This window comes from Rhinopithecus roxellana, chromosome 1 (genome assembly GCF_007565055.1).
Source record: "Rhinopithecus roxellana isolate Shanxi Qingling chromosome 1, ASM756505v1, whole genome shotgun sequence".
In the NCBI taxonomy this organism is placed as follows: domain Eukaryota; kingdom Metazoa; phylum Chordata; class Mammalia; order Primates; family Cercopithecidae; genus Rhinopithecus; species Rhinopithecus roxellana.
The window spans coordinates 52,028,971-52,137,014 of record NC_044549.1 but is presented as its reverse complement, the minus strand read 5'-3'; the positions used below and the strand labels follow the sequence as shown (position 1 = coordinate 52,137,014).

At 49.5% G+C, this 108,044-nt stretch overlaps 1 protein-coding gene across 1 annotated transcript; it reads right to left on the bottom strand.

The window, feature by feature from the left end:
* Positions 1 to 23,040: 23,040 nt before the first annotated feature.
* WNT7A (Wnt family member 7A) lies at positions 23,041 to 78,999 on the bottom strand. Its single transcript, XM_010384474.1, has 4 exons — positions 78,929 to 78,999; positions 74,130 to 74,356; positions 56,997 to 57,268; positions 23,041 to 23,520 (listed from the first exon to the last, which is right to left on the bottom strand). The coding sequence occupies exons 1-4, from the start codon at positions 78,997 to 78,999 to the stop codon at positions 23,041 to 23,043; spliced, it is 1,050 nt and encodes a 349-aa protein (XP_010382776.1).
* Positions 79,000 to 108,044: the final 29,045 nt, after the last annotated feature.

The following is a 108,044-nucleotide window of genomic DNA, read 5'->3' as shown; positions in this document are numbered from 1 at the left end:
GAAACGGGGATCATAATGATACCCATCTAATAGGGTCATTGTGGGACTTGAAGGAAATAAGTAAGTGGATTATTCCGACAACGCTCCCTGCTGGCCTCAGTATTGCTATCCCTTGGAAGGAAATTTGTGGTTTATTGAGCGTGGAATGCCCAGAGTCAGACCATCTGGCTGTAAAATTACTCAAGCCTGCCTCAGTTTCTTTAAATTAGGGTAATAACAGAGGATATAATGATCACCAAATGAAATAATCTGCACGTGGCACTAAGAATAGCGCCTGGCCTCTGGTAGATATTTTGTCAACACTGGTTATCTCTGGTGTCATTTTATTCCCAGCTCCAGTACCCCATACTGAAGCCCCGCATAGGCCTGTCCCTTTGACAGAAGGGCCCGAGGTTCAGGGTTGGGCACGTGGCCAGGAGGGCTGTCCAGCAGTGCCCTGAAGAGGAGCAGGGCAGGAGGGGGCTGTGCTGGGCCTGGCTGGGCCTGACTCTTGGCATCTTCACTTTCTCTGCCCCTGCACCCCTCAAGCTGTCCAAACACCGGCCAGGCGCCCGAGGAGGACTCCCAAGGTTTGGCCCTGGGAAAGGTTGGCTGTCTGCAGCGTGTGGTTGGAGGAAGTGGCCCTTGTTTGCTTTCCCGCAACCCTAGGAGCTTCCTTCCCTCCGCGTGTTTGCTTTGCTTTCTTGAGGCTACCTGCTGTGGAAGGCTGGCTGCTCAGTGGACCTGGGCCCTGGAGCCCCGGATGCTTCCAGACCTGGAGAAGCAACCAGAACAATAGCTCTATCCTGGGCCTCTGCTCCCAGGATTGACTCCTGGACTCATCACAGTTGAAGCTCAGGACAAAGCTGCCAAAGCCAGCATGAGCTTCACACCCACTGTGTGCTGGACCCCGCTTCAGTGGTCCCTGAATGCTCTCACGACACCACGAGCCCAGATATTCTCTTCCCATTTGCAACCCAGGAAACTGAGGCATGGGACTGGCAGACAATGTGCCCGGGTTCTGCAAAGTACTCAGAGTTAGACTTGGTCTTCAGTAGCCTCGCTCCAAAAGCTCCTGCCCTGTGGGGCCTCCCTGGAGCTTTAACATAGAATGAGAGGTTCAGAATCACCAGATCAGAGCATTGAAAAACAGAATCACAGAATCCAGGAATCTGATTATGGAAATTCTCAACAGTATTACAGGATCTTGTAACGAAATCAGATTCTTAGATTCTCTCTGGCTCATCACATTTCACTGGCAAAAAAGACCCTATATGTTGTATGGTCACCCCTCCTTCTCCACCCCTTCACCAATGCATTTCCTTGCAACCCCCAACACAGGACACCCCCAGCCCACCCATCCTATAGCGCCGTGGTTAGAATTGTCTTCCTGCCACCTCCACAGCCCCCCTTCCATCTTCCAGCCCCCTCTGCTCATCTCTTCTCTTCCTACTTGCCTGCATAAATTAGCACCCCAGCCTCTCAACATCTGGTGACAAACAGTGGCACTGATTCTAAAAGGCTGTGTACTTCTTGTATGTATTTCACAGGGCTGTCTCTGAGGGATGGATGGGGAAACTTCATCTTCAAGCTGTTTGTTTGGCTCAGGGTTGCTCTAGTCCCCCCAAGCAGGCTCTGGGAGAGGGAACTTGAGCTGCGAAGGAACCTCACGCAGCTCTCAGTCAGGATTGGCCCCCAAAAGTTTGTATGAAAATAAAATCTGCTAGGGAACAAATGACAGGTCATCTCGGACACCCGGTGTTCAATGGAGAAACCCCACCTGCAGCATCCTCGTGGTGGTTGTCTGAAGCCCCTTGCATCGCTCCAGCAAAGGAAAGCTCACTACCTCCCGGGCTCTCCGGCGTTTATCCAGGGCCATGGTATAGAATGTATGATGCTCCAGCCCCCAGGTGCTGACACCCTCTGTGGAGTAGAGTCAGTGGGGGCATCTCTTTTGACAGGGAATCTAATGAAAATGTAAAAACCACCACTGTCTGTCCCCAAAACCCCACTCTAGGAGCCAATCTTACAGCAACACTTGTGCAAAAGAGAAATGTTCAAGGATCTTTGCTATGACATCGTTTGTGATGGTGGCAAATACATGGAATCTTATTCAATGTCCATAAATAGGAGATGGATGAAATACATTTGGATACTTTCAGGCTGTGAAATACTCTGACTGTTTTTTTTTTTTTTTTGAGGCGGAGTCTCGCTCTGTCGCCCGGACTGGAGTGCAGTGGCCAGATCTCAGCTCACTGCAAGCTCCGCCTCCCGGGTTTACGCCATTCTCCTGCCTCAGCCTCCCGAGTAGCTGGGACTACAGGCGCCCGCCACCTCGCCCGGCTAGTTTTTGTATTTTTAGTAGAGACAGGGTTTCACCGTGTTAGCCAGGATGGTCTCGATCTCCTGACCCTGTGATCCGCCCGTCTCGGCCTCCCTACTCTGACTGTTAAAGAGAATGAGGTGTGTTTACTTGTGCTTCTTGTGACATTCAGAAAACAACTTGTAATAGTCATATAATGGGAGTATGTATGTATATGTTTATAATTCACATAGGCAAAACTGGTCATAGTGGTCACTTCTGGGGAGTAGGATTTTGGAAGAGATGGGTATACTTCAACCCTTTGCTTTAGATATTTCTGCATGTTTTAAAACTATGAAACGTGTATTACTTTTGTTAATAAAAATATAAAGGATATGGCCAGGCGCGGTGGCTCACCCTTGTAATCCCAGCACTTTGTGGGGCCGAGATGGGTGGATCACTTGAGGCCAGGAGTTCAAGACCAGCCTGGCCAACATGGTGAAATCCCGCCTCTACTAAAAATATGAAAAATAGGTGGGTGTGGTGGTGCCTGCCTGTAATCCCAGCTACTCGGGAGACTGAGGCAGGAGAATCACTTGAACCCAGGAGGCAGCGGTTGCAGTGAGCTGAAATTGTGCCATTGCACTCCAGCCTGGGTGACAGAGTGAGACCCTAACAACACCTATATCTATATCTATATCTATATCTATATCTATATCTATATCTATATCTATATCCACACACATATATGGATATTACTTCTTTGCACTGGAGGGAGCACAGAGGGGCAAGGGCTGGCTCAATTCATCCCATCCATGGATTCACTCACTGAGATCAATCAGGCACTGGCCTACTCTGGTTTCCTCCTACAGTGAATGTGACAGACCTGCCTCAATGCCTCAATCCATGTTTTAGTTGGTTATTCCAGTTGCGGCTAAACCAAGGCATCCTGGTGGCCTAACACCATGGAGGTTGGTTTCTTGTGTTTCAGTAGTCCAGGAGGGCATGCAGGAAGGGGGTCCCCATGGGCAAGGTGGGTCCCAGCCTCCTGCCACCTGTGGCTCCTCTATTAAGGTGATTGTCCAGCCGGCTAGGTTCACCAGCTTCTCTCCACCCAGGTCTGGCTGTGGTGTGTCTCCACTCCTGCTCACAGTTCCCTGAAAAGAAGCCATCCTGCAGAACCATTGTCTGGGTGCATGGGGCTGGGGGTAGGTGGGAGATCCATGCTGGGGCCTGCAGGAAGTGGCTGTGCTCTGAGGAGGTGCAAGCACAAATGCACTTGGCCTGTCCGCCTCCACTGCCAACATCTTCTCTGGTGCTGATTAAGCCGCCATGCCTTAAGAGCAGCCAGTGGAGAGGTATTAGGTGGAATCCCATAAATGCCAGAGTTTAAACAGCCCTGGGCACTATGTCAGGGCAGGGTGGGGAAGGCACCTGGGGGCCTGGGCTCCCGTATGGGGGCTACACTCTTTGTTATGGACTTGGCATTCATCAGCTGCCTCACCTCCAGAAACCCACAGAACACGCGTGACTTAATGACCAGATAGATTGGTAAGGGCCAGGAAAAGACAAAGCTAGCTCAGGGAGTGGAGTGGAGGCAGGTATCCTTGCACTGGTACTTCAGACAGGGAGGTCAGGGAAGGCCTCAGGGAGGAGGTGACTTGCGACCTTTTTTTTTTTTTTTTTTTGACACGGAGTTTTGCTCTGTTGCCCAGGCTGGAGTGCAGTGGCGCAATCTCTTCTCATTGCAACCTCCACCTCCCAGGTTCAAGTGATTCTCCTGCCTCAGCCTCCCAAGTAACTGGGACTACAGGCACCTACTACCATGCCCGGCTAATTTTTTAATTTTTAGTAGAGATGGGATTTCACCACATTGGCCAGGCTGGTCTCGAACTCCTGACCTTGTGATCTGCCTGCCTCACCCTCCTAAAGTGTTGGGATTACAGGCATGAGCCACCATGCGTGGCTGGGAGGAGGTGACTTCTAAACAAGGGCCTGCCTGGAGGAAGGGAGGGTGGAGAGGAGCATGGCAGGTCAGACCCAGCCAGGAAGCCCAAGTGGCTTAAGCAAGTGAGCAGGGACATCAAAAGTGCTCAGAGTCAGCTGGGGCCAGAGTGGACCCTCTGGCTATGGTAAGGAGTTTCAATTTTATCCCAGTTGTGAAGGGAACCCAGTGGGTGAATGAGTGAGGCAGATGGGTGAGCAGGGGTAAGGATGCAACACAGTCCCTGCCCCCGGCTTGGGAGGTGATACCCAGGGAACTATGGGAGTGCAGGGAGCCCAGGACACTAGGGGCCAGTGCAGGCTTCCAAAGGAGCCAAGGAGGCTGGCCAGATGGGAAGCTCAGAGGAGGTTTTTCAGATAGTGGACCCAGTGGAAAAATGCACCAAATGTATTAAACCAGCAGTTTATAGAAGTGGAAACAGAAAAGGCCAAACAGCTCAGGAAGAGATGGGCAAACTCATTGGTAATGAGAGAAATGCAAATTAAAATAACAATGAGCTATCACCTTACATTGATTAGACTGGCAGGAATTAGAAAGCTGGGTTATGCCAAGTGCTGGCATGGGCGTGGCATAGAGAACCTCTGGTGTCCTGAGTGGGAGTGGTCACTGGTGGAACCAATCAAGAAAGCCATCTCCTAACCTCCCGGTTCTTATGCACATGGAGTTACACTCACCCAAGAAGTAGCAATTCTGCTCCTTGATATTTATCCTGAGACATTGTCTCAGGTCCCTTAGGCCACATGCAGTGTGTGAGGATGTGCTCTGCAGCACCTGGGTGCCCACCACTCAGGTGCAGATGGACCTGTTCTCACCAACCATCACAAGGCACGTGACCTCATTCCTTCATTGAAGAAAGAATTCCTTATTAATCCCCATTTGACTGCTAAGGAGACAGGCTCCTCGGCAGGTGGAAGCCCTGGCCCAAGTCATGCAGACAGTCAGTGGGTAAGGTTAGAGACTCCACCTCACCAAAGGCAGCCAGGGTCCCAGAGGAGTCCTGTCCTCAGTGGTTTTACTCTGCTCCCCATTAAGGGGGCTGCTCCTGCAGAAATGGAGGCCGTAAGTTCGAGTGGAATGTGGTCTTGCAGCATACACCCTGGCTATTTTTGGGAGCCCAAGTGTAAATCCTGGCTCTGCCACTCAGCAGCCACTGCTTGGCAGGCTCAGGCTTGCCACCTGTGAAGTGGGTCCTCATGACACCCGCCTCCGAGGCTTTGGTGAGGTTTCTTATGCCAAGCTCCTGGCATAAGAAAGATGTTTCTTTCCCTTCTCCCCACTTCCCAAGTTCAGGGGGAAATCAGCCATCACTGCCCCACATTTAAATGAGGAAGACTTCTCAGATGGGGTGTGTCTAATCATGGAGACCAGTTTTGCAAAGGTGAAATCTGGGCAAACTGAGCTCTCATGCCTGCCGTGCAGCCTCTGCTAAGTGCCCATCCATCTCGGGGCCTCCAGCCCACCCTTTGTTAAATGCAGGGGCTCTCCGAGCTGGTCCAGGTGAGTAGATACTCTATGACCCAACCAATGGTTAGGGACCAGGAACACTGGATGCTCTTGAAGAAATTGCCCAGAGTGGGAAAGAGGGAAATCTCAAAGAAGCTTGGGATGATCTCCACATTGACTCATGTGGGACATGTTGAAGGGTTCCAAGCAGCTGGAGGCTGCATCCTGGTGCCTGCTACATTTCCAGCCCTGCTCCAACCAGAAGCCCTTCTCCCACGTAACCCCCTTAGCAAAGCCAGCTGAAGCCTAGTATGCCCTGCCCTCCACCTGGGCCCAAATATATCCAACAGGGAAGCCTGGCACTGAGCTGCAAGCCTTCCTTGGCTAGTAAGCTGGAAGCTGGGATGGGGATGGCAAGAACCTGAATCATGAGAGAGGCAGAAACACAGAGTCACCCGATGTGGGGCTCACTTAAAAGAGTCCAGGCCCTGGAGCTAGCCTGCCCGGGGTAAGTCCTGGCTCTGCCATCTCATAGCTATGCACCTGGGCAAGTCCTCTTGCCCCCTATGTTGCTCCAAGGGGACAATAGCAGTAACTGCTCACTGGATTGTGCTGAAGATGAAGTGCGGGCAATTGCGGGGTGGTCTGCACACAACACAGATAAGCCACTGTTACTGTGACACCTGCGAGGCCACCCTTCCCAGTGCCGGGGTGGGTGGGCAGGGTCAGCAAGCTCTCAGGGTAACACATAGACAAAAATTGCAGATTCAGATCTATGAGGACCAAAGAGCTTATTCTGTTGGCATCAGTCAGGAGAGGCGAGGCTATGTTGTAGTGACAAGAGACCCCAAATCCCAGTGGCTTAATACAAACAAAAGCTTATTTCTGATGCATGCCACATGTCCAAATGGGCTAGCAGCAGCTTTGCTTTGTGCCATCCTCACTCGGGGAGCAGGCTGATGGAGCAGCCACCGTTGGGAGCACTGCCAATCTTTGGGCAGAGGGGAGAAGAGAATGGTGAGTCACATGCTGGCTATTATGGTGTCTCATCACTTCCCCTTCCGTTCAAACTGGCCAAGGTGTGTCACGTGCTGAACCCCAATGGGGCAGGAGGCACAGCCCAATTCCATGCCTGGAAGTTGGACAGACAGAATATCTGTGAGCAGTTCCAATGATGGCCACACCTCCCAACCTCCTCTATTACAATGTTGTTGTTGCTATTGTTGTTCTAAGGATGAGTATGCAGGAGCTCAGAGGGATTGAGGAGTTGGCCCCAGACCACAGAGCAGTCAGCGCAGAGCAAGAGCCATTTTCTCATTCAGTAAGTATGTATTGACACTCATGCTAGACAGACACTGTTTTAGGCACTGGGGAAATTACACAAAACAAAGATCTGTGTTTAAAGCAATTGTTATTCTGGTGGCAGGTGGGACACAGATGATAAGTGGTAAACATAATAAGCAAGTGAAAGGGATCATAAGTGGGAAGGTGGGAACAACAGAGCGGCAGGGAGGGGAGGTTGGAGTCCTGGAAGGAAGCACATGCTTTCAGTTCCAAATAGGGTGGTTGGTCCTCCTTGAGAAGGTGACATGTGAGGAAAGACTTGCAGGAGAGCCATGGGGATGTTTGGGGGAAAAGCATTCCAAACAGAAGGCCCATTCTGTTATTCAATCAACAAACATTTATTAGAGTCTGCTCAGGCAAGGCCAGTGCTGACAGCTTGGCACACAGAGCAGAATAAAAGAATCTTTCACTTTGAATCCTTGGAGCCCAATGGGGAAGAAGAAAAAGACCTGATCATTAAATGAATTTGTCATTTATTAATTCCCTCATTCACTGAATTCATTGACTCATTCACTAAGCATTTATTGGTATTCACAGTGCGTCCTCCCTGTATGGGGTGTTGGGGCCTTGTTGCAGGATCAGATATGGTCCCTGTCCTTGAGGAGCCCCCAGTCTAGTTGGGGGAGGCAGGAATAGATAGGCAACTACTAACCAATGGGAGAGAGAGAGGGGCACGGCGGTCAGAGGAGCCCAGAGAGGGACTGTGGCTTGGAGAGCTGGGAGACCTGGCCACATTTTGGGGAAAGACTGGGGAGGCCTGAGTAGGTGATGACAGTGGGGTTGGAGCAGGGAGATTTGGGAGATGGGATCAGTAGGACTTGGTGACTGATTGGATGTAAATGCTGGGAGGAGAAGGGGAAACCAAGATTGACTTTGGGAGTGGGGGGGTCCCACCTTGGGTTCTGAAAATCTGGAGAAGGACCATTCTCTGGGATCACAAATAAGGAATGCAGAACAATTCTGGTAGAAAATGCTGAGTCCAGACTAGGTGTATACACACACACACACACACACACACACACACACACACGTATATGGGGTGTTGGGGTGTTGTTGCAAGATCAGATATGGTCCCTGTCCTTGAGGAGCCCCCCAGTCTAGTTGGGGGAGGCAGGAATATATAGGATATACACATATGTATGTATGCGTGTGTGTGTGTGTGTATGTAAGTATATCCACTCACAGCTGACCTTTGAGCATATGGGTTTGAACTCCTTGGGGCCAATTATCCTCAGAGTTTCTTCTGCCTTTGCTACCCCTGAGACAGCAAGACCAACCCCTCCTCTTCCTCCTCCTCAGCCTACTCAACGGGAACATGAGGATGGAGACCTTTATGACGATCCACTTGCAATTAATGAATAGTAAATATGTTTTCTCTTCCTCGTGATTTTCTTACTATCACTTTATATTTTCAAGCTTACTTTACTGTAAGAATACAGTATATAATACATATAGCATACAAAATATGCATTAACTGATGAGGATGGAGACCTTTATGACGATCCACTTGCACTTAACGAATAGTAAATATGTTTTCTCTTCCCTGTGATTTTCTTATTAACATTTTATATTTTCAAGCTTGCTTTACTGTAAGAATATAGTACATAATATACATAACATACAAAATATGTATTAACTGTTGATATTGTCAATAAGGCTTCTGGTTAACAATAGGCTATTAGTAGTTAAGTTTTGGGGGAGTCAAAAGTTATACATAGATTTTCAACTGTAAGAGTGGCCAGTGTTCCCAACCCCCACGTTGTTCCAAGATCAACTGTATGTATAACTATTATAGTTTCATTTCCACCAAAAATGAAATGAAACTCTTAAAGCCTGGGTTCACATCCATCACACTGTGCAGCAGGTGATTTACCCTTTCTGTCCCTCGTTCTCCACATTTAAATGATAACTTCTTTAATAGGCTGGTATTTTTGTTTAAACAGTCAGATGTGGTGGGGCATGCCAGTAATCCCAGCTACTTGGGAGGCTGAGATAGGAGGATCCCTTGAGCTCAGGAGTTCAAGACCAGCCTGGGCAAAATAGTGAGAACTACCTCTAAAACTACATTAAAAAAAAAAGTCAATTCTTGAAAGATATTTAAATAATATAAAAATCATCTTTTACGTCTCCCCATGGAATTACCATTTCCAGTGCTCTTTGTTCCTTTGCATAAATCCGGGTTTCCAGCTGGTGTCGTTTTCCTTTTGCCTAAAGGACATTCTTTAGAATTTCTTGTGGGTAGTGTGGGTCTGCTGATAATGAATTCTTTCACCTTTTGTGCGTCTTGTTTTCCTCTGGCTGCTTTTAAGATTTTCTCTTTTTCACTGGGTTTTGAGAAATTTGATTATGATGTGCCTTGGTGTGATTTCTTTCATGTTCCTGTGCTTGGGGTTTGTGGAGCTCTGGGCTCTGTGGGTTTATAGTTTTCCTCAGATTTGGAACATTTTTGGCCATGAATTTTCAAATACTTTTTCTGTTCCCCTAGCCCCTTCTCCTTCCCAGGCCCCAATTCCTTGCTTGTTAGGCTGCCTGAAGTTGTCCCACAGATTGCTGATGCACTTTTTTGTTAAAAAGTTACATTTTCTCTGTATGTTTCATGTTGGATAGTTTCTATTGCTCTGTCTTCAAACTGCTAATCTTTTCTTCTACAATGTCTAATCTGCTGGTAGCCCTGTCTAGTATATTTCTTCATCTCAGAACTTGTAGTTTTCATCTTTAGAAATTTCATCTCTAGAAAGCTTTTTCTATATTATATGTATCTCAGCTTAACTTTCTGAACATGGCATGCAGTTACAATGACAATTGTTAATGTCCTTCACTGCTAATTCTACTGTCTGTGGCAGTTCTGGCTTGTTTGGGGTTTTTTCGGTCCGGGGAGAGGGTAGACAAGGTCTCTCTCTGTCATCCAGGTTGGAGGGCAGTGGTATGATCATAGCTTACTGCAGGCTTGACCTCTTGGGTTCAAGAGATCCTTCCACTTCAACCTCCCCAGTAGCTGAGCCTACAGGTGCAAGCCACCATCTTTGGCTAATTTTTGTATATTTTGTAAAGACAGGGTTTTGCCATGTTGCCCAGGTTGGTCTCAAGCTCCTGGGTTCAAGCAGTTTGCCCACCTTGGCCTCCCTAAGTGTTGGAATTATAGGCATGAACCACTGAGCCCGGCCCTGGGTTGGTTTTGATTTTTCTTATCATTTTGTTTGCCTGTGCATGTCTGGTAATCTTTGATTGAATGCCAGACTTGTGAGTTTTTCCTTGTTGGGTGCTGGATATTTTTGAGTTCACCCAGTTATGGCCTTGAGAGCTTCCAGGTGGTGGCCTGGGGAGGTGGGTCTACACAGAGCCCAGAGAACCCCTGGGAGTCCAGGAAGTTGGGACAGTTGTGGTTCAGAGGGCAAAGTGCCAGCGAGGAGAGAGGGAGCTCTGGAGACCTGAATCTCCTTGAGCTTTGGGGTCTTCTCTTTCAGAGAAGTCTGAAACCTCTTCGGGTACCCAGGCTAGGACTGATCATTCCCCACTACTGAGGCAAGACCTTCCTGAACAGTCTACTTGCTGCTCTGGCAATTGTGAGATATCTCAGTCTGGCTGGCGGGAACATTTACTATCCCCAGTCTGGGACACTACAGACAACCTTCTTTCTAATCCTTTCAGATGATTCTACCCTGGCCTCAGCTAGTTTCCTCACACACATGCCCTGACCAGTGCTCTGCCAAATACTCAGGGGGAACCTCTGCAGGTCTCCAGAGCTCCCTCTGTCCTCGCTGGCACTTTGCCCTCTGAACCACGGCTGTCCCCGTCTTCCTGGACTCCCAGAAGTTCTCTGGGCTCTGTGTAGCCCCACCTCCCCGGGCCACCACCTGGAAGCTCTCAAGGCCATAACTGGGTGAGCATTACATTCTTTGTTGCCTGAAATCCAGTTCCTTGAAAATCACTGTCTCAGGGATTTTGTCTGCTTTGCTTGTTTGTTTCACGTAAGAGCCTAATTTTGGCTGCCGTGACTCCATCTTCCCTAGTGATTCTGTGCCTTCTTCACCTGAATTAAATTCAGTTACTCTCCTCTCCTCCCTCTTCCCTTCTGCAAACTGAGGCTGATAGGTCCCCTGGTTCAGGCCCTCTACTGAGCCTCAAGGAAGGCCACAGGAAGGTGGGATCACAAGGTTTGGAGAGCCTTGGACATCAAGGGTCCCAGCAACTGGAAAGAAAGAGGAATGACGCATGTGGCAGTGCTGTCCCAATGCGCAGAGGCATGTGCTTAGGAGGACATCTGGGAACCCATTGGAACCTGGTAGCAGACATCTGAGGAAGGGGAGGAAGGGTTATTACCCAATCTGAGAGAGGAAGGAAGTCCCAAACCCCCAGCCACAGAGCCATGAGAGATCAGGGCTGCATTTGAACCCAGGTCTGGCAGACCCTCATATTAACAGCTAACAGGTACTGTTCCAAAAACTTCATAGGGCTTACGGCATTTAATGCCCAGCACAGCCCTGCCAAATATGACTGCCTGGCTCAGTTTTTTTTTTTTTTTTTTTTTTTTTTTTTGAGATGGAGTCTCGCTCTGTCGCCCGGGCTGGAGTGCAGTGGCCGGATCTCAGCTCACTGCAAGCTCCGCCTCCCAGGTTTACGCCATTCTCCTGCCTCAGCCTCCCGAGTAGCTGGGACTACAGACGCCCGCCACCTCGCCCGGCTAGCTTTTTTTTTGTATTTTTTAGTAGAGACGGGGTTTCACCGTGTTAACCAGGATGGTCTCGATCTCCTGACCTCGTGATCCGCCCGTCTCGGCCTCCCAGAGTGCTGGGATTACAGGCTTGAGCCACCGCGCCCGGCCCTGGCTCAGTTTTGAGTGGGCAACACTGCAGAGTGATTGAGAGTGGCCTGAGTTTGAATCCTGCCTCTAGCTCCCTGATGTAGATGACCTTGAACCCACCACTTTGACTTCTCTGTCTCAGATTCCTCAGCACACCCAGGTGTTATGGGATGAGTTGTGTCCCCTGCAGAAAATTCCCAAGTTGAGGTCCTAACTCCTGGTACTTCAGGAAGCGTCCTTATTTGGAGATAGAGTTAATCAAGTTATTTAGAGTTAATCTAATTAAAATTAATTTTAGAGTTAATGAAGTTAAAATCAGGTCGTTTATAAGGATATCAGTCATAGTTCAACATGACTGATATCCTCATGAAAAGAGGACATGTGGACATAGAAATGCACACAGAGGGAAAACAATGTGAAGAGATGAAGACAGAGGGAGAAGGACGCCTTCTGCAAGCCAAGGGTTCTCCCTCATGACCCTCAGAAAAACCAACCCTGCCCAACCTTGATTTTGGACTTCCTGCTCCTCAAACGGTGAGGAAATACATTTCCATTGTTGAAGCCACCCAGTGTGCAGTACTTCATTACAGCAGCCCTAGCAAACAAATGCAGCAAGGCTGACAGTAGCGCCTACCCCGCAGTGTTACTGTGAGGATTACAGGAGTGCATATGTGCAAAATGGTTGGGGTAAGGCCTGGCATGCCTTAGCATGCAACCAAGGATGAGGGGACTGAGGTCCAGGGAGGCTGAGCAGCAGTGTGTGAGCTCTGACCCTGTGCTCCTGGCTACTCTGCTGCCCTGTCTGGACTCCAGTCCCACTCTATCCTGAGGACACTGCCAGGATCCCTGCCACCTGTGCCCTCCGTGCCCTTGGTTGGTGCTCAACCATGTTAACTGAACATCCTTTCAGAGATCAAAGGAAAAAATGAAATAGCAGAGAGAGGCCCAGGCTGGTGGGAAAAGGATGTTACGCAAGGAAGTAATTACATATTAAGTGAAAAAGTCCACCCAAGTGCTCACTGATTCTCCACCCGCATCCCTGATGGATGTGTGGCCCTGGCTGCCTTCCAAGGGCAACAACTATGTCAGAGTGTCTGCCACATGAACTCTGCTGCTGTTCAGGTATGCCAGCCTGCAGGTGGGGACCAGAAGAAGATGTCCTTATGGAGAGAAAGGCCCACCTGGCACCTAATTAAATGCTAAAGGACACAGCCTGGCAGCTGAGCCTCAGTTTCCTCAGCTGTAAAATGGGTGTCACTATTTTACAGATGGGGAAACCCTGGGACCTGCAGATATTCCAGATCCTGTTGTCAAGTGGAATCTCTGCAGCCCAGTCCTCCTGGAGAGCACTTGTGCCCAGAGAGGGTCAGAACCGGGTTGCAGAGCACGCAGCTCCCCTTGGTCGCCCAGGGTGGGGAGGCAGAAGGAAGACAGAGGTCACTTCTGGGGGATGGCAGAGGGGAAGGAGGTGGGGTATGCAGATTCCACAGCTCTAGGGACAACTTCTCAAAGCAGACCTCACTGGCTATGGAGGGGGGCTGAATTTGGGGGAATGTGTTGCCAGAAAGAAAAGTGCCCATAATCACCACAGCATCTCAGCTGCCCACCCTGCCCCCATCTCCGCCCTAGAGAGAGGGACCAGAATGCTTCCCTCTGCAACTCAGAGAGGTAGGGGCACTGGCTGCAGGGTGCACAGCTGGAAACAGCTGGGCAGTCCTGCCTGGACCAGAAGTCTAGGAGGCAGGGGCCTGCCTATCTTATTCAGCAGCCAGAGCAGCCTGGCACAGTTAAGGTTGCCAGATTTAGCAAATAAAAATATAGGACACCAGTGAAAATGGGAAGTTCAGATGAAATTCAAGTGAACGATTTTTAGTATAGGTATGTCCTGTGTAATATTTGGAACATATTTGTACTATATTTTGTTGTCGTTGCTTATCAGAAATTCTAATGTAACTGGGCACTCCTAGGTACAGGGAGAGGCAAGAGGTGGTGGGGTTTGGGGTGGGATGGGCAGGGATGGCCTCACTTCAGACTGCCTCGGTTTGAGTTCTAACTCTGCCACTTACAAGTCCATGACCTCATCAAGTTGCCGGAAACTCAGCCTTGGTTTTTTCCTCCACCTTGTTTTAAAATAATAAATTTAATGGTATTTATTTATTTATTTATTTATTTATTTATTTATTTATTTATTTTCAACAGGTTTTTGGGGGAGCAGGTGGTGTTTGATTACATGAATAAGTTCTTTAGTGCTGATTTCTGAGATCTTGGTGCACCCATCACCGGAGCAGTGTACACTGTACCCAACGTGCAGTCTTTTATCCCTCACCCCACTCCCACCCTTTCCCCTGAGTCCCCAGATTCCATCATTCTTATGCCTTTGTGTCCTCATAGCTTAACTCCCACTTATTAATGAGAACATACAATGTTTGGTTTTCCATTCCCAAGTTTCTTCAATTCCATCCAGGTTGCTGCAAATGCCATTATTTCATTCCTTTTTGTGGCTGAGTAGCATTCCATGGTGTGTGTGTGTGTGTGTGTGTGTGTGTGTGTGTGTATAAAACATATATCTCATATATATATGTATATTGCATTTTCTTTATCCATTCTTTGATTGCTGGGCATTTGGGCTGGTTCCATATTTTTGCACTTGTGAACTGTGCTGCTATACACATGTGTGTGCAGGTATCTTAACAGCACCTACTTTGCAGGGCTGGATTCCATGCGGTAACTCTTCTGACACCCTCAGAACAGGGCCTGATGCACGGTGAAGACCTGAGGATGTGCTCCTTATTTTTATCATTTACTAAATCTGGATGAGCAGGGGAACTATAATGACTTGCTGGCAGTGTGTCTAAGGCAGTAGTTCTCAAGCTGTTGGATCTCAGGATCCTTTAACATTTAGAAAAATTAGAGCGGGCCTTGAGTTGCTGTGCATGGGTCTGTCGTATCTATCCATATTTACAATAGTAGAAATTAAAGTTGTGAAAAAATTATGTATTAGTTCATTTGAAAATGTTAACGAACCTATTTTGTTTACATAAATAATACATTTTTAACAAAAAATAGCTCTATGTTTTAAAACCAATAACAGAACATGAAAGTGAGAAGTGACCTCGTTTTACATTTTTGCAAATCTCTTCACTGCCTGGCTTAATAGAAGTCAGCTGGACTCTCACATCCGCTGTTGCCTTTGTTCTGCTACACTATCACACCACGTGTAGCCCTGGGAAACTCCACTGTACACCTGTGAGAGCACGAGTATGGTAAGGCAAATATCTTCCTATTGCTATGAAAATAGTTTTGGCCTTTTGCTCTCTTGATCCTCTGAGAGACCTCTTAGGACCTCACTTTGAGAATCACTGTCTAAGGTCTATTTCAGGCAGGGGCCTCTCCAGTCCCTGATGCCCACCTGGCACCTGCTGGGCCCGGGGCTGAGTCCAGGCTTGCAGACTCTAGTGGTGGCGGCGTGGTTAGTTGATGGTGTGCATTTACAGCTGCTCTCTGATCCAGTAGCACTGGGGAGGCATGCATGGGACTTCCCTGCACTTTACAGTGAGGATGCTCGGGCTCAGAGGGTGGAAGGGCCAAGAGTGGGGGCTGTGCTGGGGGCATGCTGCTCTGCGTGAGGCAGGAGGGAGCCTCAGAAGGGTGCTGTCTTGGGCCTCAGAGGTTGTCTGTCTTCATGCATAAGTACCTCTTGCCTGATATGGCCTCCTAGGGGAGGTGGCATTGGGTGTCTCTCCAACCTACGCATCCCCAAGTCCACCCCATCACCCTGCACCCAACACACCCTCACCTGCCTGCCTATCAGCTCCCGCAATCCACACACTGGGGCCTGCGGCCAGGGAGGTGCGGGGACTGCAGGTGAATGATGAAGGTCAAGCTACGGGCCCCTGGGTGAGACAGGTTTGCCCAGGGCCTCCCTGAGCCCTGGTCTGTGGCCTGGTCTGGACGGGTGTGCATTATGTGCATGTGACTTGTACCCCTGGGGGTGGCCCGTGTGTGTCTCTGAAGCCTCTTGCGGGGTCTGTCAGAGCTTTGTCCCTCCTTTTGTGAGCGTCTGCTCACTCCTGGGGCTGTGTGGCTCCTTCTGGGTCTCTTACTTGGTGACTCTCTCTCTCTCTCTCTGTATGTGTGTGTGTGTGTGTGTGTGTGTGCGTTGCACATGCGTGGTGTGACACTCTCTTGGGTCAGGGCAGCTTGCCATCTCGGGAGCTAAGCTGGGGATGGCTGCAGAGCTCTCCCTTTGTCTCCAGCACATTCTTCTGGGGCCAGAAGCGTTGTTGTGGCAACAGGTGGCTGCCCTGTCAATAGGACAGATGTGCCTGTGACCACGTCGAGGGGGCTTGATCTGTGTCCACTCCTCCACTGGCCCCTGGGCAAGCAGGCAGCCCTCAGGACAGACCCTCCGCTTGCCCTCCAGCTTCTCCACTCAGACGCCCGCCCAAGCCCACCGCCACTGAGCCTGGGCCCAGGCAGGGGGCCTGGCGAGTCTGGGGACAGGCTCCGATCTCATTCTTTCTCATTCAACAAATATTTATTAACCCCAACTGTGTGCTGGCACTGGGAACCCAGCAGCCACAAAGACAGACAAAGTCCTGCTCTCATGAAACTTAATGACCATATTAATACGCAAAGCTCACACTTCCACACCCACACCCTCATGGCATGCCAGGCAGTATGTTTAGCAACTTACATATATTAACTCATTTAATCACTGTGATAATCCCATTACTCTTCCCATTTTACTAATGATGAAGTACAGGCACAGAGATGTTAAGTTACTTGTCCCAAACCACACAGCCAGTAAATAGAGCCAGGAGTGAATCCAGGGCATCTGGCTACAGGGTCCGGGCTCTTAATCACTATCCTGTAAAGCCTCTAACAAATGAGAAGTATCATTTCAGATAGTGGTAAGAGCCACAAAGAAACAAAAATAGTGGGTGAGGGGTTGCTGGGAGCCAGGTTGGTTGTGAGTATATCCTGAAGTGTTGGCATTTGACAAGAGTCCTATTCACAAGAAAGAACCAGCCATGTGATGACCAGAGGGAGCAGCATGTGCACAGGCCCAGAGGCAGGGTGGAAGCTGGCTTGTTAGAGGAACAGAAGGAGGAGGGATAGGCTGGATCCTGGATAGAAAGGGGCTCTGTGCTGTACCAAATGAATTCCTGGATCCCACGGCTGTGAATTTCTTGCCTGTAGATTTCCTGACTAGCAGATTGACTTTCCTCCAGGTGGCCAGTCAGGGACCCAGAGCCCTTCCTTCTGTGGCTTCACAGCTGGCACCCTATGGCCCACATGGGTAAGGAGTGTTGGGGGTGTTGATGGGCCAGGAAATGGAGTGCATTGCCTCTACTCCATCATCCAGAACCCAGTCACATGGCCCAGAACAAGAGGAGCTGGGAGTGGCAAAAAGCCAGCCAGACTCAGCCCCATAGATGGCTGGTGGCTGTGCAGACAGAGAGAGCTCAGATTTGGGTATAGTTTAAGGTTGAATCAATGGGACTTGTTGATGGATGGAGTAGAAGAAGACAAGACCCATGACTGTCTCCAGGACTGCACAACCGGCAGGGTGAGCAGCTGAGACTCAAGGGGTCCACACAGCAGAGTGGCTGTGTCACCACCACAGCATCAGTGCTAAGGAGCTCTCCTTCTGTCCCGTGGTTGAGTTCTGGGAAATCATTCCTCTCCCTGTCCCCACACCCTTTGCTATGTAGCTGGGCAGGTCCTACTGGTAAGAGGTGGCATCTGCTTCCCTACACCTTGAATCTGGGCTGGCCTGGACTTGCTTTTGCCAGTGGGACATAGGAGAACTAACGTAGTAATGGTACTGAGCTGGGGCCTCAGGAAGCCTTGCAGCATCTGCTCCCACTTTTGGAGTCCTTCCCCTCTGATGGAAACCAGCTTGGGCCAGCCTGCTGGAGGATGAGACTATATGGAAGAGGCTCTGGTTGTCCTAGCAGAAGCCATCCTACAGCAGCCTATAGACAGCTGACCCCAAAATATATGGAAGATTCTGCTAAGCTCAGCAGCGCCACCTACTTGACCCACAGCTGACCATAGGTGTGTGAGAGAGCCCAGTTGAGACCAGAAGTTCCCAGTGCACCCATGGACTCATGAGCAAAGATCAATCCATATTGTTTGGAGGCAGGGAGTTTGGGGGTAGTTTGTTATTCAACCATAGCTCACTGACACAATTCCCCAAGCAGGAAAGGAGCCTGATCATCGAGCCTGGGACATGGGTTCCAGTCCTGTGCCTGTCAGTGAATTTTCACATGGGTGGGTCATGTAGCAGGCTCTGGAGCACCGTCAGGGAGTGTGGTTCTGATTCTAGCAGGCCAGGAAGAGAATGTGAGCAAGGGCTGCATGTGGGTGACCCTGGGTCTCATCCTCCTTGCAGCAGCACAAACAGACTCTTCAGAGGAGTCTTCAGAGGAGTTTGTCAGGTGGGGGAAAGAAAGGTGAGTGCTCCGGGCAGAGGAGACAGCAAAGGACAAGATGTACAGAGAAATGGGACCACAGTAATTCTGTACTGGAGATAAATAGGGTATGGTGATGAAAGAGAGGGCATGAGAACTGCTAGAACCTCGTCTGGCAGAGTGCTCACCTCCTAAGTGGCACCATTGCTACTGCTGTGCAAAAGGCTGCCAGCGTGGCAGGTGCAAGGTCACTGTGGGATAAGGAACTCGGACTTTACCTACAGGACAATGGGGAGCCATGGCTGGTGGTAGGTATGGTGTGAGTTGGTCTGGCCAGAGCTTGGAGGCTGGCTTGATAGGGTATGAGTGGAAGCAGGGAGACCTGGAGGAGGCCTTGACATTCTTTCAGATTCTCACCTGAAAGAGACAATGGTGGCCAAAGAAGGTGATGGGCAGTGAGAAAACTCATGAGATGCCCCAGGGAGAAACTGCCAGAGCTTGGTAGCCTGTTGAATGTGCCTGGTGATGGGGAGGAAGTGGACGATAGCAGTCTGCATCTGGCATGGACAGCCTGTGTGGTCCACAGCCTGAACCTTTTATCTCTATCTTCCTCAAGCCTCTATTTGAAGTGGTAGAAGGTTCAGGTGATGATGGCTCAGATGATGTGGGACAGCCCAAACTATAGCCTTCCTTCCCTTGCATCTGGGTGGTGGGGCCTTGGAGAGGTAATTTCTCTTCCCTGAGACTGGTTGTCATCTGTGAAGCAGGAGCAAGAGGCTTCCTAGGGTCTCAGGAAACATGTGTTAGACTTGCCTTGAAGTGTGCAGGGGACAGCCCCACCTCAGGTGGGAAAAGCCTCCCCAGGACTGTCCTGACCTCAGGTGGGAAAAGCTTCCCCAGGACTATCCTGACCTCAGGTGGAAAAGCCTCCCCAGGACTGTCCTGACCTTGGGTGGGAAAAGCCTCCTCGGGACTGTCCTGCCCTTGGGTGGTGAAGCCTCCCCAGAACTGTCCTGACCTCGGGTGGAAAGGACTCCCCAGGACTGTCCTGATCTTGGGTAGGAAAAGTCCCCTCAGGAATGTCCTGCCCTTGAGTGGAAAAGCCTCCCCAGGACTGTTCTGACCTTGGATGGGAAAAGCCTCCCCAGGTCTGTTCTGACCCAGGTCTTGCTGACAGGTTCCCTTGCCATTTGGCAGGGCACTCTCTGCAGAGAGGTTCAGGCACTGAACCTCAGGCCCTTCGGGAAAGCCCAGTTCCTGCTTCATGAAGCCCTGAGATAGTTTTAAACTCAAGTCCAGAGGCTGCGTGTGTGTGTGTGTGTGTGTGTGTGTGTGTGTGTGTGTAGGAACTTTACCCCTTTAATCGCTTCCCTCAAATTATTTTGCTGCCTCCATTGGTGCACTATGTTGGTGCAAGGCCATCCCCGGGAGGCACACGTCCTGGACTGGGTTTTCTTTCTGCCAAATTTGCTGTGTGGCCTTGAGTAAAGCCCTAGCCCTCTCTGGGCCTCAGTTTCTCCAGTTCTAAAACAAGAGATGGGTCCAAGTCAGAGACTGTACCCTGGTGGCATGAAGGCCAAGTTCAGCCCACAGTCATGTTTTTGTCATGGTGTTTGTCAACGTACTGAAAAAGTGGGATATTTTACTTAAAAACCTGGATGTTTGTCCTTTCTTGAAAAATCAGAGGATCTGACCATGAAGAAGCCCACATTCCCATGTGGCATAATTGCCCTTGTGTTGAGCAGCTTACTTTCTGAGACTTAGTTCCTGCTAAGACCCCTAGCATCTGGGTTCTCATCACTATAGTCCTGGGCTTTCTGATGTTTTTGGTTCAGCCTCTAATGATTTTGGCCTTTGCAATGTCAGTTTAGTTGAAAAGCTACTTTAGGAATAGACTAAAGGGGCTGGTGGATACCTCTGCCCAACGCAGAACCAAACATTTATTACCATAAGCCATGTTTGAAGAATCCCGTAGTTGCAGAGAGAATAGTGATAATAATTAATAATAATATTTAGCATTCATCCATTACTTTGCAACTCAAAGTGCCATACAGTCATTACTGGGAGGGTCCTCACAACAGCCCTGTGAGGTAGGTGTTATTATTCTGATTTCACAGGTGGAGAAACTGGGGCTCAGAGCACAGCTGAGCAGGGCACCAGAGAGAGGGCAGGCCCAAGAGTTGGGAACCCACAGTGAGGGAGGACACAGGGATGACTCTTCTGAGATTGTGTTTACATAACTATCATTGAATACTCATGTGGGAGAGCTGGTCAGAATCTCCCCCATTCCCAGGTGCCAAGGAGGCCAGAAGCAGAAGGGTTGCAGGGTTGGGAAGCCATCCTGCTCATGGCAGATCTGGTAGGTTTTCCAAAGCAAAGATAAAATGTGACCTGCAGACTCCCAAGAAACTCCTCAGCTACCTATCCATAGGTGTACCTACCTCATCCACCCACCCACTTTCCTATCTATTCATCCATTCATCCACTCACTTATCTATCCATCCACCCATCAGTTTATCCCTTCATCCATCCATCTACCCATCCATCCATTTATCCATCCACCCACCCCACCTGCTTATCCATCCACACATCCACCCATTCACCTACCTACTCACACATTCATCCATCCCTCCATCCATTCACTCCATGGACCCTTCACATGCCCACTCCTCTAGACACCCAAGTAAAAGAAAAATGGAAAAAAAAATGTCCAAGAGAAGAAACCATGCAACCATCCAGTCACTTTTATTTGCCCATGCTGTGATCCAGGCTCAGTGTGGACATTGAAGAGTCAGACACAGCCTAGATACTGAGGGGCTCCCAGCAGGTGGGGCTACGGGGCTATGCTGTGGTCTCAGAGGTTTCTGGTTTTCACCCATGGGTGTGGGTAGAGTTCAGAGGTGCCATCTCTTGGTGGTTCAACACAATCACACACAATCTCTGCTGTCTGCCTCACACCACCAGCCCTCACATGCAAGCAGAGACCCTGGGGAGCAGTAGATGCAAAGGCACCCAGCTCCACGCCTGAGACCTGATCTCCCAGGCACATGGAGAGAAACAGACACTTGGGTAGCACGGAAACACACAGACACATACACACATGAGTACAGCGGAGGCACTGCAAGATGCAAAGTCACGTGACTACCCCCAAGTCCCTAAGGAGCTACAGTACACACACACACACACACATACCGGAAATGCAAATGGACACGTATTACAACACCCCTAGCCTGCTGGAGGACAGTTTTCTAGGCTGAGGCTCTGGGTGTAGCTGGACCCAAAGCAAAGTGGCCTCCCCCGAACCTCTCCCTGCTTCTTGGCCTTGGGAGCAGGATATCCAGGAAGCTCCGCTGGGCCCGGCTGCTCATCGGCCCCTCACCCCACCTGCTCTGGGTCCCCTCATCTGAGGACTGCATCTCACCTTCCAGGACACACAGGCAATGGCTAGTGTCTCGGTGAGGTGTGGGGCTCCCTGAACTGGCCTCTGCTGCATAATGATGGTGAAGTCCCTGTGAGGGGCACGATGACCACCCACCACAGTGACTCATTTCGAGGCCACTACCCAGTGGCCCTGCTTGAAAGGCTTGAGCTTAACAGGCTGAGGCTGGGAATTTGCTTTCTTTCCCAGCTAACATGGATGAGATGACGCCTCAACCCCAGGCATCCAGGGGCATCTTGTGCCCACTTGGCAAACAGAACTCAAGAATCCAGCTGTGCAAGGGGCCTCGTGGGGCCTGACCCCACAACCAGGCATCGCCCCTCCTTACTCCAAAGTGAGTACCAGAATTAAGAAGAAGCACAGGCTGTGGAATGATACAGCGGACTCGATATAAATAAAATATTCATATAAAAATAGTCTCTTACAAAATATTCTCTCTTATCCGGTGGCTCACTTTCTGAAAGATGGAAACTGCTGGGAATTTATTATTATTTTTCCTCTCTCTATATATTCCAAACTGGATTTTTCTAATGGTGAAGTTTGAACAGGGGAGGGCAAAAGGATGGGAAACATACTCTGGAAAAAACATCTCCAAATGTGGACCAGCTTAAATTTCTGGATAAGTAGCAGCAAACAGAAAAAAAAAAAAAATATATATATATATATATATATATATATATATATGTGTGTGTGTGTGTGTGTGTGTGTGTGTATCTATATATGTATAAAGGATATCTGCTCTTGTACTTAAACATCTAGTGCTGCAAGGGGGGTACTTGCAAAATCAACTAGTAGAAATATCTGCATAAAGAATAGTTATGTACACTTCTACATGGCTCCTTGTCCTAGCAACAAAATCATCCCGCTAGGAAAGCAAGCAGTTCACTTTGATTGCAGAAAACGGATCCCGACGAGGTGGAAGAATTCTTTTTAATTAAATAAATTAATATTATTTTTATCAGAATAAATTGTTAAATATTGCTATGATGAGGCCCAGGGGTCCAGAGTTTCTGCTGCAAAAGGCTTCGCTCCAGCCACGGAGGGACCTGGGCTGTGTCTGGGGGAGGGTGGAGCAGCATTGGGTGTGGAACAGAATAGTTGAGGGTTCTGAGAGATTTTTTTTTCCCCCACAGATGCCTGCAGGAAACCCAGGAAAAGTACCCTCCTCAGCAGAAAAGACAAGCTCAGCATTCCTGCGGTTCCCTGTGAGGATCCAGGCAGTGACCTGCCAGGGAGCCCGCAGCTTGGAAACGGTCCGGTCCTCCCAGCAATCTGACTTGCAGTGGGAGGGTGGTGTGCACACGGGGCTCACTTGCACGTGTACATCTCCGTGCGCTCGCTGCACGTGTTGCACTTGACATAGCAGCACCAGTGGAACTTACAGTTGCACTGCCACACACGGGCGTACTGGTGGGTGTTGTAGCCACGCCCACAGCACATGAGGTCACAGCCACTGGCCTGGGGGGCCGTCTTGTTGCAGGCGCGGCCCTGGGTGCCCACACTGCCGGTCACCGGGTCCTCCTCGCAGTAGTTGGGCGACTTCTCGATGTACACCAGGTCTGTGTCCATGGGCTTGCGGTATGACAGTGGCTTCTTGATCTTCAGGAAGGTGGGCCTCTTGTTGCGGCTGGCACGCACAGGCTCCACGTGAACGGCCTCGTTGTACTTGTCCTTGAGCACGTAGCCCAGCTCCCGAAACTGTGGCAGTGTGGTCCAGCACGTCTTGGTGGTGCACGAGCCTGACACGCCGTGGCACTTACATTCCAGCTTCATGTTCTCCTCCAGGATCTGCAGGGGAGGGTGGGGAAGAGCACAGCACAGGTCACTGCACGCCAAGGCCAAATGCAGGCCCCAGCTCCCCCTACCCCTGCCCCACCTATCTGGGTCTGGCTTTAGTTTTTTCTTTCTGGTGTAGGAAACTCAGACCTGGATTCCAGACCCTCTCACTCCAGCCTTTGTGCTGTGCAAGCCACTTCAGCCCTCTGTGCAGTAGCTTCCCCATGTATAGAATGGGGATAATGATAGTGCCTAATTATACTCATACAATGAACTACTACACAGCAAGGAGAAAGAATGAATTGCTCACACATGCACAAAGAATGGATCTTTCAGAGCTAACGTTGGCCGGGTGCGGTGGCTCACGCCTGTAATCCCAGCACTTTGGGAGGCCGAGGCGGGTGGATCATGAGGTCAGGAGATGGAGACCATCCTGGCTAACACAGTGAAACCCCGTCTTTACTAAAAAAAAAAAAAAAAAAAAAAAAATTAGCCAAGCATGGTGGCGGGAGCCTGTAGTCCCAGCTACTTGGGAGGCTGAGGCAGGAGAATGGTGTGAACCTGGGAGGCAAAGCTTGCAGTAAGTCGAGATCACACCACTGCACTCCAGCCTGGGTGACAGAGCGAGACTCCGTCTAAAAAAAAAGAAAAAAAAAAACAGGTAACGTTGAGTGAAAGAAGTTGGACACCAAAGAGGACATACTTTATGATTCCATTTATATGAAGTTCAAGAATTGAATAGCAGATGCTTTTCATTTAAACTTTATTCACCTACAAAGATAGTGGACTAGAGTTGGGCCATGAGCCATATTTTGCTTACCTTTGTTTTAGAATAGCCCAGCAACAAGAGAAGGCAACATTTTACCCAGCACCCAGAGTACAGCATATTCAGGTTATTTTCAGGGTACTTTAAAAAATTGTTTTTATTTCTTTCTCTCACTTTTCTTCCTTCCTTCCTTCCTCCACCCCTTTCTTCCTTTTTCAACTATAAAGAAATATCTTTGGGACTAAAGCTTCTCTTCCTTCCTCCTCCATCCTAAGACACGAATTGAGCTCCTGCTGTGTACCAGGCACAGAGATGGAGATTTCCCGGTGGGCACAGTTGCTCGGTCACCGTGTGTGAGCATTTTTATTATCGTTCATTCAGATTGTCAAATTGCTTTTGCCTGTTATATCATGAAAGAATGAATGGAGGAAGGGGTAAGTGGGTAGACATTTATTAACCCCCTGCACACACACTGGGCCCATGCTTTTATGTATGGCATCTTATTAATTCTGTGAAGCTAGTATGATTGACTACTTTTTACAGAAAAAAACCTTGAGGTTCAACTAAGTCTCAGAGCTGGCCTGTGAGACATTCTGAGGCAAGGGGCTTGGAGCTGAGGGGTGAACTGAGTGTCTGCTGGCCACTTAGTTCCCATGCGACGCTTCTTCTCTGGGTCTCAGTTTCCTTAACTCTAACATATAGTGAAGACAATTCCATCTTTTCTGAGAAAATTAGGGTGCTGGAACGGAATCAGACATGCAAAAAACACTCACTAGTCTTGCCTCTGGCCCTGAGCCTGTTCAGGATGCTGGGGATACCCAGGTGACAAGATTAAGTCCCTGTCTCTGAGGATTGGGTTCATGTTCAGGGTCCTCCTAGCCCTAAGAGCTCTGCTTCCAGGAGAGGTGATCAGTGTTTGGTCAATAGAACCACCAGGGAGGGAGAGCTATCACATTTCAACCTCAGTATCTGCAATCAAAAAAGCCAGTGATCCCTCCATCCAGAGTGTTCAGGAACAGGACTGGCGGGTTGAAGGCTCTGGTTCTAGAACACCTGGCATCACAGAGTACCTCCTGTAGGCGGCACTCTCGCAGGACCCCCACACACGCAGCCTATGCTGGATGAGCAGCCCGTTCAAATGCAGGCTACGTCCCACAGATCTGTGTCCCCAAAACAACACAGATATCCCTTTTGATTGTCAGTGAGGGGATAGTTCCCAGGTCTCCAGCCTGCCTTTCTGCCTTGGCTTAAGAAGTAGGAGAAAGAGCAAAGGCTTGGAGGTGTGATGACACAATTGGGGGCAGAGTTAGGCAGGTGTTTCTGATGCACTCAGGCCCAGTTGAGCTGGAGGCTTTGACATAGAGATACCTGGGGGATGCTCAAAATGGATTCTGACAATACTGAGTGTTGGCGAGCATATGGAGCACCTGGAGCACTCAGGCACTGCTGGAGGCATGCAGAGGTGGTACATGTATGTTAGAAACCCGTTTTCCAGTATCTAGTAAGGCTGAGGATACACATGTCTATGACTCAGACCTTCAATTTCCAAGACACATACCCTAGAGAATCACACTGTGTGTGCAAAGGAAACAGGTTCAAGAATGTCCACACAGCAATGTTCATAATCGCTCTGACCTGGGCACCATCCAGATGACCATCCACAGTGAGTGGATAAACCACAGCATGTGCATTTCAATGGAACACAATAAGGCAATGACAATGAACAGCTCTAACAAGCCACACTGACAGGGACTAACTCAGAAACACAGTGTGGAGGGACAGAAGCAAGCCAGAAATGATTTCCACAGAGTGATTTCATTTGGATCAAGGTCAAAGGCAGACAAAAGTGGATTGTATTGTTTAGGAGCCCATCCACCAATATCAAGACAAGGTTATTCCCAGGGCAGGGAGGGGCTGTGGTTGGCCAGGGGCACCCAGCGGTCTTCTGGGGGTCCTGGCAATATTCTGCTCCTTGATAGGGGTTATGGTTACATGGATCATGCTTTGTAACTATTCTTTTAAGTGAACAGGGATGCTCTGTGTACCTTTTTCACATAAGCAATATCTCAATTTATAAAAATGCAATGGATACAATCAATGGCCAACAAGCACATGAGAAGATGTTTAGTAGCACTGGTCCCCAAGAAAAGGCAAATCAAAACCACAACAACATGCTCCTTTACACTCACTAGGAGGCTAAGACAATAACAAGTGTCGGCAAGGGTATGGAGCCATCAGAACCCTCCTGCACTGCTGGCAGGCATCTGAAATGAGGCAGCCACTCTGGAAAACAGTCTGGCAGCTCCTCAGAATGTTAGACACAGAATGTGTGACTCAACAATTCCACCCCTAGGTGTATGCCCAAGAGAAATGAAAACATGTCCACAATAAAATGAGTACATGATTACTCATAGCAGTATTATTCATAACAGCTGAAAAGTGAGAGGAATAACTCCCTTAACTATTAACAGATAAGCAAAATGAGGTATACAATGGAATATTATTCAGCCATAAAAAGGAATGAAGTACTGACACATGCTGCAATGTGGATGAGCCTTGAAAACATTATATGCTAAATGAAAGTAGCCAGATGCAAAAGGCCACATATCATGTGATTCCATTTACATGCAATGCCTAGAATAGGCAGATCCATAATGACACATGGGAGATTAGTGGTTGCAGAGAAGAAGGGAAATGGGGAGTGGCAGCTAATGTGTACAGATTTCTTTATGAGATGATGAAAATAATGTAAAATTGATTGTGTAGATGGTTGCACATATCTGCGAATATATATTAAAAACCATTGAATTGCTTACTTTAAGTGGTGACACTGTATGGCATGTGAATTATACCTCAGTAAAGTGGTTTTCTTTAAAAAGGCGACGGGAAGACCCTGGAAGGTTTTCATGGGAAAGCAATACCAAGGCTTTCATGTATTTCCACATCTGTGATACTGAGGGCTACTAGTGTCCTGGATGGGGGTCGCTGCTCCTCCTGCCCCTCTTGGACCCCTGAATGTGGCCTCCCTGTTCCTCTGAGGCCATTGATGGCCTGACGCCATGGTGGTATTGAATGGGCCCTGATCAGGTGGCATCCAGCCCGCTAGCCCTGCATACTCTGCATTTTGAGAGCTGCAGTGACTGCATTATGTCCACATTAAGCCAGGCATAATCACAGCTGCCTGGACAGGGCTGGCCACCAGACAGGCACCCAGCCCTCTCTCTGAGGCAGGGGACAACATCAGAGGAAGTGTGTGAGGGACAAAGCTGCACTCTTTGCACCCTACTGCTTGAGGCCAGGCTTCTGAGCTGCCTGAGGAGACTTCTGAGCTCCCTTCCCTACTTGAAGAGCCTGGGCTCTGTGCTTCAGTGTCAGGAGGTGTGAGGGCTTTCAGGCTCAGGCTGTAAGATGACATGGCTCCATGCAGCTTCCCAGTGACTGGCATACAGCAGGTGTGCAGAAAACGACTGAAGGTAATTCACCAAGGGGGTGCATTCAAATCACTCCACAAGCAGTATGCCCCAGGTCTGAGCAATTGTCAGTTGAATGTTCAGGGTCCCACAGGCCCTGCTAGGCTAGCCAGGTATCAACCCTCCATTGCTGAATATAGGTGAAGTCGAGAGGACTCAAGGTAAAGCCATGGCAAAGGTGGGGGACAATCAAGGGGCTTGGAGCAGCTGGCAGAATGTCAGTATTTTATATTGGTGGCTGCACCATTGGGTTAAAGGTTAAAGACCAGCTGCATGAAACTGCTAGAGTTTGCCATTTTGCCATCTTGTGATGCTGAGATTTCACAATACATGAGAAAAATAAATAAGGAAGTAAATCTGTGAATCTGGTGTGTGTCCTCAGTAGGCCCTTCCAGGTGGTTTGGCCAGTGGAAGGCACTGGCAGGAAATCAGAGGGCAGGAGAAAAGTTCTGGGAGTTATTTCCCCTGCTTGCCCCCTGCTGGGCCCTTCAGGATGTCTGCACACCCCTATCACACGTCACAGCTCTTGCTGCGAAGTCCTCTCTCTACAGCCCCTGGATTCTAGCAGTTCAGCCTTCCCTGTCTTCAGGCCTAAGGAGTAACCGCTCCCCAGGGTAGCCAGCCCCAGGGTGCTGCACCAACTCTTTGGGTTCCTTTACTTTTGTCCTCTTTTGTTAGCAAACTCTTTCTTTTTTAAAACAGCTTTACTGCAGTACAATTCACATACCATACAATTCACCTATCAAAAGTGTACAATTCAGCGGTTTTTAGTATATTCAGAGTTGTACAATTATCATTACAATCTAATTCTGGAACATTTTAGTTCCCCCCCAAAAGAAATCCCATACCCATTGCAGTCATTCCCCATTTCCCCTTTTCCCAGTCCCAGGCAGCCACTAATCTACCTGCTGTCTTTGTAGATCTGTCTGTTCTAGACAGATCTATTCTATAAATGGAATCACAGAGTATGTGGCATTTTCTGTCTCCAGCTTCCTTCCCTGAGCATAAAGTTTTCAGGGTCTGTGCATGTTGTAGCATGTGTTAGAATTCTTTTCCTTTTCATGGCTGAATAACATTCCATGCCACATTTTGTCCACGCATCCATCGGTCATTGGACAGTGGTCTCTTTCTAAACTCTCCTTAATTTCCCAGTCTGAATGTGCCTGTGGCATCCAGCCATGACCACAGTGGATACACCTGGCTCCTCTGTGGCAGGCCCGAGCTGAGCCCCACCCTCCTGGCCTCCAGGCCCATGCTGTCTCCACAGCAGCCGCCTCCGCTTGAGCAACCTCACCCCTTCCATGCCTCTCGGCCCTGCACCTGCTGTTCCTTATCTGGAAGGCCAATCTTTACCACCATTACAGACGATGGCCCAATAATTCCCCTACTGAATATGTACCCTGCGGGGAGGCTTGTGCTTGTGCAAAATGTCAAAGAGCCTCACAGAGACCTTATCTGAAATATCCAAAGGCCAAAAGAATCTGAAGATCCACCAGTGGGGACTGGTTATGTAAATTACGGCACACCTATGAGCTGGAAAGCCCTATAGCTGCTAAAGAGAATGAGATGGCTCTTACTCACTAACCAAGGACACTGCAAGGTCCATGGTTAAGAGAGCAAAGCAAGGTGCAGAAAGGCTTGCAGCATGGGAGCTTGTTTGTATGAGAAACAAGACTCATACACGTATGCTTGTAAGAGCACAGGGTATTTCTGGAATTATATGAGGGGAATTGGTAAGAGCGGCTGTCTCTGTGGAGGACACCAGTGCCAGGGGACCAGGTGGACAAACAGGAGTCTTACTTTTCATGGGATTATCTTTTGTAGTGTTTGATTATTCTGCCATGTCAGGAAAAAAGTCACCTCCTCACAAAGCCTTCCCTGATTGTCAGGATAGACAGTGCCTCCCTCATGGTTTCCATGGCTGGCCTGTGCTATTAGAGTCCTTGTCTCCTTAGCACTGTGATGATCTACCTATATGTCAGCATTCCCCAGGCCAATTGCCCTCCAAGGGAGGACTTGCTTCATAGCTACAAGTAGTGGTATGCTGCTCAAATTGGCTCTCAAAAAAAAAAAAAAAAAAAACAACAACAACAAAAAGCCCTGTTATGTGGTGTTTCCCAATTTCTGAGGAATAAATTAAATGTTCCCACCATGGCTGACTTTAAGCTACCAACAGTTTAACAACTGACAAATTCCTGAATATTTAGTAGTGGGTCTTCCAGCCCATAGGAGTGGGTTCCAACACACGGCTGGCCTGGGAGAATGATTAGCGCACAGCCTCCAGCTGTCAGATCCTTCAGGGTGTGGGGCCCTGCATCTGGGGACCAAGAGAGGCAGGGGTATAAAGATCTGGCCATTTTAGCCGGAGGCAGTCCAACATAATGGGCAGGACCAAGTCCAGCACTCCCCATCAAGGCTTTGCTGGGCCAGCATCCAAGTGTGAGTCCTCCATCTGCCCAACCCTGCTCCTCCTCTTCCCCTTTATGCAGATTCCCAATAAATAGCTGGTACCTGAAACTCCATCTCAGCCTCCGCTTCCAGAGAACCCCACCGGCCACACTCCTCAGGCCCCAGGCCAGGTCATTCACCTTGAAATCCCCAGCCTTTGATGAAGAGCCTCGCATGCAAACGGTGCTGCCTCGTGTTTGCAAGGGGAACGGGACCTAGGGCGTGTCTGTCCATGTATGCATTCACTCATGCACCTGTTTTACAATGAGGACCTACTCTGTGCTATTTGGTGTCACCCCTGCTGGGCAGTTCCCAGGAAGACTGACACAAGCAGGTGCTGCTCCAGTTTTCTCTGAGCTTCTGGTCCCCACCTTCCCTGAGTTTGCAATCCTTGCCACCTCTGAGCTTGTGATTCCAAACCAGAAGTAGCTGTGGAATTAATAATTCCCCCAAGTCTAATCATACACTGGTAAGTGCTATGAAGGAGTGAAAGTGACAGAGAAGGAAACTTGAACCCATGGGACCTGCTCCTGTGTGCATCTCAAGGAAGCCTCCCCCAAGAAGGCCAGGGCTGAGCTGAAGTCAGATGACAGGAGGGATAAATTAGAATAGGCCAAACTCAGGGAGATGGGAAAAAGGCATTTCAGATTGGGAAACAGAGACAGAGAACTGGAAGAGGGAGCAGGCTTAAGGAAGAGCACATGTTGTGCACATAATGAGGACATTTCAGGCACGGTGAGTGGCCAGAAAGAGGGGCATCTGGGGAGTAGAAGGGTCTTTTGGTGCTACTGAAATCTGACTCCAGTTAGCTCAGGCATCTACAGAGGATAATGTGAGTGAAGTGCCAGGCAGACTTCAGTCCCTTCCACAGAATAAAACAAGTGGCTGAAACCAGCCAGAAGGCTGAACGTCTACAATTTTTGATATCTAAAAAATTGATTGCAAAATCATAGTATGGGAGAGACTGAGAAAGATTGAAATTGACCACAAGTTCAATATAAGCTAAGAGGCTACTGAAAAGCCAACACTCTGGGGCCATATTAACTAAGGCCTAATGCCCACAATAAAGGAGGGGATGGTCTTGCTATACAGTTTTCAGAACTGGACTGTGCCTCAGCAGATGGAAAGAAACAGAGCATGTCTAGAGGAGAGGGCTGGAGGACACACAGTGAATGAGCTGGAGCTGCTCAGCCTGGAGAAGGTAGTTTCTGGGATCCCTAGTCACTACTCCTCAGGGTCTGCAGGCCTGACCCAGGACAGAGTGAGCAGGAAGGACTGTGTATCCAGAGGGCAGAGCTGGGACCCCCGTTGATGGCAGGAGTCACAGAGCAGTAGATTCCTGCTCAGTGAGAGGCCAACCTCCCCAACAAGGCTCACCAGGGCTCAAGAGGATTGCTGGTGAGGTAATGAGCTCCCTGTCCTGGAATGTGTGTAAGCAGCAGCTGAGGTCTGTAAAGGGGATTCCTGCACCAGGTTGGGTGGGGCTGCAAACCAGAGCCTTCTCTGCCTCCCAGCCATGCCCCAAACCTGTCTGGAGCAGCAGGAAGGATTTTCTGCACCACTGGAGGGAGAAAAATCAATCTCTTTTTGACAGGTCCCCCAGGAAGTGCCAACAATGTACCAGGTGCTGCCCAGAGCCCGGAATTACTCAGGGTGGGGTTCTCAGGCCTGGGAGGGGACTGGGGAGAAACTTGGCTCCAGAAAATTTCTTGATTCATAATGCCAAATAGATACTATCAAATTTGGTGCTTCTGGTCCTGTCCCAGACACTCGGGCTGCCCAGGGGACCTGGGGGTGAACTTCCTGGAAGAAGGAAGGATTCTTGGGAGGGGAGGTCAGACAGCAACCTTTGGCTCCCACAGGGTCCATGCCACATGGTGTTCCTATGACTGGAAGTGTCTGCCACCCTCCATAGCATTCTGAGGGGCATCCAATTTTAAAAACCAAAGGCTTCCCAGCATTGAACACACTGCTCACTGTCATCCCTGCCCCCAGCACTCATGGCAGGCACCCTAAAGCACTGGGTGCTCCAGGATCGATCCTGCGCTGCCCTACTCCAGGAATGTGTCCCCATTCATCTCTGCAGGCCCAGCCCAACCCAGCCCTCTACAGCCCTCCACAGTGCCACCTCCTCCGCAGAGCGGCCTGTCCCAGCCCCACCCGACCCCAGCACCTGACGTCTTTATCTTGGTGCCTTATTTTCTAGCAAGACCAGTGGGACCTTGGAGCTTTGCAAACAGTAACTCCTCAGTGAGGCCTTCCCTCTCCCCTAAACCGAAGTAACCCCACTAGTCATTGCTAAGGATGGGTGACTCAGACAAGTCAGGGCCAAACTGAAGTGAGTCCTGGGGATTCTGCACACACAAAAGACAAGAGCTACTGGTTATCTCCCACTAGATATGAACAGGAGGGAATGCAGGGGCCAGAGCTGTGGACAGGCATCTTACAACTACATGGGGCAGAGAATAGCATCAACTAGGAAAGCAGAGCTGAGAAATAGAGAGGCGGCAAGGAAGGGGTGCAAGGCTGGGTCCTGGGAATATCATTTGCACCCTGGATCAAGCCAGACCTGAATTCATTAACCCAAGACCACTGTGTTCCAGGAACTAATGAATACCCTTTGCTCTTAAGCAAGCTTTAGTTGGGTTTCTATCCATTACAGCTTAAAGTACCCTAACTGGAATAGAAATCCTTTCATCTGGGTGGTGGAGGTGCCTTTTGTAAAGCAGATAGCCAGCCCCTAGTTGATGGGTTTTAAGCCACACATGGCATGGCGCAGGTCTGGGGAGCCAAGGACTGGTTTGCCTAAAAAGGTATTTGGAAGGCCAGAACCTTGAGGGCTGGAGCTCAAGACTCTGGGTTCGCTGAATATCTGCTGCTTCCTCCCCTCTGGAACCCCTCTGAGGTTGGCCAGCCTGGTTCCTCTGAAGGGAGTGGTCAGTTATGGACTACTTATACCTCAGGTTATGAGCGGTGACCTGGGCAATCAGAATCAGTCTTCAGGAAAGCATGATGTGGCCAAAGGCAGCCTGAAGCAGAAGGGCAGGCACTGTGGCAGAGTCAGGTCACCCAAGAAGTTCAATCCAAATCCCACTCCTGCCACCACATGCTGGTGATGGCAGAAATGGCCCAAGAGAACATGGCACACTCTCTGGCTCTCCATTTCCTCATTGCTGCTGGCCTACCTCTGGACACGGAGACCGAAAACACAACACATCGCCTGAAAAAAACAGAGACCCGGAAGAGCAACTTCTCCCTTTCTATCTTTGGATGCTGTGATGTAAAAGTGTGATTCCTGGAGCTTAGGCAGCCATCTTGTGGCCATTAGGCAAGACCTAAGAGGCTGACAAGTGACAATGGCAGAATGGAAGGATGAAAAGAGCTGGGGCCCAAGAGAAGACTGTTGAGCCTCTGAAAGAAACCACATCCAGATTTTTATTTTGCAGGAAAAAAAAAAAAAAAAAAAAACTCCTATCATCAATACCACTTTTGGTAATAGGAAGGCATTCTGTTACTTGCAACCTAATGCATCCTAAGAGATTTGTCCCTTGTTGTAAAGTAGGAACAAGTCCTCTCAAAGGGAACAGTGGGGATTAAATAGGAGAAGGCTTTTTGAGACCTGGTACCATGTATCTCACAGAACTGGCACCCAGCCTGTGGGAACTTTTCTCATTTTGAGCAGCAGATCCTGGGATAAGCGCGCACAGGGCTGGAAGGGCAGGGCAGGGAGAATGGCGCTGTGGGGCGGAAGGAGCCGTCGGATGGAGGTCCTGCTTCTGTCTGTACGCTGCTGTGTGCCTGCAGGCAAGTCCCTTTCCTTCTCTGAGTCTCAGTTTTCCCTACCAATGAAGGCACCACAGGGGGATCTCGGAGAGAAAAGATGGGGACACAGAGAAGCAGGTTGGCTGAGGTTGTCCACACTCTCCCAGATGTCCCTGGGGTGAAAATCCATTTCTGTGCAGTGCAGCAGCTGCAGAGATGCAAGGAAGTCACCATTTCCCCCAGAGGTCATTTGGAGTTCCTGAGAGCCCCGCTGTTGAAGCCTCGGCCCTTCATCCTTTCTCCTGCCTTCTCCCACACCCAGGTCAACTCACCCCAGAACCCCTGTCCTATTGCAAACACCCTCCCAGCACCAGAAGCATGTCTGTGCTGCTGCCGCCTGACATGGCAACCCCAGCGCATCTTTAAGCAGCCCCTGCAATGGCTGCCTTTGTTCTCCCCTCACATGATGTGCTCCTGGTCCCCGCAGCGTCTTCTCCCATCCACACTGCTGGTACTGCTGTCTCCCATGCTCAGACCCCAGCCACCCTCCCCCCAGCAGGAGGCTCCTTCCTGAACCTTCTCCAAAAAGATCCAAGCCAGCTGGATCATGTGGTAAAGGTGGGCCCTGGTCAAAAAGATGCACAGAAAGCAGGTAGGAGCTTTGCTGGGTGTGGAGGCCCCTCGCTCTCAGGCTGGGGGACTGATGGCTTAGTTTTCACAGAAAGCCATGTCAGATCCAGAGACTTGAGGCAGGGGATGGTCACCAAGTTCCGCTGGCTTCCTCTCCTGTGCCCCATGCCCCATCTGTTCATGTTTCTTGTCTCCAAGCACCCACCCTGCACCAACCAAGTGAAACACGGGTCCATCACCCTCTGTGTGTGGTGGAAGGTGTCCCTGGCTGCTGCTCACCCCTGCTCTGCCCCGGAAGGCTGAGCTGTGTCCCTCCTTGCTCTCCAGCTTTCCAATGGGGGATCCCACAGGGACTGGAGGGCAGGAGAAAATACAGTCTGGACTTTTACACTCTGGACTCCCTGTCCGTGGACCACATGGCGGCTGTGACTATCTACTTAGAACCACAGCACCTGCCAGGAGGCCCCTTTCCCCAAGCCACGCTTTCTCCACTAACACTGCCCTCCAGGGCAGTCAGAGCTCCCCACTGTTGCCAGCCCTAAGGCCTTTTCAAGATTCCCTAAATCCTGCCCACATCCCTGTAGTCATTCTTTACCTAAACTTTCCTCTGTTACCCCTGACTACACCATCTCCCAGACTCTGGCGGGCACACTGGGTAAGTGAGTCCCTCCTTGAGCCCCAGCTTTGTCTCCTCATGACATGGGCTCAATGGAACACACCTGGTAGTGCAGCATCTGGGTTAAATGACCGAAGGTGGAGTTCCACGGAAGGAGGCACTCGTAATCACCGCTGTGATTATGTAGGATTGTGCTATTGTTCAAGGCTCTGCAGGCAATGTTGGTGTTGGTGTCAGGATCAGCGTGAGGACAGTTTCTCGGCCTAGGGCTCAATGCTGGCCTCAAGTCTTAGCTTCTCAGTATCATTTCTTCCTATGTGTATGCCTGAACCTCTCAGCATACACATAGGAAGCAGCACAAGGGCAGGATCCATGCCCACCTCTAATAAAAGCCGTTGCTTCTGAGGTAGCTGCGGTGTCCAGTGCCTGACACAAATGCACACAGAAACCTTATGAGGAAGGTTGACCATCATCAGCCCATTTCACAGATAAGCAGACTGGGGAGCCAAGGGGTGGCAGTGCTGGCCACAATCACATGGTCAGGAAGCGTGGAACTGGTATTGGAATCCAGCGGTCTGGCTCTAGAGCTGTGATACGGCAGAACAGAAGGAAGGTGGGTGGGCTAGGATGGCCTTGTCCCCTCAGCGATGGTCACCTGGGCTGGATTGTATAGTGGACACCGTCGCATGCCACCGGGATCTGTCCTTCAGGACCAGACACTCCCTCTGCAGCTGCTGGGAGTGTTGCTGTGGATGGCTAGCAGCTGAGTTCCTTCCTAGGCACTGCCCTCCCCTGATGGGAGCTGTCTCACCTAAGGCCACTCCCCCTCCCTGGGCAGTCCTCCAGCCAAAGACTGGTTGGTGCTGGGTACAAAGGCCCATCTCCCTGCCTCCATGGGGCTAACCCAGCTCCAGGTTTCTCATGGGACCAGCATAAGTCCCTATGGCTGCTGCATCACTGGCCAACTTCTCTCAATGCCCAGGGCTGCCTTCTTCACTGCCTTATAGGTGTATCTCCCCAGAGTCCTGCCCAGGACCCATCCTGCTAGCTAATGTCCAAACCAGGGACCCTTTCCAAGGCACTGAATGAAGACAATGTGGAGGTCAGTGGGTAGGCAGCCTTGGACCCCCCACCCCGGGAGACAATGAGTGTGGATATCCACACCAGAATAGGTGTTACAGGCTCCCATCCAGAGCTGCCGCTACTTGCTTCCCTCCTGTTCCTGCTCCTGCTTCTCCTGCTCCTGATGATGTTCCTCCTCCTCCTCCTCCTCCTCAGGCTCCTCCTGCTCCTCCTCCTCCTCAGGATCCTCCTGCTCCTCCTTCTCCTTCTCAAGCTCTTCCTGCTCCTCCTTCTCCCCCTCCTCCTTCTCTTGCTCCCCTCCTCCTGCTCCTCCTCTTCCTCTGCAGGCTCCTCCTCCTCCACAGACTTCTCCTTCTTCCCAAGATTCTCCTGTTCTTCCTCCTTCTGCTCCTCATCCTCCACAGACTCCTCCAACTCTTCCTCCTTCAGAGGCTCCTCCTCCTTCTCAAGCTCCTCCTTCTTCCCAAGCTTCTCCTACTCTTCCTTCTCCTCCTCCTCCTCAGGCTCCTCCTACTCTTTTTCCTGCTCCTCCTCCTCCTTCTCAGTCTCCTCCTGCTCCTCCTCTCCCTCCCCATGTCGATCCATCTTAGCAGAAAGCTGCATTTCAGCCAGCTGCAGCTGTATACCTCTGGGCAACTCAGATGAAAGAGCAGAAAAAAACGCTTTTTTTTCTGTAAACATTTGAGGTATTTTCTTTTTGGTGCATTCTTTAAGTCATTCTGGATGCACTGATTTCAAGCAAATATTCCTGCCTGACATGGAGGGGATGGCAGGGAAAAGATGCACCCCACAGGACAGGCCCCCTGGAATGCAGCCTGGGAGGTGCAGGAAGAGAGGTTTCCACTCAAACCAGAGAGAAGTTTCCTGGTCTACATTGGGGGCCTTCTGAAACTCAGTGTTTGCCAGGTTACAACTGCTCAAATGCTCTCTACGGCTCCTGAGGTTAAAGCCCAGATTCCTCTGCCTGGCTTTCAAGGCCCTCCACGAACTGGTCTCTGCCCAACTTTGCAGTATTGTAGGACCCCAAGAACTGTGGACACACAGCCCCTCACCCCAGACTCATCCCTTTCTAGGCTCCTACCCCCTACCCCAAGTAACCTGTGCAGGCTGCACACAGCCACTCCTCACCATGTGCTTACACACACACAACCTCCCCAGGCACGGCCCCATGCAACCCCCCATAGGCTCACACCTTCATACTCATCAGCACACTCAAAGCACACACTCACACCTGTGCACACACTCACACACTCCCTCACACGTATGCATGACCCACATGCTCACACACAGGTGCTTCTCATGCTGTCCATTCCTACACAACATATGCATAGATAGCCCTTCACACACAGTCCTGCCCACATACTTCCCGGCACACAAGCTCACACACACACCCCCTCAACCATGGAGGGAGCCCATACGGTGGTGGCTAGCAGATGGACCCACTGCACACTGGCACAGGGGGCCAGGGGTCAGGCCTCAGCTTTGCTCCCCTGTAAATTGCGGCATTTAAAGTAGCAAACCCATTGAGAGGTGGAATAGTCGAACCCCACACAGTGCAGCCTCTCCGAGATGCATTCTGGATGCCTCTCTCTCATAAGCGACCTTCCTGCAGGCTGCTAGGTTGACTACGGGGCAGGGGTTGCCTTGGGCAGGCCTGGCCCAGAGTGTAGGTTAGTGGGAACTGTGGCCTGTGACCTGGGGTGAGGCAATCAGGTGACCCCAACCACAACATGAGGGGCAGGGAGGCTGACAGTGGGGACATGGAGCCACTGAACCTATGTGCTTCTCCCTACTGCTGGAGTACCATGAAATGGCCTTGGCAATCAGTCATTCATTCACTTATTCATTCATTCACTCATTCATCTTTCCACTACATGCTAACTTAATCCATTCCCTGGCCAGGAGCTGAGGTTGGTGGCCAGGTGGGCAGAAAGAGGCAAGCCCTCGACTCCCTTGAAGCTTAGGCTCTGGAGGGGGAGGTGGCTGTGCTGTCAAGTGTCACACCGGCACGAGGCTGATACCAGCGTCCACCAATGGTGGCTCTGAAGGTGGCTCCCGCTCCTGTGGTCACAGCTCCCAGAATTTCCCCCACAGCCTGGCTGGAAAATGTTTTTTAAAACAATTTGAGAAATCAGAATCAGGCAGGGTATTAGACAGCATTGAGCAATTATTTATTTTGCTCAGGGTGATAATGGTACCATGGTTATGTTTTTTTAGAAGTCCCTATTGATTTGAGATACACGGTCATGTGTGTGTGGAATAACACGTTGTCTAGGGTTTTCCTTAAACTCTTCCAGTTGTGGGGATCTGAGAAGAGAAAACGAGGTAGAGGACTTGGACCACAAGCTGGGGTTGCTGATGCTGGGTGTCGGGTGCATGCTACGGGTTGGGTGTATGCTGGGGGTTGGGTGCACACTGGAGGTCAGGGGAACGCTGTGGGTCAGGTGCATGCTGTGGGTTGGGTGCTGGCTGGGAGTCGGGTGCATGGGGCTCCTTTTACTGTTCTCTCTCCATCTGTCCTCCAGGCATCCCCTGCTGCGTCTTTGACCTCATCTCCTATGCCCTCATTCACGCCATGCTCATCACAGTGGGTTCCTTGCTATTCCTCCAGCACCCCAGGCATGCTCCTGCCTCAGGGCCTTGGTACCTGCTGCCCCTCTGCCTTGGGGTACTCTTCCCCAGTCTCCACATGGCTCCCTTCCTCAGTGCTTCTAGCCTTTGCTCAAATCTCACCTTCCCTATGAGGCTCTCCCTGACTTTTGCCCTGGTCTTTCCCACCCCTGTCCTGGCTTGTTTTGCTCCTTAGCTTGCGTCAAATGTGACACAGCACACATTTTAGTTGTTGTGTTTATCATGTCTCCCTCTAGAATGTAAACTGCCCAGGGGCAAGGACCTGGTCTGTCCATCCCGTGTGGTGTCCCCAGCAGCTAGACCAGTGCCAGGAACAAAGCTGGTGCTCAGTAAATACTTGCAAATGAATGAGAGCAGTAAGAAAGAAAGTGACTGGAGTGATGAGGTGAGGAAGTAACCTTGAGCTGAGAACCAGACATTGAAGAGGAGTCGATGAGACAAAAAGGGAGGAAAGGGCAGGCCAGGCAGAGGGAAGAGCATGGGCAAAGGCCGAGGGCAGAAGGAAGCAGGGAGCAGTCAGGAAACAGGAAGGAGGGCAGTGGGCCAGGCTGGAGGGCCGGCGGGGTCTTTGTCCTGATGGTTCTCGCTGGGGTCAGAGGAGTACATGCGGAATGGTACTGGAGAAGCTCTCCCAGGCATCCACGCAGAGGACAGGCTAGTGACCTGAGCAGGAAGTTCCTGCAATGCAGGAAGATGCAGGGTGGAGGCTCAGTCAGGCAGAACCAGAGAGAGAACGGGGAAGCACGCAGAAACCAGAGGACCGCCCGCCTGGCTAGTTCCCAGGGCAAGACCCCTGTGAACCCCTTTGGTGGTAAATCAGCTACAAACTGTGCAACTGATGAGGACCAAGCCAGCATCCACAGCTCCTGCTGATCGGCCTGGCCAGAGCCAGCCCCATGAGGACGCAGAGCAATGGGACACAGAGGTAGAGGACCCAGAGCGCAGGCCCCTCCATCAGTCCAGACCCTCCTCTCCTGGCCAGAGACCTGGGCTCTGTCAGGGACAACCCCAAAGATGGTGGACTTCAAAGAGGAATGGGACCTCCCCACGAGGCTGGGGGAATAGTAACACCAGAAACACACACACACAGACTTGTCCACGAATGTCAATAACAGCATTATTCATAATAACTAAAAGGTGAAACAACTCAAATGTCCATCAATGGATGAATGGGTAAACACATGGTTGTCTTTCCATACAATGGAATATTATTCAGCCATAAAAAGGAATGAAGTACTGACACATGCTGCAACATGGGTGAACCTTGAAGACATTATCCTGAGTGAAAGACACTGCACACAAAAGACCACAGTGTGTATGCTTCCAGATATATGCAATGTCCAGAACAGGAAATCCATAGAGACAGAAAGCAGAGGAGTGGCTGCCAGGGGCTGGGAGAGAGGGAATGAGGAGTGACTACTAGTGGGCACAGGGTTTCTTTGATGGGTGCTGAGAAGTTTCAAAATTGATTGTGGTGATGGTTGCACAACTGTGAATACCCTAAAAACCATGGACTTGTACACTCTAAGAGGATGGATTGTACGGCATGAGAATTGTACTCAGTAAAGCTGTTTTTTTGTTTGTTTGTTTGTTTTTTGTGTGTTTTTTTTTTTAAAAAGACCAGAGATCCCATTGGGCCAGTGTCCCTAGGATCTTGGGCCATGGAACACAGCTGCTTGTGCAATGACAGGGGCATCAGCCCTTGTGTGGGCATGCAGGGCTCAGCCCTGGCCTCCGGATAGGCACAGCAGAATCCGCACGCTCTCCCCAGGCTCCGCTGCAGAGTCCCAGGCTTTCAGAATCTGCTGATGCCTGGACTCCACCCCCAGAGGTTAGGATTTCACTGGTCTCAGGTGTGGCCAGGTGTCTGCTATTTTCAAAAGCTCCTCGGGATTCTCACATGTGGCCAGGGGTGGAGAGCCCTGGTCATGTCCTCCATCCACTCTGGCCTTCCTGAACCCTCCAGTGGAACCTCCCACTGCCGGGCCTATGCTGGGTGCCAGTAAAGTGAGGGTGGCTGGACAAAGTCTCTGTCTTCAAGAAAAACCCAGGTAGTCAGGGAGACAGCCAGACCAGTAGAAGGAAGACTGGTCCAAAATAAAGACCTGTATGTACTGCCATGGGGCCCATGAGCAGTTGGAGGTGACCCGTGGGGTTTGAAGGATGAAGAGGAGTTCACCACTGGAAATTCGAGGGCAGGGTGTCACCCGCGCCTGAGCAGGAGTGCAATGCCCTGGGGCTGGAAAAACCAAGGGAGAGGGTGTGGGTGCAGAAGAGAAGCTTGGTGCAGCAGTGACAGCCCCAGGTAGGAAAGGAAGGCAAGTTGGGACCTGAAGGGAGGCCTGGATGGAACTGCCATGAGACTGAGTGCTGAGAGCCAGGGGCCTTGCTCCTCCTGGCTGGAGCCCAGCACACTGCAAGGCATTACTGGGGGTGTCTGGTTGTGGGGGTGTGGGCAGTTACCAGAGGCCAAGTGGTAGCCTCTGATGAGAATGCCATCCTCTGCTCTGTCCTCTGAGGCCCCAGTGCACCCACTGCCTCTCAGCCCTGTCAAAACCCTTCTGTGAACACTTAATGTCAGGTATTCCAGGACCACACCAAGCCCATTCCTGCCCCAGGACTCCACAGCGGCTGATCCTTCTGCCTGTGACACCCTTCCTCCAGTTCCTCAGCTCTGGCTCAGCAACATAAAGCCACCCTGGATGGCCCCCTCTCCACAATGCCCCACGTCAGCCCCTCTCACATCACCCTGTCTCACATCCCACCGGCCACTCGGAGTACTTCGGGATGACTTGCTTGCTCTCCCCCTTCCCTCCTGAATGTCAGCTCCAGAAACACAGAGCCCCCATCTGCTGTATTCAGGAGCATCTAGAGGAGGTCTGCCTCTTGGGAGACACCCAGCAAGCATTTTCTGAGTGAATGAATGAATGAATGAATGAATGAATGAGTGAATGAATAAATTCACCCTTGCTCAGGAGTCTAGATAGCCATTCTTTCATGGTGGGTTCTTGTAGAAGAGGCCCTGACTTAGTCCACACAAGATCAAGGCTGAAGCATCCCGGAGAGTCTCTGGGGCAGGGACACAGGTGGTGATGCTCCGGAACATGGAGGAAGGACCCAGGAGCCGGGTCACACCTGGCTGAACATCCTCTGTGCCCTTGGTCACCTCCATCTGAGCTGCCTGGGTCCCAGCAAGGCCCTTGACCACCTCCATCTGAGCTTCCTGGGCCCCAGCAAGGCCCTGCCCAGGTGGCCAGCTGCCAAAGAAGCCCTATGAACCTCCCATCCCATACAGGAGCTCCCTGAGACACGAGGAGCAGCTCTGGCCTCTCCTGACTTGTGTTGGTGTCCAGCATGCAGGAGCTGGTGTCCAGGAGGCTGGACTGGCCTGAACCAAGGTTCCACACTGCCCTGCAACAGCCCTGGGATGTGTGTGCAAAGACACCAGCTCTGAGATATTCTGTTCCCACCCCTGGTGGGGTAGAGGTTTTCCAGTCGGGCAAATGGAAATACACCCCGGTTATCTCTATGCTTCTGCAGTTCCCAGCTGAGGATGCAGAGGGGCCTCTTGCCCTGAGCAGAGTGGGTGGGGGGCATGATAAGCCAACTGGCTTAGGGAGTAAAGTTGGGTCTCCCCAGCTAGTCTCAAGGGGCAACTCTCAGCTCGGATTCCGTAGCTATGGAGTGGACTTTCCAGAAAGTAGCGAGCTCCCTATCACCAGGGTATTCAAGCTGGATTTAGATCTGCACCCTCCAAAACGGGAGCCACGAGCCATATGAGTGCTTGAACTGTGGCTAGTCTGAGTTGAGATGTGCTATAAGTGTAAAACAAACGCCAGACTTCAAAGACTTAGTATAGAAAAATTAAAAAGTATTTATATATTGATTACATATTGAAATGATATGTAATCAATATCAGATAGATATTTGGGATATCTTAGATGAAATAAAATATCTTATTAAATTTAATGTCACCTCCTTTCACTTTTTTGATGTGGCAACTAGCAAATGTCATATGACCCATGTGGTTGGTATTATATTTCTATTGGATGGTGCTGGTTGAAATCCTTGCTGCTCAAAGTGCGGTTCCTGGACCAGCACCATCCACATCACCTGGAAACTTGTTGGAAATGCAGAATCTCAGGCCCCACCCCAGACCCACACATGGAATCAGCAGCTACATTTCCACACACTCCCCAGGTGAATTTTGAGAAGCTCTGAAGAGCCTGAGGCTGGGGGTCTCAGAGGGGAGCCCAGATAGGGGGTGGGAGCACATGGCCCGAAGCCCAGCCCCTATCAGGCGAAATATTAAGTCACTGATGCCTTTCCCTTAGTTATACCCTCAGCCCATGGTGTCCTTTAAATCTAACCCTCACCAGGAAGTGCACACGGACTTTAAGGAGAAGAGGGCAACTTTGCAAGGGATTCGGCTCTGTGGCTTAGCAATGAATGCTATCAGGGAATACACCAGGAGCTGGTCCCCTGTGACTTTTTAAAGCCTGAGAAATGATCTCAGAAAACAACTGAAAAATACATCTGTGTGTTTTAAAAACAAACAAACAAAACTTAACCGACCCCTTCCCCACTCCATCACCAAATTCCTCCTTCTTTTTCTTTCTGAAAACTTGGCCAACAAGCATTAAATGGCACTAAATATAGAAATGGTGAGCAAGTAAATCACTCAGAGGTGCCACATGTTGCCCAGGGCCTGTTTTACGGTTGAGTTGTAAACCATTGAGAGCGTGGAGCTGTAATTAAAATGCTGACAGCTTCCCAACTGCCAAGCATCCAGGAGGGAGCAGCGCTGGGAACCAGCAAGCAGGGGTTTAGGGAGGGTGATGCCCTTCCTAACGCTGATCAGCCCAATGTCCGTGGGCTTCCAAGACACAGGCAAACCCTTCTCTCACATGGAAGCAGGGCCCTGCACTCCCCGCTCTCTAACACACCTCTCTGTGACCTCCTCTCCTCCCTGAGAGCCACACTGGCCTCTTTGCCTCTGGGCTCTGACCTTGTAATTCCCTCTAACTCAAATGCAATTCCCCAGATGGCTCATTTCCTCACTTCCTGTTCAGAACTTACCTTCTCCAGGAGGCCTCTCCTGATTGCCTAAAATAAAATGCCCCTGCTCCTGACATCTGTGCCCTTTCATCCTGCTTTGTTTGTTCATCATAGCATTTATAACTCTCTGACAAGAGATTCCATATATATTCTATTATTTGTTTGTTGTCTCCCTTCCCCTAGAATGTCAGCTCCATAAAGTCAAGTACCATGTCTAATCCCAGAGCCTGAAACAGTACCAGACACATAAATAGGTACTTAATAAATATCTGTTGAATGAATGAATGAATGAATGCATGGATTTCCATCCCTTTCTTTCAGCTGGTCTAGTGATCTCACTGGGAAAATGTCCAACTTTCCAGCAGTGAGCTCAGCTTTTTACTCATCCACTCACCCAACCATCCTTCCAAATAGCTATTCATCCACCCATTCATCCATCCATCCATCCACCCATTCAGCCATCCATCTATTCAACTACCCAAACATCCATCCAACCATCTGCTAAGATCTATCCGTTTAAACATTCATCCATCTATTCATTCATATTCCATTCATTCAACCAGCCCTCCCATTACTATCTATCTAGCAAATATCCATCCATCCATCTATCCATTTGTGCATGCATCCATCCATTCATCCATCCATCCATCCATCTGTATATCCATCCATTCATCCTACCACTCAGCCATGCACCCACCCAAACCAATCCCCAAATGGTTAGAGCTCCTATCCTGCGGTCCCATAGTCCCCTACACACTCTTCTACCAAATCCAGTTCATGTTGTCATATTTACAGGCGGTAATTCACTCTTATTCCTCTGTCATTAGAATGTAATCCCCCTCAAATTCAGAAATGGTATATTATTTATCTCAGACCTCAGTGCCTAAAACAGAGCTGGCATATAGGAATTTGGCTCTCTGGCTTAGAAATGAACACAACCAGGGAATACACCAGGGGCTGGCCCCCTCTAACTTTTTAAAGGCTGGGAAATAATCTCAGACATCGGTGAATGGTTGCTGAATGAATATGTTTTTCCTTTTCCCTTATTTACTTGTTCAGCATTTCCAACTAGACTGAGCTTCCTGATGGCAGGAACCAGTTTTTAGTCATCCGTTGGTCTCCAAAATCTTGCACCTAAGGCAAAGAAGACACTCTATAAATTCTTAATGAATGAGTAAGTGGATGAATACACAAAAGGGAGGAAGTAGAGCAAGAGTGCAGCCTCTGGATCTGGACTGCCTGAGTTCATATCCTGGCTCTTTGCTTATCAACTGTATGACCTTGGATGAGTTGCTGTGTGCCTCAGTTTCCTCATTTGTAAAAGGGAGACAATGCCAGGCTGACCTTACAGAGTTCTTATGACAATTTTAGGAATTCATGCATATGAAGTAATTAGAACAGTGCCTGGAGTAAGACAAAAGCAGTACAGGTATAAAATATTCACGTGCTGCTGGCCCACTGGAACAAATATCGAAGGCACAGAGGGGAAACGGTGGGAGGGAAACTTCTGTCTGGGACTGTGCTGTTCCCATAGGAGGCCTTCTACAGCAGGCACTCTAACTTTTCCCAGCCACACTGGGATCACTTGGCCAAGTACCAATATTATGTCAGGTGGCCATGAGTGCTACGCAGAAAAACAAAATGTGGAAGGGAACAGGAAGCAACGAGACAGACGGGAGGGCAAGTTCAAATATGGTGCTCAGGAAAGGCCTCCTTGAGAGGTGATATTTGAGCAAAGACTTGAGGAGGTGAGAGGGTGAGTGTCTGTAGGGAGAGCGTTCCAGGCAGAGGGAACAGCAAGTGCGAGGGACCTGGGGCAGGGACATACCCAGTGTGTGTGAGGAGCAGCAGGGAGACTGCTGCAGGGTGACAGAGAGAGTGAAGGGGAAGGAGACGGGGGTGAGGGAAGGGCCTGTGAGCCACCTGTGATGCTGGTGGATAGGACCCTGGGGTAAGGGAATTGTTTTGCTACTACAGGGAAGAGATGCTGGTGGATAGGACCCTGGGGTAAGGGGACTGTCACGCCACTGCAGGGAAGAGATGATGGTGGATAGGACCCTGGGGTAAGGGGACTGTTGTGCAATGTCAGGGAAGAGATGCTGGTGAACAGGACTCTGGGGTAAGGGACTGTTGTGTCACTGTAGGGAAGAGATGCTGGTGGCTTGGACGATGAGCTCAGGGGTATAAGTTATTAGGTGACAGATTCTGGACAGATGTTGTAGGTAGAACTGACATGTTGGATGTGGGGTGTGAAAGAAAATAAAGTGTCATGGCCAAGGCAAGAGCCGGGGTTTGGCTTACACAACTGGAAGGATGCAGATGCTATTTACTGAACCAGGGGATGGAGACAAAGGCACCAGCAAGTTTGTGGGAGAAAGATCAGGAGTTAGGCTGGGATAGATGTGTGCTCAGGGGCCAGTTGACATCCCGGAGCAGGGAGGCAGGGTGGGCAGCTGGATGCACAGGGCTTGTGTTTGGGAGGCAGGTCTGGGCTGGAGACTGCACTTTATGGACAACTTTCAATGTCCTGGAATGTGGTACTTGGGTACGTGTGGCATGGGGCTGAAAGCACAAGGGCAGAGGCCCCCCTCTGGAGGTGGCTGCTCACCAGGACTGAAAGACCTAGGTGGACATCACCTATTTTGGATAAAGGAGAACCAGCATGACCTTGCTATGGCTTGGTGTCCTGTGGCTCTCCCTGCTCAGTGCAGCAAAAAATCTCAATGGCGACCTGGACCGCTCCTTCTCTTGAGTCCGCTAGCACACTCTACAGCCAGCACATGGACGAAACAGAGTTTTAGAGCTAGAACAGTCCTTAGGAATAAAACGTAGGAATTAAAACTTGACCGTGGCTTTAAAATCACTACTACTGCTGATACTAACAACGATATTCATAACAGCAATGACTGCTTTCAAGCACTCATCGTGCCTGAGAACGTAGGACGTGCCTGAGGCACTCCAGGGGCATCATCTCATGTAACCTGCACAACAGCTCTGACAAGTACTAAATCCTCACTGCCTTTTTCTCAACGAGGAAACTGAGGCTTGAGAAGGGTGACTGCCCAAGGGCACACAGCAAACAAGTGGCACAGTCAGGGCTCTGATCGGAGCTCTTTCCACATCCAGGTCATTCACATCTCCCTGCATGGTCTGGCCAGGAGCTCCTGACCTGCCTCCAATTCAAAACTCTCAGCCCAGCAGAGAACCCCTCTGGGGGACTGAGCAGTACTCAACCAGAGCCTCGGCTGCCTCACCTGCAAAACAGGCACAATAACAGTGCTCACCTAGAGGACAGCTGTTGAGACTTGGCCAAGAAAAGATGTTAAAAAATAAATAAATAAATAAAAAAGGTCTTGCAAATCAGAAAGTATTTTACCAATGTCATGTGGGAATCTTTTTTTTTTTTTTTTTTTTTTTTTTTTCCGGAGATGGAGTCTCACTCTGTCTCCCAGGCTGGAGTGGCGCATTCTCAGCTCACTGAAACCTCTGCCTCCTGGGTTCAAGTGATTCTTCCACCTCAGCCTCCCAAGTAGATGGGATTACAGGTGCCCACCACCTCGTCCAGCTGATTTTTGTATTTTTAGTAGAGATGGGTTTCTCCATGTTGGCCAGGCTGGTCTGAAACTCCTGAATTCAGGTGATCCACCGCCCTTGGCCTCCCAAAGTGCTGGGATTATAGGCGGGAGCCACCGTGCCTGGCCTTGTTGGAATCTTTATTATTTCAAAAGACTACCAATCCATCCAAGTCCAAAAATACACGCACATCCACATACACACACAATTGAGAGCTAATAAGAGGCTGTACCAAGGATGAACAGAGCTTGGATTGCAGAGTTGGGATGGCTGGAGGGAACCCTGGCTCAGATGCTTTTTACCTGGGCAACCGCAAGCACACCACTGAACTGCTCTGTGCCTCAGTTTTCTTCATCTGTTAAATAGGAATGACAATAGCCCCTTCCCTGTGAGATCATTTACAAAGAGCACTTGGGATGGGACCAGAACATGGAAGGGCAGGCCTTGTGAGGGGCACAGAGTGTCTTGCAGTGAGCAGCTGAGTGCTGGCCTCACTGCCCATGCCCAGCTGGTGGGGAATCTGTCCCCTCCCTGCCATGGCCTGGGGAGGCCCTGAGACTCTGAGTCCAGCTCTCCTGCCCAGGAGCCTGGGATGCTGCTCATGTTCACTGCCCAGACCTCCGCTGCCCATCCGAGAAATGGAGTTACCAAGGGTCCCCAAAGATGTCCGGTCAATCAAATGGAGTAATCCCGGGAGAGCACCTAGAACCTCACCCGGGACAGAGCGAGCGCAAGTGCTTGCCACTGTGAGCAGCCGTGACAGTGTCTCGATGCACGCTGAAAGGAGGTAATTCAAGGAAGTGCCTTTGTCAGGCAAGGAGTCCTTCCTAGGGACACAGTTGCACCTGGATTTCTCTTCAAAAGACACAAGTGTTGAGGATTAGGAAAAGTGACAGCTGCCAGCTCCTGGTTCCAGACCCTCCAGAACACCTCGTTTCTCCTTCCCTCTAGGATCACTCCTGCCCCTCTCCTCACCCACCTTCCTCCCATCACTTGGCTCCCCTCCCTCCCTCTTCCTGGCAGATTTGATAACACCCAGGAGTCCCAGTCCCCTTCCCGAGGACAAAGGCGGCAATTGTCCCTGGTGGGTGCCTTTTGACTTGGTCTCACCATGATGTAACTGAGCCCGTGACTCTATCTCACTTAGGGGGCTCTCAGGGCCTCGCCATGCTGCCCCCTCCCTACCTCAGGTGGGTTTCAAATGAGTTCCCAGCTGCAGGGCCAGCAGCCACACTGGGAATTCCTTCCAAGATAAATCAGATGGCCAGCATCTGAGACCCCCTTGGGCTGGCGGGAGGCCAGGGAGCTGATAGGATGAGCTTCCACCGCAGCTGAGATCTTTTCAGGCCCCTTAGTAGTAGTACCAACATCTCAGCCCTTACTCTGTGCCCGCCACTGTAAGACAGTAATGTCCAATAGACCTTCCTGCCACCACGGAATGGTCTAGTAGGAAGCCACGAGCCACAGGTGGCTACCAAGCACTTGAAACGTGGACTGTGAAACAGAATTTTTAATCTTATTTATTTGTAATTCATTTAAATGTAAGTAGCCCCATGAGGCTAGTGATCATATTGGACGGGGCAGCTCTAAGCAGTTTAAATTCTTCTAATCATGTAATCTTCATAACACTCTGTGGCGCTATTAAGTGACCTTGAGAGACTGAGGCACAGAGAGGCAGAGTAACATGGCCAAGGCCACACAGCTAGCAAGCAGTAAAGCCAGGATTGGACCCCAGAGCCCACCTCACGGCACAGGGAGCACCCGCCTCCCGCCTGCCCCCTGTGCACGCCTGGGAAAGAGAAGGCAGGGACAGACACACCCAGCCCAGTGCCCCTGGTGCTCTGGTGGCTGTTTGTGACTTGGCCTAGGATGTGTGCCACTTTATGTCACCAAGAGTATGCCCGGCCCAGGCTGGGCTCTGAGAGACACCAAGGTGAGTCTCGCGACTGCCCGGAAGGATTGGGGGAGAAGAGAAGTCTCCCCAACTGATGTTCATCAGGCTGAACAAGTCCAGAAACTCTGCTAAAACAGGGGGCGCCCTGGTCCCTGCGCCAGGTGTGGTTCTCTGGCTGGCCATCTCCTTGTCCAGTCTCATCCTGAACCCCCATGACAGACTGGGGCCCGTCACCTGCCAAGATGGCACACAGAATCCCCTCTTCTCACTCATAACCGGGTTCCTCCCTGGCCCTGATGTGTCCTCTCCCAGGAAGAAGGTAGTGGCTCAGGGACTGCCCCCAAGGCCACAGTGACCAGAGTAGGAGAGGATGCACGTGTGCATGCCTGGATAACCCACAACCCAGATGACCACATAACGGGGCCTTCTGGGGGCTGAGGACTGTAGTCTCCAAGTTCCTCAAATCAGAGGATCTGTGAATCTTAGGGTAACATCTTGGAATCACAGGATTTCAGGATCAGGAGACTGTGGGGATAAAAGCATCTCAGTCCAAGACTCCTGGGTGTGGTAGCATAGTTTGAGGTTAAGACCTGGATCTGGAGCTAGGCTGCTTGGGTTTACATCCCAGCACTGCACCTGCCAGCTGTGTGGCATTAAGCAACTTCCTTAACCTCTCTGTGCTTCCGTTTTCTTATTCGTAAAATGGAGAGAACAGAGAATGCTAATCTCATGGGACTACTGTGGGGATTAAATTAGTACACATATTTCAAGTGCTGATATTAGAATCACGTCCATATTCTCCAGGCAAATGAAAACCTTTCCTCCACCTGTACCACCTGCTCTAACAGGGACCGCATCCTGCTTCCTGATAGTAAGTTCCTTCTCACTTCAGCTGCCTTTTCCCCATATTCTTCCATTCTGTGGGTCCTGGTCCTGCCTGCCACCCTCCCAACCACACCACCCCCAGTCCTCAGGGACTGCAGGATGGTGACACCTTCCTGAGGCTGCTCCAGTCACAGCTGAGCCACCTGACTCCTCCCAGGCCTGGGTGTTCAGCGCCTCCTCAGGGCCTGCCCCGGCTGCCCACATCCATCCAGGTTGGGGGTGAGGTGGTCTTACTAGCCCAGAGCAAAGTGGGATGCCAGGGACCAGGCCACATGAAGCTGGGGCCACAGACGTTTCCAGTCTCTGTGGGAAGGGCTGCTCCTGCCCCTACCCATGTGTCCTCTCTTATCTCATCCCCTTCCTGCCTGGGTACTGTCCACTGCTATCACAGTGGCATCACTGACAGGACCTGGCTGGGCCCTGCCCTTGCTGTGTCATTGGAGAAAACTGGCCAAACCTCAGGCCTCGCGGGCACCCTCCGCCCCAGCCTGGGCTGGTCCCCCTCCAACCCGTCCTTGGTAGCTTCCTCTCTGGTTTCGTCTGGGCTTCTTCCTCTGGGCCCACACACCCTGGCATGGTCATCCCACTAAGCTTTTCTCAAGCCCACCATGGACCTCCTGGCCCCTACCTCAGCCTCTCATCCAGCTCAGCTCCCCGGCCCTGGCCAGCTCCAGGAAGCGGAAGGGAGGTCTGAGCTGGGAGCCAGGCCCTAGGTGCAGCTCTTGCTTCTCCATTCCCTTGGTGTGTGGCCTTGGCATGGCCCCTCCAGGTCAGGGTCTCAGTCTCTCATTGATCAAATGCCCACAGAAGAGAGAATCTCCAGCTCTAAAACAATCCTACAGCTTTTCTTGGCACTGTGCCGAGGCCACTGTCCTTGACAGTGGAGGCTAGGGAGGGTTCCTGCATTTAGCATATAAATAGGCTGAAAAATGAACCCTGACCTAAACTTACACCTCATAGAAAAGTTAATTCAAAGCAATCACAGAACCTTTCAGACATTACACTAACTGAAACAAGCCAGACGGAAAAGGACAAAAACTACATGATGCCTCTTATTTGGGGTGCCTAGAGCAGTCAGATTCAAAGAGACAGAAAGTGAAAAGGTGGGTGCCAGGGGCTGCGGTGGGGCGGGGGGGCATGGGAGGTGGTTGTTTAACAGGGACAGAGTCTTCGTTTGAGAAGATGGTAAAGTTCTGGAGATGGAAGGTGAGGATGGCAGCGCAACAGTGTGAGTGTGCTTAATGCCACTGGGGTACACACCTAAGAATGCCTAACATGGCAAGTTTCATGCTAAGTATATTTTGCCACAATTGAAAATAAATAAAAATGTAACATACAACTTAAAAAAGAAATAAATTTTCATTGATTTTTTAAAATTAATGAATTTTTTAAAAAACAGGTCACAGAGTTGAATGTGAAACATAAAACTTTTAGGAAAAAAAATGGGAAATCGAGACTATCCTGGCTAACCCGGTGAAACCCCGTCTCTACTAAAAAATACAAAAAACCAGCCAGGCAAGGTGGTGGGCACCTGTAGTCCCAGCTACTCAGGAGGCTGAGGCAGGAGAATGGCATAAACCCGGGAGACGGAGCTTGCAGTGAGCTGAGATCCGGCCACTGCACTCCAGCCTGGGCGACAGTGCGAGACTCCGTCTCAAAAAAAAAAAAAAAAAAAAAAAAAAGGGAAAAACTTTGGGATCTAGGGCTGAGCAAAGAGTTTTTAGACAATACCAAAGGTACAGTCCATTCAAGGAAAAATAGATACATTGGACCTTATCAGTTAAAACTTATCAAAGTTAAACACTTTTGCTCTGTGACAGACCCTATGAAGATGATAAAAAGACAAGCTACTGACTGGGAAAATATATTTGCCAACCGCATGTCTGACCAAATACTAGCTGCTAGAATCTATAAAGAAATATCCAAACTCACCAGTTAAAAAAGTAAACTACCTACTTAGAAAATAGGCAAAAAGACATTAACAGATGCAACGCTGAAGAGGCTATCCAGATGGCAAATAAGCACAGCAACATGCAGGAGTGTGTTGTTGGAGGGTGGTGTGTGTGGGAGAGAAGTTGGAGACAAGGTTGGGGTACAATGGTCCCAAGAACCCCATGTCATTCCCCAGCCCACATGTCAGACCTGGAGACCCTCCTGGGAGCAAAGAAAAGAAGCCCCTGCCATGGAAGAAACCAAGGCCCTGAAGGGCTGAGATGTGCCCAAGACCATTCCTGCTCCAAGTCCCCTGAGTCCCGGCTGCAAGCCTTTCCATTTGCAAGGGCGAGAACCCACAACTGTGCCCAGGGGCGGGGCAGGAATGGAGGGCATGGCAGACTGAGGATGCCTCCTCCCAGCCTGGCCTGTCCAGTCAGCTTCAGGCTGGGTGGGGCCTGGCTCCTCAGGCCCTTGACATGCCACCACTGGCCACTCTATCTGGTCAAATATGCAAGTGGCCCTCGGGACAGCAGAGAGGAGCATAGCTAAGCAGGCCTTATCTGGGCTCCGCCCCAGCTGCCAGGGTCTGGTCCCTGGTGTCCCCTGACTCACAGGCCTGCCTGCGGCCAGGGCAGGGGTGGGAATCCAGCTCCCAGGAGCACCCGGACCAGACGGGGCAGGGCAGGAAGGGACAAGACCGACACCCCTCCGTGTGCAAGAGGCTGGGCAGGGACTGGGAGGTGACTTTTCACTTCGGTGGAATTCCATCCCCCTGAGCTCACCTCCCTTGGAGCAAGCGGCACATTCCAGCAGGGGCCAGCCCCGTCCCAGCTGGGCCCCCATCCCCAGGGCTGCCTCTCCTGGGCTCAGTCACCACACTCTCATGAAGGGGTTGCTGAGGGCTCCCACCCTCCCCCAGGCCCCCGGAGCTCCCTGGTACACTTCTCTCTCTGTACAGTAAGGCCTCGAAAGCCTGACCTGCCAAGTACAATATTGTCATGGAGGCTTGGAGATCCTTGGCCCTTGGCTGGGTTTCGCAGCTGCCCAGGCTTCTCTGCACTCCTGCAGGGGGATGTCTACACGCACTCACAAATGCACCCAGAAGGCCCAGGTTCTCCTGGTTCTCCTCCAACCTCCCTGACTGTCCTTCCCTTCCCATAGCCCTCCTGTCCCAGTACCCATTTGCCCAGGCTGTGGCCCAGGCTCTCTCCTCCTTTTCCCCTTTAACCCTCCCACCGGGCAATCTTACAAAGACCAGGGCTTCCATCACCACCCTGCTCCTCCACCCCAAACACACCTGACGCAGCTCCTACCTATTAAGCTTCCTAAACAGCCTCCCCAGCCATGCCCCCCAAGGCCCCTGCTGGGTTTAGGCACCAACCATGGCCACAGCCCCTTCACTCTGTTCTCCACTCTATCCCAGATAGGGCCAGAAACCTGCCCAAGCGCTGCCCCACCAAAGCCTCTTCTGGGCACCTCTGGCCTAAGACAAAGTCCCACTCCTTGTTCTGGCATTCAAGGCTGTGTGTTAGGATCTAGTCCCCTCTGCAGCCTCATCACTTGTCCTCCCCACCCTCGGCCACATGGAGCCCCCACAGCATGCTTTGTTAGGACTTCATGCTTTTAAATATGCCTGTGCTGCCTGAACTGCCCTCTTCCTTCCTGATGCCTTGTCAACTTGGAGGACCCCTTAGCCTTCAAAGCCCTGCTAAGAGTTCTCTTCTTCTGCCTAGCACTCTTCAGACTTCAAGAGGAAACAAACCACTCTTCCTCTGACCTCTTTTCTTCACTTTCTACATCACGTTTCTCCTAAGTGTGTAGCGCTGAATCACAATTTTTGCTTCTTGGACCTGATTCTCTCACTAGACTGAGCATCTAGTCTTGAGGGCAAAAACTGGGTAATTTCCTTGCTGCCCAAAAGGCTGGAAAGAAATTATTCAAAGCCACAAAGATTCCACCATCCAAAGATTTCAACACAATGCTTCTGACTCTTCCCTTCCTCCCAGTTGGGGAGCCTATGATTCCACACATTACACGCTAGGATGTGAACTTCGTATTCTAGGACCCCAACCTGAGTGACCACTGATTTCAATCCAAAGTACAAAGACCCCGAACTGCCAATAGGGGAAGCTATAATTCTAAAATCACCTCGCCAAAAGATATTGGCACCTAACCATTCTGATTCGGCCTGCAGACCACACAACTGACGAGACAATGAGGGAAAGGGGGGATGCCCCGCAGCCTCCTTGCGGTGCTGCCCCTGCCCCATGGCCCCCACCCTGCTGGGCTCAGACTCAAACTGGAGACCTGCGAGGGCAGGACGCCCCTGCGGCATTTATTCTTCCTCATCTGCCAGGGGAGTCGGGGGCTCCCCTGCAGCTCTGGGGCAGCCCCTCATCAGGTCTGCAGAAGCCACCCCCACCCTGGCCTCCCTGCTTCCCCTTCTCTCACACCAGCTGCCAACAAGCCCCAGAGCCTGTGGTCAGGTTGAGTCTTGTTTCCTCACGGCAGGAGTGAGGGAGCGGGTGATAAACACATCTGCGAGCCTTTCCGAGGCGCTCAGCCAGGAGCAGCGGCAGGCTGGCCCCTTTGCTCCCGTCGGTTCCCAAGCCCTGCCATGCGTGGGGCCCATGGCAGCCTGTTGGGAGGGGGCTTCTGGGTGGGGTCCCATGCCTTCGAGTAAATGGCATGTTGCAAAATCCTGGGGAACCAACTGGCACCGGTCAGAACAAGGAGAGGGTCATAGTTCCAATAGACAGATGTGGAAACTGAGGTCACAAGAGGGGCTGGAACCCACAGCAGCTGGTGGCTGTCTTTGTTTGTGCCTTCGTCAGGGGCCCTTGGGGTGTCCCAAGGCAGCAAGTGAGTGTCTGGCCATTTGGGGCTAGGCCAGAAGACCACCTTGCTGTGCTCTGGCTGAGTGGTGTGTGTGGTCACTGACCTAAGTCCCATGGGTCAGCTGGCACCCTCTCTGAGCCTCCATTTCCACCCCTATATAGCAAAAAGGGGCGGGATGGGTGGTGACTCAGGCCTTTCTCTGCACACACCGGGGAGTCCGCAGTCCCACCTCTTGGCTCAGGAAATACATAGTGTCTGTAGAAGTGCTTTTCTAGAAAGCCATCCCCAGGGGTCCTCCCTAACCAGAGAGCACTGGGCAGGCAGGGGGATGTATGGCCCTCCACTGGGCTTTCCTGAGCTGGGAGGGCTGTTCTTGCTCAGAAACATCAGGTCAGGCCTGGCCTGCACTCCACCTAGACCCAGCTCCTGACCCCACTCAAGGTAGCCCTGTGCCTCCCAAGGGTCTATGACTTCTGCCCCTCTCCTGCCCCAGAACCATGAGTGGCTCACCAGCAACCACAAGGCACTTATCCGTTCACTCCATACATATTTGTAGAGTGCGTACTGTGTGCCACGCTCTGGAGTGTTGCTGTGTCTGAGACACCCCAGGCCTTTGTCCTCAGTGTGCTTACAGTCTAGGGAGGGGAGAAAGCCGCAGAACAAGGCAACCTTGGAGAAAAGGCTAAGAAGGAATGGGAAGGGAAGCCTCTCTGGAGGGAGGACATCATGGCTGAAAGCTGAAGGACAAGGACATGGCAGCCATAAGCAGATCTGGGTGCAGAACACAAGGCTGCTTCGGCCCCATCCTGCAGGGGTTCCCTTGTCAGGGGCTCACAGACTGGTCAGTGTGGTTCCTAACTGGCCCCCTGCCCCTACCTCAGGGCCTGCGTCCATTCCTCCCCAACTCACCAGATCTTGGCTGCTTCCACCTCCTTTCCCTGCCTAGCCAAACCTCACTCATTTCTTGGGGCCTGTCTCCTCCAGGAAGCCCACTGAGATTGGTCTTACAGCCTCTGACAGTTCCCAGTGTCTGTGTCGCCCATGGGCTCATGGCAGCATGACAGAGCAACAGCCACAAGCCTCACACCCAATGGACCTGTGTGGCTCACAGAACACACTCCCACGGGATCCACCCTGACCCTGACTTGCTGCAGGTCACGTGCTATTCTCTCCTTTAATTCTCACCATGGCCCAGTCAGGGAGCTGTGGGTGAGGAAACCGAGGCTGGGAGAGGGAAGCCATGTGTCCTCTTCCTGTCTGCTTTGAGGAAGTGAGGGCTTCAAGGCAGGAGGGAGCCTGGGACCTGGGACCTGCAGGGTGATCTGACCACAAAATCAGGGAGGAGGGAGCAGATGGGACCCCTGCAGGGATGTGCCACCCTGGGTAGGAGCTCCCAGCCATGGGACTAGACAGGCAGGGCCTGGTAATTTCCCCCAGGACGTTGTCACTAGGTGAGCAATTCCCCTGTGTGACTCACCAAGGCCACCTGGGAGGCTCTGACACACAGGATGTGGCCAGAAGCCTGAGAAGAGGGAGGAAGGGAAGGAGGGAGAGAAAAAAAGAGGGAGGTAGGCAGGAAGAGAGCAAGGGAGCAAGGGAGAAAGGCTAATTTGGCTCCTCCCGAGGATAAGAGTCCACATCTGTCCCTCTTTCCATCTTGCTGAGTAACATCCAATTCGTCTTAAGGGAGACTCAGTTATCCAACCTCTCTAATAGCTGACAAGCTTTGTGCCATACACAAATCCTGACCAGCCACAAGCTGATGCCAACGCCAAGCAGAATGAGGCTGAGGGCAGAGCCCTGTGGCTCCTCACCAGACACCCAGTACCAGATGTTACGAACAAGTCATTTCGCAGCATCTCCGCGAGCGCCGCCCAGCTGCCCTCCCTGGCTGCCTACCTTTCGGCCTGCCTCGTTATTGTGCAAGTTCATGAGAGTCCGGGCATTCTGCTTGATCTCCCGGGCATCCACAAAGACCTTGGCGAAGCCGATGCCGTAGCGGATGTCGGCAGAGCAGCCACCCCACTTCCAGCCCTCGTCCCGGTGGTACTGGCCTTGCTTCTCTTTGTCGCAGCCACAGTCGCTTAGGTTGCCCTGGGTACAGGCAGCTGTGATGGCATGGGCCACGCCGGCAGCAATGATGGCGTAGGTGAACGCAGCCTCCCGGCTCCCTGCGAGGAGGAGAGGAGACAAGTTGGGGTCAGGTCCCAGGCACTTGAAAGGAGGCTGGGCCTGACTAAGGAGTGAGGCTGAGCTCAATGCAATGGCTCTCCAAAGCTCAACTGCGTACCCGTTCCTAACTTGCAACAAAGCTCCCTCTTAGGGTGATGAGCTGAGCAACTGCCGTTACACACACATCCATTCAACCCCAGAACCTGGGGAGTCAACTGGGCAATAAAGGAGGAATGTATGTGGGCTGGTTGCCCGGGTTCTGGAAAGCCAGATGGGGGGGACCCCTCTAGCCCATCAGTCCCCACTCCCCACTCCCAAGCACCCTTGACCTAACCATGTAACCTGCACACGTGCATAAAGCTCACAGCATCGTAAAGCAGCGTTTCCCCAACACCCACGGAGGGCACTGGTTCTGGGGCCAGAAGGCCTGAGTTTAAATCCCAGGAACATCAATCCCTGGCTCTGTGACTATTGGTCAAGGACTACCCCTCCCTGCGCCTCAGTCTCTCTGGCTGTAAAATGGAGACATATCATTGGTAACTTTCTCATGGCAATGAGGGAGAACAAGAGTGTGTCCATGGAAAGCTCTTGGCCCCATGTTTCGTTTAGGGAACCTGCCTGCACCCTACCTCTTGTTTTCGTGGCCACTATTACTCCTTCCGTGTGTCACCTGCTATTTCAGATGTCCATCCCCTCCCTTCTTCTGTGTCCCCCTCACTGGACTGTGAGTATCTCCAGTGGAGGGGCAGGGTCCTGAGCAGCTGGGGTGCAGGAGACAGCGCGGGACGGGCAGTCACTCAGAGCTGGTGTGAATATGGTGCTGCCACCTAGCCTCTTAGCCTCTCTGGACCTCAGTCTCCTCACCTGCAAAATGGGTTCAAGGGCTATGTCTGCTTTACAGGGTGAAGACTGACCAAAGCAACCTACGGGAAGCCCTGTGTGTGGGATAAGCCCTGAGGAGCACTGGGCAAGTTCGCTCTCATGTAGCCTGGGTGGGTTTCAGGAAAGGCACCTGGAAGAAGAGGCCCTGGAGCCTGGAGCAGGCAAAGGGGGGCCAGAGAAGGTGTTTCAGAATGCCAGGATGGAGATGGCTTCAGCAGTGAGTGAGGAGGTGGATGACTTGCTCCAAGTTGCTTCCAGCCTCAGGTCACTCTGTCCCATGCTCAGGGAGGTCCTTTCCCCACCCACCTTCTCATTCACCTTGGAACCTCCCTCCCCAGGAGGGAGACAGACACAAACAACTTGTCCGCTGCCCCATCGCTGCCCTCCCACCCTGCAGAAAGTAGGCCTGTCCACCTGCTGAACTGGACAGCTTCCCCATGCCAGGGCTGGCTTTGCCGTGGCGCGCCATGCCAGCCCACCCATGGCGTCCCTGCTAACCGAGTCCTATTTCACAATGTCCTGAAGGTCACAACAGAGAGGCAAAAAACAATGTCCTGAAGGTCACAACGGAGAGGCAAAAAAAACACAGAGGCTCATCCAGTGTCTGTCTGCCCAGCCAAATTTCAGGTTTACAAGATGACAGGGACCATGTCTGTCACTCCCACTATCTCCAACACCCTCCAAAATGTGCGAGGGATGAGACAGACCTGAGTCCCAATTTCAACCCCGCCAAAAGCTGTGTGACCTTGGGCAAGTCACTTAACCTCTCTGAGCCTCCATTTCCTCATCTGTTATTAGTAACTACCCTGTAGAAAGAGGTAGACATCACCTGGCACCTAGCAGGTACTTAAACAAACAGTAGTGAGCATTATAATTATAATAATTGATGAAATTATAGGTGCCACTGGGTGGTACAGAGAAGAACTTGTCCTGCCTCTGTTTTATCCATGGCCTTTATTGCTCCTTGCCATTTTAGACTTAGCTGCTGATTATCTGTTCCCCGTACCAGTTCTACCACCATGACCCCTGCCCCTCTAGGATATAATTGCTCTGAAGATAAGCACTTTGTCATGGCCCTTGCTGTGTCCTCAGGGCCTGGCACACAGTAGGTACCCAGTAAATAGCAGTGGAATGAATAAATGAATGAAAGAAAGCTCTGACTTGGTCACCACTGACTGTGTGCCTTCAACCACATGGTCTTTCTTGGGTGCTTGTGGTTCGCCAGACTCCACGCTCAGCACGTTAGAAGAGGATGCCCATCTATTCTCTAGGAAAACAATCCTCAAGGCAGGTAATAACAGCCTCTCTGTTTTGCAGATGGGGGAACTGAGGCTCCAAGAGGATCTAACCCGCAGGTGTGGAGCCTGTGATAAACTCCAGGCCCTTATAGCCCATCTCCTAGCCCATTCATCAAAACAAGACTGTCCCCAGGGCATCAGCACATTAGCCAGACACTTGGGTTTTTTGTTTTTGTTTTTTTTTAAGGAAGATGGGAAAGAGTGGAGAGAAGGTAAGATTTGTTGGGCACCTACTAGGTTCCAGACCCATACTTGGCCCTCTGTGAAATGTTTCGCAACATTCCCCAGTGTAGACGTCATTCCCCACGGTTTTACAGTTGAGGAAATGGAGGCTCTGAGTTAGAGTGATTTGCTGAGGTCACCCAGCTAGAAACCAGCCAGAACTGGGATTCAGGGTCCAAGTTAGGCGGTGTCCTCTCTCAGCCCCACCCCATTAGGCAGTGTCCCCTCTCAGCCCAACCCCAGCTCCCTTCCTGGCCCATCAGTGCATGGAAACCCCATGGTTAGAGATTCTTTTGGCTTAAGACATCAACTCTTGTCAAAATGCACTTCTAAAACGAGATGGCATTCAGTTGTTATCAATTAAAACTTATCAATAAATAATTTATCAAAACCATTCAAATTGGATGGCTTGCTGAGCTGAGAACAGGGTTTGATGGTAGAAAGAAAGCAGAAAAAGCTTCTGAAATCTTAAAATAAATCTCAGATTCCATCCATGTCTGCCTCCTTTACTCATCCCAGGTAAGGTGGGGAAACTGAGGCTTGGGGAGATGAGGTGACTTGCCCAGGAAGAGTTAGGATGCAAACCTGGAGGTCACCTGCTGTGCCTAACCACTCCAGAGAACTCCCTTGGACCCTGGTCACCCTCACTGCTCCGAGAACCGCCCTTTTCTCATCTGTCTGGGGAAGCCCCTTCATTCAGGTGGGTAATTTCCCGAATGCCATCTCATTTCTCTTAGGAGATACCTGCAAGGGTGGTCTGTTCTATTGCTGTGGAAATGGGATGAGATCATATGCCCAATGGCATATAGTTCATAAAAAGCTGAGCAAAGACATACAAAATGTTTCTTATTCACCAGGCTCTGTTCTAAGCACTGAATATAGATCCACGTGAGGTGGGGGCTGCTATTATCTGCTATTATCTGCATTTTACAGATGCAGAAACTGAGGCCCATGTGATACAACCTGTAAGGATTCAAACTTGGACAGCTGGCCCCAGAGTTTGACCCATTCCCTTGCCTCAAGGTCTTGAGAACCATTCCAGTCCTACTGACTCCAGGCCTACATTCTTGCCCAGATCATCCATGTGGAGCCTGTGAGTGAACCCTGGGCTTGGCCACCATGGCCTGTGTGCCCTCCAGGATCAGATCCTCCATCCCAGCAGTGGGGACAGCCTGCTGTGAAGGACGTGCCTCTCCATCCTGCCCAGGAGCAGAGGAAGAACCTCCCTCAAATCCTGCCCTCCCCTCCACCTCCTTGACCAAGCCATCTATTCCTTCATTCATCAGATATTTCTTGAGCATCTACTATGTGCCAGGCACTGTTTTATGGCATGAGGAAACTCAGATGAGGAGTTTAGACATGGCTTTGTCTTCATAGAAGGACAGGCAGCAGGATAATGCCACTCCGTGGTAGTTGAGGACTTTGAAGAAGGTGACACAGGGCAGTGATGGGAGTGGGGGACATCTGGAGTGGTGACTTGAGCGGGGAGGTCAGGAGGCTCTCTAGGGGCAGAGAAGGCATCAGGCCAAGTGGTAGCCTGAGTGATGGCTCTGACGTGGTGTGGTCAGCTAGTGGCAGGAGCCGGTGAGCCAGGGCGGCACCAGAGGAGGTGAGGCTGAGGGCATGTATGGATTCTGCCAGCCCTTCCTCTCCCCAGAATCAGAGAAAAGATTTCTCGAGCCACAGAAACAAAGCCAGAGGGCTCCTACTGGAATGATAGCTTCAAGGAGGATGGGAGACTTGCTCAATGTCACCAGTGACTCAGCAAGACCAGAAGATCCCCTGGGCTCCCTCACCTCCCCCATGCCCTCCTTACCTTTCAATCCACCCACATCTCCCAGGTCAAGTTTTCATCCAGAAGCCCAGAGACCTTCCCTCCTGGGATATCCCAGGTGACTTCAGCTCAGAACTCAGGTAAGATGGAACCCGTCAGTCCCTCCTGTGTACTTCTCATTCACTGGGGGAGCCCCAAGCAAGGCCTCTCTGCCTCTCAGTCTCAGCTTCCCCATCTGTGAAGTGGGAACCCTTAGGAGGACATTGCCAAGTCGTGAAAATTAAATGAGACCTCTGTGGAATGAAGCCTCTGTGGAGCTCCCAGAAGGTGGGTGATAAAGAACGATACGTATTATCACTGAGATGAAAATGGGGAGCCAGCTGACGCCCTCTGTGGTTCCAGCTCCATAACGATCCCAGCGGGTACAGAGGAAATAAACTGATGTCCAAGCCTGCCCAAAAGATTCCATTCCACCGCCCTGTGCAGCCACTGTAAATGGTTTGCACCGGAATATTATCTGGGTGTATTTACGGTATCTTACTGGAAACCACAAAGTGCATTGTATTTTTTTTTCTTTTGCTATTTAAAGCCAATGGGTCAGAGAGCAAGCAATCTGCAGTGACACAAGCTGAAATATATGATTTGGAAAATATACAGATGGAAAAAGGTTGCACTTGCCAGCCCCATGGCATGGCAGTTCATAGCCCCTCTGGGCTCAGAATGCCGCGTGGGGCTGTCTCATCAAGAGGAACCAGGGAGCCTCTCAATGAATAACTGGAAGATTTGGGGGTGCAGGGAGCTGTGTCTGGACTGAGCTTGGTAAGGTAACAGGCCCACAGCTAGGGAAACTGGGGAGGGGTGTGTGCAAGCCCCAGCCTCTGTCTTTCTCCATCCAAGGGTCTCTCTCCCTACTGAGCAAGGCCAGAGCACACTGCTGACCACTTGCCAACGGTCAGCATCTGCTCCTTCCTGGCTTCACAGCTTTGCACATGCTGTTCCCTCAGCCTGCAATTGTCTTCCTTGTTCCATCTGCCTGCTAAGGGGCAGGGAATGTAGCACAGGAGGTTTTAAAGCAGAGCCCTGGAGGTGGATAAATCTGGGTTTACGTCCTGGCTCCCTTTTCCTGGCAGTGGGACCTTGAGTGAGTTAACTCACCTCTCAAGGCCTCAGTTTCCTCATTTGTAAAGTGGGAATAACAAAATATCTACCTCCCAGGGTTGTTGGGAGGATTAAATAACCAAACGCACATGACAAGCTTAGCCTGCACTTGGTAAGGGATCAATAAACAATAGCTCTTACCAGATGCATTATTGGTTAGCACCATATCCATCAAGCCACGGCTCCAAAGTTCCCTACTCTGAGGGGCCTCCCAAATGTCCCTTCCTTCCACTTGTGGCCCAGCACCCTGTCCATCCTTATTTTGTATTGAATTGAATGATCAGTCTTTCGCCGCTAGGCTGTGGGGGCCTGGATTATTTATCTGTGAAGCCTCAACAGTTGAATGAATGAATGTGCGTGTGAAAGCCAGTGTGTGTGTGTGTGTATGTGTGTGTGTGTGTGTCTGCATGTTGCATGCGCACGCACGCCTGCTTGCCTGCCTGTCTACCATATGAAAGCTGGGAAGAGAACATTATAACAAAAGACTCATCTCAGAGAATAGTGTCAGGAGAGCTAAAACCCAGGATGAACTGAGGCTTGCAAAAAAAAAATGCAAACGAGACAAAAAGTCCTTTGTTAGCTGCATTCTAAGCAAGAATAAGGAAAGAATAGGCCTTTTGCTTGGGCAAGATGGCGCATTGTTAAGAAATGGCAGAGAGAAAATGGAGCTGGCCCGCCCCCTGCTTCTGTCTCTCTCACTGGAAAGGTCTTCAGATCCATCCTTCTAAGCAATCACCAGCTCACCAGACATGTGTTGCACTCTCACAGCCCTAGATGAGTAAAATGATGGAGTCCTTTTTGCAAGATGTGGGGACTCCCAGACGCAGGGATCCCCAGACATGGGACCCTCAGCCCACGTCACCTTGGGGAGAGGAGAGAGCTGCTCAAGTGACTGCCCAAGAGAAGTGGTGACACATTCTACAGAGGCAGAAGCCCAGAAATGCATCAGAGTTTCCCAGATTGTAGACAGAGAAGGGTGGACTCCAGGGGTTGACTCCTAGGTCATTTGTGCCCATCCCTGGAAAAATTCCGGCAGGGGGGTACCAAACAGGAGGTCGTGAGCATGTGGAAAAGAATGCACCCATCCCCAGGAGCACACGGCGGGAAATCACCATTTCTTTGCCGATGATAATGCCGGAGACATAGCAACTTTCTGTATGTGCAAGGAATTTGATTATCTTCCTACATCCTGTCTCTCCTCTGATTAAATACCTCTGACAACTTCCCTCCCAAGCAAACCCCCTGAAGCTGGTCCCAAAACCCTGCAGGATGCCTGGTCCCACCTCTTCCCCCAGCCTCTTCTACCCTCCCTACCCTGCAGTCCCTCGTGCCAAGCCACTCTGGATCCCAGGGCTCCTGTTTGGGTCACCCAGCCAAGCCCTTCCTGCTGCCACTGCCCTTCCCCTCCTGGGTTGTGGACGGCCCCTACTTCAGGTGACCCGTACAGGCAGCTTCTGTGCTCATCTCCCAGTGCCTATTTCTCTTCCACTAGATCCTCAGAGCACTTTTCAGCCTTGTCTTCCTAGTGTGTCCCCACCGGACAGCAAGTGCCCTGGACAGAGCCTGCACCCCAGCATTTACTGCAGAGATTCTAGTAAATATCTGTAGGATGAAGACGTGAATAAATGAGTGGACATACAAGTGGAGGAGTCTTATCCCATGAACATTTAACTTGCATAAATTGAACGAAATATACCAGAAAAAAATAAAATATTATATACTTATATTGTGGATATATACACTTCATTCTATACACTGCATATATACACACACACACACACATATATACACACACATATGTATACTTATATATACTTTTTACATGTATGTGCGTACTTTCCTGTACTTGTATGGAAACTCAGGTATTCTGAATTTTATGCATGATTGAAGGGACTTTCAATGGTAATGTGGATTAGAATGGATTTCACTGCCCATGGCAATGTCAGAAGTGAGGATGTGCCTCTTCTGTACCCTTGGGGAAAGATATGGAAATTGGTGATAGGTGGATATACTTTTTGGTAGATTCCAAGTTGATGTATAAACCACATTCTCAGTATGGTCAATCTGTGAGGGTCTCCAGGGTGATATTCCCCAGTGTGTGTGCCCCTGAAGAGCAGCTCCACTAGACAGTCAGTGAGTCCAAGGATGGAAATGAGTGGACCCTCCAGATTGAGTCAGCTCAAGCTGCTGTCTTGTCCGCAGGATGTTTCAGCACCTTTAATATGCTGGCAGGCATCCTGACTCTCCAGGAGCAGGCAGTATAACATGCTGAGTTCCCCCATTTTAAAAGGACACCCATGGGAATGTCCTTTTCTCCCCAGGGCAGCTGGCAGTAGGCAGTGGGTGGAGCCTGGGAACTGGTGATTTGCTGAGCAGACCCTGGGCACAGCTCCTCTTGAATCATGCCATAGCGGTCTTTCCTAGGCATTAGACCTAGTCAACATTTTTATCCCATTTTAAGCCAATGCAGAGATGGGCAGGAGAGCTAACAGAATGGTTGATCAAATTGACATTAAAAAGATCTTGATGAGTGAGACTGCCCAGCTAGGATGGATCTCAAAGAAAATGTGCAGAAATGAACATGCAGTTTTGTATTTGGGGTGAGAAATGAACAGCAGTCACTCACACGACAGAGAAAATGGAGCACCTACTGTGCATGAGGTGCTCCCAGACCCGGCAATCAGAAGATAAACAAAGCAAAGCCTATCTTCAAGGGCTCAGAGCAATTGGGGCCACACAAGGTAGAAAGGAGCTGGCCTGCCTGGGGACTATGCACTTCTTCACGTGTTCCATGAGGACCTACTGTGTGCCAGGCCCCAGGACAGATGCTGGAGGTATGGGGAGAAGAGGATCAGCAGATCTGGGCCCATGGAGCCTCATAATGGCAGAGAAGACTAATGTCCGATGGGTTCTTGCAAAAGTAAACAAAGTCGCTTCCAAAAGTGGTAAGTGCTTTAAAGACAACCGTGCAGGGTGCCCTGTCAGGGAAGGGTGGAGGATGCTGTCTTGGGCAGGATGGTCCAGGAAGACCTCCTGGAGGAGGTGGCCTTTGAGTGGAGACCTGCATATGCAGGAGAGGACAGGTTGCCCACCATCACTCAGCTGCTTCTCCCAAGTACCCTCTGTGCCATCTCCTGCTGCAGAGAAGAGTTGGGGCAGGGGGCTACTCTGGTACTTGTGGTGTCCCTAGATCCACTGAGCATCTCCACGGGGACTGTATCTTCCATGTCCCAGGCACTGGATCAGAGGCTCCTGATCCCTCACAGAGCTGCCTTCTGGCCAGAGAGGCAGACAATAATAACAACACAGCTACGATGTATGGGCACTTCCTGTGTGCCAGGCACTGTTCTGAGTGCAGTAAGTAACCTCATCCTCCCACCACCTGTGAGAATGGTGCCATTATCACTCCCGTTTGGTCAAGGCCCACTGTTGGTAAATGACCAAGCAGGAAGCGTCAGGGCTGAACCACTACACATCGCTGCACAGATGAGCAAGTTAGAGAATACATCCTGGAGTAACAAAGTGACATAAAGAAAAATGCTACACAGTGAGAGTGGACAAGGACAGGCGGTGTACACTAGAGAGGGGGTAATGAAGGCTTCTCCGAGGCCTGACAGGTGAGCAGAGGATAGAAAGACAGAGGGAGCGAGCCAAGCTGGCAAAGAGCATCCAAGCAGAGGGAACAGGGAGGGAAAGGCCCTGAGGTGGGAGGGACTTTGGCATAGGTCCATAAAGGAGCAGGGAATGGGTGTGCATTTTATTCTCAGAACAACAGGAAACCGCGGGAGGGTTTTACACAGCAGGATGCCACACTCAGAGCAACATGGAGAAGATGTCATGCTGGATGGCTGCATATGGGTTGCAGGATGAAAGGGAGGAGGTGGGGTGCATTTGGAGGTTGATGTCATTATCCAGGCAACAAGTACCTGAAGATGGCAGTTTGAATGGGGAGGTGGTGGTGAAGGTGGTGAAAACTGGACAGATTGGGGGATATAGTTTGGAGGTAGAGTCAAACGGTCAGCTTACACTGGTAATCACCAAGAAAATGGAGAGCGTGGGTCCCGGGTTCCTCAAGCTTGTGTGCATATGACACGTCACACAGGCCTCCTGGAAGTGGGGAGGGGATGTCACCAATGGACAACAATGTGCCAGGCTCTTACACCTCGTATCATGTAACGCCGCTACCACCCAGCAAGGTGGGTGCTTGGCTCGCCCACTCTGCAGACTGTCAGAAAGGTGAAGTACTCATTTAAAGTCATGTGCAAGGTAAGGGTGGGGCTGGGATGCAAACCCGGCCATGTGACTCCGATTTCAGTACTCACTTGGCAGCCCCACACCTGCAACAAGACAAGGGGTTCTCAAATACATGGCAGACTTGAGAATCTCACCTGTGGCAGGATTGCACAAACAGAAGAATCCCTCCAGCGAGGGGGGACTCACGACCGATTTCAGCTCTGCCACGAAACAGCCACATGATCGTGGACACCCTCTGCCTGACTCATAGCCTGTCTCCCAGGAACAAGATGGAGGTGGACACACTTTCTTTCAGGGGTGCCAAGGACCCAGTGAAGTGACGGATGAGAAAGGGCTGTCTTGGCTCCTGGTCCACACTGATCCTCAGTGAAAAGATACAAGATAGAGTGAAGCTCCCCACAGCCCACTCATCCCGAGGAACCCACTCACCCCGAGGAACCCACTCACCCCGAGGCATTGCCTGGTCTAACCCTGGTTTCCCTGCACTGTGACTACAAACACACTGGCCAAATCCAATGGGAGAACCCACAACCCAACAGAAAAATGGGAACAAAGCATGAAGAGGTAACTCATGGGAGAGCGAACATGCACAGCCAGTACATACAGGAAGAGATTTCAACCTCATCACTTCTCAGGGAAGTGCAGATCAGGATGCTGTTGAGATTGTCTTTCTCACCCACTCACTGGGCAGACATGCAGCTGGCCAGTCCCAGCGTTGGAGCTGTGCCGCCAGCGGGGGAGGAGCTTGGCACAATAGCAATTCAATCCAACCAAAATGAAGTCATTTACTTTGGGGGAAGATCTCCATATGATACATTAAACATAAATAAGCAAGGGAATGGGATACTCAAGATTCAAGATAGGGAAAGTGTAGCCAGGGAGGGAGAGGCAGGGGAGACACGAGGGAGGCTCACAGAGGTGGATGACAAGTTGTGTTGGGGGTGAATTTGAGGGAGGTCACAGTATTATTTAAGAAAAGCAAATGGCTGGGTGCAGTGGCTCACACCTGTAATCCTATTGCTTTGGGAGGCCAAGACAGGATTGCTTGAAGCTGGGAATTTGAGACCAACCTGGGCAACACAGTGAGACCCCTGTCTCTACAAAACAACAGAAAAGAATTAGCCAGGTGAGGTGGCGTGTGCCTGTAATTCCAGTGGAAGGATTGCTTGAGCCCAGGAGGTGGAGGCTGCAGTGAGCTATATTTGCACAACTGCACTACAGCCTGGGTGACAGAGTGAGACCCTGACAGAAAAGGAAAGGAAGGAAGGAAGGAAGGAAGGAAGGAAGGAAGGAAGGAAGGAAGGAAGGCAGGCAGGCAGGCAGGAAGAAAGAAGGAGACAAAGGGGGAGAGAGAAAGTGAGAGAGAGAACGTGAGAGAGAGAGAAAGGGAGAGAGAGAGAAAGTGAGAGAGAAAGAAAGAGAAAGAGGGAAAGAGAGAGAGGGGAGGAAGGAAGGAAGGAAGGAAGGAAGGAAGGAAGGCAGGCAGGCAGGCAGAGAGAGAATGGAAGGAATAAAGCAAGGAAGGAAGGGAGAAAGAAGAGAGAAGAAAGAGGAAGAAAAGAAAGAGGAAGAAAGAAAAGAAAGAGAGAGAGGAAGAGGGAAACAGAGAGAGGGAGGGAGGGAGAGAGGAAGGAAGGAAGGAAGAAGGAAAAGAGGGAGAGAAAGGAAGGAAGGAAGGGAGAAAGAGAGAGAAAGAAAGAGAAAGAAAGGAAAGAAAGAAACAAAGAAAGGAAGAAAGAAAAGAAAGAAAGAAAGGAGAGAGGGGGGAAAAAGGAGGGAGGAGAGAGGAGGAAGGAGAGAGAGAAGGAGAGAATATAAAAGAAAGAAAGATAGAAGAGACGAGAGAAAGAAAGGAAGGAGAGGGAGAAAGAGAGACAGAAAGAAGAGAGAAAGAAAGGAAAGAAAGAGACAGAAAGAAAAAAAGAAAGAAGAAAGAAAGAAAGAAAGAAAGAAAGAGAAAAAGAAAGAAAGAAAGAAAAAAGAAGAAAGAAAAAGAAAGAAGAAAGAAAGAAAACGCGAAGATTTATTCTTCCTTGCTTCCCTCCCTCGCTCCCTCTCAAGCTCTCGCCCTCCCTCCCCCGCCACCTTCCGTCTCCCTCCCAGATGCCTCCCGCCCTAAAGAGAAAGAAATAAGAAAGAGAAAAGAGAGAGAGAGAAAGAAAAGTCTAGAGGGAAGTGAAGGCCTTCTTATACCCCCCGACAAGGGTCACACTGTGCCTTGGTAGCAGTTGGTCAAACTGATGTGGGGCCACACACCCCACTCAAATAATCCCTGGCATTCAAGGGTCTTGACAGCTAGCCTGCCATCTCACAGGCGACTCCCTGAGCCACCGTCTCCTGAGGCTGCAGGCCCCTGGTCACTCCCTCCACAGCTCTCACATGACCATGTCTTTGCTCTGTTGTTTCCTCTGTCTAGGATCCCACTCACTGGTAAATTTCTCCCCACCCTCCAAGTCCCAGATGAAGGACCATCTCCACTGTCCAGACCCCTCCCTCCATCCCGAGGTCTCACTTCTGAGAGCCCACCACACCCCCTATGCCTCTCCCTAAAGCCTGAACCATGCTGCACTCTGGTCACTCATTGCTGTGGACTGAGTCAATACCTCAGAGTGTGACTGCATTTGGAGATAGAAAATTTAAAGAAGTATTATAATTAAGTTAAAATGAGACTGTTAGTGTGGGCCCTAGTCCTATATGACTCATGTCCTTATGAAAAAGGAGACCAGGACACAGGAGATTCCCGGGGCACATATACAAGGGGAAAGGCCATGTGAGAACCCAGGGAGAAGGTGACAAGCCCAATAGAGAGGCCTCTGAGAAAGCAGCCCTGCTGACACCTGGATGACGGATGTCCAGCTTCTGAAACTGGACAGTACATTTCTGCTGTTTAAGCTACCGGGTCTGCGGAGATTTGTTCTGGCAGCCCTAGCAGACTAGTACACTCGTGAGCAGTTCCTCTCCCGTGAGAGATGGTCTGGGTGGGGCTACCTGGCTGGGCCAGAAAAAGCACTGTTGCCCTTGGCCACTGTGATTAGTTTGGGATGGGCACACAACCAAAAGTAAAGCCCCATTAGCTGGTCCAATCTGAGTGAATCTTAGAACTTCTGCAAGTGCTGCTAGAGAAAGGCCAAGGCTCTTTCTGGGGGGACTTGAACCTGGAAGTTGTGGCACTGCAGGTGCAAAGGCCATCCTGCTGGTGCTGGGGTTGATGGATGCCAATGCTACCTCTGCTCCTGTCCATTTCAAAAGTCAGCACTATGCTCTGGCTCTCCAGTTCCTTAAGCATACATAGGTCCCCCTTTTACCAGAGGTGGCTTGAATTGGGGTTCAATTTCTAACATGCAACGGGACTTTACCTGGTACATCCCCATTGCTGCCCCTCAGCTCTATGCAGGAAACCTGAACACTCAGAAGGGAGCCAAGCATGGGATAAAGAACTCTTCCTCTTCAATCACAGAGCTCCAGCTGGTCTCATGTCCGCTCTGAATACAAGATTACACTTCCCAGCTTCTCTTGCAGCTAGATGTGGCCATGTGACTAAGTTCTGGCCAATGATATGTAAGCAGAAGTATGGGGTGGAGCTTTGGGAAGTTTCTCTTTAAAGGCAGACAGTGGGTCCTGGTGTTCAAAGTCAGGACTTGATGGCCACAGCTCCAAAGGCCAGATCCTCACCCCTGCAAGACAGCCCTTGTTAGCTGGTCATTCCCAGAAAGTGGCAATACCATGGGGGTGAGAGCACTGAGGAGGAGCCCAGTGACCCTAAATGTGATGCTTGCTTCCTGATGTCCTGGAGCAGGACACCTTTCTATATATGAGGAAACCTAAGCTCAGGGGTGTTTTAGACTGTCAGGGCTCTCATCTTGACTCATCTTCCGCTTCCCACTGCAACTACCCTAGAAGTCCAGACCAGAGTGATTCCCTCCTTCCTTAGCAGGCCTTTAGGTTGTCACCCTCCCTCCCTCCTAGCTGGCCCTTAGTTTGTCACTCTCCCTCTTTCCTGGCTGGTGGCTTTCAAAGCAGGTCTCCATGGCTATCACTGAGGCTGAGCCACCATCACCTCCTTCCTGGAAGACTCAGCCAGACTCCTGACTCCCACTGCCATCCTACCCTGCAGTTCATGCTTTTCCCAGCAGCCAGAGTGATGATGCTAAACCCGAAGTCGGATGCTGTCCCTCCCTTATTGTCTCCCTTCAGAAGGTCTCCATTCCCATGAAGGGAAATCCAGATCCCCTGCCCTGGCCTGAGGGATGCTGCACCATCCAGCTCCTGGCTCCCTGAGCCTTCCCCTTCAGCCTTTGTCACTCTACTCCAGCCACCCCAGGCCCCTCGCTATTCCTCAAGCCACCCCCAAGCATGTTCCACCTCAGGGCCTTTGCACCTACTGTTCCCTTTGCCTGACATGCTCTTCCCCCAGACATGCCCATAGCTTACCTCCCTCACAAATCCAGAGCCCTTCCCTGGCCACACACACTGGAACAGGAGCCTCCAGCCACAGTGGACACCTAATAACTTGGTGAATGCATGAATAAATCAACAAGTATTAAAATGAATGAATGACCTTATACCCACTCTTTCATGAATCTTCTAAAATTCCTATAAGGTTGAATGGATTCCTATTCCTATTAGGGGGTATGGATTCAACCAGAGACATGACCCTCATTGGGAGTCCTGAATGCAAGTCAATGCATAATATATGCATATCAACATCTATTATGTTGCTACTTTTGTGGGCCAAAAATCATTTCATAGTGGCAATTTCATAAGCTTAACCTATCCTCTGGCAGTCACTCCCACACTCAAAATCCTCCAATGGCTCCCACTCAGAAATTCAAACTTGTTAAATTGACCCTACATACCTCCTGGCTCCAGCTCCTGCTTCCTTCCAGGCTCACCAGACCAACTGCCCTGCATCGCTATCCCAAGGATTTTCTTGTGCACCTCTCTTTGCTGGAATTCCCCCAGCCACCTCTGCCTGCCAAGCCCACTAGAATGCCTCTTGCCAGTGGCCTCTGCTCCTCCCTGGTGTGCACTGGCAGTATTCCTCCTCAGCCTCACTTCTACAACCATGGCCAGCTGGGGGCTGCTCAACAGGAGGGGATCCTTGTCCAGGCACTGCCCTGCACTGTAGCCCTCCTGCTGCACCCCAGACCTCTGTGGGGACTATTCCAATGCCAGCCGATATACTGACTGTTCTGAGACTGAAAGTTATGCTGGAATGAACCCAGTCCTGAGAGGCCCTGCCACTCACTTTTGTTGACTTTGAGCAAGTCCCTTTTGAGCCTCAGTCTCCTCATCTATAACATCTTACATATCAGAAGTCACAAATTTAAAACAATGCTGGAGCCCATGCCTGGGTCCCAGGAATGGTGTGTGAGTGTGTGTGTGTGATATCTGAGTAGAAGAAAGCACAAAAACCACAAATGACAAGCAAGGGGAGGCTCACAAGACAGATTAGGCAACCTTAACTGGAGTCTCAGTGTTGATGCCACTCACTATGTGACCTGGGACAGTCCCATTCTCTCTCTGGGCCTCTGTTTCCACCTAAAAAGTAAGCCCTGGAATTGGGAAGAGGGAGAAGCAGGGCAGATGGTGCAAGGCAAAAGTCTACACAACAAAGATCCTGGAAAAGGCTTACCTCCGGAAAGGTCTCTGCCAACTTCACCAGTGGCCCAAAAAACTGGTTGCTGGTTTGCACCTCTGTCAATAAACTATTGGGGTGGTATGGATTCAACCAGAGACCCGGCCCTCACTGGGAGTCCTGAATGCAAGTCGATGCACCTGCAGGACCCCATACTGAGATCCTGTCTGCAGTTCTGTAAGGTGCAAATAAGAAGGCACTCACAGAATATGGTGACAAAACCAGGCCTGCTGCAGGGATGGGTAAGGCCTTCCAAAAGGCAATGGGAAGAAAGTGTTCAGTGGCAAGCATGGGAGTGAAGCCCCTGCCCTCATGAAGCTGACATTGCAAACCAGTTCAGAATGGATTCAGACAGTGTGAAGTGCTTGGCCGATGGGATGGAACTTTGAGGTGAGAGGGGACTTTCGACAAGGTTGCAAAGGTCTAGAAGACCTGGACAGGGTCAGGAGCATGGGGCTGAGGAAAGGAGCTAAGGCAGAAGAAATAGCTGGTGTCCAGCATGGTATGTTTGGGAAAAAGAACAAGGCTGGTGAGCAAGGTCAAGAGGGAAGATGGAAGCAGAGGTCAGCAGCAGCTAGATGAGCAGTGGGGATTTCATTCTGATGCAAGAAAGCCTCCAGAGGGGTTTAAGCAGCACAGTGACATGATCTGACTTCCATATAAAAGGATGATCCTGCCTGCTGGGTGCAGAAGAGACTGCAGGATGGCCAGGAGCAACAGGGAAATGAGATGGGGGAGCATGGGACAACCTGGGAACCCAGACGTGACAGCAGTGTGACCTAAGGAGGAGGTGGCAGGGATGCCCAAAGATATCCGAGGCTGACCTGGCTTTCAGGGAAGTTAACAGTGCAGAAGAAGCCAGCCTGTGGCAATTTCTGGTCCCCTAATGCACATGCACACAAGCCAGAAGACACACAGCATGGCCTCCTACCACTGACCAGGGCCTCCTGGAGACCAGCATTGCTCTCTCTGACCCGTTTCCACCAGACTTTTGTTATAATTGCTTCAGAAGTCAAATGTGTGGCTCAAAACTCTATGTGTACGTATGTGTCTGCACGCACCATTCCCATAAAACAGTTTCAAAGTCAAAAGCCCACAGGGATCAAGTGGATCATGTCACAGGATTGCACAGGCTGGGCAGCAGTGGGGAGTGGTGGGGACTGTGGCAGTGAATGGGCTGCCCATTCACTGCTACAACCAAAGGGAGTTGTGTTCTCAGTTTCAGGTCTTTGCAACCACGTGGGCACACATGTAAATTATGAGTAGATCTGCCAACTTTTCAAAAGAAACCAGAAATTCCTATATTTTAGGTGAAACAACAAGTTTTAAAATTTGGGCTTCAATTCAAAACACAGCATCAGCACTGTATCAGAGGTTAGCATTTGGGTCACTGGTTGCTGGTTTGCACCTCTGTCAATAAACGATTGAGGGGGTATGGATTCAACCAGAGACCTGACCCTCATTGGGAGTCCTGAATGCAAGTCAATGCACATGCAGGACCCCACACTGAGGGACATTCTAGCAAGGGCAGGCGACAGAGTTCCAGAGGGCACCTGAGGGTATTCTGGTGTCCCTATAGCCTGATGTCCCCATAACCTGTAAGACTCTGCTGAGGTGTTTGGGTGAGCACATACCCACTTTCAGCTCCTTCCCGAAGACAGTGCGCTCTCCCAGTGCAGAGCAGTTCCAGCGGCCATTGCGGAACTGAAACTGACACTCGTCCAGGCCCATTTGCGAGCCTTCTCCTATGACGATGATGGCGTCGGGCCGGCTCTGGCAGATCGCCCGCTGTCTAGGAGCTAGGCCTGGGATCTTGTTACAGATGATGCTTGCGCCCAGAGCTACCACTGAGGAGAAGCCACTGGAGGGAGAGACACAGAGAGATGGAGTATTAGGCCAGCAAGGGGGCATGGACTAGGAACCCTTCCTAGGTGTCCAGCACCGGCCACCCCACTGCCCCCAGCAGTGGTCTCCCAACTTTTTTGATTCTGCACCCCTAACTCATGTCCATTTGAATAGAAACCCTATAATTTCTACATAGGCTCTTGTATCAATGCGTATACTCAATATCAGTGAAACACACACACTTGATTTTTGTTTTAGAAACAAGAAAAGATGATGTATGTCACAAACATTACATTGAGTGAAAAAGGCAAATTGCCTTTGAGTTTGTGGTAGGATGCAATTGAGATGAAGTTCAAAAGCATGCAAAAGAAACCCTATATTGCTAGGGAATCATCTCTTTGGTAAAATTGTAAAGGCAAGCAAGGAAATGATGACTTCAAAGTCTCATGCAGCAGGTGCCTCTGAAGGAGTGATGGGTGTGCAGATGTTCACTTTAAAAAAAAATCTGTTTTTTAACGTATATGTAACATATACTGTCATGTATGTATATGTTTTATTATTGAAAAAAACCTTAAAAAGTAATTTTAAGTAGAAGTCCTGGCATTTTCTTCCTGCTGTCAATGGAGTACATGTATCCCACTCCAGGCATGACTGGCTTAGAGGATGTGTGTGACTATTATGAGGGCAATTCCTATCTTCTTCAACTATTCACTGATATGTATCAGATACCCATCATGTGCCAGGTACCATGCTAGGGGACAGCTGTGCACCTGACAGGCAAGGCCCTGCCCTCAAGGAACTAGGGAGGGTGACAACACAGGTGTCACAAATGAATAAAACAGGCCATCTCTGACAGTGATATGTACTATGAAGAAAGTAAAGGAAGATGCTGGGATGGCAACCAGAGTGTGCAGGTGGTGAGGAAAGTGAGGGCCACTTTAGTTGAGGTGATCAAGGAGGACTTCCTTGAGGAGGTGACATCAGAACAGAACAGAGATCTGAATTGCCAGGAGGCATCTGTGGGAAAATCTGGAGAAGGGTGTTCTATGCAGAGGGAACAGGAAATGCAAAGTTCTAGGAGACAAGCTCGAAGTCTTCAAGGAATAGAAACAACCCATGGAAACTGCTACAAAACCAGGGCTTGAGATGCAGGAAGATCCTGGTGAGAGGAGATGGCTGAGGGCTGGCATTTTCTCAGGTGCATCAGGCAGCACCAGGAAGCACTGAAGGGTGTAAGCAGGACCTTGACATGACCTGGTGGTCCCTGCTCCATGAAGGAAAGACCTGTGGGGTGCCAGAGCAGGAGCAGAGGGAACAGGCAGGTTAGGGTTGGTGGTGGCTTGGCCTGGTGGCAGTGGTAGGGCTGCAGGTAGAGCCACTGGGCAAGTGCCTCATCCTGGGGCTCAGCTGTGGGCAGTTGTTCTGGAGTTGTGATTTGTTAGAGCGAGGTTCTCCTGTACCAATAACTCGAGGAGGTGACGTGGACCCATGCCCTCCAAGAGCACAACTGATCACTCCTGCCATTTCCCTAGGCTCCTGCCATGTGCCAGCCTTCTCCCTGCAGCAGGCACTCTGTCCTTGCTGACCCCCTCCCTGGAAGTGCTCTCGCCCCTGATCTTCACAAGCTTGGCTTCTTGTCATTATTCACATGACCTCAAGGGTCACCTCCCTGATCAGCCCAGCTAAGGGAGCCTCCCTCTCCTCCCTTCCCCTAATAAATTCCTATCACAATCTCTGTTTTGTTTACTGGATATTCTTGATTACTCATGGTAATCATGTATTCATCATGTTTTCATGTATGTGTTTTTAATTTGCATGCTCACTTGATCACTTGTCTCCTTCCTGAGAGGATGAGCTCCCTGCGGGCAGGGAGGCTGTCTGCTGGTTCACTAAATGTCTACCGAATAAATGGATTGTGGCACTTCAAAGATATGGCTCCGGGTGAGTACCTATTACATGGCAGGAGCCCCCAAATATGCATCAAATGCATCAGTAAACTTGGGCAGTGTCCCTACTATGTGCCAAGGCAGTATGGTGGGTGCTGCCACAAACAGCAGCTCATGTGACCTTTCCACACAGCCCTGTGGGGCAAGAATCATCATATAAATTTCAAATATCTGAAAATTGAGGCTCACAGAGGTTGGGACCCAGAGGAAGGTTCTCAGCTAGCAGGTGTTGGAGGTGGGACAGCCTGGCTTTGCATCTGCATCTCAGCCCTAAACCAGGGTCTAACACACACTAGAATGCTGGGAATGTCTGAGGAAGAAGCAACATGAGAAGATTAAGTGGAGATGTTTTGGCATCATTTGTCAGGAGGACCCTCTGAGCACCTAGCTGGCCACCAGGAAATTTCTACACCAGCAGAGAGTGGACGGACTGGCATACCGAGGCCAAAAATTCCTAGGTACAATAGACTAGCCCCTAAGGGTCTGGCCTAGGTTTCCATCTAAGCTTCCCTCACTTATTAGTTGTCCGATCTTAGGCAAGTTTCCTTCCTTCTGCACTTCAGTTTCTCCATGGCTAAATTAGGGTATTGATAACTAGTCCCCACCTAATTGGCTGCTGTGAAAACCACATTTGCTAGAACATGGAAAGTGCTTAGAAGGTGTCAGGCACATAGTGAGCGCCCATAAATGTGGTGGTGGTGTTGTAATTATCACTATTCTTATTGGATCTGATTGTGGCAATAGGCTAGTGCAAGTAACAGAACTATCCGAGTAAAACAAGAATACCACATATGCCCCACCATCAACCAGAAGCGGGTAGAGCCCAGTCATACGTGGGGAAATGGAAAAACCTTTTAGGGATGTTGAGACTTCACCCCTCATGCCCACTATACAGATGAGTAGCCCGAGGCACAGGGAGCAGCAGGGCCTGGCCCGAAGTCACCTGCAACTCCCACCTCCCCGACCTGGACCTCTCCCCACCCCAGAGGGCAGCTTGGGGCGGAAGGCCAGCGCCCTGCAGGACTCCCTCCCTCCCTCCCTCCCTCCCTCCCTCCCGCGCAGCTGGGCCCCCGCAGGGCCAATCCGGGGAGGCCGCGGCGCTGGCGGGAGGGCGGCCCGCGGGCGGGCGGGGCGGCCAGGGGAGGTTATTTTCTGCTGTTTTCCCTTTTTCTCTCCCCCGCCACCCGGGTCCCTCCTCCCCGTTTCTAATTAAAAAGGAGATAAAGCCGCACGCGGCCCGAGCCAATCGGCCCGACCGGCTTCCTGGATGCTGGATGTGCGCGGGGCGGCGGGGCGCGGGCCAAGATGAAGATTAAAGCAGGGGAAAAAAGAAAAGCCACCCAGACGCGGGCGAATCAATAACACTTAAAACACACCGGCAGGCTGGCGGTACTGGCGCGAGCCCCGTAGCCGCCTCTCCGCCGCTGGTCCGGCTGGCGGCCCCTAGTCTGCTCTGCACGCACCTGCTCGCGGCAGCGGCCCGACAACTTGTGAAATCCCCGCTCCAGAGACGTGGACTGGGGAAGTGACGGGGTAGGGGGGTAGTAGTGACAAAACACAAAGGATCCTCACACACACCCCCTCGCCGCAGCCCCTGCGGTCCACCCCTCCTCAAAAGGGGCAGTAGGGGGTTCACTGATGGGGGGTGGAGGGGCAGGGTGTGCGAGACCTACCAAGCGGGCCCTTCAGCGCCAGAACCTCTTTCCATGCCTAGACCCCCACCGCCGGCCCACTGCTCCGAGCTTCACACGGGTTATGTCTTAACTACAAAGGGTGACCGGCTTTGCACAAGCAGCTCCAGGACGCGTCCCAAGCTGCCCCCTCCCACCTTCCAGCCAGAGCGCCCCTGAGCCCCACCTCCACAGAAACGTTGGGTGAAGCCAGAGGGCTGCTCGGGCGCCCGGCAGCCTCTGCTGCCCAGTTCCAGGGGGCGTGGTGTCCCGCCTCTCTCTAGCGCTTGTCTCCCTCGGTGTCTCGGGCCGCCTCTTGTCCCACCTTTGTGTGTGTTTGTTGGGGGCGGGACGTGCTGTCCCCTTGGCCCGGGAAGGGGCTCTGGGAGTCTAAGGGTCCCTGGAAATCGGGTGGTGCCAAGGTTCCGAGCGGCGGTTTATGTTTTTGCCAGGGAAAGTCCTTCCCCCTGGGTACCTGTTCCCTGTTTGCACGGACCGGCCCCGCCAGCCACCTGGGAACTGCCCAGTCTCTAGGAGCGGCTGTGCCGCGCCTCCTGAGAGAGTTCCTCTCGGGCTCCCCGAGAGCGGCTGTGGTCCTGGCTTGATGTTCCTGCTAGACCTGCTGTCCCTATGCCCGGGTTCGAAGAGTCCCCGGGATGGGCTGAACCTTTGCAGCAGCTAGCCCTCCCGCAGAGTCCCTCAGGCTGGAGCGTCCCTACCGGCTGTCTCTGGTCCTGGGGGATTCCAGACTCAGACGTCCTCAGGATGGCCAGTCCCCCTCCCTATATCTCCTGGGGCGTCCGCCTGCGGGGGGCCTTTGTGCGTCCACCGCTCCCACACCGCACCCACCCGGCCTCTCAGAGAAGCTGTGGAAGTTGGTGGCCGGCAGAGGCTCGCAGGCGGCACACCTCCCTCCCCGGGCCGTGCCAACTTTGCCAAGACACGCGCGGAAAGGGCGCAGGCAGCCCTTACCCGATCCGGAGGTAGACCATGCCCAGGCTGAGAAAGAGGTGGCCCAGGCAGCGCCGCGCTTTCCGGTTCATAGTCCCGGTTGGCCTCCGGGGCCGCGGGCCGGGCTGTGCTGATCCCGCGGGCCGGCCCCGGCGGGGCAATCAACATAGCCCGCCCGGGAGGCGCGGGCCGAGGCGTCCCCGGGGCCGTCTGTCCGTGCGCCCGTCCGCGCGCTCGGCGCCTGAGCCTCGCCAGGAGCGCGGGAGCCACGGAGCGGGAGGAGGGAGGGAGGAGCGAGCGCGGCGTGGGGCGACGCCGGGCTGCGCGCGAGCGACCGGTGCAAGTGTGCGAGACGCGGGGAGTGCGGGGGCGCTGCTGCCTCCCGCCCCCGCCCCTCCCTCCTTTCCCCCGTCCCTCCCCCGCCCCCTCCCCCGCCCGCCTCCCCGGAGCGCCCGCCCCGCGCCCCTGCACCCGCGGGACAGGGCCGCCTGCACCAGGCGCGCGCTCGTGCCTTTCCATGCACGCTCCCGGGGGCCCCCTCCCTGCCCTGGGGTGCAGGTGGGAGGCTGGGGAGCACAGCCTGTTTGGAGGCGGGAGGAGCCCGCTCGTCCCCCAGCCGTCACTAACTTGCAGGTTGCAGGGCGAGTGGGCGTTGAGAGGCTGCCCTCGGGTGGAGTGGACCATACTCGGCCGAAAGCCCTAGTGCCTTGGTCTGCTGCCCCGCTCGCTCAAGCCCGGAACAGGGAGATGGGGCTGACAGAGCACACCCCGGTTCCCCAACCCCAGCTTCAGGGGAGGGCGCCCCCTTTCGCGGAGCGACGGGCGGACTGGCTCAGCGTATTTCTTCCCTATCCCCACCTATTCGAGGGTGGTGGCGGGGGTGGCAGAAGATACTTGGGCAGCCTTCTCTGGGATCCTGCTGTTAGCCGACAGACGGAGTCGGGCTGAGGCCCAGGAGCCCGGCGCGGAACAGCAGTGGGGCGCCGGAGCCGCGGGAGTGTGAGGGGCGCAGCTGGCCGCTCAGAGCACGCTCGCGGCGACACCAGGCGGACGCGGCGGGTAGTGCACCTTGGCCTCGCTCCCGGGAACAAAACGCTTTAAGTGCCCTGGCCTATCCGAGGGGGCTGACCCCCTACTTTGGTGTACACCCCATTCAGTGAGCAGGGGGAGTCTAAGTGTCCCTGGAAATTGGGTGGTGCCAAGACTCCGAGCGGCAGTTTATGTTTTTGCCAGCGAATGTCCTTCCCCCGGGTACCTGTTCCCTGTTTGCACGGACCGGTCCCGCCTGCCACCTGGGGGATGTCCAGTCTCTAGGAGCGGCTGTGCCTGCGCCTCCTGAGAGTGTTCCTCTCGGGCTCCAGTGACTGAGCTCCCTGGGAGCGGCTGTGATCCTGGCTTGATGTTCCTGCTGGACCTGCTGTCCCTATGCCCGGGTCTGGCAAATCTGAACTCAGGTTTCAGCTGAAGACACTGAGGCTCAAGAGGGTGAAGGTGTTTGCCCAGAGTCACCAGCTAGTGAGTGGCAGAACCATATGGGAAACAACGTATGCCCAACTGTAGTAATCTCCTGCACCCAGGCTTGCCTATCCTTCAAGTTTGCCTTTCTAAATTACACACACACACACGCGTGCGCGCGCGCCCCCATTCAGGCATTCATTCACATTCCATATTCTGTGCCAACCACGATGGTGGGCACTGTGGACATAAGGAAAAAGAAAGGCGGGAGTCTTTCCTCTTGGGGCCAGGAAGGGGGCAGATCATAAGTGAACAAGAACAGGAGTTACAGATAGTAGACCATTAAGCAGGGTGATGGGAGAGGGAATACTGGGTGTTGGAGGCTTAATTTTAGATCTGAGGAGGTGGCATTTGAGCTGAGGCCTGAAGGACACAGCATCAGGGGTCCAGCACTGCAAGAAGGGTACCAGGAGGTGCAAAAGCTCAGGGGTGGGTATAAGCCCCAGAGAGGAGATGGTGGGCTATGATAGAGAGAGAGAGAGAAGGCCTGAGCTTGAAGGGAGATGGGCTACGCAGATCCACAAGGCTGTGTGGGCATGCCAAGGAGCTTGGATTTCAGTGGTGTGTTCAGTTGGGGACATTGGAAGGATGAAGAAGGGGGTGACTGATCTGATTTGTGTGTTCAAAAGCTCCCCGTGGCTGTCCTGTGGGAACACACTGCGGGAATGGGAACAGGTGAGTAAAGTGCACCGTCAAGCAGACCTGAGAGGAGATGACAGTGGGGATCCAGGTGAGACATTGGTGGTTTGGGTTAGGGTGGTGCTCTTAGAACATGACCACAAAATTATTTGACACTCCTCCCATGAAGAAGTGGGTTCTCTGTGCTCTCCCTGCATGAATACAGGTGGGCTTGTGATGGCTTCCACCGATAAGATGTAGTAGAAGTGATGCTCAAAATTACAAGTCTTCATGATAAAAGACAACGCAGTCTTTGTTTTGTTGGCTGGAGCACCAGTGCTGGGGCCCTGAGCCACCATGGTAGAGGCCTAGAGGCCACCAGGCTGTGAGGAAGCCCAGGCATAGGCAGAGGACACCTGTGCTTGCTCCAGCCCATAGTCCCAGGTGAGTTCAGCACTGGAGTCACTTTGCCCAGGTGCCAGAAATGTGGGTAAGGGTACCCCCACCATCGTGTCATGCTGGCTTTGTGTCTGCCAAGCTAAGGCATGGTGGACGGTGGCTGTGTAGTACCCCCAGTGTACCCTGCCCAACTTCCTGAGCCCTATAACTTGTGAATATGATTGTTTTACACCACTAAGTTTGGAGGTGGTGCTTATTACACAGCAGTTGTAACTAGGACAATAAGGGTGGAAGTGGGGTGCAGAGAGGAGAAAAGGACCCAGGATACGGGGCCTGAGTCTTGCACAGACAGGACTTAAAAGGATTCAGGGGAGAGGGTGGAGGGGTACAGAAAGAGAAAGAGGAATGATAGGTGACCCCGATGTTGGCTGGAGCATTTGGGTGAATGGAGGTGCCTTGTAATGATCTGGAGATGGTTGGAGAAGCTAAGGGTTTGGTAAGGTAAATCACAAGGTCTGTCCTGGCCATGTTCTTCCTTCCTGCATTCTTCCTCCTCCTCTTCCTCCTCTTCCACCCAGAGATGCAGTCAGCACAAGCCCTGAGCAGTCTACCTCCAAAGAATCTCTCAAATATGACCTTTATTTTCTGCATTCACCATCATTCCTAGACCAAAGTTTCACTCATGTCGTGAATGCTGGGATGTACTTGTGACCCAATGTCAGGCCAGGTGCTAGGCACGTACCAACAGCTCAGTGTAGGTGCTGGGTGCATCGGAAGGTGAGGGAGGAGGAGGAAGAAGAGGAAGAATACAGGAGGGAAGAATATGGCCAAGACAGATCAGTAGATCAAATAAATCCAGTCTCTGCCCCTCCTGGAGCAACCCATCTGAGGACCGATTTCATGATCAAACATATAGGTAGCACTATTACATGCCAGGCACTGTCATTTATAGCCTCAGCGTATCAACTCACTGAATCACCTGAAAATGCCAAGAGGCAGGCGCTCCACTTGTTGGTATCATTATCACAGCCATCATTATTTGATAGTATGAGGAAAGTGAATCAGGGAGGGATTGAATAAAGTACAAAATTCCCACAGCCAGTCCATGGCCAAGCTGGGCTTCAAACCTAGAGAATACTGATTTCAGCATCTGCTCTTAATCTACCCCCCAGCCCCATTCGGCTGTGTATCTAATAGAGGAGGGCGAAAGACTTGGGACACTCCAGTAGGAAACAAGGTGCTAGGCACCAAGATGTGTGGTGTGCAGAGGGCTGCTGGAACACAGAGGAGCTCCTCATCCAGTCTCAGTGGATCAGGGAAGGCTTCCTGGAGGAAGTGTTTTAAAGTGGGATCCTAAAAGAATGAATTGGTATTAAGCAAGTAGAGTTTTTGAAACCAAAGGAAACAGGGCCACAGAGGTTCAAGGTGCCTGGATATTGGTGTGTTAGAAGGAATAAGGGTGGAAGGAGATAAGCAGGGAAGAGGCCCAATAGGGAGTCTAGGGACGCAGGGCATATTAAGAGGGGCAGGGGTGTTACATGATCAGGTTTATGTTCCACAAGGTTCATGGTAGCTGTCGTGGGAGCCAAAGGAAGAGGCAAGAGAGGAGGGCAAGTCAGGAGGTCTCAATATTACCTGTGGACAAAACGGTGGCAGACGGCGGGGAGAGAAGGGGGTGGATTTGAGAGCGAGTTTGAAGGCAGGATAGACAAGATGGGGAAGGCCTCCAGTACAGTGTCCTGTCCTGTGAGAGTGTGGCTGGTGAGAAAAATACAGAGTGGTGACCCAGAGAGCAGGAGGTCTCAGGGACTGAAACTTGGTTTTGGACATGCTGAGTTTGAAGTGTCTGTAGGTCACTGAAGGGTAACTAGTGCTTGGGGAGAGGCTTTGGGCTGTTACTTCTAGGTTGGATATCCCCAGCTAGAAGTGGGCAGACATTCAAATCAAGGCAAGGAGAGGACGCCCTGGGAGACTAAGAAGGATGAGTGGGGAAGGCCCAGTGCAGAGCCCCAGGAATTCAGCATGATTTAAAGAACCAGCTGGGGAAATGGAGTGACTAAAGGTAACAAAGACAGGCCTGAGAGGCAGGGAGTTCATCAGAGAGTGAGAGAAGGAAAAGGAATTTGTAGTGTCTGGCTTCACAGGGAAGGAAGGAGAGGCAGAACTAAAAAGGGTTCCATCTTATCAGCCTAGCATCCAGAGATCTTTATGGTCTAGCTCAAAATTACCTTTACAGCCTCCACTTTCCCCAAACACTTGTGCCCATATCACAACAAATTAGTGGGTTGCCACTAGCATTTATGAAAAGAAATAGATCAGAAAATAACAGAGGACATTATGCATAAGGTTCCAACTGTGTGTGTGTGTGTGTGTGTGTGTGTGTGTGTATTGGATGTGTATGTGTATACATTGTGGGTTGTGATTTTTAAAAAAGTTGAGAGACTACTACTGCAGCCTGTCATTCCTTTGCATATGTCTAGAGTGCCTTTAGCTGTCTTTTCTACCCGGCAAACTCCTAACTTATCCTCCAAATCCCACCCAAATGTCAACTCATCTGAAAAGCCTTCCTTGATCTACATTACTCCTATCCTAGGCACTTGGTCTCTTCCTCATTCAGTCAGTCATCAAACATTCGTTGAGGAGTAAACTGTGCCAGTCCCTGGGCTGGGTTCACTGCTAGGGTACAGCAGTGAACACAATAGACATGATCTTTGAAGGGACCACCTTTTAATGCATCTCTTCCTCTGTGCTCCCACCCTTCTTGTGTTGATCTTGGCAGAGCCCTTCCCACCTCAAATGTTGTATGGGCTCACTCCCCTCCCTCTTCCATCAGAACATAATCTCCTTGTAGGAAAGATGCTGTATCCTTCATCTCTGTCTCCGGCACCCAGGACAGGGCTTTCATCAACGTGAGGACCATAGTTTGGTAAAAAGAATTCAGACTTTTGGGTCAAATAAGTCTGAGTTTGAATCCCAAATCTGCTACTTACTAGCTTCGTGATCCAGAACAGCTTATTTTTCACTTGTACAGATTTCTGTGGGCCTGATAATGTTCAGGTCATTTAATCCTTCACCTGACTGGGAGCTTCTCCAAGGATTCATTCCAAAACCTGGAACCTAGTGTGAATAACGGTTTCATGACTGTTTCAATGGGACCCATTGCATAAAGTTCTTCTTTGGCAGAGTCGTGCTAGCCCAGAATTTTTCTCCCCATTTAGCTCCCTCTGCCTGGATTAGGAAGTGAGAAGGATACCTCTTCAGCAGGTACTGTTCGTCTTTAAGCCAAATCAACTATACATACCTGGGGCAGGTGCACAGTCAGCCAGGTGCTTTGTCGCCCCCTGCTGGATACAGAAGGAGATCAGCTTAGCTCTCACCCGCAGCAATCACTAAGGTATGGAGTCCTGCTGTATACCAGACACTGCTGTCAGTGAGGGCTCTAGAGGGGTCCACATCCTGGCTCTACCGTTTATTATCTCTGTGACCGTGGAAAAGTTACTTAAATCCCTCCTTGCCTCAGTTTATCTGTAAACTGGGAGCAGTAATGGTTTCTACCTCCTTGGGCAGTTTTGAGGTTTGAGATACTAGACGTAAAGTGCTTAGCACATTGCCGGGAACATAGCCAGTGCCGTGTACATGCTTGTAAATAAAATTGGTGCTGCCACGGATCAAGAAGGGGTGTTTGTGTTTAAGGAGGTCTCGAATGGCGGGTGTCCAATGACTTTCCACCTGCGTTTGGTCCCTCCATTTTCTTCATTTGTGCTTAGAAGAAAACTTCAGCAGCACAAACCATAGCCAAAACTTTTGGTACTAAAGTGTTGGAGCTGCTGGGAGCCCTGTACTGGGAGCATCATTTCTGTCGAATGAATAGATGAAGGAAAGAAATACTCTCACGTGGGATAGTGCTCAGAAGAAAATGAAATTCAGAGCTGTGACACTGCAGCTCAGTGGAGAACCTCAGGTAGTGTGACCAGCGAAGGCTCTCTGAAGAGCTGAGAACTGAACAAAGAAAAACACCCTTGAAGCTGCATTTTGCCTCCTCCAGAAGCCATCCCTGGCCAACTCCTCCAACAGGATATTGACTTTCACAGCCCCTGTGCTGGCCCCTGTCCAAGCAGCCACCATGCCAGCTCAGCCTCACCTGTGTGTTTGTCTGCTCCCCATCCCCTGACATGGGCACCTCCAGAAGGACCCAGAGCTGTGCACCCAGTGATGGTCACCGGAACCCGGGTAATCAGCCCGGGGAGAGTGGAGGAGTTGGAAAGAAGGAGAGGTGGGAAGCAGGTGGCAGAAGCCATTAGGGTGTCAATTGTAAAGGCCTGTAGCCTTCAACCTGTAGATGGAAAGGCACCCATATTGTCAGAGCAAGGCTATGATCCAGTTCCATGTGGGTTTTCACCAGTGAGATCAGCTTTTATTATTTTGTGGCTATCCAGCATTCAGCCGCTGTGACTGGCACCATGGTGTCTGATTGGGGAGCCCAACTCTGTGCGCCAGGCTGGTAGGAGGTTGTGCTGCCTCTGACGGAATCTCTTCTTCCTCCTTCTGCCTTGGAGCTGTTGGTCCCTGGGTCCTCTCTCCCAGGATTAGAGCGGGCAGGGCAAAAAGCTGGGGCCTGAAGACTATATTCCTACAGCTGGGGAGCAGCAGGAACACAGAGACCATCCATCTGCTCAAATAAGGAAACAGCCTCTGTCTTTGCACTGTGAGAGCATGCACGATTTACTGTGGACCTAGTATGTGCCAGGCTATCTGATGGATGCCTTATATTTATTTGCTGCTGGCAGCACTTTTCTCAGATGGCTGTATGGTTCACCCATTACTTCATTCAAGCAGAATATCACCTCCCACATCGCTGCCCCACAGGGGTGACCCCTGAGTACCCTGCCCTTTCATGGCACTCTCTAGACCACCTCTTACTCCGGCTTTATTTATATGCCTAGAATGTATCAGCACCCCCCAACTTTACATTGTTTATTTGTTGACTTATGTTTGTCTGTCTTCCTCATTGCACTGTCAGCCCCACAAACATGAATATTTGTTACTTAACAGCTGCATTTCCTAGAACGCTGCCTGGTACATGGGCAGCCCTTGTTGAATAATTGTTAGACACATGAATAATTGGATGATTCTCATGCACTCTTCATAACAACTTCATTTTCCAGAAGAGAAAATTGAGATGTTGAGGTGTTAAGTTGCTTACCCAGCATCTAGCTGAGTGTCTGGCACTTATGTTAACACACATCGCCATTCCCTTTTTGTCTTCTTCCACATCTCCTCACTCCTGCCAAGAATAGGCTCCTCTACACTGATTTCACCTACATAGATTTCATCTCCACCCCAGCGTTCCTAATGCCCACTGCTATCCACGAGGTGGGCCTCACCCAGGCCAGTGATTCAGCGTTTATCAAGGGGGTGGGAGGTGGGGGCAGAATGGTTAGGGCCAGAGCATCCTGACTAGGAGGAGCTGGAACATGGGCCTCGGGGCTGGAAAATTGATGTCTCCCTCCTCCTGCTGCCAAAGTCCTATTGACTCCCCTGCTGAACCATCAACCCGTTTGTGAATCTGGGGGCCAAGATTGTGGAAGAGGCTGCAAAGAGACAATCCCTCCCACAGGTGGGGAGACTGAGCCCCAGTGCAGGCCCGAGAGGCTCCAAAGGCACATGGCCAGCTAGGGGCAGAGTTGGATATGAAATACTGCTAGGGCACTGGGGCAACACGCCCAGCTTTGAGTTTCGGCTCAGCCTCTTGCTGTGTGACCTTAGGAAAATGATAAACCTCCCTTAGCCTATTTCCTTATCTGTGTGGAGATGATAATAATAATAATGCCATCTTATAGGTTACAACAATCATATGTATAACACATTTAGCAAAGCATCTGGCACACAGCATGCACTCAACACATAACAGTTTTTTGATGATGATGATTACAGCAATAATGATGTGTATTGGAATCCAGCCCTCTAGGATCAGAAGGAATCTTAAAGAGCATCAGGGCCTCTGTTTCTCAAACTTCTATGTGCATCCAAATTACTTGGGTATGAAACAGATGCCCAGGTCCCCCTCAAGACCTCCCAAGTTGGACTTCCTGGCAGAGGCAGAGGGAAGTCTATCCCATCTATACTGAGTTGTGGCCAACTGTGCTCAAACCTCTTTCAGGGAGAGCGGCTCACTCATCCCAGGGGAGCCCCTTGCATTTGGGTACAATGGTGACTGGGACACTTCTTCCTCATGCCAGTGAGAAATCAGCTGATAGAGGTTAGAGGGATCAGAGAAGGGAACAGTGGGTCCCCACTGTTCTGTGGGCCTTGATTTCTCCAGCTCAGAAATGGAGTAAGGCATGCCAGCTCTAAGTCTCTGTCTCTTCAAAAGGGGTCTATGGACTTCCAGGTTTCCAGAGAGGCATGCTCAGGGCTCCAAGAGTGAGAATTTCAAAATGGTCTTTTTTTTTTTTTTCCATTTTAAAATGAATCTAATATCCTCATATTTCAAACTATTAAGATGACCTCATTATAACTGAGAACTGTCCTCTAATTAACTTTCCTGTTTAAGTTTGCATTTTTGCTTATGGTCATAATATTCCCAGGAAAACCACTTTTGTGATTTGGAGCCCAGGAGAAGAAAGCAGTAATGCATTGAAGCCCCTGCCCTGTGTGAAGAAAGGGTTAGGAGGAGGTGGGCTAGAAGAAAGGGGTTGGGAGGTTTGATTCATCTCATGACAGAGGGTGATACATGGCACCAAATTTAATGGGCCCCACATGGTGGCAGTTGACACCATGGTCAGGCTACAAGCTGCCACTCAGCTTCAGCAAAGTAACATTCTCTGACATATGTCAATTATCATTCATTTAAAAGTAAGGTTTTGTTGTGTTTATGTTAGTTTATATTTCACCCGGAACTTGCAGATTTTAATAGCATAAGAGCCTACCCTTAGTTTTATGATAGTACATATCTAAGCAATGGCGTAATAAAAATTAAACCACCATTTTGTGTGTTTACTGGCTGGCGGGGGGTAGTGTACAAGTGGCTTCCCCTTTTAAGGAACCCACATATCGCTCAAGCTTGAGAAACAAATCCCTGTTGATTTTGAAGGACCTCTGCACTCTCATGGTTTGTGGGCCCATGGATGGATCATCAGGTGGATGGGATTGTTTCAATTGAATTTGAGGTAAAGACCATTGTGGGGTCATTTTATACCACATACCAGCCTGTGAATGTGTGTGTGTGTGTGGACTTTGGGTTTTGCTGGCACCAGAATCCCCTGCAGGAGGACTAGTTAACACTCAGAGGGATGCCCACTGCCCAGGTTCACATTCAGTCCATCTGGGGCTGAATGAAATGCACCCTAAAATGTGCATTTCTAACAAGTTCCCAGGTGATGCTGATGGTCACGCTTAGAGATCCAGAAGATCATCACCTGTGGGCTGGGAGGCAGGACTCAGGTCCACTGGCCTCTGTCCAGCCTGCTCTGGAGTCCTGGGTAAGCCCCTTGTTCTGGGTAAGCCTCTGGACCCCCTACTTCCCACTCCTGCAGTACGAAACTGGGACAAGTCTAGTGCCTCATCCAGGAGCAAGCATAAGCTCTGACACTTGGTTTGCCATTTGGAGTCTAAAGCGTGGTGTTTTATCTGTGAAGTTTCATGTCCACCCAGGAAGCCCCTGGAGCAAGAGGGCAGTGGCAGTCTTAGCTCCCTGCTTTGGGGAGACAAGCTGCGGAAACAGAAAGGCACACTCCAACTCCAAGTCCCATCTCTGGCCCTGTGACCTTGTGTAAGAGACTGGTCTCCAGGGCTTTCCCTCGTGTTGTAGGGTCACTGAGAAGTCCCTTCTGGAAAGCACCTGGAGCTGGTGGGCACTCTCAGACTCATCTGTGTGCTCCCAGCCACACTTTGCCTCACCGGTCACTGGCCAGCTGCCCGTGGGCTCCTGGTCACCTCGGGAGGAGAGCACTTATCACCATTCCACCCCCAAGGTCTTCCTCAGGATAATCTCTGGCACGGGTGATTCATCTCATGGGCTGGGCCCTTCCTCTCGGGCCTGAAATATCTCTCTCCCTCACCATTCCTGGGTCATGCCTGTGCCCCCAGCCATGTGACTTCCTCTGGGGACTGGCCCTGGGCCCCTGCCCTCCTGCCAGCCCTCCAGTCTCTAGCTAGCAACCCATTCTGGGCCTGCCATATCAGGCAGGGCTCAGCTGGGAGGGAGGAAGCCCACAGCTTGTTGTGCTGGGGAAAAAGTGCATCCCCACGTCCGGCCCCCACCCCAGCCCAGCCACACCTCTGCCTTCAGCGGGCTGGGCTTCCGGCACACATCCTGGCATGTCCTGGCCTGTTTATCACTCAGTTGCCACCTGGCGCTCTGCCCTTCATGCACACACATTCCCTGGGAGGCTTCTGGGGCTGGAGCAGAGGAGTTGGCCAGTATATCCCCCAGCTTTTCAGAGGCTGCCTTTTTGTGGAGCTAAGGATGGCTCTTTGGAGAAGATAGACCTGAACATATATCCCAATTTCACTATGGAATTGCTGTGTGACTTTAGGCAAGTGAGTCCACATCTCTGGGTCTTAGTTTCTCTGATTTTAAACAGAAAGATAAATACCTCCATCTCCAGTTGTTGTGTGGATTAAATAAGATAATTACAAACACACTGATGCTTGAATCCTACCTCCAACCACTTAAATCAGAATCTCTGTGGAACATATAAAAAGCTTTCAGGGAGGTTCTAAGACACAGCCAGGGATGGAATCCACTAGTATGGAATAGTTAATGGCTGAAGCTCTGGACTAGACCAACATGGATTTGAATTCTGGCTCTGTTATATAATTACGGAGCCTTGAGTAGATTTATTAGCCTCTCAGAGCTTCTGTTTACTTGTGTGTAGGATGGGGATAATAGTAATTACTTCCTAGTACTGTTACGAACATTAAATGAAGTAATAGATATTAGGCACTTTGCACACAGTGACTATTTCCTATGTAAGTCAGGTGAGGAGAGGACAAGCCCTTCATTCGCCAGTTTACACAAATCAGCTGGCTCTGTGCCTGGTCCCTAGATGGCACTTCAAATGAGTATCTGTAAATTACTAAGTGTAGTTGTTTTCATTATCTTAGACTAAAAAGTAGTGAAAAATCTCAATTATCCTGGTGATAAACTTCTTTCTGTCTTGTGACTGACTTTAGAAACTATATCTCCCAGCATCCTTTGCAGCTAGGGGCAGCCATGACTTTGTTCTGTTGAAAGAGATGTAGGTGGAAGCCCCTGGGCTTTCAGTTCCTTGAGTTTCCCCTTCCTCTGGCAGCCATCTTAAGAAGGATGGCTGAATGGAAAACAAGAAGGAACCTGGGACACCATGGAATGGTTGAGCTGCCACAGCATCCCCACAGCCTGCCTCTGGGCTTTTTTTTTTTTTAAGTGACAGAAAAATCTGTTATTGTTTAGGCCTCTGGGTTGGGGGATTTTTGTTTCTAGTGGAAGAAAATCAGATGCATCGGGCCTCCTCATTGTCCTACCTTCTGTTCTCAGTCCTCAGTGTCCAGAAAAATCTAGGCCAAGAGAACCAGTCACCTAAATCACTAATTCCTTCCTTAAAGCTCTAGGGCTGGGTTAGAGGCACTATAGGAAACCTGTCCAACCCTTAATCTGACCCCTTGAGGCAGAGTTAGCCCTGAGTCCTGTCCAGCTTCCTCTGGCAGCCCCAGAAAGTTCAAGAAGAGAGAGTGTGACTCCCTTCTTCCTTAGATGCCAACACCCAAGTCCAAAATCTCACAACTGCCATGGGTCTCCTGAGCTCTCTCTCTGGAATCAGGCAAATATTTGTCAGAATCTTGGCTCTGCACTGATTTGCCATGGGCAATGTGACTTTGAACAAGCTTTAATGTTCCTATCCATAAGGTGGGTCTATGGCAATCAAGAGATAAATCTAAATAAGACACTCAGAAAGGGATGCAGTGGCTCTTGCCTATAATCCCAGCACTCTGGAAGGCCGAGGAGGGCAGATCACTTGAGGACAGGAGTTCAAGACCAGCCTGGCCAACATGGTGAAACCCCATCTCTACAAAAAAACAAAAAAATTAACCACGTGTGGTGGCGCATGTCTGTAATCTTAGTTACTCAGGTGGCTGCGGCACGAGAATCACTTGAATCCAGGAGGCAGAGGTTGTAGTGAGCTGAGATCATGCCACTGGCACTCCACTCCAGCCTGGGTGAGAGTCTGTCTCAAAAAAAAAAAAAAAAAAAAAAAAAGAAACTAAGAAAGGGAAAAGTCAAGGTATGACTAGAGGTGAGCAATGCTAACAAACCAACCCAGAACTAGGATTAAATATTCAACGGCAGGGAGGTGGCAGAATATTACGAGGTCTGTGAATATTATAGACCTTGGCATTATAAAATCAATAGCACTGCTGGGCGCAGCAGTGGCTCATGCCTGTAATCCCAGCACTTTGGAAGGGTGAGGCAGGAGGATCACTTGAGGTCAGGAGTTCAAGACCAGCCTGACCAACATGGTGAAACCCCGTCTTTACTGAAAAAATATACAAAAATTAGCTGGGCATTGTGGTGGGCTCCTGCAATCCCAGCTACTCGGAAGGCTGAGGCAGGAGAATTGCTTGAACCTGGGAGGCGGAGGTTGCAGTGAACCGAGATCATGCCACTGCATGCCAGTCTGGGAGACAAAGCGAAACTCTGTTTCCAATAAATAAATAAATAAACAAACAAACAAACAAATAAAATCAATAGCCCAGCGAGACTCTGTCTCCAATAAATAAATAAGTAAATAAATAAATAAATAAATAAATAAATAAAATCAATAGCCCAGCAGCAGTGTGTTAGGTGTGAGCATGATAGAAAGTGTGAAGGACTTAATTTTCTCATTCTTCATAACACGGAAAAATAAATGCTAGGATTTAAACATGTAATTTAGGGGGGAGATGGCCCCTAATCTCTTAATGTTCTCCACAAACCTTGGGGGATCTTGTAAAACATATTCATTTTGGTGACAAATCAAACATATAAACAACTGCTTTTATTTCGCTCAAATTTCCTTTTGTTAAATTCATATGGAAATACGGTTCATATACTTTTTTTTTAATTGGCATATACAGTATAATCTCATTTTAATAAAATTCCTTTCCTTCCTTCCTTGCACCCTGCCTCTCTTCTTTCCTTCCTGCTACCCATCCTCCCTCTCTTACGTCTCCCTTCCTTTCTTCCACTCCCACCCTTCCTTCCAAATATATGCCTAGAAAAACATCTGGAATTATGTTGCCTAATATTAATTCTGGGGTTTGGGGCAGTAGGGTTTGTAGTGATTGACCTCCTCTCTCCATTTTGGCAACATTTTGCTATATAGCTTAAAGGGTTTATAAAAGCACTTATCATTTTAATAAAGACAATACAATAATTTTTTTCCAAAAAATTATTCATATCCATTTTATAGGGTTCTCTTGAGCACTGAATGACACGACCAGGAAAGCGTCTGGCACACTGTGGCAGGCACAAGTCCAAGATGGCCCCGAGATTTCTTTCCAGTGATGTACATGCTGGTCCTTCTACCTGGAATGTCCTTTCCTTCTCCCTTTAGCAAATTTCTACTCATTCTTCAAAACCTAGTTCAACACGAAGAAGTCCCTGACACCTACATCTAGCCATTCTGACCCTTTCTCTGGAGACTTAACTGGGATGGCAGAAAGGGTTAACATGCATTCACATAGCAGCAGTGTCCAGGGGTGACTGTTCAGAGGTCTTTGGCACCAAGACTACCTGGCAAAGCCCAACTCCTGCTTTACTGAACTTTGTCTTCAGGTTTCCCTTATTCCACCACCTCCCCAGTATCCTTCCAACAAATTGTTTTTATTTAAAGTGGCCAAGTCAGTTTCTGCAGCTTGCAACTTAAGTACCCAACTGTTGCCCTGTCTCCCCAACATTGAGTTCCAGGCCCTCAGAAGTTTGTGAGATGAATTGTAGTCATGCAGAGGGTCATTATAAAAGGCCATCCTTCCTGCGACCCAACCTCCTGAAGGATGGGGCAGGAGACAGACAGCTGTGCTGCCTCTGTGAGATGTCTGGGGCGGGAGGGCAAGGGCCAGGGGTTTCTGCAAATATGCTTGTTTAATCCTCTGTGTGTGCCTCTACCTTACACACAGAGGGCGCTCAACACGTGCTCACTGGCCCCTAATCCCCCCGCCCGGCCCGAGAAAGCAGTTAGCAACAGCTGCATTTTGCAGATGGGAGACTGAGACTTAGATGTGAGAGATGCCCCAGGGCATCCAGTTGTGATGTGGGGGTCCCCAGAAGCGTCGCCAAGTCAAAATATCCCGGAGCTCAGTTCGTTCCTCAGCCCGCGCGGTGCCCACGATGATGGAAGACTTTGCAAGACCCCTCCTGGGTCATTTCGAACCGAGCTGCCCCAGAGCTGTCGGGTAGGTGCGGGGGAGACAGGTGCACAAGTGGACCTCGTCGGTGACCGAAGAAGGGGAGTGCAGCAGGCCCGATGGAGCCGACCTGTACCCGATGCAATCCGCTGTGGGCCGAAATGGGGGCTGAGCCAGATAAAGCAAACGACTCCACCCGAGCCCGGCGGGGCGAACAGGAGATCCCGCGTTGTTCCACCTGCGAAACAGGGCGAGCGTGTGGGCCAATCGGAGCCGAGCCAGGGTCGGGGCCAAGCGGAGTGGATGGGGCCGAGTGAACTAGCCGAGGGAGTGGGGCGCAGCCGAAAGAAGCCGAGTGGAGCCGAACAGAGACGAGGCGCGGGTCGGATGGAGCCAAGCGGAAATGAGTGGAGCCGAGCGGGGCCGGGTGGAGCCGAGCGGAGCCGAGCCGGTGAGAAGCCGGAGGCCGTGCGCGTTGGGCCGGCTTGTAGCGGTGGGAGTTGTTGAGGTCTGTCATCTCTGGAAATCCTGTCATACTGTCGCTTTTGGATTCCGCCGTTTCCCTCCCAACGGAAAACTAGGGTTCCTGGATTCCCCCGGCCCGAGTTGTAACCACCGACGAGAATCTTTTTCACCGGCGGCCTCAGCGTCAGCATTTATAAAATCAGAGCGCGGGAGGGCGGCCGAAGACGGGTGTGGGGAGCCTTAGGCCTCCCGCTCGGGTCCACTTTTCGTATATTCGGGTAGGATCGGATGTGGTGTCTTCCGCTGAAGTCCCTCGGGTCCAGTTCACCTGGGAGCGGGTGGGGGTTCTGGGGAATGTCACTTTAAAGACTTTGCTTCTGGGGAACGGTCCTGGCGCCTCCTGTGTAGATGCCACAACTTAAGGTCCGGAGAGGGTCAGTGCGTGACGCAGCGGACGCTGGGGAAGCCTGGTCTGGATTCCGAAGTCCAGCTCGTTTACCTGCAACAGGCCGGGGGTCCGTGCAGCCTGGCAGTGAAAGAATTATACACGGGGGGCTGCGCCTCTGCCCTTACCAGGGCAACCTCACTGAGCCCCACTGTTTGTAAGATGAGGAAAGCGATGCCTTCCTCTCAGGCTGCTGTGAAGCTGGATGGGGTGGGGGCTCTGTATTTTGACAGTGTTATCATGTAGTCATATTTGGAAAAAATGTCATTTTATTTTAAAATAAAAACATTTAGGTACCAGGCACTGTCCTAGGCAGTGGGGATATAGACGTGAACAAATCAACCAGTAATGCCTGCATACATTCTAGTAGGAGCTGCTGATCCAGTGGTTTGGCACAAGACTTCAGGCAGTGAACATGGGCATGAAGCACTGAGCCCTTAGGTGTGTGATCCGTTGTCACCCACCGTGCCTGTGTGCCTACTGCTGAATTACTCTAAGACACAGATCTGATCATGTGGCTTAGTTGCCAGTGCCTGTGCAATAAAGACCGTCAGAAGCGGGCCCTAGTCTGCTTTTCCAGTTGCATCTCCCCATCCCTTCTGTTTTCAGGAACACCTGGCCACTCACTCCTCCCAGTACATTCCTCTGCTGTGTGTTTTTAAGTGCTGGGCTCAGTGTTAGACACGAGATGGCGCCAGTACTGTACTGAAGGCTTTCTCTAATGGCCACCGAGTACAGGCCTGTTAACTGGCTTGATTATTGCAACTTTTAGAAAGCCCCTTAGCATTTGTTTTATAGACAGCCCATATATTTTTTAGTATAATTCTCAATGAATTTTGTGTATTGAATAAATTTTCTAGATAAAAAAGGGGAGTATTATGAAACTGCCCCAAGGATTTCGGTACCATCATCTCAGAGAGCAAGCCAGCCCGTTTTACTCAGAAGCTCATCAAGGGTCCTAATTCACTCACAATCTCTTCTTACAGTGTTGTTGCTGGGATGCTTTAGGGATCTTGGCCAGGGTAGGGGAAATTCCCTTCTCTTGGTTGGGCTCTGATTTTGTAAGCCAAGAATGATTTTTGTAAACCAAAAATTTGGGGAAATTTTCCCCAAAGTCCCATTTTCTCTCCAAGCTAGTATTAGGTAAAAATCAGATATTACCTGCCCTGGTTTTTCAGCAAAATTTATTTGAAATGTGTGAGATTGCAGGCATCTCCCCATCTGAGGAGGGGCCACAAAATGGAATTTCATCCAAAATTAAAACAGAGATGTGACCTGGTCTCTGCTGGCATCCTTTATAGATAAGTTTCCTACAAAGACAATCTATTGGGGTGGGGAAAATCTTAGAACGATAGTAGTTAGTATTTCACTTCACCTTTTAAAATTTGTATTTGTGACCATGTAATGTAGTGTACACCATGAGTCAGTTGTATACATCAAACCTGTGTTTTTCCACATGACAAGAAGATTGCTAGAGGACAGTGGCCAAGAGCTTTGCTGGTTTTCCCAGGATCTTCTAGCCAAAGGGGCATCACTGGAACCTGAAGGGACCTCTCTAAGAATGTCTCCTGTAGGTCTTGTCTTTTCACATCTCAGCCTCAGTTTCTTCATCTATAAAATGGTGCTCACAGTCCCTTCTTCATGGAGTTGTGAGAACACAGTGAGATCTTGTGTGTAAAAAGGCTTTGAAAGCTGTGATGCCTGTGATAAACAGGGCTCCTGTTAGACCGCACAGCACCTTTGGGCACTGTGGAAATTGCACCCCTTTCTCCTGGTGGATCCAAACCCCTGACAGGGTACATGCCTTGGTGAGTTGAGCCTTACTAGATTGCAGTCCCACTTGCCCGTTTGACCAGGCACCCTAAGGCACAGTCTGCACAGGGTTGTGACAACCCTGTGGATCAAGTCCAAGTTCATACAGGGGAGCCTACCCTGACTGCCTCTCCCATTCCTACACCCTGTGTTTCTACCAAACTGAAGCCATCACTGTTTTGAAAGCAAAAGATCATTTCACCCCTCTGTGCCCTTGCATATGTGGGTCCCTCTGGCTTGCATGCACCTTCCCTTACTCTAGGTGCTCTTCGTGAACTCCTACTCAGTCATTAAGACCCCACTTAAGTAAGTCTTCAAGTCTATCTCATTTGATAACGTCTCCTTTTATATCCCTCCTCTTCTTCCATCTGAGTACACTCCCCTATCCTAGCCGTAATGCAATTATCTTTTCTGTTCTGCTTCTTCTGCTAGTTTTGGACAAAGATGAAGAAACAAATCTAGAGAGTGGATGACACTGGATCTCAGGTAAGTCCACCTTCAGCATGTGAGCTTGTTAACACAGCAGTTTCTTGTAAAGAGCGGTCACTCTGTGAAGAAATTGCCGGACTGTGGAGCTGCTCAAGGCCAGACAGCACGATTCATTCACCTCTTGGTGCCTGGCTTGCACCATGCCCAGGGCCTGACTGTTGGGTGCTGGTAAGTAACTGTTGACTGATTTACTGACTGTGTCTCATAATTGCCTTCCTGCCCTAGCCTTGAACCAAAGCCATGGAGATGAAGGAACTCTGGGGGCGTACAGACAGGGTGTTCCAGCTGCAAGAGGAGGGGAATGCAGGAGTTGTCTTTTAAATTTGTTATCTGCACCTGAACTACACGTATTCCTTATCCTTGTGAAAAATAAAAATATTGCAGATTAGGCTGAAATTCAGCCCTCACAGAGGTATCTGCTGTTCTAAGTGGATCAATCTCTGCATGTGGTTTATGTGTCTGTTAGTTTACATGCTAGCTGCAGTGCCAGAAAAACTTCCAAATCTCAGTTGCTTAACACAAAAAAAGTTTATTTCTTGCTCAACACACAGTGGGATGTGGTCGGGAGGTGACTCTGGGCAACTGTTCCAGAAGGTGTCTCAGGGTCTAGGCTCAAAGTAATGCTCATCCCTTGCTTCTAACCTGTGACAGGAAGATTAAGTGGGACATTTTAGGGGCTCACCTACAGGTAGCATATACTAAGTGTTACATATTCCAACAGCCAGGACTCAGTAACATGGTCTTAAAGTAACTGCAAAGGAGACTGGGACATGTAGTATTCTTATGCGGGGAAAATTTGTGAGCATCAAGCAATCTTGCCACAATAGTCATGCGTATCAATAGGTTATATATTGTATTACATGATGGCATGAGGCAGTTGAATCAAAGTGGTTGAATTTTGGATATACATTATTTTGGCTGTAGAGTAGGCAGTGGGATAGATGGATAGACATGGGAGGTAAGGGACAAAAGAAACCAAATCTGATTCCTGAGTTTTGGCATGTGCAACATGGGGGTTTGTAACACTGGATTCTTGACAGAGAGGAAGAGAGACTTGGAGCAGGGAAAGTATTGTTATTTTTGTTTGTTTGTTTGTTTTGGTGGAAGGAGTTCTATTTTTCCATTGTTAAGCTTGAATTGCCTAGTAGGTATTCATATGGAGAGGTCTATAAGCCACAGGAGAAGACAGGGAAGTAGATCTACATTTGGAAGGCGTAGGCATGTGGACAATATTGAATGCCGGGAAGAGGGTGCAGATAGAGAAGCATGGAGAGCCTTTCTGTGAGTCCTGGGGCACATCAATATTTAGAGATGGAGTAGAGGAGAAGTCTATGAAGGAGACAGAAAAAAACATCCAGTTAGGTAGATGGAAAACGAGGTAAATGTAATGACATGGATATCTGAGAAGAGATTATTTCAGGAAGAAAGATGGGGCCACCTTGCACTAAAGACCACTAAGAAAGTGAGCAGGAGAGTGACTAAGAGGGAACTATTAGATTTGGCACCATGAAGGTTACTTGAGGCTCTCAGTGGAACCAGTGTCCTGTCCTTCAGATGCAGGAAACAGAAGCCAGTTGGATACGTTCTGGGAGAATAGGAGTTGAGGAAGTGGAGGCAACAACCATAGATAGATATTTAAAGAGAATGAGATGAAAGGATACCCATCCAGGGTTTTAACACTGGTGGGCTCTGAGATACGGGATCAGGCTCATTCAGGAAAGTCTGTATGTTGTTCTCATTTGTGGCCACTGAACTCTCTGTTCTGCTACCATACAAATCAGCTGTGAATTGGAGATACGTTTTTTTATTTTTATTTTTATTTTTTTCCTGATTTTTTTTGTTTATTAAAAGTATTGCTATTCACATACCTTATGTGCTAATACATGCATTAATTTCATTCCACATAGGCTAATGATTCCAACTCTGCCTCCCCCAGTATATACTCCAGTGGCAAGGATACTTTCAGTCTCAACCCACTCAAAGTTGCTCAATGCTTTGTAAACACAGTTCTCTTTGAAAATAAAGTTGGTTTAGAAATATGTCCAAAGGTAATAATGTCTTTTGTAGAGTTCCTTTGAAAAGTAGCTTTATTTTAGATCATTTGAAAAATGTGCCATACAATTAATGTGTCAAAACTATTTGCAATTACAAAGTCAACTTTTTTCACATGTATCTCTTCTCTTCTAGTCCCTATATTTATTGCTATAATTACACTCATAACTTAGCTTTTGTCTTGTCTTTTTCATTGAAGTTTTTGATGTTGTGATGATGTCTTCAGGTTTATCACTTTTGATACATACTATTTGTTGGGGCACTATGACATTTATCTTTGACTTTGACATTTGGCTAAAATCTTTTAGGTACAGTCAACTTTGCCCTCAGTTTATGTCTATGTCATTTCTGGGATCCTTGATATTGTGCATGATCAATAATCCTATAATTGTTGTAACTAATGATATAAAATCACTGTCATCATACTGTAATATAATCACGGCATACCTTATGAGTTGATTTTAATAAAAATTTTCTCTTTCACTTATAATATGTATTTTAGATGTATCTTGGAGTGAAAAACACCTCACTTGTCTCTTACAAAAAGACAAATCAAAATATTGATATTTGCACAAATGCTCTTAATCAAAGCATCATAAGCCCGGTGTAGGTATCATATACCCATCTGTCTTAAAACAATTTCTGGTATAAGAAAAACATTATGCTAGAAATGGATTCTTTTGGCCTGTTCTGAAATTTTCTGTACTCATACATATTGTAGAGGTGACAGAAATGATTACAATTCACATTTAAAATTCCCCTCTTCTCTTTCCAACTCTTGTCAATGTTGTATTCCCCCTGAGAGTTCCATAAGAATGAAGTAGAAATCATGGAAAGAAATATGAAAGTAGGGCTGTCTTACTTCATCTAGATAACAAATATCCGGTAAAACTCTTTGTCTTAGAATTACAGCGTGGGAGAGTCATCCCAGGAATATATATTAGTTGAGTTTATTGAAATTAAAAATAATACAACATTTTTTCCTGTAAGAAATAAGTCCAGTTTGAATGGTTATTTTGACAATAAGGACTGGCTTTGCAAGTCAGGTTACTGGTGGAGACTTTCTTTAAATAAAATGAACTAAATGTGCAGGTTATGGTTCTGATCAGATAAAAGCCTTTTATGAGGCTTTCTATTGACAAAGTATATAAAAATAAATGTATTTCAAAATTTCCAAACTTTCTGAGTATATTTGGTAGAAGTTGTGTTTTTAAGTAAGAAAGTAATGATTGGTGGCCGTTTATAAGTCCTTTTTTTTTTCCTTCCTTCTATTTAACTGTGTATCTTTTTTTTTTTTAAATTATACTTTAAGTTCTAGGGTACATGTGCATAATGTGCAGGTTTGTTACATATGTATACTTGTGCCATGTTGGTGTGCTGCACCCATCAACTCGTCAGCACCCATCAACTCGTCATTTACATCAGGTATAACTCCCAATGCAATCCCTCCCCCCTCCCCCCTCCCTGTGATAGGCCCCGGTGTGTGATGTTCCCCTTCCCGAGTCCAAGTGATCTCATTGCTCAGTTCCCACCCATGAGTGAGAACATGCGGTGTTTGGTTTTCTGTTCTTGCGATAATTTGCTGAGAATGATGGTTTCCAGCTGCATCCATGTCCCTACAAAGGACACATACTCATCCTTTTTTATGGCTCCATAGTATTCCATGGTGTATATGTGCCACATTTTCTTAATCCAGTCTGTCACTGATGGACATTTGGGTTGATTCCAAGTCTTTGCTATTGTGAATAGTGCTGCAATAAACATACATGTGCATGTGTCTTTATAGCAGCATGATTTATAATCCTTTGGGTATATACCCAGTAATGGGATGGCTGGGTCATATGGTAATTCTAGTTCTAGATCCTTGAGGAATCGCCATACTGTTTTCCATAATGGTTGGACTAGTTTACAATCCCACCAACAGTGTAAAAGTGTTCCTATTTCTCCACATCCTCTCCAGCACCTGTTGTTTCCTGACTTTTTAATGATTGCCATTCTAACTGGTGTGAGATGGTATCTCATTGTGGTTTTGACTTGCATTTCTCTGATGGAGAGTGATGATGAGCATTTTTTCATGTGTCTGTTGGCTGTATGAATGTCTTCTTTTGAGAAATGTCTGTTCATATCCTTTGCCCACTTTTTGATGGGGTTGTTTGTTTTTTTCTTGTAAATTTGTTTGAGTTCTTTGTAGGTTCTGGATATTAGCCCTTTGTCTGATGAGTAGATTACAAAAATTTTCTCCCATTCTGTAGGTTGCCTGTTCACTCTGATGGTAGTTTCTTTTGCTGTGCAGAAGCTCTTTAGTTTAATTAGATCCCATTTGTCAATTTTGGCTTTTGTTGCCATTGCTTTTGGTGTTTTAGACATGAAATCCTTGCCCATGCCTATGTCCTGAATGGTATTACCTAGGTTTTCTTCCAGGGTTTTTATGGTGTTAGGTCTAACATTTAAGTCTCTAATCCATCTTGAATTAATTTTCGTATAAGGAGTAAGGAAAGGATCCAGTTTCAGCTTTCTACTTATGGCTAGCCAATTTTCCCAGCACCATTTATTAAATAGGGAATCCTTTCCCCATTTCTTGTTTTTCTCAGGTTTATCAAAGATCAGATGGCTGTAGATGTGTGGTATTATTTTGAGGACTCTGTTCTGTTCCATTGTTCTATATCTCTGTTTTGGTACCAGTACCATGCTGTTTTGGTTACTGTAGCCTTGCAGTATAGTTTGAAGTCAGGTAGCGTGATGCTTCCAGCTTTATTCTTTTGACTTAGGATTGTCTTGGAAATGTGGGCTCTTTTTGTTTCCATATGAACTTTAAAGCAGTTTTTTCCAATTCTGTGAAGAAACTCATTGGTAGCTTGATGGGGATGGCATTGAATCTATAAATGACCTTGGGCAGTATGGCCATTTTCACGATACTGATTCTTCCTATCCATGAGCATGGTATGTTCTTCCATTTGTTTGTGTCCTCTTTTATTTCACTGAGCAGTGGTTTGTAGTTCTCCTTGAAGAGGTCCTTTACATCCCTTGTAAGTTGGATTCCTAGGTATTTTATTCTCTTTGAAGCTATTGTGAATGAGAGTTCATTCCTGATTTGGCTCTCTGTCTGTCTGTTACTGGTGTATAAGAATGCTTGTGATTTTTGCACATTAATTTTGTATCCTGAGACTTTGCTAAAGTTTCTTATCAGCTAAAGGAGATTTTGGGCTGAGACGATGGGGTTTTCTAAATATACAATCATGTCATCTGCAAACAGGGACAATTTGACTTCTTCTTTTCCTAACTGAATACCCTTTATTTCTTTCTGTTGCCTGATTGCCCTAGCCAGAACTTCCAACACTATGTTGAATAGGAGTGGTGAGAGAGGGCATCCCTGTCCTGTGCCAGTTTTCAAAGGGAATTTTTCCAGTTTTTGCCCATTCAGTATGATATTGGCTGTGGGTTTGTCATAAATAGCTCTTATTATTTTGAGATACGTTCCATCAATACCGAATTTATTGAGCATTTTTAGCATGAAGGGCTGTTGAATGTTGTCAAAGGCCTTTTCTGCATCTATTGAGATAATCATGTGTTTTTTGTCTTTGGTTCTGTTAATATGCTGGATTACGTTTATTGATTTGCGTATGTTGAACCAGCCTTGCATCCCAGGGATGAAGCCCACATGATCATGGTGGATAAGCTTTTGGATGTGCTGCTGGATCCAGTTTGTCAGTATTTTATTGAGGATTTTTGCATCAATGTTCATCAGGGATATTGGTCTAAAATTCTCTTTTTTTGTTGTGTCTCTGCCAGGCTTTGGTATCAGGATGATGTTGGCCTCATAAAATGAGTTAGGGAGGATTCCCTCTTTTTCTATTGATTGGAATAATTTCAGAAGGAATGGTACCAGCTCCTCCTTGTACCTCTGGTAAAATTCAGCTGTGAATCCATCTGGTCCTGGACTTTTTTTGCTTGGTAGGCTATTATTGCCTCAATTTCAGAGCCTGCTATTGATCTATTCAGGGATTCAGCTTCTTCCTGATTTAGTCTTGGGAGAGTGTAATTGTCCAGGAAATTATCCATTTCTTCTAGATTTTCTAGTTGATTTGTGTAGAGGTGTTTATAGTATTCTCTGATGATAGTTTGTATTTCTATGGGGTCGGTGGTGATATCCCCTTTGTCATTTTTTATTGCGTCTATTTGATTCTTCTCTCTTTTCTTCTTTATTAGTCTTGCTAGTGGTTTATCAATTTTGTTGATCTTTTCAAAAAACCAACTCCTGGATTCATTGATTTTTTGGAGGGTTTTTTGTGTCTCTGTCTCATTCAGTTCTGCTCTGATCTTAGTTATTTCTTGCCTTCTGCTAGCTTTTGAATGTGTTTGCTCTTGCTTCTCTAGTTCTTTTAATTGTGATGTTAGGGTGTCAATTTTAGATCTTTCCAGCTTTCTCTTGTGGGCATTTAGTGCTATAAATTTCCCTCTACACACTGCTTTAAATGTGTCCCAGAGATTCTGGTATGTTGTATCTTTGTTCTCATTGGTTTCAAAGAACTTCTGTATTTCTGCCTTCATTTCGTTATGTACCCAGTAGTCCTTCAGGAGCAGGTTATTCAGTTTCCATGTAGTTGAGCGGTTTTGATTGAGTTTCTTAGTCCTGAGTTCTAGTTTGATTGCACTGTGGTCTGAGAGACAGTTTGTTATAATTTCTGTTCTCTTAACATTTGCTGAGGAGTGCTTTACTTCCAATTATGTGGTCAATTTTGGAATAAGTGTGATGTGGTGCTGAGAAGAATGTATATTCTGTTGATTTGGGGTGGAGAGTTCTGTAGATGTCTATTAGGTCTGCTTGCTGCAGAGATGAGTTCAATTCCTGAATATCTTTGTTAACTTTCTGTCTCGTTGATCTGTCTAATGTTGACAGTGGGGTGTTGAAGTCTCCCATTATTATTGTATGGGAGTCTAAGTCTCTTTATAAGTCTCTAAGGACTTGCTTTATGAATCTGGGTGCTCCTGTATTGGGTGCATATATATTTAGGATAATTAGCTCTTCCTGTTGAATTGATCCCTTTACCATTATGTAATGGCCTTCTTTGTCTCTTTTGATCTTTGATGGTTTAAAGTCTGTTTTATCAGAGACTAGGATTGCAACCCCTGCTTTTTTTTGTTCTCCATTTGCTTGGTAGATCTTCCTCCATCCCTTTATTTTGAGCCTATGTATGTCTCTGCATGTGAGATGGGTCTCCTGAATACAGCAGACTGATGGGTCTTGACTCTTTATCCAGTTTGCCAGTCTGTGTCTTTTAATTGGAGCATTTAGTCCATTTACATTTAAGGTTAATATTGTTATGTGTGAACTTGATCCTGCCATTATGATATTAACTGGTTATTTTGCTCGTTAGTTGATGCAGTTTCTTCCTAGCCTCGATGGTCTTTACATTTTGGCATGTTTTTGCAATGGCTGGTACTGGTTGTTCCTTTCCATGTTTAGTGCTTCCTTCAGGGTCTCTTGTAAGGCAGGCCTGGTGGTGACAAAATCTCTAAGCATTTGCTTATCTGTAAAGGATTTTATTTCTCCTTCGCTTATAAAACTTAGTTTGGCTGGATATGAAATTCTGGGTTTAAAATTCTTTTTTTTAAGAATATTGAATATTGGCCCCCACTCTCTTCTGGCTTGTAGAGTTTCTGCCGAGAGATCTGCTGTTAGTCTGATGGGCTTCCCTTTGTGGGTAACCCGACCTTTCTCTCTGGCTGCCCTTAAGATTTTTTCCTTCATTTCAACTTTGGTAAATCTGGCAATTATGTGTCTTGGAGTTGCTCTTCTCGAGGAGTATCTTTGTGGCGTTCTCTGTATTTCCTGAGTTTGAATGTTGACCTGCCCTACTGGGTTGGGGAAGTTCTCCTGGATGATATCCTGAAGAGTGCTTTCCAACTTGGTTCCATTTTCTCCCTCACTTTCAGGCACCCCAATCAGACGTAGATTTGGTCTTTTTACATAATCCCATACTTCTTGCAGGCTTTGTTTATTTCTTTTTCTTCTTTTTTCTTTAGACTTCTCTTCTCACTTCATTTCATTCATTTGTTCCTCAATCGCTGATACTCTTTCTTCCAGTTGATCGAGTCGGTTACTGAAGCTTGTGCATTTGTCACGTATTTCTCGTGTCATGGTTTTCATCTCTGTCAGTTCGTTTATGGCCTTCTCTGCATTAATTATTCTGGTTATCAATTCTTCCACTCTTTTTTCAAGATTTTTAGTTTCTTTGCACTGGGTACATAATTCCTCCTTTAGCTCTGAGAAGTTTGATGGTCTGAAGCCTTCTTCTCTCGTCTCGTCAAAGTCATTCTCCGTCCAGCTTTGATCCGTTGCTGGCGATGAGCTGTGTTCCTCAGTTGAAAATGCAGAAATCACCTGTCTTCTGTGTCGCTCTCGCTGGGAGCTGGAGACTGGAGTTGTTCCTATTCGGCCATCTTGCTCCTCCCCCTATTGTTTTTTTAGAGTATAGAACTAAGACTCTTGGACTGCTGAGGGGCACTGTGTGTGTGTGTGTGTGTGTGTGTGTGTATGTGTGTGTCTAGGCATGCTGTCAACACTTGGAGAGGCAGTTCATGACCCTGTCTTAGATTTTACTTCTGGCTCATGCAGAGCTTCGTGGACAACCTCAGGTGAGAGCTAAGGGCCCTGTTATGTCTTTCCTAGCATGTTTATAGTCCTGAGTATGCATGCTATTCTTATGCATGTTTAAAGCCCCCCGTGGACACTTTGTTCCCGGGATTTTACTTTTAAAAAGGTTTTTGGTTAGCTTGTTATTTGATCCACTCTTACCACTACCTCAGGCAGCTGCAGTATTAAACAATTGCCACTGATGATTTTTGATGAATGCCTCTGGAGAAAAAAGGCCTTTTACACTGCAGGAAATCTGAGTGAGGTAAAATAAAGAGAAGACCTTTGAGTGGAGCCTTCTTAGGAAGCTCCAGACGGATTAAATAATGACAGTTCTCTAGGATTGGGGTGCTGTATGTGTTTCAACCTGTTCTTCCTTTCCAGTAGCTGCTAGGTTACAGATTTTAACTGTGATTACTGATTTTTGATTTTCAAAGGTACTGTGCAGGTGGAGTAAAGCGAGTAAGAATAGAGCAATTTATATGCCAAAAGAAATGCTGTCCTTACCAGTATTCAGCCATTTTCTTGAATAAATGCTCTCTGGATTGTGATAAGATTTTGGTTAATTTCTAGAGTTTTGAAAGACTTGATTTCAGTAATTGTTGACTGTGTTCCCATTGCTTTTATGGAGTAGGGGAGTTTTGGAGGTCCTTATTCTGCCATTCCCTTCTGACATCACTCTAGCTGTTATTTCTAGTAACTCCATTTCCTGTCCAGTCCTCTTTGTGCTTACTCTCTGTTCTGTATACTTTCTGTTTCATCTTTTCATCTTCCTTCTATTTATTTTATTGGCTTTCTGCATAATGCGAGATCATATTTGAAATTACTCAAATGTTATCTTCCCTGAATTGTTTATTTCTGCACCACTTGCCTTACAAGGAGTACTTTTTCAGCTAGGGAAGAGGACATTTGCAATTGAGCTCTCAATAGTTCTAGAAGTTGAGACATGAAACATACAGTAGGACAATTCTGAACAAGGTTATTCCTAAGTTGATTGAAAGAATATTCACAAGGAAAAGCTCTCTGTACAATTTATTTCAAAAGGAGGGGAGGGAGACTTGAAGCCAGGTACATTCATCTCGAATAAAGCATTGACTGTGGAGAAAAGAAATGAATATAGTAAAATTGGAAGCCAGTTTTTATCTGAGCTCAAAGCTAATTCCTCTAAGGAAGGCATCTCATAGTTATTTGAGGGCATTTAAAATGTAATTTTGATATAGTTGAGAGAAATTGTGCTAGCAAGAAATCTTATAAACATAATAAATGTGGGAAATTATTAGCTCAACCTATGCATGTGTAAAACTTTTAAAAATATAATCATGTGGTACACCTTTCAGTTATAACAAACTTCATAAGACATCAAGAGGTTCATAGTGTAGAGGTTCCTGTAAGTGTAATAAATGTAGGAAGGCCTTCACTAGAAAATTCCACCTCATTGTGCATAGAGAAGTCATACTGGAGAGAATTTCTATGATTTTGATTAAAGTGAAAAGCCATAGTACCAGGAGTTAAAATTCTTTAGCCACCCAAAATTTGTAGAGATGATAATCCTGATCAATATAACAAATATGGCAAAGCTTTCTTCAGTGGATCATACTTTATTGTATATCAGAAGAATTATACAGGAGGGGAAATTAGATTCCTCTAGCTGCCAAAACAGATTACCACAAATTGGGTGGCTTAAAACAACAGAATTTTATTCTCTCACAGCTTAGGAGGCCAGAAGTCAGAAATAAAGAGATTTGGGAAATGTGTTCCTTCTGGAGGCTCTCAAGAAGAAACTGTTCTATGCCCTTCTAGATTCTGCTGGTTTCCAGTAATTTTTGGCATTGCTTGATGTGTAGCTATATCACACCAGTCTCCATCCTCACATGGCTTTCTTCTCTGTGTGTGTCTCTATCTCTTCTACTCTTCTTGTAAGGAAACCAGTCATCATGTTTAGGGCATTTCCTAATTTCAGTATGACCTTATCTTCAATAATTACATCTGCAAAGACCCTATTTCCAAATAAGGTTACATTCCAAGATTCTGGGTGGATGTGAATTTTGAGGGGGAGGTGGACACTATTCAACCGACTACAAACCCCATGAATGTAGTAAATGTGAGAAACCTTGTACCTGGAGCTCAGTTTCTGTACAACAATAGTAAGAAGTCCTTTGAATGCTTGCATTGTGGGCAGTTCTTCAACTATAAATCATCCTTCATTAGTATTGGAGAATTCATACTGGAGAGAATGCAGTACAAACTGTAATTAATGTGGAAAAACTTTTCAAAATAACTTCTCTTTTACTTATGTAAAAACTCCTGATACTCTTAAATCTCATTAATATAGTCAATGTATT

What these genes read in the sequence shown, in the direction of transcription:
- WNT7A (XM_010384474.1), bottom strand. Translation starts at nt 78,999, where the DNA reads ATGAACCGGAAAGCGCGGCGCTGCCTGGGCCACCTCTTTCTCAGCCTG. An exon ending in ATGGTCTACCTCCGGATCGG is followed by an intron (nt 74,357 to 78,928) that starts GTAAGGGCTGCC and finishes CTCTCCCTCCAG; the next exon opens with TGGCTTCTCCTCAGTGGTAG. An exon ending in CGGGAAGGAGCTGAAAGTGG is followed by an intron (nt 57,269 to 74,129) that starts GTATGTGCTCAC and finishes TCCTCCTCGCAG; the next exon opens with GGAGCCGGGAGGCTGCGTTC.